At 35.6% G+C, this 123,281-nt stretch overlaps 2 protein-coding genes across 4 annotated transcripts; both read right to left on the bottom strand.

The window, feature by feature from the left end:
- Window positions 1–47,501: 47,501 nt before the first annotated feature.
- On the bottom strand, window positions 47,502–67,796 carry LOC128987907 (putative serine protease K12H4.7). Its single transcript, XM_054408993.1, has 11 exons — window positions 67,728–67,796; window positions 65,831–66,032; window positions 59,236–59,417; window positions 58,660–58,895; window positions 57,724–57,859; window positions 53,745–53,936; window positions 52,493–52,617; window positions 50,577–50,709; window positions 50,017–50,186; window positions 48,901–49,027; window positions 47,502–47,992 (listed from the first exon to the last, which is right to left on the bottom strand). The coding sequence occupies exons 2-10, from the start codon at window positions 66,014–66,016 to the stop codon at window positions 48,915–48,917; spliced, it is 1,473 nt and encodes a 490-aa protein (XP_054264968.1). The 5' UTR covers window positions 66,017–66,032; window positions 67,728–67,796; the 3' UTR covers window positions 47,502–47,992; window positions 48,901–48,914.
- Window positions 67,797–69,671: 1,875 nt separating this feature from the next.
- On the bottom strand, window positions 69,672–112,927 carry LOC128986512 (cilia- and flagella-associated protein 206-like). 3 transcript variants are annotated; one of them, XM_054406917.1, is made up of 15 exons: window positions 112,817–112,927; window positions 111,274–111,412; window positions 110,489–110,770; window positions 105,409–105,541; window positions 103,995–104,166; window positions 102,585–102,773; window positions 95,935–96,093; window positions 95,194–95,437; window positions 89,787–89,916; window positions 88,994–89,098; window positions 74,489–74,656; window positions 73,748–73,896; window positions 72,880–72,972; window positions 72,469–72,604; window positions 69,672–69,935 (listed from the first exon to the last, which is right to left on the bottom strand). In XM_054406917.1, exons 3-15 carry the CDS (start codon window positions 110,548–110,550, stop codon window positions 69,699–69,701), a joined length of 1,977 nt encoding a protein of 658 aa, XP_054262892.1. In that variant the 5' UTR covers window positions 110,551–110,770; window positions 111,274–111,412; window positions 112,817–112,927; the 3' UTR covers window positions 69,672–69,698. The 3 variants fall into 3 exon arrangements, with proteins under 3 accessions (XP_054262892.1, XP_054262893.1, XP_054262894.1); XM_054406918.1 differs by lacking the exons at window positions 110,489–110,770; window positions 111,274–111,412; window positions 112,817–112,927 and adding an exon at window positions 109,067–109,928; XM_054406919.1 differs by lacking the exons at window positions 110,489–110,770; window positions 111,274–111,412; window positions 112,817–112,927 and adding an exon at window positions 106,338–106,775.
- Window positions 112,928–123,281: the final 10,354 nt, after the last annotated feature.

Consider the following 123,281-nt stretch of genomic DNA (forward strand, 5'->3'; position numbering starts at 1 on the left):
TATATATGTACACAAAATCGAAATCATTGTAACAACTATTATGTAAAGTAGTATTATTTTGTATCCATTCTCATAGTCCCTGGCCTACGTATATATGACTTATAGGGTATTGCTTACGTGCTACGTCAGCAGTCCAAACTAAGTCAAAATTTCATAATTTATAGCTGACACGTTTCGATGCAACGCAACATCATCAGAACTTGCAACACGTCAAAGAAAACAAATGTTTCAAGCTGTAGACAACTACCCCTTAAAAAAAACACAAGCTTAAAATATATACGTTTCTTTCTGATCAAGATGTTTTCAAGTTTCCCACTTTACATTTGAAACGTGTCTCTTGGGTACAAGAGGATACTGGTAGAGAATAAACAATCAGGCAAACATGAGATTAGCATTTACAATACTCGTGAAAGGCTCCACACTTTGGCGTGTCTATTTTATTTTAATGCTCTCTCTCCTTTTCACTCTTCCTTACTTTGTATCCGGTCACGAATGTTGTTTATTTAACAGTAACTATAGCTAAGTGTATTTTAACTAATATCATTTTGATTACATTTTCTAAATAATTAATATAAAACCGTTGTCAGGGTAGTTCCTGGGATTTGAGATAATATGCAAGTAATAATTTTATTTAATATACGGCTTTACTGCTAACGATTTATTATTTTAAAACATAATTAGGTTATAAATTGAGTTTCTTTTATTTCAAACTAAGATAAACTAAGATAAAACCTTGATCTTTTCTCCCATGCATATCTTTAAGAATATTTGAATTTTTCTGATAAGTAAATCAACATAATTAAATTTTGTTGCATGACCCCGACCAGATATTAAGGAATATGCTGGTTTTGACTATTTATTTCAAATTAAAATCAAATAGCCTATAAGGATTTTTTGCTATAAACTACCGTACACCGAAAAAATTGTGTTCTTTGAATATTTTTGTTTCTCATAACGTTTTCCAAGATTGGGTGTGATAATATAATAATATCGTGTTCTTTGTTAAATGTAAATGTTTATGTTTTGTTTGGAATAGTAATACATAAATATATATGTTTGTAGACAGATCTGCCAGCTTGTGATTTTTAAACATACAGATCTCATTTCCCGATGATTAAAACTGAGTCACTGCCATATAATCAACTCTCGGAGCTAAATTGCAAAGTTTAAAGTTAGCCGAGAGCGTGGAAATGACTGGAGAAGTGTCGGTGAAAACTTTGTGAAGAGCGACTGATGATTGTACTTTCATTGTCCTTTATAAATATGTGGTTGTTACTTTAATTGTTATTGAACATTGTTTTATCACAATCATTTAAACCCACCATAACAACGAGTTTTGTTTTATTTTTAAAAGGTAAAATTTTTGTTAGCAAGGAAGTACATTCTAGAGTAGGCCTAAATTTGAACTGTGCATGGGAGACCAGGCCGTGTATATTTTTAAAATGACAATGTCAAGGTATAGGCCTACCTTAATATATTCTTATTATGATAAGGGTAGAAGTTTGTTTTTTGTGAGAATGTCACATCGTCAATCGCATATATAGAGGAATTTGGCTGGTACTTCGCTGAAATACAGTACACAGAAATATTTTATTACCATTATTTAATAAGTAGGCATAATTTTATTTAAAAACTCTTCCAACACTGGCTTTTAAATTTCCGTTGTTATTTTTATAAATACATAACAAGAAATGCTTTTCCTACACCAGATGCCAGAACATGTTTATATTGCGCTTCAATCGCATTGTGGAAGTTACTGTTTGATTCAATATGAGCTTGATGTTTCATTATCTAACTAAAGGTTTTGTGAAATTTTGCTTATCGTTTCCTGTGACATTTGTATGATGAGCTGAAGGTTTAGGTGAGTCGGTAGTGCCAAAGACTTCGGGCCCAAAGCAGCAATGTCGTGGGTTTGGATCCTGGCATCTGCCACTACTTTATTATCAGTACATTTCACCCTTCAGCCGTTCCTTTTTAATGATAATTTATTAGATTCTCAATTTATCAAGAACAGATAGGCCTAGTTCTGAACAGGCAAAAGCTAAAACCTTTCTTGCAATGGAAAGTTGATAACAGATCCTTGAAAAATATTTAAATTTGCAAGTAAACAAATATAACTGTTAGAACCATTTGTTATTACTGAAAATGAAACTTGCTTTTTTAACTAACTTTTCAGTATGAGAGTAAGATAATTACATGTATGGTAGTATTTTGTTATAATCTATATTGTTTGATGCCTAATCTGGCATGTAAGCCTATGTGTGCCTAACCCCTTCCATTGAGAAAACTTAACAAACTTAGGGTTCTTTTTTTATACCTAAAAGTTTAAGCAGAAATCAGCATCAATAAAAATGTGACAGCTACTTTCTAAACTTGGTACGAACCTGGTATGAGAACAAAAACATGTTTCAATTATGCTGAAATGATTTTGTACATTGTCTCCCACTTTATAGTGGTTTGAGAATGTCTCGTGAAATCATCGTAAATTACCAAGATATCTTCGTAATTAAGTTTTGAAGTTAGTTGAATGATGCTTGCGGACGACATTACTTTAAAAGTCTTAATTGAGTGTAACGCCGTCGATAGCAGAGTTTCTCAGTTAATTGTTCCCGCAAACTCTCGTAACTCCACTTAGCTTCAATATTTTTAATTTATCCCAGTGTTTTATCTGACAAGCGTATAGTCAATGCAAAAATTTTCCAACGCTTCCCAGACTAGAGGTTATTAAAATTCCTTTCTGTGAATAATTATTGCCGATAAAGCATATTGATCAGAAAATCGGCTGATCTTTTACATTTTCTTAATGAATAAAATCACTAAGCTATAACCATGACGCACTGAATCAAAAGTGTACCTGGTTGCCCAGGGAGTAAACCAATTCCGAAATAAAATGCATGTGCGTTGAATCGACGATTTTTTCATCTTAAAAAATTACTTTAGTGAAATTAAAATTACATATAATTATCTCGAAAAGGATATTTAGTAGTCAGGAGCGTTTGGGGGAATATTAAATAACACTGTTATAAAGGTTGATATCTTATCAAAGTTTGCAATAACATGTGATTAGGGTAAAACAAACTCAAGAGGGTTTAAACATGTCCCTTGTTCTCTAGGGTCTTGTTATCGATGTTCCACTTATCTTCATTTTATAGCTTGAGAACCCATGGTGTTTCTCAGAAGAAAAGGTATACCGTAATTAATTCAATCAGTAATCCATGACAGTTTATTATGTATTTCAGTTGGTGAGCCGAACCACCCACCCATGCAGGAAGGATCCCAGGGTTACGACCCAGGATCCCAGGATCCTGGGATCCAGGTTAGGATCCCAGGGTTAATAGACTCTTGGCCAACGCATCCGTAACGTCACCCTGGGATAACACATCCGTAACAACACCCTAGGCCAACCATCCGTAACGTCACCCTTGGATAACACATCCGTAACAACACCTGGGCCAACGCATCCGTAACGTCACCCTGGGATAACACATCCGTAACAACACCTGGGCCAACGCATCCGTAACGTCACCCTTGGATAACACATCCGTAACGTCACCTTTAGCCAACGCATCCGTAACAACACCCTGGGCCAACACATCCGTAACGTCACCCTGGGATAACGCATCCGTAACGTTACCCTGGGCTAACGCACCCAAGCAGGAAAATAAACCAACACCCCTTCTGGGGACAGCACCCTGGGCCAACACATCCGTAACAGCACCCTGGGCCAACGCATCCGTAACGTCACCTTTGGCCAACACATCCGTAACGTCACCCTGGGCTAACGCACCCAAGCAGGAACATAAACCAACACCCCTTCTGGGGACTGCACCCTGGGCCAACGCATCCACGTCACCCTGGAATAACACATCCGTAACGTCACCCTGTGCTAACGCACCCAAGCAGGAACATAAACCAACACCCCTTCTGGGGACTGCACCCTGGGCCAACGCATCCGTAACGTCAATTTTCGCCAACACATCCGTAACAGCACTCTGGGCCGACGCATCCGTAACGTCACCTTTAGCTAACGCATCCGTAACATCTCCCTTGGATAACGCATCCGTAACGTCACCCTGGGCCAGCGCACCCAAGCAGGAAGAAAACCCAACACCCCTTCTGGGGACTGAACCCTGGGCCCTTGACGGGGGCCTTTACAGATTTCTGGTGAGTATCAATTGAAATCATGTAAAATAAGTCTTTTTGGACAACCAATCATTTTGAAACCAAAACGATATCATGCATAAAATTTTATTGAATTATTTTACCACTATAGAGGAACCATTTGTTGCCTTTACAAGTGTTTTGCTTGTTCAAATATTGATACTCCTGCTACGCTAAAACATATTGCAATATATCGCCAATAGTCTAATTAGCTGTTACCCACGGGCTCCACCCCGTTTTACTACATTAGTATTAATAAAACTCTTGATTGGTTAAGTTAAGATGAAATAAACAAAACAGAATACAGTAATGGTAATGCAAACAAATAATAACAGCTGAGGTATTTTTAACATTAGGTAAATGGAAAGTTCCCTTTGGAAAGCAATTACGACCTTATAGGGCACTTTATGAAATAATGGATAATTTTGCGCAAGGTTTCTCGTCATGACGAAAATTTTAAGTATATGGTTTATGGGGGTGTGACTTGTAGTTTTCTCAAAAGTTCATGGGTACTTTTGGCTTTATAATATAGATAACAATACCGCACTCATACTGATTACTTACTTGTATTGCGCTTATTGAGATTATGCCGATGCATTGTGTGTTTGCAAAGGAGTGAGGATATGGAAGGGGACAAGTATGGTTTTATAAATTTACTCTATGACAATAGTTGTATCCCTACCATTTTAACAAAATTCAATTTTATAGCTTAGATTTTAAAAGATATCTTTATTTTAATTCAGGCTAATGGCAATAACTCATCTGGTTACTTATTACAATTTGCGTAATTTTCAATCAAGTGTAAACTAGTGTACATGTTGCTCGAATTCGAGCAATTGCAAATATTACAGAAGATATTTCAAAACGAATAACAGTCATATTTACAACGAATTTAAAAGAGTCAACTCAAAGATAACCGGTGTGTAACTCAGACTATGTTTATCTTCGTTATTGATAAACCTAAAGCATTCGGGCCGGTTTTCTCCTTCTCAAAATGCCTCGCTGTACAGGCAACACAGGTCATTTATAGAGGGCCAATTGAGAACGAAAAGTCGTTTTGGGGTAGTGTTAGGGGGCATTTGTAACCTAATAGTTGAGATTGTCCAGGGTCAGGTGCTGACTGTGATGAGTTAAGCCTAATACTCGCCACTGTTCTGTGAGCTGCGGTCGTTATCACGATTACGCCTCCTGTCTATATGTGTTGTTGTCGTCACGTCGGAGGCATATAAAAGAAAAAAAAACAACAAATAAACAAATGATAGCTACACAAAACAACGATAAATGTTACAATCGTGCTAACACGATCCGTCATAGCTACACAAAACAACGATAAATAAATACACAAATTTAAGATACTGTACAACCATACTAACAAAATCCGTCTTGGAGGTTATGTTTACACAAACTCAAATAGTAAATAAATGTACTCGATGGGTTTCATTGAATTGAAAAATAAATAACAGCAATTAAATCAAACAGCTGACCAAAATGTAAACAATTATGTTCTTCATAAGGATAACATGGGAACTTTCAAAGCCACTGGGGCAGAGCTCAAGGGACTTTTTCAAAAATGTAAGGCCAGTTTCCAAATCTACGCGACACGCTCTTTCCAATGAGATCTCAATGGATAAAATCGGTTAAGAAATGGCGGAGGAGTTCAACCGACAAAGTTTCATGTAGCGTATTAATTATATAGATTAAACCAATAATTGCTTCCATAATGATTACCGTGTGCCTATTCTCAATATAGGTGTAGATCATATAAACTTCTGTTTTTATCACATTCTATTTATGTTACGCTTAGGTTTTAGAAAAGGGAAATATTCACTTTAAACAAACAGTAAAAGAAAATACAGTAAAAAGCTAACAATCCATCAATTTGGAACGTCAAAAGAATGTTCGAGTTTTGTATTTTTCGTTAAAAATAAAACTCGTTTCTCAGAAATTTGAAAGGAAAAGCTGGTTTTCTTTGACGCAAAAGGTTCGAACGATCTCTGACGTGGGTCCGATGTCAAAGTGGTTCGAACACACGCGTGGCATCGTTTAACAAAACCCGAACACGAGAAGAATGTTGGTTTACAAAGCTTTGACCTGTCCACATAAACACGATCTGCAAGAGCATTGTTGGGCTTCACACAGTGATTGGTAGAGTGTGCTTTAATATGAAAACTCGAGATGGGTTTAACTAAAACCAAGACAGGGTCAACCTCATTGAATACTAAATGTTCTTCACATGATTTGTTGAGGTTTTTAAAAGTGAGTTATAATGCACAAATCGTTTACCTTCAGTTGGATAAGATCTATTTTCTATTCTGAATATTTATCAAATACCGTTTAAAACCAACTTTGAAACACGTATAAGTAGCAAGTAAATCATCACACTGATAGAAAAACAAATGTAATGGACGAACAGTCACTGTCAGTGGACTAAGGCTATTTTAAATAGTTTATGTCGTTGCAGAACACAGTAGGGGTACTTTAGACGAGCCAATAAAAAATTAAAGATGAACCATAATATTCTCATTGTGACGCAAACTCTGATGTATTATTCTGATGCACAATTTAATTACGTCTTTGCTGAGTTTAATTTTAAAATATGTTTCTAAGAAAAAAGACTCTTTGGCTTCATCGCCTTCACAAAGCCATTCGAGGTACAAATAGGTGTTATACAGATATGTTATCATATAAAAATTGCATAAACCTGGAAAACTGTGTATAAATACTTCAATTGTTTAACATAGAAACATACGTGGCAAAAAAAAACACTTAAAATTGTTCAAGGTGTAAATGTAGTTTAAGAAGACGTTAATTTTCACAACCTGCACGACAATTCTGTATATTCTAAGCTAAACTGTACCCAAGATTTAGCTTCAGCCAGGGCCAGAACCCGTCTTAACGACTTTGTTAGGTTTGTATATCTAGGATGCTGCGAACTCTAACCCTACGTCAGTGGTTGAAGAACGAGCGTCGAATACTGCAATCAATTTTATTTCTAGAGTATTGCTATTTTTAAATAAATAATAAATAAATAAAAATGCCTTTATTTGCGAGCGTCTTTCAGTACAAGAACTGTTCTACAAAGTAACTCATGTCAATATAACTAACTTAAAAATATACAAAAATTATTATACAAAACAATGTGTATGACAAAACAAAATTATAAGCTATATACAATATTTTACATCTTCTTTACTTTTCTTTTGATAGCCAGGACCCCCAGCTGTTTTAGGTCAAAGTGGAGATCATTATATATCTTTGGGCCAAAGTAAGAAAACCCTTTTCTACCTACTTCTAGTCTTACTTTTGGAATTTGGAGCAAGGCGTTTTGCCGGGTCACACTAGGTTTATAAACTAGGTATATAAAATTATCTATAATACTATTTAATACCCGCCACTGGGACGGGTGGCGTTGTCCTGTAACCCAACTACTAGGAGGTCATGAATTGTGGATAATTATAGGGATGCACTGTGGATGCGATGCTCTCTAGTGTGGATAAACGTCCGCACTAGTGAGTACTACGACTATCCGCAGTGCTATACTAGTAATTAGACCAATTCGTTAATTACGACGAAAAAGTGTGGTTCGGATTCCACAATAAACTGTAGGCCCCTTAATTGCAATTAGCTGTATGGGCTATTAATTAACAACTGTGTCTAAGGAACATGTCGACCTTAGTCACTAACAAGACTACAAGATCGCGCCGCTCATCCTACACTCATCCTTCACTCATATTTAGGTTAAAATACGCACATAGTGGCGTCCCCATCTTAAATAACTGATAATTGATAATTTATTATATTAATATTGAATAATATTTGTTTTGCATTCAAACTGTATGTTAAGATGCAAAATCAAACAAATGGTTACGGGATATTTCACATATAATTCCAGTTATACATTGGGTGATATAATATTTCATTACAAGGCTTCCTTTGAATAGGCTTCACTCAAACACGTGCGACGTTATGCTTTTTTAAAACATGGAATATAGTTCGTAAATTATACATTCGATTTATCTTATTATAGTTGACATATAGTATATAGTAATACTGTACAAAAGTTGACATACCACTATAAATAAACAGGATTTCATCAGTGGCCAAATTCACTTCAATTCCTTCATATTATTGTGTTACTCGTACTATGTATTGTTGTACAGCCTTATAACTTGTTTGTGTACATATATTTTTATTTTATGTTTTGCACATCAATAATTCCAAAGTCATTATCAGTAGGTTATTTCAAGTTTATTATCTATAATATTGTACAGAGTTAGGTTCCATTTTAATTTGCTGTCTTTTATTGACTTGCAGTACGTATAAAGTCTGCTGGGTACGTTCAAGTCTCGTATTTAAATTATAACATACAAAGTGAGGAAACTGGTTTTCTAAGGATTTTACCTTCAAGATTTTAATACTTAAAATTATTGTTCAGTTATTGTAAAACTGATTAGACATCCTTGAAACGTAAATATATTTTATATGCTAACTAGTGTTTACTAGTTTATATTTTTTATAGACCTACTGTGTTTCCTTGATTTGGAAAGTTAATTATTTTTTATTTCGTTGAGAATTATTTCCGTTTAGGACAAAATGACTAGTGGTTGAAATCAGGTATCAATTGAAATTACCGTATATAATATTTGAGTTAAATTGATTACATTTAATTATAATCGAAACTGTAATTGGACTTTGAAATAGTTGAAATGGCTGTCGATATTTCCGAAATACAAGGTTTCAAATAAATTGTTATGAAAGAATTATGATTTATGTTTGTAAAATCACATAAATATTTCAGGTTGCAGATTCTCATAACACATACTGCTTGGGGCTGTGAGTGACGAATGGCAAGTTTTATGTTGTCAGGATGTTGAGCATGTTTGCCTCAATAAAGGTGGGTTTTCACGACACAAGGCACTTGATTTGTGACGAGAGTGCGATATGCCTGTAATATCCTGCCACTTGCTTCGCTCCCGCGATTCTAATCATATTTACGACGAGCAACGGAGGCTCTAAATCTTGCTCAGTGTTCTACAATCCCTCTCTAGCGTTGGAGATGTAGTCGCGTACTCAGATGGATTTGTACATTTCCATCATCATTATATGGCACACTCCCTATTGTTGAAATTTATTGTATACATAATTTAAGATTTATTTTAATGATAAGTAGGTTAGTGTTTTCCTCTTCAGTATAGAACATACCTGTATTTACCCCACTACAGGTAGAAAACGGGCTTCGGTCCCAGAGACCACGGGTTCAAATCCTGCCAATCATCAAAGGTGTTTTGCTGTGTGATAATAACGTGACGCTAGTAGCCTGAAGTAACTTCTTATAGTTCCCGGATAGAGCCTAGCGTACACATGTGAATGCAGGACATAAAAACCAACTATAGGAAGATCACAAGATTTAATTAATTGTAAAAACAAATTATATTATTTATTGTTTTGGTAATATATAGATTAATGACTTTGTAATGGACGAAGAATAAATAATGTACTTCAATATTATAAAACGGGAATTGCAATAATACGCATAAAAATGTATATGGATAGCACCATACAATGACTGTGTAGTTGGTTACATTTATTCAGTTGGTAACCTAAAACTGAAATGATGCTACGTGTGTGAAGCATGCTACTTGTTAAGTCAATTATTTTTTATAAGAATGTAAACATATGTCTTAGTCATAGTTTTTCCAATAATGAGTTAAATAAAAATATCCGTAAATGTGTGTCATTCAGCCTAGTGAATACAGGCACATGCTTTATATGTTCCAAACAATATGTTTCATAAGCTTTAAATGTTAATGCTTGAGGAGTATTATAAATTTATGAATATTAAAACTCATGGGATCATATCCGACGATAATGTAAAACTATTAATATAGCTAATTCTATTAACTGATATAGTTTTTTTATTAACAATACTGACGTCTTTTCCCAAATTAATAATCAATATAACATATCGATACATACATTTAGATTTTATCATTCAGATTTTAAATAAGACATATCCAATAGGACGTCATATCATATTGTATCTTTATATACAGTAATGGTAGAAAATATTAAATCATAAAAAAACTAATGAGTGGTACACAGAGGAAAATATGTACACTTTTGAGTGCGAACAGAAAAACTTAAATTATTTGTACCAAGACCACCAAATAACATCTGTTTGTGAAATCATTAAGTTCCAGCTGTTCTTAGAAATTTTGATGAGAGTGAAAATTTCAGTCAATAAGATTATAAATAATTTTCAGGATGTGTTTTATTTTATTCCATTCACATGAGAGAATGGTTAACGCAAAACATTTCGATTCATTTTTTTCACAGACAAACCTATTTCAAGTTTGATTGGTTAAACCAATTATTTCATCAATATATTTAATTAATGTTTGTCGTGAGTCGTTTATTCTATTTCCAAATACAAAATCAAAATGTAAAGCTGACGTGGGTGCGGGTGCAGTGTGCAGTGGGAATGTATCGTCGTACCGTACTAGTGTATTGACGATGAGTGCACGTGACTCAGGAAAGTCAATAACAGACCGTTCCGCGGCCCAGCCTTGTAACTGACGTTCACAACCCCTACTGACCTCCTCTATTTTAGGTATATGGCAATAAAACGTTAAAATATGTAGTTACAAACAGTATAGTAAAGGTGTTCACACATATACGTAATAGGAGAATATTTAAAATCAGGTAAGGTTATGTTGTCGTTTATTTACATAGCATTATTTTTCTCCTACTAAAATAAACCATTGTTTAGTATTACAATACATTTTAGTAAGATACATTTTTTAAACTCGATACTTGAAAATGTGGTCGTCTTGACAGATTGCGGGTAAAACTAACCTGCTCAAACGCACAACTTAACCTTCTAAGACTGCGTACTCACAGTGCTCGCAGGGTCGACAGGGGGAAGAAGAAATCTGGAAGATACAGAACTGTCAAGAGCACCTCCTGATTGATAGTTCACGATTGACAACCACCCGTAAACGAAACCACGAATTGAAATAGTCTTCTATGAGCGACTGGCGGTGAGGTGTGCGACGGTGGCGCTGAGTAGTGAGCAGCGGAGGAACTACTCTCACTACGGCTTATTGATTGGGTGGCCAACATCTAGCGTACATGCGGCCTACGCCCGTTACATGCACTTCCCGCATGCTGAACGTGGAATGTGATCACCACTGCATTCCGCTCAACGCACAACGCACAACGCTCAACATCCGGCACCTCGAGTTATTTAATTAAAATAAACTCAATATTTATTTATAGCTAAGTAACACGTATGAGCTCCACATTCTAATCAAAGTACAGTTTATTTTATTGTAGGTTAATTCCTAGCATTTAGTGTATTGGCTGGTGTAAAATCAAATAGTTGCTACAAACAATAATTTAACAGATTTAAAAAAAAATATTAGTTCAATGTACAACAAGAATATATTATTTTGAAATTCAAGTGAAACCTTTTTTCATAATAGAAAGAAACACAGTATGAACCTAATTATTAACTAACTATAAAGGAAATATTTTTAAATGTTCAATTTATTTAACCTATTTTCACTCTGATGTGAGTAGTGAAATAATCAGTATACCATAAATAAAATATTGATATAATTGTAAGCTGTATATAGTATAGTGATGGTACAGAAAGTAAAATATATTTTTGTATTCAAAATCTAGCTGCAACCCGTGGAAGTTACAGTAAGAGCTTGATTTTAATGTAATGTGAAATGTGGGTCAGGAGGGATACAGGGGAGCCTACTGGGTCAAACGAGATACGCCCAATCTGACAGCAACCCTTCTACACAAACGTGTTTGTAGTATGTAATACAAATATAAATATAGTTATTTGTATGGGACAGAAAGTTCGTATAGTGACAAGAAACAAATAAATGTTGTTTTATTCATAGCCCTTGAGGACGATGACTCCTGGCTGTCGCGGGCGATATGCAACTAGGCCATTATGTATCTAGGCCAGATCATCATACTGTGGTGTTCTCAACGAGCGCTTCTTTTTCTCATACTTTTTGTCATAAATAAAAATACATATTTGTTTTTGGCTACTTATAAAAATATATATCGATTGTATATTATCATGCTGGTTATAACCATCACACATTAGTTAAAATTAAGTTAATATTAAAATTAAACAACTGGTCCTATGTTGTTTTCAATGTTTGTGTATCTAGTTTAGTGACGTAATTTCTTCATTTTACATAGTTTTATCCATAATTTAAGAAGTGTAAGAACGAGTAAACTATTCGATTGCTTACACGTATCCCATGTCAAAAAAGCTCTTTTAAATCATTCAAACTACACCTGAAAAACCAAAACAAGAGATGGATGATGATGAATTGAACTGCAGAGTTCAGATTTGCCTTTAACTACTCATCAGCAACAAATAAACTCACTGTATACAACCATTGCACTGTTGGAAAAACAACAATCATCATCCGAATGGATTTCAATAGAGTCAAACTGCAATCCATAATGTTTCGCCAGAGAGATTCACCAAATTATGACGAATGGTTGGTTATGTATGCTTGGTTGAACAATTGAGTTTCCAGCCATTTTGTCTCATTAGTATACATAATTAGCTTTGATATACTCTGATTTGTTAGTGAATTACGTTTTAACATAAATACAACACACAGTTAATTATAGCTAAGATATTTCGTCAGTACTCTTTTATGGAATGTTTTAAAATTAATCATATACCAAAATAATACTTTCAAGATTGGCTTTGTGATGTTGAAGTAAGTTTTTTTGTTACAATAGTGTTTCTGCTCATGACCTAAGAAGTTTTTGTTACTTAACTTTTACACAATATTAATACAACTCATTTATCCACGAATAAAATAATAATTTTAAATATAAGTCTGGATATGGAAAGTCTGTAAACATTTTATGACGTAAAATATCCTGTTTTTCTAACTTTTAATGAACATCTACACACACCATGAAAATGCACTGTTTTCTTTCACCCTTAAATGTGCTTCTTCCTCGGTTTAGCAAAAGTTGTAACCTAAAATAATTGTTGGTTTTATTCATAGATTAGCAACCAAGCCTGTTGTGGCTTAATACAACGGTCTGTAGAAATATAATGGGTATGATATCCAAACACAACTTTAATCACCAATAATTAAAGGTACGTAAAGATTAGGCTCATAACTTTAGAAACACACAAATAGCGTTAGGAACACATTTCCACCAGACATGCAAATTGCAAACAAAGATGAATCAAGGAAATGACTATACAACAATATGTAAAATTATTAACACATGTCCACATTATCTGATTATTGATACCGGCAAACGCTTTACCACCCATAAATCATAAAATAAAAGTGAAACTTTCATAATTATTTGCAAATCTACAATAATAAATCTTTCCAAAGACACATTCATTTTAAAAATAGATCCAGTAGAGTTTTAGATTTAGTTGTGGGGCTTATACTGTATAGTTTTAATTATAAAAGGCAAAGCCCTCACTGACTCACTCACTCACTCATCACTAATTCTCCCACTTCCCATTTACCAAGGAGGCTGAAATTCGTTACACCGATTCTTTGGGCATTAAATAGGAAAACTAAGTAGTTTTTATTCTGATCGGGCTCCGCCCCAGTGGGTCTGGAGTTTCCCATGTTAACCTTATGATTTTTCATATTTAAAAGGAATTAATGAATCTTAACAGCTGTTTCAATTAAACAAGTTGGTTCTGTTCTATGATGTTCAATAGCAATAAAGTTACATGGATTACCAACAGGGTGCAGCACTATTATTTCTTTTTAAATTTATGACAACAGCTAATTTGCAACCAAAATGTGAGTGAGCGTAGCGAACGAACTTCAACGTGGAGGCGAGTTAGCGTAGCGAACGAGCTAACCTGAAGGCAAGTGAGTGTAGCGAACGAGTTCCGACCTAAAGGTGAGTGAGCGTAGCGAACGAACTTCAACCAGGACGTGATTGAGCCATGCGAACGAGCTCATCTTGAAAATTAAGAAGTTAAATGGGGAAAAGCCCGCGGGTACAGCTAGTAGTTTTAATAAAATCATTAATTTAGTATTTCCTCACCACTATAAATTCGGAGGCTAATTATACTTTTTAGCTTTTTTTTTGCAAATAACTTTATAATGGTGAGGAAATCGACCAATGTGGAAGGTGATATTCTGAAAGAGAATAAAATGTCTTACAAAGTACTATGTGACAGTAGTAGTTAATATGTTAATATCATATGGTAATTGTTCTACATATGTTTTGTGTTATTGTTTTATATTTTGATTGAGTTTTTGTTAAATTAGAAATAAACAACCTTACTTGAGTTCAGTACAATTATTTAATAATTAATCTAATGACATGGTGCCGAAACCCACACGGAATAGAAATAAGAGGTATGACTTTAAGGAAGATGATGATATCCATACAAACCATACAGAAGACAAAGATAATAATGTAAAACCACCAAAATGTCTTGTGGTTTCAAGTACTCAGATGGCTCCTTCTTGGAAGAAATGGAAGCAACAGTGGAACTGGTACTACACAGCTTCTGGCCTTGATAGGAAATCAAATGCAGTACAGGTAGCATCATTTATGTCTAGTTTAGGCCCAGATGTTATAGATATATACAGGGTGTCACAAAAAAGTGTGATGGGCTATAAGGACCTAATTCTACATGCAAAAATAAGTCAAAAATGAAGAATAAATTTTTTTGGATTTCGGCTTAGTTTAGCCGTAATCCGCCATTTTGTTTTTTGGGGAAAATATTTATTATTTCTAAATCCCTTTGAGATATTTTTACGAAACTTGGCAAAATTGTTTACACTTTAGTAAGTAACATTTATAAAAAAAATTATTATTTTAACTTTCCAAATTTCAAAATGGCGGCCGTTTGAATTTTTTAATGCCAAATTTCATGAAAACCGGTACCTAAATCAAAATTTTGTAAGAGACAAAAGTTTTAGTATTTATTATGACAAATCTAACAAAACAAAAATGAATAAAATCGGCTCATAAATAAAGAAGCTGTGTTTATTTTAGTAATTTAGACTGAAATTATTAATATTAAAATGTATTAAATGTAATGTAATAATTTATGTAACGTATTAAGTAATTTCAGTCTAAATTACTAAAATAAACACAGCTTCTTTATTTATGAGCCGATTTTATTCATTTTTGTTTTGTTGGATTTGTCATAATAAATACTAAAACTTTTGTCTCTTACAAAATTTTGATTTAGGTACCGGTTTTCATGAAATTTGGCATTAAGAAATTCAAACGGCCACCATTTTGAAATTTGGAAAGTTAAAATAATAATTTTTTTTATAAAATGTTACTTACTATAGTGTAAAAAATTTTGCCAAGTTTCGTAAAAATATCTCAAAGGGATTTTGAAATAATAAATATTTTCCCCAAAAAACAAAATGGCGGATTACGGCTAAACTAAGCCGAAATCCAACAAAATTTATTCTTCATTTTTGACTTATTTTTGCATGTAGAATTAGGTCCTGTATAGCCCATCACACTTTTTTGTGACACCCTGTATAACAGTTTTGGTTTCATGGATGATGAAGATATTGAATTAGATGAAGTTGTTCAACGATTTGATAAGTTTTTTGTTGGTAAATCTAATGAAGTATTTCAGAGATTTTTGTTCAACAAAATTACACAAGAAACCCTTCAAAGTTTTGAAGATTTTTTTACAAAATAGGTTAACCAAGCTAATTCTTGAAATTTTTAGCAACTAAAACACAGTTTGATAAGAGATAGAATAGTTATTGGCATATCAGATTCTAGCTTAAGGGAAAAGTTACTTTCTACTGATAAGCTTACCCTAGATGATGCAATTAGTAAGTGTAGGGCACATGAACAAGCTAAGAAACAACTAGCAGAAATATCCTCTGACAGCCCTAGAAATGTTAATGTCGTTAAAAGGAACGATTCCTTTTCTAAGCCTACGTTACAAAATTCAGTCGTTGACTGTAAACGTTGTGGTTTAGAACACTCTAGAGGCCAAAGTCCAGCTTTAAATCGAACTTGCAATCAATGCTTTATTAAAGGTCATTTTGCTAAGATGTGTAAAACTCGAAAGAATCTCCCTAGTAAGAGTAAAAATACCGATGTTTTAGAGGTTGTAGAGAATGAAGATTCTGATTATCCGATGCATGTTGATTGCATCTTTAACCCAGTCAAGAATCAAGATTGGACAGAATTATTAGAATTGCCAAATAATAAAACTGTGCAGTTTAAATTAGATACTGGGGCTCAGTGCAATGTTATTTCCCATGATTTGGCACTAGCTTGTAATCTGAACATTGTACCTTCTGCAACTAAATGCCTTGTTTCTTTTAACAACCAAAAACGCCAGTTTTGGGTGAAGCCATTTGTCCAGTTGTAACCAAAAAGTCTCATAAAGACACTCTCTTGTTTGTAATAGTTCCAAATGGGCATCAATCAATATTAGGAAGAGTATCATGTGAAACCCTAGGGTTCGTAAAACAGATTGCTGGTATAATTGATCAGTCTATAAGTGTATTATATAATGGAATAGGGTGTTTAAAGTCATTTGAGTATGATATTGATCTTGTGGAAAATCCTAGTTTCAAAATACACCCACCCAGGCGAATACCCCATCCAATACGTGACGCAGTGAAAGCAGAACTAGACCAAATTGTAAAAGACAAGATTATTACTCCGGTAAGTGAGCCTACTCCTTGTGTGTCTCCTATGGTCATAGTCCAACAAAGAGACAAAATACGTCTTTGCATTGACCCAACTGATCTAAACAAAAATGTAAAGCGTAGACATTACCCATTGGCTACATTAGAGGACATCTCAGCTAGATTGAATGGTTCTAGTTTATTCACCATCCTAGACTGTAAAAAAGGATTCTGGCAGATAAAAGTTACGAAGAGAACATCCAAACTACTAACTTTTTCAACACCTTGGGGGCGCTACTCTTGTTTACGCATGCCTTTTTGTTTGCTATCGGCCCCTGAAGTGTTCCAGTATATTATGTCAGACTTGCTCAAAGGAATTAAGAATGTAGAGTGTTCAATGGATGATATACTCATTCACAGTAACAATGAAAGTGACTTGCAAAAGATCACGAAAGAAGTAATGACAAGGCTGAGTGAATCAGGACTTACACTTAACAAAGAAAAGTGTATATTTGCCAAACCGTTGGTGAAATTTCTTGGTCACATAGTTTCAGACCAAGGGTTACAAGCTGATCCTGACAAAGTAGCAGCCATTTCAAGAATGAAGGAACCCACATGTTTGTCTGAGCTTCAGAGATGTTTAGGTTGTATAACATACTTGTCAAAGTTTATACCAGATGTTTCGGTTGATACTCAACCTCTTAGAGTTCTCACTGAGAAAAATGTGGCCTGGTTCTGGGATACGCCACAACGAGAAGCATTTAACAAGTTAAAGCAAAAACTGCAAAGAACTCCCGTGCTTCGTTACTATGACCCCAACTCTCCTGTGACTCTCTCTGTGGATTCAAGCAGTTATGCAGTAGGTGCTGTTATGTTACAATCTGGGCAGCCCGTAGCTTATAATTCTAAAGCATTGACTCAATCACAACAGAACTACAGTCAACTTGAAAAAGAAACATTCGCAATACTGACTGCTTGCAAAAGGTTTCATGAGTATGTATGGGGATGCAAGGAGTTGATAATAGAGTCAGATCATAAGCCTTTAGAGGCAGAATCCAAAGAATGTGTTTGGAAATCTTACGATATCGACCAAGAGTTGTGTACAAGCGGGGTTGTGAGCTTCACCTGGCTGACACCTTGAGTAGAGATTGCTACAATGACAACCAAGATTATGAACCTCACAGCTTTGATATTCAGTTGATAATTCCTATGTCTTCTGATACAGTTTCTCGAATCAGAACTAGTGTTGGAAAATGCACAGAGCTTTCTAAATTGAAGGAAATAATCTTGAATGGATGGCCCGAAGAAAGAAGCACTGTTGACAAGGAATTGGTAAACTATTTCACTTTCAGAGAAGAACTAAGCTGCTATGATGGCCTTTTGTTTAAAGGAAGTCGTTTGATTATACCTGATGAAATGAAACTTAAAGTGTTACAGAATATTCACCGTCCTCACAAATGTGTTCAAAGTTCAATTAACACATCACGTGACTATGTATATTGGATTAATATGGAAAGAGATATTGAACAATATGTAGTGAGGTGCAATGTATGCAGTAAATATCAACGAGATAAACCTCAAGATGTGATCCTTCAAGAAACAGTACCAGTGAGGCCATGGCAGTTCATCGGTGCTGATGTTTTTGAATGTGGAGGTAAAGACTTCTTAGTAGTTGCTGATAGTTTCTCAGGATATTTTGAGTGTGAAAGTCTAAGGAACAAAAGTAGCATTACTGTTATTACACACCTAAAAAAGTACTTTGCAACTCATGGTATTCCAGATGAACTAAGAACTGATGGAGGACCATGTTTTGCTTCTATAGAATTCACTAAATTCGCATCCGAATAGAAATTTAGTCATAGAATTTCATCTCCTAATTTTCCAAGATCCAATGGGCTGGCGGAGAGGTATGTCCAAGAAGGGAAAAACTTAATTGTCAAGTGTCAATAAGAACAATCCGATATTTATCTTGCACTTCTTCATCACCGTAACACACCAAGAGGTAACCTAGGTTCCCCAGTTCAGCGGCTGATGAGTAGGAGGACAAAGACTTTACTTCCATCTACGACCAACCACTTTATTCCGATGGTCATAAAGAATGTTTCAAAACAGCTAGAAAAAATAAAAAGCGAGAGAAGCTATACGGTGATATGAGGAAGACAGAGCCTGATCAGTTTAAACTAGATGAACCAGTGCTTTTCAAATTCAAACCAAAGTGTTGGCTGAGAGCAAAAATTGTTCAAGTTGGTCCTGAGCCTCGATCGTACAAAATCCAGACTGGTGATGGACGAGAATACCGAAGAAACTCATGGTTCCTAAGAAAAGACAAGTCATTCATATCTCCCATGATGTGAATAAAGGTCAATCGTCCAGGTCAGAAGAACATAACAATGACTCAGCTCCTGTTGTAAAACGAGGGGAAAGGATTAGAAGAAAACCAAATAAATTTGACTTGTGAAGAAGGGATGACAGTAGTAGTTAATATGTTAATAACATATGGTAATTGTTCTACATATGTTTTGTGTTATTGTTTTATATTTTGATTGAGTTTTTTGTTAAATTAGAAATAAACAACCTTTCTTGAGTTCAGTACAATTATTTAATAATTAATCTAAAGACACTATGCACTTCTTAAAAATACTCAATAAAGGTCCACAAGTGTTCACCGAATACAAAATATGAAAACCCCCGCTTTCAATGTTTTTTTTTTTTTTGATGGAAAACGTGTGTTTTTATCATTCACAAAAAATCCTGACAAAAACACGTTCACAATTATTTGCAAATCTACAGGGAAGGATCACCCTAACAACCATCATTTAATACGATAAGTCCAGTATAACTGTATATTTAGTTGTATAAAGATTTATAAAACTAAATAGTTATAAGAGTAGATAGAGCAATAAACTCCACTCACAATCATTTTCAATTTTGAAATTAATAACTTTAAACAATAAAAAAACTATTTTTAATAACATAATTACACAATTCCGTGGAAAAACAATTTTCTGGTTTAGGTCATGCACACAAATCGGATTCCAAACTGCTAATTATTACGTTATCTATACTATAATTTATGTAAAGTTAGCGCACAGTGATTAAAATTGCTCCTATGATTTCCTCAACATTTTTATAAATATCTTAGTTTTAGTCTAAAAACAATATCCATGCCAGGATCTGTTCTGGGAAAAGTCGTTTTTTCATTAAAAACTTTAATTTAAATACTGAATTACAAAATTACTGAATAATCTTCTACCTTGGATATGACACCACCTTATGTGAATAACAATGATCGGAGCCTATAACTAAGGAATTGTAATTACATTTTGCTCAGCAATCTTGATTACAAAGACCAGCAATGCCCTGTTATGGACACAACACTTGTATTCTGTAGCATCACAGACAGTAGAAGTGTTTGTAAAGCTAAGCAGCGCAGGGACCTCCCTAAGGGACACAGTGTCTATTTATTTTAATTCTCACAACCGTAACAAAGTGTTTGACAAACGACGCGATTTTCTTTTCATCCCTAAAGCTCGCTATAACTCATCGTTAATGAATCCAACCCAGGAAAAAGTGGAAAGCTACTAAATTATTTAGTTTGACCGTTTATTAGTGCAGAACTAGTTTCCTCGTCTAAGTAAGTCTGTAGATTATTAATTCCCTAGGAGAATGATTAAATTATTAAACAGGTTTAGACTACTAAACTCTTTATTTCTGTGGAATATTTTAGAGTTACTAATAAGCTATACGAGGGGACATGTATACGAATAGCGTATTTTATTAGTGTTCTACACTCATTTTCTAGGTAAAACAATTAATGCAATATCCTTTTACATTGTCTCCTTGTTGTCATTCTATCTCCTTTTGGGTTATGTTTGTATAAGACGGTATTGGATGTATGAAATACTAAGATAGAGCCTACAATAAATTAAATTCGTTGATAAGGAGTGATTCGCCAATGTATATGGATATATTAATATTTTATTAACATTCCAAGTTAAAAATAATGCTGGGGAATTCACAATTTAAAATTCGTGTGTAACCAAATCATTCGAAAGGAAACATTGAATGTTGCAGTCGGAACTTCTGTTTTGCGTTGTCAGTGAAGCAAAACGTACCATGAAACTACAAACTGCACACTGAAAACTTTTCTTTCAAGTAATCAAAACTTCTACATTGTTGGAGTTCACAAAGTTACCTTCTGTTATGAAATAAAACAGAAAACTCGAAACGTATGTGTAATATGTGTGTATGCTGAACCTAACTTACTTATCATGTCAGGGTATTCAGCGATACCCTTAATTTCCCTACATTATAATGTTGTAATGTATAACAAGGTGTAACATTGCGTATTAACAATAATTTGGGATGACAATTAAGACATACAAACATTTCAATTTTAAATCAAATCCACAGGGTTTTACGTCATTCTACTGAACTATGACATTTTAAAAATGCTGATTTTTAACTGTGACCTTTAGCATCATCCTAATCTGTGCTCGTACATCCAAACAGATTAACGGTTTCGTTAATCTCAACCCATAAACTTCTAATTAAGGTTCTTTATAAAGGGAGGGGGGTTATTAAGGTTATGCTGTATTCGTAACTAGGCCCACTCAACAATATGGGGAATATTTAATAAATTATCTTGGCATTTTTTTTATTGTTTTATGAGAAGACCTTAGCATGTTCAAACGATTGATATCGTATTTATCTTACATGAGAATTGTGAAATTGAGAACTTTTAGGTTTTGAGGGTCAAAAATGAAAAAAAAACCCAATTTTACCCTACATAAAGCTCCCCGTAAAACCCTGTTCCCATAGTCCGATCATGCTGGTTTGCGAACTCATTCAAGTTAATTCTGTCTTAAACCTTCTAACGAAATTTCATAAAAATCGGTCAAAAATTACTCAAGTTATCACGTTTACAGACGTATATTTTCTATTTATTGCCTATATTACAATCTATATTATCTATAGGCCTATTATACTCGTATTATATTATATATTATATCTATATTATAATATATATATTTTCTATATGCTATCCTATATATATATATATATACATATCTACAAATTAAACGATAGGTGTTTTTGGCCTCTAGGGACATCGAAATGAAAAAGTATATCGGTCCCGGCTCCAGATCTTACCATGCCACTTACGGTAATAGCTACTTCCCTTTTGCAAATAAAATAATTAAGTTTATGGAAGTGTTTTTGTATGGTTATTGGTTAGAAAAAAAAAAAAAATTCCCATTCTATTGTTAAAGAGCATAAGTAGACGGTAGTATTTTACTTGTTTTTATGGATATATTTTGATCAAACCTGGTCAACTTGATAATTTTACACTAGGCAAGCTATTAGTATTTTACTGAAACCACAGTTTGTTTCCCTCCTTGTACCAGAAAACCTAGGTTAACCCAAATGTTATTTAAATAGATTGAAATGTAAATCCAATTAGGCAAATTTAAATTCGCTTAGTCTGCAGGTTAGCTGTGGCGGGGGTGTTTAAAGTTTTTAGATAGTATCTTTTTACCTAGCTTATCATCAAACTGTTATATTATTACATTACACAAACAAGTTATGGTAAAAGCTTAAAATACAACATTTTATATTAACCGTGTCCTTTAAAATATTCTCCATTAAAATGGTTTTTATATTATTTTAATCATAACAGCTATAAATGGAATCTCTGTCAGCTTATCAGCCATCAGTCACTACTCTGTGAAATTTACAAATTCCTCATTTGTTCACTCCTTGTCAGGCAAAACACAGAATATAATATAAACTTTTCTATTGTAATGTATTATTTTTGTGTATTCAAAATAGTTAACTGAGAGAAGATAATTTAGATTTATTATTTTAACCATAAATCAAATTACCGGATTAAGTAGTACATATGTCAGTACTATAAGGTCACGTATTTCCACACTTCATAGAATGATTGTTCTTAATTAGGGGATTTCAGAAATGTTGGGAGGAAAATCCCTGTCAGCTTCATTAATGGCGAGGATAAATTAAAGAGTCAACCATACAAGAAGATCTAGTCAAAACGTAATCCTAGTGTATTTAATTTTAAAAAGCTTGGATAGAGTCATCTTCATTTTACGTCCTGAAACTCGATTCCTTTCACATCAGCTTGCTCCATATAAACCACTACAATCACTAATCAAATGTTTAAAAGAATAGAATTTATTCTGAGATGCGTTTTTAATAATTGTTAATGCTGTAATTCTTGAAAATCTCTTTTAAATTAATTATTAACACAACTTAATTTGATTTATTTTCTGTAATTTTATTGAAATTGTACAAATCAAATGATGAATTACTAACGCCACAGCAAATCTAAATTCTAAACTAGATAATAATCGAAATATCATTAAACTTCAAAGTTAGTATCAAAAAGGTGCCGTGTAAAAATTATCCCAGGTTCACTGCTGGGAGTAAACAGCCTTGTATTTCAAATTTTAACTGCAACAAATAAATGGACAAAACAGTTATATTATCAAGATAGTGGCCATATGAATAACACAGCACATAATGGTTTGTCACAGAATCTTGCGGAAACAATATTAAACAATAATTGTTATAAGGCATACAAACACAGTAGTTGATTTTATATTTGGTTAAATTGGAAATATAAAAATGTTCTTAAATAATGAGTTTTTTATTGCACCGTACTAGTAAAAATATTGTTGTGGATAAGTGTATTAATAAACTAATTTTTTGGTCCTATTTATCCTTTTTACACCTGGGTCTTTTTTAACTAAAATAAACCCGATATTTGTAGATGTCGCGGTCTAGAAGTCACAATAGAAGTAGGTCACTGAAAGGTATTTCTTTACAGCTCGACCCGATATAGCCAGTTCAAAGCTATGAGATGTTCGCAATCTTAAATCTTTTTAAAAGACAGACTGCCACGTGGTGATCTTAGATTTATATCTTGAAAAGGTTTCAGATGAATAGTTTTACTACTATTTTCATAATAAAATAAGTTTAATTACAGAGTCTCTTTATGTTAAAGTTCTTTTAACATTAATTATTACTCTATGTATTAATTATTCAATCAAGGGTTTATATAAGTACTATCTCGATCGATGTAATATCTATGTGACATATGTAATATGTAGTAATATCTAATATTATATTGATCTAACCAACAGTAAAGATCTATGCATCTCCAAAGATTAGAAAACCAGTGCAGTGACAAAAGATTAACATCAAACGTTGAAGGGGTCATGAAAGTTGAAAAAATAATATTACTGTCCAATTTTCATATAAAAAACAGTAAGATGTTTGTACTCGATGCAGAATAACTTCACTGAAATGTATAATCGCACTAAATGTGATGGGTCTTTAAAAGATAAACAAAATGTTTCTGATATAACATGACAGGTAACATAGCGAAATGCATTAAAATGTCAAAAGTATGAACATGAAGTTTTGATGCGCAGAGTATTTAACTTTATCTGCCGTAACTTCGTATGAAAGTCATTGGGTAGGAAATTAAGGCTCCATTCCCGTGACACTGTGACTACCTCGTGATATTTTGATATTTCCTGACTGTCGCATTATGTGGTAAAGCGGGTTTGGTGAAACAGTTTTGTTACTCACACAATGCGTTTAACACATTTTGCGCACTATCAACAAATTTACTGTACGATATGTTTGTGAAATAAAGTGTATACTGTTTTTATGTTTGTTAGGTAGTACTGTCCTTTAACTGAATCTTTCCTCCACCAATCTATGTGTAATGTAATCATCAACTTGCCAATGTTTACTCAGTGATATGGACACACCAATATTCTGTTCACTGGTCTAGAAATTCAACTCGGTGTATCACTTACGTCAACTCTGCTAGAAAATCAAAACGCTGTAATTTTGTATTGTTCGTACTAAATTGGGAACTAAGCTCATTGGCTCATGATTTTCTATACACATAATTCCACAATCCAAAAGTTTTAATGGTGAATATAATGCCAAAATAATGCCTACAATGCACACTACATCATTGTGCAAATAGTTGGATTTCTAGTACAAATTGCAGCCAACATATCTCAATTCTCTAACTCAGTGCTACCTCCAGTTGCATCTCTAACTCAGTGCTCAGTGGTTATGTTACTTGTTTTTCAATAACTCACTAAAAACTGCAACAGTCAGCAAATCTCGTTTACAATGTGTAACTCAACAATGTTGAATGTTTTTATTAAAATTTTAGTATGTTATTATTAGTATGTTATATTAGTATGTTTGAAATATGTAGTAATATTTGTAAAACCTATAGAAGGGATCACGCAAAAAATTAAATAAACGTCGTCATAAACCAATTATCATCGTAAAACACGAATATGAACATAAGTGCGAACGCGAACATAGATAAAAAAATATAAACAAACCAAATGATACATAATTCAAGTTGAGTGGATATGTAGGCGAATGTCGAGCCATGACATTGTGTTCATTTTCATACTTTGTTAGTGATTTAAAATAGCCTATTAGATATTACTTATAAGCAAACTATGATTGAGTTGCCTTCATCAAGAATTTCATGGACTGCCTTCTGAACGTAAACATTATGTGTACCTATACATCATTGAAACTAAAAATAATTTTATAAATATATACATATAACTAGACGTTGAAATTTTATGTTAATTACTTAAAGTCTTAAAGTCTCAAATCCTAAAGCCAAACGTGTCCTCTGAAAATTAAGAACAATATTACTTACAACAAATTTAAATTGTTTATAACACAAAATGACTTTGTTTTTTTTTTCTACCATGCCAAGGGGAAATGGTAAACTATAGAAAAAGTGACAGATTTTCCCTGGTCAGAAAAGCTTGGACATGACTTCGAGCAGTAGTTGACTTTCTTGAACTACTTTAAGTCTCAAGTCATGTTTCTGACTATAAATCAGAAACATAGTCATCAACTATAAATAACTATTAATCAATTTCTTTACCAGGTTTTGTAAGACTTTTTCGTTAAAATAATTATAGAAAATATGTCGCTTACCCTACTTCAAAATTAGAACTAAGTAAAACAAGTAACCGATCCAGCAAAATTACACAATCATATAAAAAACAAAGACCACTTTACTTTGTTGGTTATGTATATTTTCAATTTTTTTTTAGGCCTATTTAGTCAATTTTTAGAGGCTATTTTGCAAGTTAATAATACTTAACAGGTTAATTTAGATTTATTCATCAAATGTTACATTAAGCACTATTATGTATAAAAGTGACAATTTGGGTGTCATATTGGCCCATTGTAGTTAGATAACAAAGTAAAAACTTGTTATGAAACATCTAACCTCGTATATTATTTAACACGAAAGTCGTGAGTAAAATACTCTGTTATCATGGCAACCTAAAGCATGTGAGTTTAAAAGCTAGAAACGTTTGGTGTGACCGACAAGCTGGGTAAATCTGCTTAACTTTCATTGATTTTATAGTCCACTGTCCTGGTCACCCTTGATACCATCAATCCTCCACGTTCATCAGAACAGCTCTTGGCGAAGTCATTAAATCTGCTTATTTTTATGAGAAAGCGGAACAATAGGTACTTAAGTATTATATCGACCACACCTGTAAATTGACTTCCAAATAAGATTTTAATTAGTTTAAATGACAAAATCTTACTAACCTATCCTAACCTAACCTAACCTAAAGGTTTTATTTAACCAATTTAGGGATGGTTGGTATAATACGAGAGTATCGAGCCATACATATTACATATTATAAATAACTGTAACATTTTTTCGTAATAGTACCTAACGGTATCAGCAATCTGACACATACTTTCTCCCATTAGCTTGTCAACAACCTTTATCATTTGTGAGCGGTGGGAGTAGGCCTAAGTCTGATATCTTATAGGGAAAATAACATATGATGCAATAACTATTGAACATTAATTATTACAGCAATTTGCACTGTTTTGTTTAAATGACCATGACAAACTAATTTTAGAAAAAAACCAGCTTTCTTCCTAAAATCCGATTTTGTTGTTATTTTATGGTTTTTGTGGGAAAATAACATAAGTTGCAATGACTTTTGAACCGTAATTTTTACGGAAATGGGGTTTGTGCCATTTTGTTCAGAATTTAAAGGACCATAACATACTAATTTTAATCAAACCCAGATTTTTTTCTAGAATCAGGCTTTTTGTTATTATATGGTTTTTTTTTTATATCATAAGCTACAAAACTTTTTGGAGTCTGGATTGATTCTGTGCCAATAATTTATACCTCATTGGATTTAACTCAGCAGTATGATATACAATTACTCAAAACGTTTATTTTAAACATTTTTTTGCGTTAAGTTGCACTTTATCAATCAAGGCTATTGCAATTGGCGATGAGCTTAAGTGTGTATGCTGAGGGTTATCCAATATTTTTGAAATTAAATATGCTAGGATTACGCTGTCACTAGATGGTCTTGCGTACAGCTGATTCTATTTAAAAATTGACTTTGCATTTATTTGTTAGGTGACATAATTATTTTAAATTTATAATTCTTACCCTCTCTGTTCTAATATTCGAGCAGTATTTAATATGTTTGAACCAGTTGTGTGGAATTGTGAAATCAAAATTCATTTGACAGTAGTTTGTTCTGCTTGTTTACATTTTTAAACTTTGTAGGTTTGTTCTTTGTAACCATGGATACCATCAATCAATATTTACTTTTAAATCCCTCACCTCAAATGTTTGAAAGCCCACGGGGCAGAGCCCTAGGACAACATCGAGGCAGGAATAGTTTTATATGTATCCTCGGAGCTGTAGCTTCATTTATGTGCAATTTGAGCCCAGTCAGTTCAGTAGTTTTTGAGATTATCCCATACAAACATACAGAGACACCACCTCTTCTTTATAATAGTATATAGATAGGTGGATAGATAGCTTGTCGGAGTCTCTCCCATCATTTAATAAATCCTACGCATTAATATCTTACACAATTCAATATAAAGTTGTATGTATCCTCCATAATACACGCGTACATGTATTATTATGTAATTTTATCATAGTTATGTTTGGATATTTATTCCGGATGGTTATATAATGGTAAATCAACTAACGATTTGTTTAAGTATTATTATTATTTAACTGCCTCGCACATATTGTAAACAATACACTGTAATACTGTGGTGTATTTTTAGAGAGAGGAATTAATAACGTGACATAAGATTGATACATTCTATAGTATTAGTTGTTGTATGTATCAATATAACGCTTTTCCGAAGAGCAATATAATAAGATATGTATTTAAGAACAGTAACTATTTTGATATCTTAAATAGTATTAGGTATATGAACGTTTATTGTAGGATAATATTCTACTATCATATAACATGTAAAATGTCATTAAAAACAATATGTGACTTAAATAATATGACAAGTAACGCGGTGAAATGCATTAAAACGTCAAAAGTTCAAACATAAAGCGTTGATGCGCAGAGTATTTAATTTTATCTGCCGTAACTTCGTATGAAAGTCATTGGGTAGGAAATTAAGGCTCCATTCCCGTGACACTGTGACTACCTCGTGATATTTTGATATTTCCTGACTGTCGCATTATGTGGTAAAGCGGGTTTGGCGAAACAGTTTTGTTACTCACCACAATGCGTTGTGTTACACGTCGAGTTTAATTAGATTTCATACATTAACAAATACATTGAACGTAGTGCATTTTGGTAAACTGCTTTAATATAAGGCTGTTACGTGTTTTTATAAGGTCTAAACATTATATCAGACCAGTTTTACCAACAAAAGAGTGTAAGAATATAGGCAACACATACTTTATATATTTATATTTATAATTTATACTTTATAATTACTTTATAATTATATATTTATAATTTAGAATAGGTGTGGGAAATGTTAGGTTCAATGACTGACAAACAATGACTGTACCACTAACAAAACTACGGAGGAAATAGAATGATTTAACCAACAAAGATCAACTGAGTCCCGGTCCCTGAATACTCACTACTGCCTTCTTACCTAATGCATATTTTGATATATTTTTGCTTTATCGATAGGCTTTTAACCTAACCCAAACACAAAACTACCCTTCAAGTTAGAGAATCAAAGACCGTGGCAAAATTAAATTAAAATAGTATAAACCATAAAAATATTCAATCACAGTTATCACAGTCCGTGATATTTTTACTGTTATTTCTTGTAATATTAAACTTTGAAAACTAATTTATAGTTTAAAGAAATACGAACATAAAACGATACAGTTTTTAGACTTACAAAACAACATGCCGTATTCAAATAAAAATGATTATACAATGAAGTAAGCAATTCGAAAGGGAATTTTTGTGACCGTCAGAATCGATTCCGCATTTAAATATTCCGTGTAATCCCTATAAACTTCTGCCGTGACATGTTGATCCCCGCCCACGAAACACCGCTGGCTTTTTATTAGGCAAAATGTCTCAATCAAATGAAGAGGCATTAGACTTAAAATGTGTCAATTGAAATTAAGATTTCAGATTACTTGCGTTGGAAGCTGTAACGGTGAGAGAGATTTTAAGTTTATGAAAACTGACTGCATGGACCTGCATAAAGACTTACGTAATAAATGAAGGGCATGTACACAAAAATGTTTGTTGATTAATAACAGAGTTTATTCCTAGTTGACTTTCCATCTCAACCTTATTTGTTCCATACTTAGCAGATACAGTTTGGTTGTGAGTGAGGTGTTGGCCTAACCTTCCTTGAAACGTGATGTGTTACAAATCCGACCTTGAACGCTAACGCTAAAAAGATTATGATTCACTGATTGATATTCTTTCAACTATAGTTCGGTTAAAAAAAATATACTTTTATATTTCAATTGAACTTAAAAATACGAACGCCAATAGTTCACTATTTGCTAAGTTTTCTATAATTCAAAATACTAAACGCAATTATTCGTCTCTTACTTTTTTCTTAAAATATATTAATGTAGATTCATGATTAAAGGGTAAATGTCCACATAATTATTAATAGCCTGTATTTTATGGCTAACTATTTATGTAAAAATATCAGCGTAGGCTTCCTTTGAATATGGTAGAACCATCATCCGAATCCAAAGTACCTTAAAAGATTGTTAAGCTTCTTCAATTAAATATTTCAATCGTTTTAAAATGGTGGTTTGAAAAATCTGATGGGTTTTAAACCAGAACTGGAGTGCAAAAGCTATAAAAACTGCATTATCCAAACCCAAAAGTTAGGGAGCTGGTAAAATTAATTTCTTTCCATTTCATTTTGTGTTAAACGTACCATTTTAGCTCTTGTATGAGAAAGTATGTATTTAGATTTTTTTATCCCCTTATTCAGCACTTTTGATAAATCAACTAACTCCATCCTCTTTTTATTTAAAGATTCTAAGCTGTTATTATTAGTTGAGTAAGATGTTGAAATCGAAAATAATAGAATATAAGTGTTAAGAAAAACGAGAAAGTGCTTTCTCTTTCAGTCGGTTGGCGTTGGTTGAATTAAAACAAATAGTCCCAAGAAGGTTGGGGACATCCCTTCTCCACCACTTAGTCCCACAAACTGCTCCAACAACCAGAGCGGTGGATCGGACGCTAATAACTTTTTGTTTACCGTTTCATTCTTTGTATCAAATAAAGCCCGAGGCTTACGATACTGATTGTTTAGATATACCGAAAATGTTTAGGCATAAAAATGTTAATACGGTATTAATGTATTTAATAAAAATGCATCCTAAATAGACATTAAATTCGATATTATTAAACAAAATTTCTCAGTTAAATAATGATATACATTGTGCAAAGAATAAGAAAAGAAATGCTAACCAAGACACTGGGATTAACAAGATCTACTTGTGGAAACCGATACAAAGAAGATTAGAGAGAAACAAGTTCCATGTTTGCGATTTCATTCAAACAGTTTTTAAATTTTACCTTTTGTGCCACCTCAATTACTCTGTTTCTTATCTCAAACATAAAATAATGTATTGTTATATGAAATGGTTTATATTTTGAATAGTTAATTTTTATAGTATGTAATTACTATGCCGGGGGATGATTAAATTATATTGATTAATTTTTAAGACATCTAAAATTGATGTGTCCGTTCAATCGAATGAGAGATTTATGAAATGCAAAATTTTATAACAGTTGGATCTTCGACGAAACTATATGTTTAAACGAGAGAAAACACAATCGGATATCCACATTTATTTTTAAGATAATTTTAATCCGATTAGCTCTTATTGTTTCATTCTTCATTTGGTGTGTGGCGTGAAGCGCTGTACGTTTTATAATATTTGAGTTTAAGGTCAATGGGAGAGGATGAGGGATTGGTGGGCAAGCAATACCCCACTTGAACTTCTTCCCAATAGAAAATGTGTACATTCTTTAGTTTTGTTTTTTATGAAGTAAATTCAAAACACGCCATCTACAGCATTACAGATTATACTCACCTAGTAAATTCAAAATACGCCATCTACAGCATTGTAGATTATACTCGCCTAGTAAATTCAAAATACGCCATTTACAGCATTATAGATTATACTCGCCTAGTAAATTCAAAATACGCCATCTACAGCATTATAGGTTATATTAAAACAAAAACATATTTATTATAAATTAGTATACGCTGTTTTTCCTGGGAGTTTTTGACAGCTTAAATCTCAGTAAGCCCTAAAGATATAAGACCGATTGATTGGGATTATTACAATATTATACATATGACGAATTCCAAGGTTACTAATGGTTCTCTAATAGTAAGCTCGTTTACTAAAATTGTTCTGCACCTTGCTATGTTTCCTTCGCTACTAGTATAGATTTATTTTGAATACAAAACAGAAAAACCTATTTCAATTCTGTACCAGTACTTATACTGGCATGTTTTTTTAATGATTAACTATATTTAGTAAAGTCGTGATGCAACAGAAAAAACAAATAAAAATTCAGGGTTAATTTTTGAAACTTTACAGTTTATTGAGCTTAAAGTAAAATATTCGTATCCTAAATAAAACCTTTGTGCAGTAAAGTATTGATTCAATAACACAATAAATAAACGTCACAAAGTCCTATACAAACAGAAGTTTTGTTTAGTCGTCCTGTCCTTTAACTCAATCATCCCTCACCAATCTGTGTGTAATTTAATCAGCAAATTGCCAATGTTTTCCCCAGTGATATGACCACATCAATGTTATGTTACGTAATGGATTTCAATCATTTACTCAAAACTGCTACAGTCAGTCTATCTCGATTGTAATTTATACGGCTACAATATTGCACTTCCATATCATAATATTGGTTCGTAATACATCATTGTGCCTGGAGAACTATGTTTTAAAAGCGTATTTGATTGGTAGTTCTTTATGTCGGTGTCATAATATTTTGCCTTCCTTCTGTTCCTTGTTTAATTTGTTCAAAACTATTGTATTGTAAACATATGATACATATGAAACATAGCAGCTCTTCGACGAGCCATGGGGATGTTTGCTCACTACGCAAATCTCATTCCTAAGTTTTCGGAGAAAATACAAGCTTTCAGTAATAATCAAAGCCTTCCTCTACCACCAGAATCCATTCAAGCCTTTCACAAACTGAAATCAGATATATCACAAGCAGTCAAGTCGCCAATCAATGATGAAGAACAGTTCACTGTGGAAACAGATGCCTCTGACCACGCCCTGAGCGCGACTCTATCTCAGAAGGGAAGACCCGTTGCCTTTTTCTCCGAAAGTTTGACACCAACCGAACGGAAACATCCCATAGTAGAAAAAGAAGCTCAAGCAATTGTGGAGTCATTAAAGCACTGGAGGTATTATCTTGTAGGAAGGGTTTTTCAGTTAATCACAGACCAAAAGTCGGTCGCTTACATGTTTGACAACAAGGCCTCTGGAAAAATAAAAAATGAAAAAATCCAACGATGGCGCATGGAACTTTTGTGTTACAAATACAATATAGTTTACAGACCGGGTGTAGAGAACTCAACTGCCGATACTCTCTCTCGTGTTTGTTCTGTTACAGGAAGCCTTAGTCTCAAAGACATTCACAATTCACTGTGTCATCCAGGTGTCACGAGACTCCATCACTGGGTTAGAACAAAAAATCTCCCATTTTCACTTGACGATATTAGGAAGGTGACTTCATCTTGACTTCAAGGGCCCTTTGCCATCTTCAACAAGAAACAAGTACATACTAACTGTTGTAGATGAATTTTCTCGATTCCCGTTCGCTTTTCCTTGTGCTGACATGGCTTCATCGACAGTAATCAAACACTTACAAAGTCTCTTTTATCTTTTTGGAATGCCTTCTTATGTTCACTCCGATAGAGGAACCTCTTTCCTGTCCCAAGAGGTTCAACAATTTCTTAATTCCTGTGGAATCGCATCCAGTCGTACAACGCCCTACAACCCCAGAGGAAACGGACAGGCTGAGAGGTATAACGGCATCATATGGAAGACAGTGAACCTTGCTTTAAAAACTCACAGTTTGCATGTCAGTCAATGGGAAAAAGTGTTAAAGAGGCGCTGCACTCCATACGCAGTTTGCTTTGTACTGCCACAAACGCTACTCCACATGAGAGGATGTTCAACCACATGAGGAAATCCTTTTATGGCCAATCCTTACCCATGTGGCTCTCATCACCAGGAACTGTATTGCTGAAGAAGTTCAACAATGTCAGCAAGTATTCACCTGCAGTAGAAGTGGTGGATCTAGTCAATGCCGCCAATACGCCAGAATCCGTTCAAGAGATGGCAGAGAATCAACCGTTCCCTTAAGGCACCTGGCTCCTTACGGGAACGATAACGGATCGCCCATAGATCATGAAACAGACATTGATCAAGTTCAAGAACCTGATGATCCATCAAATCAATCAACCTCTCAACCAAATGGAAGTATACAAACGGCTCAAAAGCAGCGACCTTGTCGAGAACGCAGACCACCTGACTTCTACACCGTCTGATTTGTCAAAATGAAGCCGGGAAGAATGTCATAATATTTTGCCTTCCTTCTGTTCCTTGTTTAATTTGTTCAAAACTATTGTATTGTAAACATATGATTTAATCTTTGTTTACATTTTAGTCAAAACACAAAATGTTAGGATACTTGTTGTAGTACAGTTTTAGTTGATTAAAACCTTATTAATCTGGAGGTGTTTATCATTACAGTCGGACCTAGTACTTTCAAGTTCATTAAATCCACAATTAAAAACTAAAAACTAAAATAGTGGATTATTAATGATTGATAAAGAGTTAAATGTAGTAATTCATTTTCTCAAATTTTGTACGAAGTTCTTTTAGGATACACTTCTGAAAGTAGGGTATAGCAGCGTATTATTCATTTAATAAGTTTTAATTTTAATTTTAGTCATAGGGATAGTGGTAATGTAAAAGGTTTGACAAATAAACGATGTAATTTGTTAATCGGAATAACGAAAATAATTGAATCACTTAATAGTATAGGCCTAAACTAATCTTACCAAACAGCAGCAAGCTTATTTGCAATAGCAAATTCAAAAGTAAATTGGAAGATTCTGTTGAAAGGTTGTTTTTACATGAAAAGGTATTTTCGTTTTCTACTTAGTTTGTTCAATAATGTTGCAATATGACGGAAAGTATAGTCAATCACAAGGGCAAAAGATGTATTTTCAACCCTTGCTCATTTTATAATAAAAGCTTGAATTCGGGTCGAAAAGAGTCGCTTTACTCCCTAGTGTTGAAATATACTATTATATTAGTTATTCGCCACTAAGTTAAGGGATCTAAAAATCATCTGTGTTCTAGTTTTTAATCTGATCTTTAAGTTAGAGCAGTTGTGCAACGTTATACTATATTTTATAACCTACACAAAATATTCCTCAACAGTATTTAATTTCCTGTGACTTCCAGATGCAGTCCGGATTGCGACCGCTCACTGTTTCTTGTAATTGCAGAAGTATATCCGTGTGAGTTTTTTTAATGATTTGTTAAAACCATAAGATACTTCTTTTAAGTAATGCAATAACAGTAGTATTACATACACGGTAAATTATGTCGTTGGTTATGAACTTATCACAGCAGATTTCGGTAAATAAAATTACAATATCGATATATAATAAAATCGATACTGCGTTACAAATCGATGAATGCAATACGTGAACCGATCCATGACCAATGCTGACGAATAGAGTTAGTGTTTAAGCTCCGCTGTTATCTTAAACAGCCACATTAAATCAAAAAAATTAACGAGCTGTTGGCCCGTCCTACGTACGGGAATCGAGTAGTCAATTAAAACTGAATATGATTCAGAACAACTAGTTTACAACTTTGTGGCCGATTCACACACACTGGCTTTGAGTACAGTAGCTACATACCACCTTCCACTGCATACTATCACTTACCGTACCTTATTTTACCACCTTGACCACTGAAACCTCTAAAATGATCCTGGCCTCTCGTTCTCTTCTATCCTCTGCCATTTCTAAGGAAGATACCAGTTTGAAGATGTCTTTCATTACTTGGTCTTCCAAGTGGTTGTCTACCTTGTAGTACTCCTTGGAATACACTTCTTTGGTAATAAAATAACACCCAACGCATAACTATAAAAAATACATGTAGACTAACACCTTAAAACGATCACCACCTTAAAACCGCCACTAAAACGACTTAAACTCGTCCGTCGGCTGCTAGACTTTTTGAAAATTTAAACTTAATTTCTAAAAAACTGAAACCCTAAACTAAAGTTATGGCTTCGACATTCCCTAGTTCTCAAAATGATCTTTCTTTCAACACAAAAATCATGAAAATCCGTCAAGTGGTTGATTCAGAATCGTGAAATAAAAAACCCTGTCACGTTTTAATTATATTGAATTATTTCAGTGTTTAAATCCTCATGTTCGATCTTCTGAAACAAGTTATGCTAAAACCCTCTTGAAGTAGGTCTATGAATACGTTTACTATTTAAGTATTATCCTGAAAATACCAACCCTTCTACGGCATGACAAGGTCAACTCGGTAGGATTATAATTTCTGTACCCGTAGATTGTGTGACATAAAAAATTCTTAAAAACTTAACATTCATAGATGGATAACACGAATGTTGGCACAGAAAAGTCTGAATACGAAAAAAGTGATAGAATTAGTTTCAGATTGTCTTTGTTTGGAGAAGTTAGGACATGTCTTCAGGCAGTAGTTTGACTTTCTTAAATTACTTTAAGTCTCAAGTCACGTCTCTGGGGAAAACTTTGTTGATTGTCAAATAACTCGGATACTTTAATTTGTAACAAATATAAAATATCTTTTTTGTGATATAATTATATACAACGGTGAAACGTTCAGTGAATTTTGTGAAAAAGAACTACATTCTATGGTTAGTTATATTAAATAAAATATTGAAAATTACAAATTTGTATTAATGTTATTTTAGTAATATAAGAGGGATATTAAGCATGCTTTATTAATTTATATTGTAAGTTTTCTTGTTTCACAATTATTCAAAAATGTTTAACAATTATTGTTTATCTTATGCATATCTTACGGTTCTGATGGTACTGTTTATTACATGTTTCATAATTTGGTCGCAATCATTAAAACCTGGTATAGTTTTATTTTGTTTTATTTTTATGTATCTAAACCTTATGCAATTGTGTTAACAACTTTTTGTAATAGAAGTAATACAGTAATAGAGTGTAATAGAGTATTGGACAAAAACTAAGTCGTGTTACCAACGTCGACATCTTTAATAATATGTTATCATTAGTTTACAGCCCAATAATTAATAAATTTAATACCATCTGGGTCTAGTAACGGTATCTCTTGGAACACTATAACCACTAGACATTTATAACCACTGGGCTACCGGGTGAATTAGAGGTTTTCGTGTAGCCTACTATAATGTATATGTTGATTACTATATCCTTATGATCATTTTCATCTCATAACAAATTTCGATTAAGAGTAACCTTTGTGTCATATTACGGTAAGTATTCAACCCGAATCAATGAGTGGTATTGCCAAATCTTAATTTTCGTGAGTTGTTTCGAAATGGCCTTTAGCAAGATATACATTGCATTAGGCTTAAATGTACGCCAAAGTTAATACTCAACTAACTAACTATCCAGAGAGCCATTTACAAACTCTGCCTCAAGTGGTAAGTAATCTTGTCAAAGTCTGCGCAACAAATAGTGCTTTAACTTGAAGCTTATTTCCAAGTTAATAGAGCTTAAAAACTTAGAAATAAGTTTTCTCGTCACAGCCTCGTACATTAAAACCTCTTCATTCAGTAAAATAAAGAAACATATTTTACTTTAAAATTGAATGGTAAACTAGTTCTTAAAGCTCCTACATATTAGGAAATTGTAGTTTATGCATTTATAGTAATAGTGTATGACAATATTTCTAATTTTGATTTCTGCTATAGGTACTCAGTTTCCATTAAAATGTGCATAACTTTCACATTGTTAAACTAAAAATGTTTCATATTCATAATAGTGATTCGATAACACCTGAAACGCAGTCGTTCAAAGTTTAGGGTTTTTTACAATAAACTGTTAGAACTCAATAAGAAAAGATAGTCTAATGAAGGTAAGTCCGTAAACTAGAGTTTATAAAATCAATTCAGATTGTGAGTTTTCAACGGCTGGTATGTCTCCGTGTAAAAAATAACAGAGCTGTATCATAGATTAAACATGTGTAATCTATGGCTGTATGCATACAGTACTCTACAAGTTATACAAACTTTAGATACTTGGTTATTAGATTTAGATAGGTTTTAGATACTTCTAACTAGCGAATATTATTATAGAGTCACGGTACAGTAATTGACAAGCTTTCCAGCTGAACAATAATTGACTTGTTACTATTGGCTTTTGACATTTAGTGATGTATGGGATATCGCCATTGTTGTGATGAAAAGCCAGTAACTCAATGACAACGAGACTTTGTTTTATCATTCATTGATACGTGAACATGAACACTGGTAAACTGCTTTTGTGTTGCCCACAATACTCGTACAAAGTAGGGGTTACTCCTGGTTATCTCAATACAATGGAGCAAGTCTGGCCATCGTCAAAATGAGTTTAAGTCATTGGCAAAAATAATAATATTGGTGTTTCCAAAACCTGTATAAATATTACAAAATCATTGCGTTCACAAAACAAAATTAAAACGTAGTTTAACCATTTTAGAAGATAGTTTTTGTCATTGTCTTATACCTATTACTTAAATATTCAAATAATTATAAATTACATTGTTATTAATTTAATTCTATCGTTTATTTACCAATAGTTTTTGGTCCATGCCAACTAATATAAAACCCCCAAAGAAAACCTTGGCTGGTTTTATTTTTATAATTAAAGTTTTTTTATGTTATTTGGTCGTAAAATGCATTAAAATTTTCAATATTTAAACAATTATAGTTCAATAATATTTCAAAATACGATTATGTATGCCAGTTCTCAGTACCACTAAAGTTTATGTGTTAAACTTATGTACCGGTAAAATATAAAACAAAAGAAAATGCAACTGTATTTACTCTATTTTCATCAAACCCTACGAAGCAGTAGGATTAAGTAATACAAGCCTTAGTTTAAAACATATACCGCACAAATCAAAACTCTGTGTTTGGTCAATAAATCATTAATAAAATACAATGTATAATATTATCTCTATTATATCATTTTAGCAACCATTTATAAGCTGATCAGAAATAATATTGATCACATTGTTGTTCAGCTCTGTTCAGCCCTAATGGCCATCGGATCTATGTCTTAGTCAAACATTACAAGTGTGTTTGTTAAGCTTTTATCCATAGACCTCGTCAGCTGTTCAGGTCCAGCTCACAATCCCAGAACATACGACACTTTGTCATAAGTTAACTAACTTATATGCACAGATACAATGTTTCCTCATTTAAGGAATTATTTCCAGATATAGGTGTATTTTCACCTAATATGACTGGACTAGAAGTATACTTTAGGTAAACTTAGTTTAAAAGTAATCAAATTACGGCTGATACAGTCTAAACTATCTTCATTGTCTGTGGTTAAATCATTCAAGTTACTTAAATGTACGCAACAAATTATTTTTGAATTGTATGAACACAATAAGCTTAATAACCTATATTAATAAATCATTCAATGCTCATTTATGACATTTAAACTAATAAAATTTAGTCTGTTAAAATAAAGTAAAACTATTGAAGAAATTTATCCTTGAGGCTTAGTGAGAGAGACATAAAGCAAATGCCACTCATTTATCGTACAAAACAACCCATTTGACTGATAGGCAACCCTGGGTAAACAAATCTGGCAGCAAACAGAGAAACATTAACACAAATAAACCAATTCACATGGATTTATTGCAATGTTGAAGGTTGCATTGTTAGTATTATTACTTTGTTTAAGTTATAGCAAGCATGAAGCAGATGTTATGATGCAAAAGGCTAGTTAACGAATTACCAAAGTAAGCTCTGTGTGCAAAGAGACCTCTTATCATAATTTTAACTATTATCTAAATATATAAAAGGCAAAGCCCTCACTGACTCACTCACTCACTCACTCATCACTAATTCTCCCACTTCCCATTTACCTAGGAGGCTGAAATTCGGTACACCGATTCTTTGGGCATTAAATAGGAAAACTACGTAGTTTTTATTCTGATCGGGCTTTCGGGCTCCACCCCAGTGGCTCTGGATTTTTCCATGTTAACCTTATGATTTTTCATATTAAAAGGAATTAATGAATCTTAACAGCTGTTTCAATTAAACAAGTTGGTTCTGTTCTATGATGTTCAATTGCATTAAAGTTACAAGGATTACCAACAGGGTGCAGCACTATTACTTTTTTTTATTTATGACAACAGCTAACTTGCAACCAAAAGGTGAGTGAGCGTAGCGAACTAACTTTAACCTGGAGGCGAGTTAGCATAGCGAACGAGCTAACCTGAAGGCAAGTGAGCGCAGCGAACGAGCTCCAACCTAAAGGTGAGTGAGCGTAGCGAACGAACTTAATCAATGACGTGTTTGAGCCATGATGCTAATACTTTTGAAGTTAAACGGGGCAAAGCCTGCGGGTACAGCTAGTTTCTTATCAATCTCTTTTGGTATTTCAACAAATTATATGTTAATTTGTGTATATGCTTTTTTTAAGGTAATTAATCCCATTACTTATATGATTCCACTTTGAAACAAAAAGTGGCTACACAGTTTCATTATTTGTCTCGGAGTAGTTATAGTGCTCGTCCTTGTATCGGACTTATTGGAAGTTGTCAAGAACTGAAATTGAACATGCGTTGTTATTTTTATTTCTTTTACTGCAGAAAGTTTTGAACTTTTTATAAGGGTAATAAAAATAGCCTAACTATTTGTGTCATTGCAATTCCTATTTATTTGTGAGCAAGTTTTATTTATTTTAATACACAATTATTGGGAAATGTTGGTCTCGGCCTGACGGAATATATAGCAATACCTGCAGGTGAATTTCCATTACAACAGAAGGCATCCCTTGATTAGAATTCTTCATGGGAAGAGCTCTATAACCCACGTTCGTGTAGGAATTCTCTCCCAAACTCACAATGGTGTTTGTCACAATGGATTGTACGTATTAAATTTACCTATTAGCGAATTTCCCTATAGGGAAGTAGCTATTACCGTAGGTCTCATGGTAAGACTTAGGCCCGGGACCGATTTACTTTTTCATTTTGATGTCCCCAGAGGCCAAAAACACCATTCGTTCAAATTTTTATATATGTATATATATATATATATATAGATATATATATATATAGATTTATATATATATGTGTCCGTGAACACGATAACTTGAGTAATTTTTATCCGATTTTGATGAAATTTGGTTTGAAGGTGTAAGGCGGGATAAACTTGAATGAGTTCGCGATCCAGCATGATCGGACCATGGGAACAGGGTTTTATGGGGGGTTTTATGGGGTAAAAATTGGTTTTTCTCATTTTTGACCCTCAAAACACAAAATTTCCCAATTTTTCTCTAAACCTTCTTAAAGAGCTTAAAAAAACAAACAATTCAGTATATCAAAGTGTTTTTGTACGGTTATTGGTTACGAAGAAAACTAAAAAAATTGTAAATTTAAAATTCCCATGTTATTCTTATGGAGAATATTGTAAAATGTTGTAGTTTGCTTGTTTATGGATATCTTTTGTTCAAACTTGGCAAATATATTCATTTTTTACTAAGCAATAATTATTTTACTTAAAACACACACTTTATTAGTTTCCTTGTAGCAGCAAACCTAGGTACTCTTTAAACCTAATGTTATTTAAATAGATCGATTGAAAATCAATTCAGCCAAATGGAAATTCGCTTAGACGGCAGGTTTGCTGCGGCGGGGGTATTTTTAATACAGATTAATATTTTTTTCCTACTTATCTTTTAACAACTTTGCATACTTCTATTCAACACGAACAATGGATGTTAAAATTACTTATTTTAATCAGTAACACTACTTTGGATTTAGTTAATAGGTATAGGTCTAGAATGTTTTAACAGGATAATTTTACATGTCCTATGGAATAGTGAACATGCAGAAAGTCAAGTTATGTTTCGCAATTGGTTTTATGACAAAAACGTTTAAGTCTGACTGCAGCAAAAACAACCGTTGCGTATGTAAAGTAGCTGTTTTAGCCCGGAAGTAAAGCCTTTTTAGTCCCTAAGGGAGTAAAAAGTCAGCTGTTGTAAACATTGATTGTAGGCAATCACAATTTTATTTTAATCATTTATCGGTCGATTTAGTTAGTTGTAGCTTTAGTTTGCATTCTTGTCAATAGTTGAACATAGCGATAGGGGTTATTACAAATGAAGTTCATGATTTCATACATACATAAAATATAGTTTTATTTGTTATACAAAGAAATAAAATGGTTACAACTTTTGAAAAACTCAAAAAGTTTCGACACAGATACACAGAACTGTAAATGCTCGATACGGGAACCCCTTGTGGTACGAAAGATGTCAATAATGTAGTCAAGCTCTTGCTAGACTTTGAAAAGTGTGTCTAGGTCTATTGTTTCGATAGCATTGGTCCGAATCCGTTGCTGGATCTCAAGTATGCTATCTGATAATGGTGGTGTGTACGCCTTATCTTTGATGTATCCCATAGCATTGAACATATGTTTTGGCAGTTCCATTTAAGCAATGTTAAATCATGTTTATTTTTGGGCCAAAAACGTCATTTGTTTATGTTTATGATCCATACCGGTATTTTTCTAGTAGTGCTTTTGCACCAAAACACAGTATTTTTCAGGTTATAACTTAAATTTAAACTTTATACATTCTTTGGTTTTACAGTTTTGTTTGTTGAAAATTAAAACAGTTGACAAAACAGTAACAAATCTTTGTTTGTTTACGTCGGAAAATCCAAATAATATAGTAAACGTTACTTTCGCATAGTAAATATTCTTTTGCCGTAGTAAAAAATGTAATGGTGAATTTTCACAGGTGATAAACAACGAAAAAAGGTCATTTCACAGTAGTGTAGCGAAATAGTAAATTTCGTACCTAGGGCCGAAAACCATTTTTGGTCCGTGGTACGAACACTATTTTTCACCACACTACTACTATTGACAATAATAATGAATGCACACTGATAGCCAACGCAACTTTAAGGTTATGTGAAGAAGTCATTTCAGGAATCAGCAAAAATAATAATAAACAGTTCCTAGGCAACGGTGAAAATAAAGGAATTCTATTCAATGCTATAGATACTGTTTGTGTATTTAATATGCAAGCGGGCAGCTGATTTTGCAGCCCTAGGGATGTAAAAAAACCTGCTCGGTCCCCAAATGACGATGACAGCTGGCATGGCCAGCAAAACCTAACTTTCAGCCTCTAATTAACGTATGTAAAACAGCTAATAACATCAGAGTGTGGTGAAAATACCATTAAACTAAACTAGCTGTTACCCACGGGCTTCATCCAGTTTGACTTCATAAGTACTAGCAGCAAAACCCGGCGTTGCCCGGGTAAAAATAAAATGCACAATAATGGTAATAAAATAGGGTTTTTGATTGCGTTATACAGTATCTTGAACTTAACTGATCCAAACGATTAACATCTCAAATGAAAGCCTTTATTTTAGGAGTATTTTAACCAAGACCAAAGATTTGACCAAGACATCAAAAATAAATAATAATGATTGTTGATTCGTGATTCAGCAGCGTGTTTTAGGTACGTCCGATCTTAATAATCAATAGTTCAAATGAAAGCTGGTATTTCATTGAAAGTTTGTTCTATGACCAAAACATGTTGGAGGATGTAGTTAGAACTGGTGAAACACATAATTAATTTAGAAAGAATTAAAAAATAATTTAATTTTTGGTCAAGTAATACAGTAGATAAAAAAGTGATGGTGAGTTATGGAAAATCCATGCGTGCTTACCTTTAATTTAAGATCAAAATCTATGAAAATCGGTCGGTTAGAAGAGCCATACGAACTCGGAAAATAAAAACACCAAATTTAACTCCCATAAGAAATGTACAGGGAGGCAGTTGCTTTTGTGCAGAACTCAAAATATACATCATACAAATGAATGCCGATGCTTGATGGCAAATCAGTGCGTTTGGTCCATAACTTTAATTTATGACCAAAATTATGAAAATCTGTCTGGACGAAGAACCAAACAAACACTCTCAAATGTATATCTGTTTTTTTTACTGTAAGCTAAGTCAGGACGAGTGACATTCTTATTTTTCTAATGACATTTTCCAACAGAGTTTAAGGTGATGGTTGAAAGATTTTAAGACAATAATACACAAACTTTTCATCAAATACCAAATCGTCATGAATGTTGTATGTGAGTAGGCCTAATGATTTACAAACGTGACTCTACTTACAGATTATGTAACTAAAATACTTTACATCTGGCCTATTTTCGAGAGTATAATAACCTTAGGATACCAAAGAACCGATTGAGATACTGTAGGCCTAAGCTTATGTTGAAAAGTTGAGACTGTAATGGATTTTCAGTGTACCAATGAACGCTAGGCTATATGGCAAGCTCTCTCAAGTGTTTTGTTTATTTGAAAACATCCACTTTCTGGCGCCAATCCCAGAACATTCAAATTTATAGCCATGTTGGTATGTATTTTAATACTTATTCAAAAGAGTTCATCAGAATATTTTTAAACTTTAATAAACATTAAATACCTAACTTTAGTTTATATAATTGGATTTGTGTAAATTTAATTTAATTTACAGATTAATTTTTACGAGACAGGCTTTTGGAATTTGTTGGTTATTGGTTACTTGTAAAAAATTGAATTTCTTGAAGAATTTTTTTGGATGATTGAGAATTTTCTGATTTTCTTTACGTATGAAATAATGTCTGTGTGACCCATTTTGTTTAGGACTTTTAGAATTGTCAAACATCACATCATTGTCATTGTCATTGTCATGTCATTGATTAAATTTGTGTAACTGTGGTTATGGTTAGTAAGAGATGTTTAAAAAAGACAAGATTTGAAAACCTAACAACAGTAACATAAAAGTTTTCAACTGTTTTTCGTTCTCAGGGAAGAAACATGGACAGACAGAAAAGCAGAATTCCACATGTCTACTTTATCATATAATAGGTCAATCGCTCCAACAGCCGTCTATCACATCTGAGTTTCAATGTGGCGATAATCTGGGATTTCTTATTCATTCATGGTTCATTTATGTCAAAGGTTTTAATTATGGTGTGGAAAACGATGAGAAGTGCTTCTTATTTTTAGACTAGAGTTTTTGATGAATCATTTAACATTTTCATCCAAACCCTAAATAATGATTGAATACTTTGAAATGTTTACCAAATCATGCTGCACACCAAATTGGTAGAGCTCAGAAGATCTTCCAGCCCAACAAAATAAAATATCCTTACTAATGCTTGCCAACAATTCCTTAAGTTCTTTTAACCTTGTGTATGATAATTAAATTTTAATTTTTTTTTTATTGCAAAAATATCTGGTTTTTGAGTGTGGGCCAAGCATCAAGTCTTATCCTAATCCCGATGTACCTACTTTACAATGGGTTTCGTGGCAATCCCTTCCAAGATGACTGGAACCCGGGACGAGTGATTGATCTCGGATGGAAGTTGCAAGTTTTATTTGAGAAGTGGTACGGAGAGGTTGTAAAATCTGTCTTCAGTGCTCAGCATGTTAGCCCACCTGATTTATCTATGATTGATCTATGTCAAAATGACAAGCCGTTTGAGTCCCTTTGTATGTAAAGATCACCAAGGCAACAAGTTGGATTGTTGATCAAAGTGCTCGAGATTTGTACTGACTAATGGGAAGTTCCATGGGCGGGATTTGGTAAGGGCAGGAGTTATTGTGATTAAAATGTATATTAAAAAGTAAATGTTATTGGGATTTTAATGTAGGCTAAAAAACTCATTTTAACTCAGAATTGATGTAATTAAAATTAATTAAAAAAATCAAATTACAAAGTTTTTCATTGTAAAAAAAAGTATTAACATAATATTTCTACATTGAAATACATTTTTTACCGTTTGATTAATTTTAAGTTTGAATATATCTCCAATGAGAACAGCTCAAGAAAAGCATCTGAATTGATTCTAAAAGAAAGCCTGTGTAGATCAAGTTCATCTGTAAGTCAAGTTTATTTAGTTTTAGCATGAATAATCTGTTAGGAGTAATTTGGAGTAAATTATAACTAAGCTTTTTGCATTCAGAGTCTAATTACAGGAAATTGATTCATATTTAAAGTACATCAAATTAACATTTCAGAAACAAGGAGAGCCGGATAAAAATTATTTATTGCAGACACTAACTTTGTAAAAGAAACAGAGGAATAAAATCGTATACAGTAGTATCATCACCCCAATGAAAATAGTGGTATACATTTTTATTCCTCCGATTTTTTTACAAAGTTAGAAAAGAAAGTTATTCCCAGATGTGGCTGTAGCGTCATGAAAAAAAAGGGTGATCTCCTGATCCCGCCAATGGGAAGTTCAGTTGCAACTTCTTTTGCCTGTGAGAGTTTTCACCAACAAAGACATGTGTTGAAGCCTCTTTGCGCTCGGATGTAATCGACACCAGCCTAAGTACCCAAATCGACCGCAGCAAGGAAAAATATTTCTGTTCCTCCTCACGCTATCCATTATTCCTCAACCATGGTAGAATCACAGTATTTGATCTTAAACAGGGCCTCCAACTCATTTAGACTGTAAGAAATAACGTTGATTTGTTGCCCCTCCATCTCGTGCACATCTTTAGTTTGACTCCTCTGACGACAGAGACCACCACAGTTCTTTCTATGAGTCATAGAGGCGTCTTCTTAATTTACTTCTTTATATAGTCTTGTCAAACAGTTTTGATGGAGACTTCCTTCTCGTTTTTCCCTAATTGAAGACTCTTGTTTAGCCCACTAGCAGAACTCTTTGGGTAGTAGTAGTTTTGGGATTATAGAGCTCATTCACGTAATGATGTTCATCAAGGATCTTTAGATTGACTGGCTCTGAGGAACGAAACAGTAAGGGTTAAATGCACGGATGCGTGGCAGTAGCGTCAAGGAAAAAGGTTCACCACCAGTCAATCAATCATCACTCCCACAATAAAGATAACCTATTATCCTAGTAACTTCTTCCTTTATAAGCCAGCAAATAGAAGATGACAAATCCGTAGACAATTTCACACTTATACAATTGAGGAGCTAGTTCAGATAAAAAAAAAAAAACTAAATTTGTGTGAGATCTTTAGAAGGCACCCAGTGGATTTTGTTTTTAATATTGCTCACTATTTTATAGACTCGTTATTAAGTGTCAAAGTCAATCAATATAAAATAGCACTTTGGAGCTTCTTTACCAACGGCATTGAATTGAAGATTGAGTGAAAACTGTATGCTATTTGACACATGAAATATCCTAAACTGGTGCTCTCTAAAACTACAATTTTCATCAAGTAAAACTGAAAAAGTGATGTAATATAGAGGAGTCTATTACTATTACAACGAAACCAAGTCAATCATATGCTCTAACTGTTAAACTAGAGGGTGAAGATTCTTTGATGTAACTAGTTTACTCAAGGCGGGGCGGGGTCCATGTTTGCTTCAACTAGTTTAGAAGTGACTCAACTTGGGAGCATCGTTAAACAAAGTATGTCAACCAACATCTTCAAACAGAAGTTTAAGGGTTAAAAGCAAATTGCTCAATATCAAATATCATGAACTATTACATTAAGTAAAAGTAAAATAATACTTTTCAATCAACAGAAATTTGAAATGTTAAGGATTTTCCCCACTCAGTAGTTAGACTCTGAGACCTGTTGGAATACAAATTAATTCTTTGATGTCTGCTAGCATAGCCAAATATATTTTTGGGTTTCATTACTTGCCTTTAAAAACTTGTTATATTTATTACGAAAAAAGTAATTAAAAAAAACTGAAACAAATATTGTGCTTAGACAGTGGCCACTATGTGGTTAATTTCCTTGTGTTTACTATATAAGTGAAAGTTTAGTTTGGTTTGGAATAAAAATATTTCTTGAATATTGAATACAATGTATACAATATTATACAATACAATACATAATAGAAAGCTTCATAAAGCCACATCTGGTTGGTGTTACGAAATAAATGAATAGTACAGGTATGATATGAATAAATACTAAAATATTTTTGTAGTTGAAATAGTATATTTCGTACCTATAGGGCCGTAAATGAGGTTTTGCCGGCTCGAGATAGTTTTAAAGTTCGAGACGAAGTCGAGAACTTAAAAAGATCGAGAGCTGCAAAACCATTTTGGCCCTAGGTAGTGTAGTGGAAAAGATGGGTTAGGCTTCAGCACCATAGGGTAAGTAAGCTCACCCTCTTCTCCCCTTCCCAGACGGTCGCCTCCAATGCTCTACGTTTAGACAGGAGGCAACTCAGACAGATCACAGGATTGGTCACTGGACATGGCTTCCTGAAATTGCACCTGCATCGCTTGAGGATCCACAATGGTGACACTCTAGGAAATGTGGGCAATCAGAGGAGACTGCTGATCACCTACTCTACGACTGCACAGCTCTGAATGAGGTAAGGGACAGTACTCTTGGTGCAATGACAAGGGGCAGACACCTTCCTCAGGAGGAGCTCATAGACAGGATGCTGGAGCTCATTAAGCAACTCAGGTCTGACAGACTCTGAAGTACCATGTGGGGAGCGCAAAAAGCCCATCAGTGGCTGACGTGCAACAGGACAAGGTCCGCCCCTACAGAATCAATCAATCAATCAATCAAGTGTGGTGAAAAATAGCATATTTTCCTCCACACTATACCCTATTACCATTATTCACCACAATGATAATGCACACTGATAGTCACACAACTACAACTTTAAGGTTATGTGATGAAATAATTTGAGGAATCAGAAAAAATAATAATAAATAGTTGCTAGGCAGCTGCGACAATAAAACGATTCTATTGCAATGCTATGGATGCTGATTGTGTATTAAATATGCATTCATGTTTTAAGAAAGTAAGCGGGCAGCTGATTTTGCGGCACTAGGGATGTAAAAGCCTGCTCGTTCCCAAAATGACGATGACAGCTGGCATGGTCAGCAAAACGTAACTTTCAGTCATTAATTAAGGTATGTAAAACAGCTAAAAACATCATAGTGTGGTGAAAACTTTATTATCAGGCCACACTAGCTATATTGTACTTTAGCATCAAACTGTTTAATGATTACTGGAAGTTCTTTTCTGCACAGATGTCATTTGTCAAAAGTTTAATGTTGTGGAGAAAAATAAATATAAAAACATTCTACTTTCACAAACTCTGCACAAGGTAAAACAAAAAATAGCCAGAAACATAATGATTAATTCCCACTAAATGTGACAACTATGAGGTTACTAAGTAAATGTCTTACGAGAAACAAAAAGAGTTTGAATCTGTTCCAAATATGATGGAGTTAAGAACATTAATTATAGTGCCTCGTTTTAACTGTATTCAAGAAAACTAGTTTAATTCATTTAGAAGAAATCAACTGTTGAACTTAGATTTGTTAATGAGAGGAAAATGAAATGGTAACCAACATATAGAGTAAAGTGGGTGTCTAAGAGATGGAGTCTTGGTGAGGAAATGTGGTGAGGTTGATTAATTTGATCCTTGTTTTGTTACCGTTTAAAGTTATTTTATTCCTGCTCAATCCACTTTCCTATTAGAACTCCTACTTCTTTTCTGGCAGCTTTTAGTGCGGGTAAGTCCGTCTTCGCAGGAGGATACATGTTAGCACAGTGAGCTGTTCCTGTAACAAAGAAATAATGCTGTTATAATTTTGACTTACAGAAGTTATTGGTTTAATAATGCTCTTCCATCAAAATGCCAATGAAATGAGAGAAGTGTCTTCAATACTTTTAAATCTTCATAGCATAGCCTACTTTTTCAAAGTAAAACAGAATATTGTTGGTCTTCTTTAACTTGTGTATTACAAAGTTTAGCAAATAAAATAGTTTTTTAAATCATATGTGTATGTAAAAGGTAATTTTTAACACGTTCGCTACCGCAAAAGTACTAAATTTTTCATTCATATGGACCAGCGACGCACATATGCGACGGTCGGTTTCTACCGATGATAGACTGGCTAATCACATTAAAATAGACTGACGTTGTACCATATTTGCGTTGATGTACCAATGTTTTTAAAACGCTTATATATTCATAATGGTCTATTTGAAGGCCCTGAATTTTCTGCAGTGGTCTACAGAGATATCTGTCGCATATGTGACTACAGTAGATATGACGATTAGTGACGTCATATGATAGTTGGCAAAACTTCTTTACTTTGTTGCATCACTGACCCTGTTGTCTGTGTTTACTGTGATCCAAAAGACAACCGGTCTAATTGGTCCGCGACAATGACCGCAGTGTCGCATATATGTGGCGATCGGTAGCAAACATGTTTAGACATTGGTAGCCTTTTTTAAAACATACATTTTACCTTTCCGCATGGACCTCAGGCCTGTGTGTGGTGTGGTGAGTGGTTACAGTGGAAGAATGACCTGTACTGGTAAAATAATATTCTAGTAGACGAGATGCAAATCCAAGACATTGCTGCTTTGGTCTCTTGGTTGGTCATGAAACCAACTCACCATTCATGACTATTAGTATATTCATATGTTAATATTGATCTTAAACATAACTTTATATGAAAATAATTAACTTTTTTATACCTTATTGTTTGGTGTAGTAAAACATATAATAACTAAGAAAACCTATAACAGGAAAGCTATGTACCATTGATGAGGAGTGCAGTAGTTTGGTTGTCCCTGGCACTGGTGATGCCGAGAGCATGCCAAGGGTCTATTGAGCCGTGGACATACACAACATTGGTCGCTGACAGGTCCAAACCTCCATATATAGTGTTGGTGCGGTACACCCCAGCATCCACTACGTCCTTGGTGAAACTGGAGCAAAACACAACAGCAGGTTATGGTAACCAATAGTCATTGTGATAATTCAGGTACAAATCTACATCAAGCCGGCCAGCACAACAGGCAAAAACTGTCAAGGTTTGAATCAAACTTGATAGTAAATACAATACAAATTAAATATTATATAGAGCATGAGAACTCTTATTTATTTTTTAAAAAAGAGACTTCCTCCTGAAAATGTACAATAACAAAAATCAATAAGTGGAATGTTTATTTAGGTAAAGTTAATGATTATAGTATTGTATTGATAAAAATCTTTAGAGATTTTATTAATGTCTGAGATGATATAACAATGCAGGCTAAATGACAAATTAAAAAACTGCATTAACAGCAATCATATTCACAACATAGTTGATGCATTACCTTTTGCCAAAAATGTCAGTACATTGCTGGATGAAAAAGTTTAGGGGAAAGTCGTTTCCAAACAAATCAGTTTTATTTTCTGAAGTTTGATAGTAGCCAAACTCTGTGCATGTTTGGTAGGTCCACTGGCGAGCTAGAAAACAAACATTCATGGGTTAAATAAACACATGTTCAGCTTAGTTTCACCATTTTTGACGTGGGGATTTAAGTTTTGGATTCAAAAACAATAATCTACTGGTTATAATTAGTATGCTGGCTCCAAACTCTAAGATTTGAAAAAAAATTAATAATATTTTATGATTTATAACCAAGTAAAACAGGTTCTTGATTTAATAAAGAATGATAGTTTATTCACATTATAATCCTATTAAAGTATGTAGGCCAACTCTAGCAAAGCATGAGAGATGATATGAGATAGAAAAATAATAAGCAAAGAGGAGCCATGAACCCATGAGCAATCTGCGCATTTCAATAGGGTTCAAGACTTGTTTGCAAAGGAAAACAAAAAATACAATACCCTTTTACCTTCCAAAGATTATGTTTATTTCAGAAACTAACTACGTCAATAAATCTACTAATTTGCAATAAATTAAATTTGTTGATTGTGATCTAAAACACCCTAAGGAGTGATTTACCTACCTCAATCAGGCTACAATCATAAATAAAAATTACTTGTTTGAAATTTGTTTTGATAAATTGGTTCTTTTCTTATCTGTGGTTCATAACTGTGGTTAATCATTAAACTGAAGGATCGGCTGTTAAATTATTAAAATTTACATTTAAAAAGTTGTAAAGTAAGTTGGTCAGTATCACTGCATCTTTAAGCCCAGTCAATGAAGGATTATATTCACAACTAATTCGGGGAAAGCTGGATTTTTTATACAGGGTGATTGATATAAGTGTGCCAGCCGTTTTATTCGAAAACTATAAGAGATATCAAAAAAAGTTAAATGGTAAGTGCCTTGGATTTAAAAAAAAAAAAATTGTAGTAAAGTCAAAAAAATTATTTTAGCCGCCATTTTCCAATATGGCCGCCAACTTTGATTTTTCTTACGGAACACCCCGTATTTTATGATGTATTCTGGTAGAAAAAGTAATTTTAAGACGATTTTATTCTTGTGATTTTTTTTCATAAACCTAACCGTTTCAAAGATAATAATGGTTAAAATTTTGAAATTTCTGCATGAGAAAGAGTTTCGATAAAGGCCTAAGCAAGCATGCCAGCTGTTTTGATCGAAAACCATTCAAAATTTCACAATTTAAACCATTATTATCTTTGATAGAACCAATGAGAGGTGTATTTCCCTAAAGTCCCCACTTCCACCCCCAAAGCTTCCCCCCTGCCAGCCCTCCAAAAATAGATATTGCAGTGTTTCACTTAATTTATCATAAATCGAATACTATGTATACTATCGTGTAGAATTTTTGTTTGTTTTATTTCTGATTAGCTTTCCAACAACTTTTGTATTTACAATTTCTATCTAAAAACAGTATTAAGGGAGATATAAAATTTAAACTTTATTGAAGGCCTTGTTTCAGAGTACACAATTTTGTTTTTCTCTAAAATAATTTTAAGACCTTCTTTAAGCATTGAGGCTTTTGAATTTTTTTTGTAAAAACAAATGTACTGTAGCAACAAAACTAGAAAGAGGATAAAGAACAGTTTTAAAGAAAAGTTAAAATTTATGGAAATCCTTTTATGATAACATTTTTGCATTACCTGAACTCAGCTTTTGTGAGTATCTTTCAAATAATTTATTTTGTTACAAATGACAGGTATACTCTGATCATGTTTAATGGTTTACTTATGTTATAGTACTCTATAACTAGCAGTGCTTGATTTAAAAAAAATTTTTGAAGAAGTATAGATTATTTTTGTATCAGTTTTATTTTATTTATGAAACATTCATACCGACCTCCATAGTAGCCACCTATACCGCCCCAAGAAATGTTTTTTAACTCTTGTATGTAGTTGTTATACTTATAGTCTAAACAATTCTCTTCATAAGCATCTAGCAACAATGTGTTCACAGCAGCATATCTAAAAGAAAAGAAAAGTTTTTTTTATACATTTGTTAAAAATATACAAGGGTTGTCTGTAAAGTAAGAGGCCCATGAAGAGGTCCGGTCACAGCCAGGCTGGCTAGTTCAAATCCGACCAGGGCTGTGATATTTCCTTTTTTTTGTTTTTTTTTTGCTCCTATCCAAAAAACATTTACTTCATCCACTACAGTCCTAGCTTATGGTTCCCACACCCAAGGTGAAGATAAGTCTTTTCATAGTAGCCAAAAACAAGAGGGAAAATAGATGCTCCCACCGAGTATGAATCAAATTTTGTGATTTTGTTTCTGTGGGTAGGTGGTTAACTGCTATTGAAATCCGTTGACAGATGTGTATGCAGAAAAGTGTTTAGACATAAAAAATCTGCACAAGAAGCTTAAGAGTTTGCAGAAGGCTGTACACTTGTACAGGTTTGCACAACAATGCCGGGAGCTGTTAGTCATTAGTTTCAATCAAGACAGTGATTTAAGTTGAGAAACCCTCAATAAAGTTGCTTGCTGATCGGTCTGTTTCAGATTACCAGGATTTACCCCTGTCCTTTATTTCTATAGTGAACTGAACTTGTGTTTTAGTCACACCAAGATTTGCATGCCAAATTCCCATAGTTTTGTCACTGCCCCAAACGAGACTGATGAACACCATCTATCCTATATGACGCAAACCTTGTGCAACAGTCTAACCATCAACTCCTTACTCCTCCCTCTCTTTTTCTATGTCCAAAAACTTGAATCCATTCAAATCTGTTAACTGGCCATGGCAACTCTGGTAATGGAGGTTGATGCCTTGGATCATACAATCACAGAACACACAGTTCATACTTGACTGGAGCGTAGATTTTTCTTTGCATTATTTTTGGCTACAATAATGAAACAAACTGTAGCATAGAGGAAAGAACCAGACAGATTGGTTGTGAATGAAGTAAAGAACAAGACGGTCTTAGATTTCAACTAGATAGCTTGGCTGCAACTATGGATTTTAGATAGACCATAATTTACAGACAAACTTTGTTAATACATACGGTAGGTAACTTATTTGAAGGTTAAATCCTACTGATTCCATTATAATATGTCGATTGCAATACTATACATCCAACCAGTCTTCACCCACCTGGCCTGAGTGTTGCCCAGACTCTGGTTAACCATGATGTCACAGACAGTGTCAATGGTGATGTTCCAAGTAGATGACCTGAACGCTCTATTGTCTTTGTTGTACTGCACAATCCCTGCAATGTTGTCAGCCATGGCCTCCAACAAACTGTATATGTCAAACTGGTTCGTAACATTTATTGTGTCACACAACCTAGAAAACAAAATTTCTAAATCAGCCAATTATAAACTTCCAAGTTTCTGGCAACATTTATCAAGTTAGCTTGTTCTTTTTTCCTTCACATAAATATTTTTCAGCTTTTGCGTGAGACCTTATGTTCACCTTTTATAGTTTATCTTCTCCCGGAGAGTCAGTTGTGCAGATATGATCATTCTAATTAATTGGTATTATGGTAATGCACAGAATATATATATATTAAATATTTAAATAAACAAGTACAACTGAGCACCCTGAATATTAATTTTCTTTTTTAGAAGTGACATGTTACGGACATAAGTCCATTTTAGCGAATTTCTCATATAGGGAATAAGCTATTACCGTAGTACTCATGGTAAGACCTGGACGCGGGACCGATTTTTTTTTTCGTTTTGAGGTCCCTAGAGGCCATATATATATATATATATTTATATATTTATATATTTATATATATATATATATATATATGTGTCCGTCAGCACGATAACTCGAGCAAAAATGATCCGATTTGGATGAAATTTGGTACAAACGTGTAAACGTACGTTTATTCGAACGAGTTCGCGATCCAGCATGATCGGACCATGGGAACGGGAGTTTACGGGGGGTTTTATGGGGTAAAAATAGGTTTTTCCTATTTTTGACCCAAAAAACATAAAATTTAGCAATTTCTTTCCAAACCATTTTGTAGAGCTTAAAAAAACAAATTATTTAGTATATTGAAGCGTTATCATGCGCCTAATAGTTACGGAGAAAATTCCAAAAAATTGTAAATTTAAAATTCCCATGTTATTCTTATGGAGAATAAGTAAACTGTTGTAGTTTGCTTGTTTGTGAACATATTTTGATCAAATTTGGATAATGTTTTTATTTCTCACTACCTATTCACATTTTACAAAAAAAAAAGTTTTACCCTCCCTGATGCAGCAAACCTAAGTACTTGTTAAACTAATTCTATTTAAATCAAGAATAAATGTTATATTTTTAAGTAGACATTTCAGTGTAAATCCAATCAGTCAAATGGAAATTCGCTTAGTCTGCAGGTTTGCTGCGGCGGGGGTATTTAAACTTCAAATACATTAAATACTTAACTGTTGTTTATATTGTTTGTTTGTAAATAAATATAATTTATATTTATTTATTATGTATATATGTCCAAAACATGTCACTTCTTTAAAAAAAATATAATATTCAGGGTGCTCAGTTGTACTTATTTACTTAAATATTTAATATATCAGCAGCCCTATTACGTGAACACCTAAATTAAAACACATATATAACGTAGATTGGGGTGACTTTGTGACAACTTTTGCACATTTTGCTCAATTTGGGCGATAGCTTAAATGTTAAATTCAAAGAAGTCACTGGTAACTGTTTGTGCACTATTCAAGAACAAATTTATCAATGTTTCAAAATTTTTATGAAGGAAATATATTTATAAAAAAATAAATAGTGTGTCACAATTTCACCACACCTGGCACAAAGTCACCCCGATCTACGGTATATGTTTTAAATTATGTAATTCATCTGCAACATCACTTACATTGAAGTAGCATACCAAACCAGTACCTGTGAGGTTATAAAGTACTACTTCATTATAAGTTGTAGTACTAATGAAGAAAAAAATAGAAACAATATCAATGTAGATAATTTACTATATTGTGATCTGCTTAAACAAGAAAAATATGCTCTAGCCTTATATTAATTCAAAAGTACCAATTATCTTTTAACAATACTAAATATCACACACCCATCAACCATATACATAAAATGTTTGTCTTTCCGAGAAACCAGTGGGAAGATATTAATTTTTTTCATAAATTGCCCAAGCAGAGCTTTTGTATTCGTGATTGCAGAAAGATTCAGGGAAGATGCACAGTCTAAATTTTGCCCCCGAACGGGTAATCTTCACAGCTTTACGGGAATTGCGGGAGTCAATTATGAAGTCTCTGAGTCTGTGGAATAGGTTCACGATTTTGCCTTGACTGCAGAAGATTTTCTTCAGTTATATTTCAGCAGGGCCGTCGCGTGGGTGGGGCGACCAGGGCGACCGCCTGGGCGCCGCGGTCAGGGGGGCGCCGCGGCAAAAGTAATGCAACAAAATTAAAAAAAAGTTAGATGCACATAACGTATTTTGGAAAGTTATGTATAGCCACGAATACTAGTTCTATTATTCGTGTGTGTAACTGAGTGTTGAATATTACGTTGTATGCCTTTATTGAACAAATGCATATTATTTTATACCAATCACTTTATAGTTTGCAATGTTTTCCAAATTAAATATCAATATAGTATTGAATTAAATTTAGTAATAATAGCCTAAACAATCAACTCCACTGTGGAGTTGAAGGCTCTGTCCTAACTTAATTATCTTTATATTGCAATGTCTTAATTATCTTAATATTGCAATGTCGCGGTTCGCGGTGTTGCTCTGTACACGTAGCTGCCGTATTCTATTTTTATTTCGCCCGACCGGCCGACGGTCGACCTTGGGAACCACCCCTACCCCAATCACTCCTTTCTCCTACGGCAGTCTCAGCTGAGCTGCCAGCTTAGTTTGATGAGTTATCTATATATTTAATACGCTAGGCATATTTTTGTCATAATTGTTTTGAAGCTGCTATGCATCGGTTTACCAAGTTTGAGGTGTGGTTGGATAGGGTTTGGCACGTAGATTTGCCATCTATCAAAAAATCTTTGAAATTCCATCAGGGCTCTGCCCCAGTGGCCTTCAAAGTTCCCATGTTATCCTTATGGAGAAAATGTTTGTTTTCATTTGAACAGATGAATACTTTGAAATTTACACTAATATTTGAAACAGCTGGTTATACTCAAATTGAAATTAATGGAAACATGACAAAGATTTGAAGAGATAAAAATATACACTGTTTTTTTTTACAATAATTAGCGTTTCACTGCAAAACACATTATTAGGGTTCAGTGAATTTTAAAGTGAACTGACAGTACAGCAGTTACACGGGTTTGGCTTATTATTTAGGTTATCATCAATTAATCAAAAGAGAATCTTTACTGACTTTCACAAAAGAAACTGCAAAAACGGCAGGTAAACTGCAAACTCAATTAGGCCTTTTACCGTCACCAGCTTTAGCAACAAAACCAAGAAACGAGATAACGCCAAATAAAAAAAATCAATACAAATCCTTCTTCTCCTTTGTCTAAATTGCGCACGATTTCGTGTGCCAGGTTCTCTAGTTTACATTTAATGTTCAGGATCTCATATCTAAATGTGATAACGTGGTTTTCTTTTATTCTGTATAAAAATTCTATTCAGAGTAGGTTTGGTTTGAGGTTTTGCATACATTGCATTAATTTCAATTTGCTCTGTATTAATTAATAACATATACAGTATAGTACTTTTTATACATTTCAACATTTTCTTACATTAATAGGGATTTGGTTATCATCAATTAAAAAAGATTTTCATACAAAATTTAAGTAATTTATCCCTAATAATCAATCCCAGATTCCTGACTCATATTTTTGTAAGGTGATTCAATCCCTTTAGGTGTCTGTTTTTGGGGATTAAAACAAAGATAGCGACATCATCACTCATTGTGTGTTGGGGGGGTGGGCGCCTGGCAACATCCCGCCCCGGGCGCCAAAAAACCACGCGACGGCCCTGTATTTCAGCTTCGTACTTAGGTCTTAAAAATAATAACAATAATTTCTTAAATCTATTTTGGAATATGTGGGTTTTTGATATAGGGTGGTTCCAATTAGCGGGACACTATTACATTAATATCCTACTATCTCGTAAAACACTTACCTGAACTGCTTGAAAATTGTTTTTTTGCCTTTTTTATTTTTCAAGTTTTTGTTTATAAGACGATTAGCGCTTTTAATTGCTTTTGGACAATTTTCTCCATAGGTAGAGAGTGATTGTGTGACGACATCCATGTATTCTAAACAATTCAGATAAATTTTATTCAGTACCTGCGGGAACTAAGTAATATCACAGAATTAAGCAAACATTAGGCTTGAATTAACATTGTTTACTTATTTAATTACTTTATAATAACAAAACTATTAAGGCATTTAACTTTTCTATCTTGGTTCTGCTAAGCTTGTAATGAAAACCCATTCTATTGTGTAGAGGCTTTGAACTATCAGATTACTCACTAAACCTCTAATTGCATGCACAGCTGTCTAAAGAAAAATGGGTGGTATAAAAGGTTACAAATTAAAATTATAAAACAAAATTTAGACAATGGGTTTTGAACAAAATTACAACTCTCTCGTTTGGTGTATAGTAAAAACTATGTGTTAGTGTACAGTATAGTATAGACATTAGTGTACAGCGTACAGTATAGTATAGACATTTGTTTTTGTCCAACATTCTTTCTCTAGTACCAGGAGAGACTGAGCTTATAGCTAGGATTGAAGTTATTTTGCTAAATTAAAGATATTTATTATGTACGGTATATTTATCAATGTGAACTAATTTTAGATGATAAAAAAACATTTTAATACACCTTGATAAATAGAATAGGATAAATCATCCCAGCAAAGAAGGTGGCTTACCGCCATGCACCGAATGCTGTGATCGCCCTAGCACTTACTGAATGGAGGAAATAATGCTTTTAGTGTGTATGCCCAACAAAGTTCCCCAAAAATTGTGTGATTTCCGCAGGTACTATTTGGTGTACTTTTTCCAAGGTAAGCTAACTGCAATCCTTTCTTAAAATGCATAAACAAAAGTAACCAGTAAAGTCAGTCTTGGCCAGGACAGGTCCACTAGCAGACATTGCACCGTGTACCAGATGAGGATACTTGTATCTAAGCCACGCAGCCAGGTTGCCAGAGTAGGAGCCACCAAACACTATCCACCTGGTGCCTGTGGGAAGGCTATACTGAACAGTAATCTCCTGTATGAAGTAGGCAGCATCTGCCAACGCCTGCTCACTGGTCAGGTAGCGCAGGTTAGCCACACTCAGGTCACTGAAAATGAAAAAAAACACTGCTAGTTGCATAATAATTACCTTGAAAGTTGCATATACACTGTGTAGTATTAATTTTCAAGAAAATTTACAGTGGCCTCTTATACCACCAGAAATGTTATGTAAAAATACATTTCATTAAGTAGTATAATTTACTGTGAAAGCTGTGATCAGAGATAGTTGAGCCAGGTCTTGAACCCTCAGAATATTTTTTTACTATTGAACTGATTACCTTTGAATCACCATGACTTAAGAATATAGCACGAACAATTAACATTACTATGTTATATTGTTAATGGATAGAGCAGGTATCTTCTTTAATAATAATAATTAATGCATACCTCGTAGGATGGCTCTTCCCATAGAACCTATGTTCCAATTGAAACATCAAGGCCTTGTACTTCTTGGCATAGTTCACCCAGTTGCCCTTTACAAGCCACACGGGAGTTGCTTCCCCCTCTCCTCCCAGCATAATAAACACTGGGCCTCCAGTCACATAGTAGTCTGACAAAGACTGGTATCTCTGGAAAGGTCATATAAAAGTTCTTGCTAGGGATCAAGAGTTTAGCTTTACTTCTACAGGGAACGGCAAAATGATCTGACGGTTTTCTTTGCTGCCCTGTCAAGTGAGTGATTGGCGTAGGGTGGTGGGAACAGAGGCGTTACAAAGCCAACGTGTGAACATTTTTAGTAGCCACGGAGCCGTGGGGCAGCTGAGCACCATGACTTTGTAGTAGAAGTGTTTTTAAAAGTGGCAATTCCTGTGTAGCTGTTCAGTACACGTTTCAATGTGGGTCAATGAAGAAAAGTCCCAACTCGAAACACCATTTTGCTGTAGGTGGGTAACTTTAGAGCTACTAGTTCAGCATTGAAACTAAAATCTGACTACGTGGTGTGAAACTAAAGAAAGTGTCATATGTTTGTTGTTCTTTAATATTTATTTAGTTATTATTAAGATCATCTGGAGATTGTTTTTGTATTGTATTTACAAATAATTCAGTTGGTAACATTTTATTCCTAAGATAAAAATTGTTAATCAATATAACACTTCTTTATTTGACATGGTGGCAGCGGTTTAGTTTTTTTTTTTTAAATGCCAAAAAACAATAGATTATCAATCAGAGGAAACAAATCAAATCAATCATCAGAAACACATAATGTTCTAGAACCAAGACAGCAGCAAGGACTACATCAGTCATGTTTCAACCTCCTAAACCTTTTGATTCAAAATATCCAGAATTATGGGAAAAGTGGTTTAAGCGATTTGAAAGGTATAGAATTGCATCAGGACTGGACAATGAACCTCAAGTAAAACAAGTAAGCTGCTTGATTTACTGTATGGGGCCTGATTCTGAGGATATCTTATCAACAGCACACCTCTCAGAAGATGACAAAGCCTCATATGAATCGGTAACAGAAGCCTTTGACAACATATTTACTGGCAAAAGAAATGTCATATACGAACGAGCAAAGTTTAATTCAAGATCACAACAACCAGATGAATTATTTGATACATTTCTGGCAGACATAAGCTCAATGGCCGAACACTGTTCATTCAAGAACCTTAAAGCAGAACTAATACGTGATAGAATTGTAGTGGGTATAACTGATAAACGTTTATCGGCCCAACTACAAGAAGATTCAAATCTTACATTGGAAAAAGCAGTTCAAAAATGCAAACAAAAAGAGTCTATCAGCAAACAAGCAGCTGAACTAGAAATGATATGCCAAGGAAAACATGCAGAAGTTGACCGAATCAAATCAGACCAAAAACAAAGTGCAAGATTTAACAAAACCCATGATTTAAAGACAGCTAGGAAAGAATGTTGTTGGAACTGTGGAGGTCCAATGCACCCCAGGCACTTATGCCCTGCTAAATATTTAGCATGCCATTACTGCCAAAAAATCGGTCACTTTGCCAAACATTGCAGAAGCAGATTATTAGAGACTAAAACAACGGACAGCACGAAGAGACTCAACGAAATAAGACGTTTGGACAAGCCTGACAACACCGAAGCTTCAGTAGCATATTTAGGACCTGTGAATGCTTCATGCGATGACTCCAGTTCTTGGTATGTAGAAATATTTATCAATAACCAGTTAGTTAAAGCGAAACTTGATTCAGGCGCAGAAGTTACAGCCATTCCTTCAAATGTAATTCATGCAAAACTTATGAAATCTGACCGTATACTTAGGAATGCTGATCAGAGGGAACTAGATGTAAGAGGTATGTTTATAGCAGACATAGCTTACGATGGGAAAATGGTAAAAGAAAAGGTGTATGTTGTTGCAGGATTAAATGAACCTTTACTTGGAATTCCTGCGATTAAATCTTTAAATCTCATAACCCTCAGAAAACCTGATACTGCAGGACTTAACTCAATTACCTTAGACTCTGTATTAACTAGCCACCCTGAGCTTTTCATTGGTCTGGGTAGCATTCCAGGAGAATATAAGATTGAATTGAACGAAAACGCTCAACCGCACTCGGTTCGAGCTCCAAGAAACATATCAATTCCTTTACGTTCAAAAGTGGAGACAGAATTGAACAGAATGTTGGACTTAGGAGTGATAGAAAAAGTAGAGTCTCCAACTGACTGGTGTGCACCAATAGTACCAGTACTCAAGCCCAATGGTAGTCTACGTTTGTGTGTTGATTACACTGAACTTAATAGGAATGTTAAACGGCCAAAGATAATACTACCATATGTAGAAGAAACACTAGGGCAAATTGGGCGCTCTAAAATATTTTCAAAACTAGATGCCCAGTCAGGGTTTTGGCAGATAAAAATATCACCTGACACAGCTAAACTAACTTCTTTTATTACTCCATTCGGAAGATTTTATTTCAAGAGATTACCCTTTGGCATTACAAGCGCACCAGAGTTTTTCACTACACAGATGTTTAAACTTTTAAATGGTATCGATGGGGTATTATGTCACATGGATGACATACTTATACATGGCCGAACACAAGAGGAGGATGATTACCGGCTCACTCAAGTATTAGATCGCTTAAAAAAAGCAAAGGTTGTACTGAACAAAGAAAAATGTTCTATTTCCCAAACATCTGTGAAGTTTCTTGGAAACCTGATCGACTTTGATGGTATCAAGGTCGATCCTGATCGTATACGAGCACTCGAGGAACTTCCCCCTCCTAAAGATATTGCGGGAGTTCGACGATTAAATGGTATGTTGAATCAACTGAACAAGTTCATTCCAAACTTAGCTGATAAAACTGAATCATTCCGTGAGCTTACTAGAAAGAATAGACAATTTTGTTGGACAAGTCAACATCAAGAAGCCCTTTCAGACATTATACAGACCGTCAATGAATCAATATCTTTAACTAAGTATGATGTAAATGCTGAAGCTATTGTTATAGCCGATTCATCAGCATATGGATTGGGTGCAATGTTACTTCAGGTTGAAGATAAATCTCCCAAAGTAGTGATGTTTGCTTCAAGGACCTTACAAGACTGTGAAAGACGATATGCCCAGATAGAAAAGGAAGCTCTTGCATGTGCATGGGCCGCAGAAAAGTTTTCTAAGTTTTTAGTCGGAAAAAAGTTTAGAATCCTAACAGACCACAAACCATTAGTTTCGCTCCTTGGAAGCAAAGACCTAGACACAATACCAGCTAGGATTCAGAGATTCAAAATGCGATTGATGAAATTTGACTACTCCATCGAACACATTCCCGGAAAAGAAATGTTTACAGCAGACACATTAAGCCGAGCGCCGATCCCAGATTCTACAGATGAGTTCACAAAAGAGGTAGAGGCACACATTAAGTAATATCTTTAAACTTTCCAGCAACACAGTCAAGATTGGAACAAATAAAGAATGCCCAGATCCTGTGTGAAGAATGTCAGATGTTGGTGAAATACACAGAAAATGGATGGCCTAAATATAAGAAGGATGTGCCAGAGAGTATGAGAAAGTGGTATACCTTTAAAGACGACCTATCTATAATAGAAGACTTGATATGTTATAAAGAAAGAATTATTATCCCATTTGAACTTAGAAAAGATATCATTAATAAACTGCACGATGGTCATTTCGGGTCTACACGCACAGTCCTCCGAGCGAAACAATCTGTGTTTTGGCCAGGAATTACAACAGAGATACATAACTTGATTGAAAATTGTGACACTTGTGCTAAACACCAAAACCAAAAGTCAGAAAAAATGATTCAATCAGACACTCCTGACTATCCATGGCAAAGAATAGCAGTTGATTACTTTGACTTTGTGAAAGGCAAATACTTGGCTGTTGTGGACTATTATTCACGGTACTTGGAAATGATTGTGTCCACAATGACTGTAGATGAACTAATCAAGAAGATGAAAGCCTGTTTTGCTCGACATGGGATCCCTGAAATCGTAATTTCTGATTCTGGCTCACAGTTTACAAGCTCAGAATGGAGAGCCTTTGCAGCCGATTTTGGGTTTAAAACTATTTGTTGTAGTCCCTTACACCATCAGGCAAACGGTGAAGCTGAAAGAGCAGTCCAAACGCTTAAAAAGATGCTTACAAAGAACAAAGACCCCACTCTTGCATTACTGGAGTACAGGTCAACACCAGGTCCATCAGGGTACAGCCCTTCGGAATTGTTGATGGGAAGAAGACTAAGAACCCGACTACCGTCATTGACGAAAGATCTCAAGCCTAAAATGGTAGATCACAAGACATTTAGAGAATTGGACAAACTATATAGAGCAACTCAAGCAGATTACTTCAATAAACGGCATGGAGTGAGAGATGAAAAGCAATTCACTATTGGATGCAACGTGTATATTCCTGATAAGAGAGAAGATGGGAAGATAGTTAATAAAGTAGCTCCAAGATCATACACAGTTAAGACAAACGAAGGCATGTTACGTCGCAACGGGATAATGCTAAGACAACTACAACCCAAAACATCTGATGACCCTGGAACTGAGCCTAATTGTTTTTCCTCATTTGGTAGACAAATAAATCCACCAAGAAGAACATGTCTTTAAAAAAAAGGAAGAGAAGATGTCATATGTTTGTTGTTCTTTAATATTTATTTAGTTATTATTAAGATCATCTGGAGATTGTTTTTGTATTGTATTTACAAATAATTCAGTTGGTAACATTTTATTCCTAAGATAAAAATTGTTAATCAATATAACACTTCTTTATTTGACAGAAAGTGAGAAAGACTATGTGGCGTGATTGAAAGTGTGATTCGTCACTCATAATGACAACTTTGTCATCACTACTTGTTCTGAAAAAGAGATGCGCTTTGCATAACCACTGTGCTTCAACTGTTGCAGTTGCACGATTGCCATTTTGTATGAATGAAAATGCAGATGGTATTGTAATACTCTTCTACTGAGCGGCCAGACAAGTGCAGAGCTGCAGCTTATTTACGTTTAGGCTGCTGAGGACTAACTTCTACAGCGTATCTCACTCTCTCGGCGCTCTCTGGTGTCCGAGCTGACATTGGACAGCCTGTTGACTTTTTTCAATGCTATACTAGTAGCTCTAAAGTTACCTACTCACAGCAAAATGGTTTTTTTGGAGTTGGGACTTTTCCCCTTGGACCCACATTGAAAAGTGTACTGAACAGCTACACAGGAATTTCCACTTTTAAAAACACTTCTACTACAAATACATGTTTCTCAGCTATCCCACGGCTCCATGGCTACTAAAAATGTTCACATGTTGGCTTTGTAACGCCCCTATTCCCACCACCCTACGCCACTCATTCGCTCGACAGGGCGGCAAAGAAAACCGTCAGATCATTTTGCCGCTCCTTGTATTTATAATCAACTATCCAAGAACATGTTAACATGGGAACAGTGAATTGCATACAAAAAGCAGGTTGCACAGCAAAAATCAAGCTCAAGATAAAAAATATTCCACTACAAAATGAGCAATGTTTACTCCTCTTATGTTTACTTCATTGTGGTAACTGATATCAGATGAATACAAGACTCCTCTTATTACATACTAAAGCACTACTGCTTCTCTTCAACCAACATCTCTGCTACAGCGTAAATTTAATTTTAAAAAAGCAAATTACCATGCTTCACTATATGGTGATAAACCTAGTCCTTTACTCAACTTTGTGGCAGACAAGCCAAATGCTTAAGTATCAATATAGCCTACTCATTAATGACAGAAAATGTATAATTATTATTATGTAAATTTTTTTACTTATTGTTAACTTGTAACAATAAGTACAAACACCAATCACCAGAAAAAATGCTTAGCAAAATGCCTGAGGGAAAAATACTCAGGGACGGTTCTGAGGGGAAAACGCCCAGTACTTTTTCCAAGTGCCCGGTACAGATTACTTTCCTCCCAAACTCAAAGGACCTTGAACCCCTACTTAAGGCACATCCTTGGGAGAATCCTGTTGTTGCCCTTGACCCAGCCGGTAGACTTTAACGGTGGGGTATGCGCCTGAGCGGGTTGAGCCCTAGTATCAAATATAAGTCCCCAGTGATGAAATTAGCTGCCTCTCTTGACCGTGAATTCGCCAGAAGAGGAATGTAGAAACCCTAACCCTGACTATAGAAGTAAGCCATCTGATACCGAGGGTTAGTCTACGTCCTAAAGAAAAATTGGCTGCATTAAGAGGACATAGAAGCTGCTGCGTATGAGACATAATGAGCTACCAGAAGACAGGAGAAGTAGAGAAAACTGCAAGAACAGAGAGGAGGATCAATTTAAAGATAATTCTAAATCTAATAATAACAATAACTAATGTATAATAACTATTGTAGGAGAATCAGTGTGGACAGCTAAAGAACTGGAGTACCCAGGCAATTGGACTGGTCTGGAAGTAGAGCAGGTTTGTCTCCAGTCCCCAGTGATGTTTAATGAACCTGTCTCATCTCCTCAACAGTGCCTCACAGTATAGCTAAAATTAGACATATTATTATGTGGTACTCAGGATACCTGCTGCCAGGTGTTGTTGTTGGTTGGGTCAGAGTGGTCCAATAGCTGAGTGAACCATTGGTCTGGAGGTAGAGGTTTGTCATCAGTGATGGTCAATGTACCCAGTCGTCCATACCTGTCTCTTCTCAACACTGCTCCAGTTATACTTGCCAACAGTAGCAGTGATATTTGTAGTAACAAAGCCATCACTATCTCTTTGATTCTGGAAAAAACACAATTTAGTATGATTGTCTTTTTAGAGAATTTCTCTACTGTATAAGGAAACAGCTATTGGTGTAAGCCTTAGAGGTAAGACCTAGATCCTCGACCGATATCCTTTTTTATTTATGTATTTGTTTGTGTGTCTGTTAACTTGACTTGAATAATTTTGGTCTGGTTTTGATGAAATTTGGCTTGAATGTGTAAGGCGGGATAAACTTGATTGAGTTTGTAAACAAACAATATTGGGCTATGGGATCATAGTATTATGGAGATAAACAATTTTCAAAAAATAGTTTTTTTTATGTTCCAAAAAACATGGATATTCCTTTTTTTATTGCAGCTATCGTGTAAAGCATTGAGGAGATTGAAGTGTTATCGTACAATTAAAGGTAACAGAGCAAACTCCAATAAACTGTAAGACTAAATTTTATTTTAGTTGATTAAATTTGCCAAACTTATTGATTTAATCCTATACTATAAACATTTGGTCATAAAACACACTTTACCTTCCCCATAACACCAAAACCTAAGCACTCATTAAATCAAATGTAATTTAAATGAGTAATTGATATAACCTTGTTTATGGAAATATTTTAATAAAAATCCAATGATACAAATTGAAATTTGCTGTGTCTGCAGATTTGCTGTGGTAGGGGTATTTTAATATTGTAAAACTTCCCAAAACCAAAAGCCATAAATCCAAAATCTTATCAGGGTTTGGTAAAAAAATTTGTTTGGAAAAAACAGGGTGGCCACATAACACCTGAGAAAAATTCACACATTTTTCTTTGCAGCGACCTGGGTAGGCATACTGCTGTCCCGGAGATTATTCTTGGTCACTAAGTGTACCTTTTTACTAGGGGTCTGCAAATCCTAGATATCTTCCGATTGCATCGGGTCAAAAATTGTCCGAATGGATCTGTCAAAGGGAAATATGTTCATGATTTATCTATAATCACAGAAAATGTTCTTGCTTTTGCCTCAGACAATGTTCACGATGTTGCTATTACCGAGGAAGATGTTCTCGATCCTTTCAATAGGGTTCTCCTGTATTTCAAAAATTGTTTTTTTTTTTATACTGAATGTTGTACTGTTAATTTCTAATTGCCATACAAGGATATAGTCTATAAATTAAAAATCTCCAATGACCTCCCATCCTAACAGAGCGAGCTAGTTCAAATCTAAACATAGATTCAATGCATGGCATTGAAAGTATCAGTCAGGAAAAAAAAAATCAAAGATCTTGATTTTGATTTAGTTAGTAGGCCCTACCTACCTTAATTCTTTGCAAATATTCTAAAAACCACAACTTTTTAGTTGAACACAAAAGGAATTATAATTTTTAACTTCACCCCGCTTAGAAACACACAAACCGAAATCCTGGACCTGTGAGACCCCGCTTTAAAATACACCAATGCTGGGCTTCTGAGCCAGGCATGTTATGAACAGACAACCTGTCAAGGTCACGGCACCCACGAAAAATGAACAAACAATAGATCAACATGTAGGGGAGGAAAATGGGGGAAGGTATTGGGGGAATGGAATTCCCCAAGTAAACAGTGTTACCAACATGCGTTTGTGAAAATTCCCGTGGGTCTGTCAGACCGGGGTTTTGGTATAAGTGTTAAATATTACAGTATTTTTACAATTTGAAAAGTTATTATGTTAGTTATATTACAATATTCTATGTACTTACAATTCCAGTAGTTGTCAAAGAGCAATAGCCAAAGAAGTAGCTCCACTTAGGTTTTATCTTCTACTTTACCATTTGTATAATCATAATCTAATCTAAGCTTCTAATCTCAAGTTTTCTATACTTGATATGTTTTTAGACTGACTTTCTATCAATGTTCAGGAATTAAAATTGAACCATTTTACAAGTAATATAAAATTTAATTTTATTAATTTTACTAACCTTCCCAAAGAGTATTCTGTCATATAAATATTCAGTAATACTTATGGGTAAATTATAGTTTAGGGTTATCATACTTGGATTCTGCGGATGCATTATGATGATATACTGTTATAGCATCATTTAGAACGGCAGGCTTACCCCTGTATAGATAAAAAAACTCTGGCACAAGATTTTTTGTGAAATACATACTATTTACTATTCATAACAATTTGAACATTTTGAAGATCTCTAGATAGTTGAAATAGATTACAACAATTATTATTAATGTGACTGCAAAACTTCAGATTTCCTTGACCCCAAAAACCCAAACACCTCACACCTAAGTTTGAGTGGTTCTCCAAAGTCCATAGCTATGTGGAAAGATAAAAATATATCTATATATATATATCTATGTACAAGTAAAAAAAAAAATAAAATAAAATATATTTTTATTAATTTTGATTTTTAAATTATCGTTCCAGAGGTGAAGGACTATCCAAAGAAATACAACCTAAAAATTGATGACCATTTACATACTTCTGATATTGTTCAAACGAAAGCCCATCAGGCATTTAATTAAGACAACACATTTAATTAAACAAACAAAATAAAGGGGAGAGGTGATTTTAAATAGCTTTTTTCAGTAATCATCAGTTGGAATACAAACACTATTTCGGTTCAAAGATATATACAATGGTAGATTTTTAGTTTTTACATTGTATAAATTACTTCCATTTTTATCTTATCTACAACAGCATATACACAAAATCCATTCATAAAATAATTGGCAGGCATATTCTGAACTTAATCTTGATCACGGTATAAGATAAATCTTCCAATTTATTTAAATTTTTAATTATGGTTATGATTAACCCTGGTTTCAGTTAAACAAGGAAGGGGTACTGAAGTTTTATCAATAATCAAAGATTTAGTATCAGCTTTGACAGTGGATAGAAACAGACATTCCATTCTCATGTTAAAGTTACAAATGTTTTAGAAACAAATGAGAGTTATTGAAAGCCACAGACAGTGAGATCTGATATAAATTACTGATTACTGTCAAAGCCAAGTTTTTAACTGAGCCAAACTAAAAGGACAACTAATAGTAAAATAATTAATATAGCAAGTTTTATGTCTTAACATCCATCACAGACTCCAAAACTGAGGGTACACATGATTTCAACAGTAACACAATCTGCCACAAGCTCATTTAACTATGTTTTTTTTATTAGGTTCTAGATGGTCCATGGTAAATGGTTTAATGAGTCTGATAACTTTACTTCTAACACTCTCTGAGGGAATGAAAAAAATATCTCACTAAAATTGTCTGGGAAACTGAGTGGTTATGGTGGTTGCCTTCAAATCTGAAGGGTGCTTGGTTTGATTGCAAGCAGGATCGTTAGAGGACTGCCATTTGTCATTGGGCTGTCAATTATAGTGTAGTGGTGAGGTCTAGCTAAATAATATCAACGATGGTAACATGAAAAAAAACAAAAAAACCTTATAAAATGCTAAAGGTGTAGAAATACATTAAAAATTAACAAAGTGGCTTTAGCTAAAGCTGACTCTGTGAATGGCTCTTTCAGCTATGTTCTTTTTAGTCAAATATTGGCCATAGCTAGTTCATATAGATTGGATATTTGAATGTATACTTAAGTTCCAAAAATTAATGGTTCAGACTCCAAAAGAGGAAAATAAAATAAAAAAAAGCTTTATCACAATTTTTTTTACTAAAATTTATTGCATATTAAGAATCAGTTTTTTGAAAGCAAATCAAGTTTGTGGACAGCGTGGCAGGTGTGTCCACATATTGTTGGACATGAACTGGTCTCTCAGCCAAGTACCCCGCAGTCCCACTATGTAGCTGCGTACTGCGGGAGTGTTGGTAGCTGTGTGTCTGTCATGCTGCACACCAGTGCTGCGAGAAGGCTTGGCTTGTACTGCGATATGCAGCCTCTTGTGGCTGTGATCTGTCTGACAGCTGCGGGTCGCTGACTTGCAGATATCAGCCTAAATGCACACAACAATTACTGCCATTCGTACTAATTTAGGTTTACAGAAATTGAATCCCAAGAAAATATTTTAATTTTTAAAATATAAAACAAGGGTGTACAAATTTTTTTAACCCTTTGAGTGCCAACGTCCGGGGAACCGGACGTTTTTAAAACGAGCCAAAAGTGCCGACGTCCGGCCGACCGGACGTTTTTAGAACGAGCCAAAAGTGCCAACGTCCGGCTGACCGGACGTTTCGTAATGATCGAACAGTTGTCATAACAACCGAATGGATACTCGGATTCTTTTAACCCATATATTAACATTGAGTCGAAAGTTACTAGATGCGATACATCGATTTTCGTTGGTCGAAATATCAAAAATTCGATTTTTACGAAATTTTAACCTAAAAATCGCCAGATCGCGCTCGGCATTTTTAGCGTGACCTTCGGGAAAAATCATCGGCATTTTTTGAGCTTTACTTTTATTTCTCGCCTGGCACTCTAAGGGTTAAAGACTTGATCTGTGGCAGAAAGGAGACTGGTTCTTCTACCATGACAATGCACCTGCACACACATCCACTGATGTTTACTCGTTTTTTGGCTAAAAACGAGATGGTTGTGCTATCCCACGCTTCTTATTCACCTGACCTGGCTCCATGTGACATTTTTAACCATGCATAAAAACGAGGGACAAGCTGGCGGCCATCTCAAAATATGACTTTAGAAATTTGTTTTGAGAAATGGAAAAACAGTTGGGACCAGTAAGCTTCAAATGGAGAGTAATGTAAATGGAGGTTAAAGTGTTAAAAATGTCAAATATCTTTATATTTTTGTTGAATACTGTTGTGCAATCATTGTAAAACTTCAATAGAATTTTCAATAGAGACAAATTTTGGTCTTATTCATGGTATAACCTTGGAGAACAATCTTCAAGTGAATAATGCCTTTGGCATCGGAAAAACAATTCAGCATTGTTTTTATGTTTAATTTGACCTAACAGCATTTTCCATTGAGTTGCTATGTTTCTGGGTCGTAAATTTCAACTTTTTAAGCTGTTTTCAACCTTTAAACAGTTTCATCAGCATTTTTACCCAATAGAAAACAAAACTTGACACATGCTAGTGCTAGTTGTTCACTTTTTTACTTGCCATTGCAAAAAAACAAATCACTAGAAAAAATTGGGCCAACAAAAACGGCCACTACAGACCAAAACAACCACTCACTGAACTGGCAATGAGTTGTGCTATACACGCCTACAGGCTGAAACACGTACTATGTAAGCTCTGTCCAGGGCAATGCTATTCCGGTATTTTCGGGTACCCCCTATTATGTTTCATAAGTTTGCTTTGAGCTATACACAATTTACTCTTGCTTGGTTGCACTTTTTATGTTTAGAAATTGAAATCCAAGAAATCAAGAAAAGTTATATTATAGCCTTTTGATAAGCTATGTAACAAAATCACTTTTATATAAGTAACTGATACTGGGACAAAGATTAACAAGTAATTTGTACCCATATACAGTAGACTCCCTCTTATCCAGACACCTTTTGACCGGACATCCGTTCACCAAGACTACACTCGGTGGAAAATGACATCTCTCTAACAGGACAATTTTTATCAGCACATCGGTTTAACTGGACTAGATCTGTAGGAAGTGGGTGGTACTGAAACGACTGTTCTCGTGGGAAAGATTTGAGACCAGTGATCACGTGTCTAAATACAATGCTCTCCTAAATTTAAGTCAAATAATGTATACGATATGCATTTAAACGGTCTGTTTTAACGAGTTTTTGAGAATGTCGGTTTAACCAGAAAAACCGTTATCCGGACAAGCCTCGGTCCCGAGGAGTCCGGATAAGAGGGAGTCTACTGTAGCTAAATTTTCATAGCATCTCAGTGTTACTTCAAAGAATTATATTTTGTGTCTTAAAACATAAAAGAAGATAAAACTATCTGATTAATTTAATATGGTCAAGGAAGTAATATAGAGTACATTCCGGCACAAACAAAAATAAAAATAAATCAAAATACTGTCGTCGACTGTACACAAAATTTTGAAGATTTCACCAAGAATGGGTTGAGTGGGAAAGAGAGTCTTCAGGGGTCCTAATGGGGATTTGAATTGTGACATGAAGACTCTCTCTTCCCAACTCTACCCTTTGTTGGTTGAAAATGCCGTCAGGGACAATGAATATTCTGACTTTTGTCTATTCTGACTGTTAAAAAAACAAACACAGATAAGTTTTAGTCTAATCCAAAGAAATTTATTTTTTGGATCTGACCTATGCAACACAAACTCTTTAATAATGTGACTAGAAAGCATTGGGATAGGACTCAGTTTGACAAGTTGTTTGATAGCATTTATAAGGTGAGTATGCCTAATATTTTTCAAGTGATCCAAATATTTCAATTGACACAAGATCTCAGCTTTCGGAAAAAAATATTATTTTAGCTTTGAAACTCTAAGATAGAATATCTGACTTGAACATTGATGGTATATAGCTTAATAGCTAATGGTTGTAAGTAGTGTTATTGTTAGTGACTGACCAGTTGTACAGCTTGTCTCTTGTAGTCCCAGATGTTCCAAGAGTACGAGGGATCTAGCTGGTGCTCCACAGGGTGAGTGTCTGTCTGTGTTTGTGAGTCACACTTCTGGATCATAGCAGATGTTGGGGTTTTGGATCTGAAAAGTACAAATCCCTTATAATAACACACTAAAACTGTACTGAAACTGTATACTGACTGTAAGTCAAACATCTGAATAGCTCTGAGGCTGAATAAAACTACAATCTTTGTGAAGCCACAATTTGTTAAACCTTCATTTCCATTTCCAAGCTGAAGAATATTTAAATTAGTGTGTGTTTATGTTTCAACAATGAAAATCACATTTCAGGACTATGCAATCAAGGTACATGCACCAAATTATTGAGTTTCTTAGACTAGCATAAAAAAACTTACGTTGGTTTCAAGTTGTGAATTTGTTCATCCATATTGAACAAAACGATGAGTTCTGGTCTATGAACTACAAGGTCCAATCCTTGTTGATAATATCTAAAGAAAAATATAGGTTTAAAAAATTTAGTAAAATAAAACAGAACACAGTGGTATGTTAAATATAGTTTTGAACACCATTTTAATTTTTTTATCTTTTTCAGTACTGCTACATGCACATATTTCTGTAATCAAAAATAATATTTCTCCTGTTACTTGCAAATGGTAAGGGATTCAAACCACAGTAAAATTCCATAAATTGTAACATTCTGCCCAAAATTTTTTATTTTTTTGTCCTAGGACGCTAGGTACGAGCCCGGGATTGTTTTTCACATTACTTCAGGCTAGACCTAGGGCTTGCGGCATTATCACTTAGATAAAATCCATTGCTGATTAGGTGGGATTTGAACCCGGGACCTCAGGCACCGAAGCCCCGTGCTCTAACCACTAGACCAGCTCGCTCCCCCAACATTCTGCCCAATAAGCAAGATATGCCAAAAGGTAGAGTGTGCAATCTAAGATTTTTGATCAAGCCAATTGGCTTAAGCTTTTGGAATAAAACTTGAGGCTCAAGGTTTTTAACACCATGTAATGAATTAATTGAGTAATTTAATGTTTTAATGATGTAATTTAATGATTGTCTCCCATAATCACAATCAATCTTTATGTTGTCATCCATAATGTCAGCAAAATCATAAATCTTTCAATTGCAAGTGCATTACTTTTGTGAGAGTTTACTTACTTTCCCTATAACCTCGCATACTCCTTCCCATCTCCATGTGCAGTATGCTTAGTAGTAAATGTACAAAATTAAATAAAAATAAACTAATAATACCTTTCAGGATCTCTTCCGAATGTATAAGCAGCTTCAACAGAACTGAATGCAAAGAGAAATCCCTTGTATCTCAGCAACCCCAGGGAGAGCTCTGCAGGGAAAAGGGAACCTTCCATCTCCACAAACCTGAAGGCACAGTGGCCATAGTACTGCGGAAACAAATGGTACTGATCATTACACTGGTATATTGCTTGCTTAAAGCTGAGCATTGCTCCAGACAGAATACAGCCAATCTCAATCCTATTACTCTCATATAAAAGCAAAACATTTTGTCTTAATATATTCTTAGTAGGCTATGTTATGATGCTGTGTAATATACTACAACGGAAAGTAAGATTGTCAACCCTCTAACTGAGTAGACATGTATTATTTGATCTTTTGTTTGACTGAACAATAGTGGTGATTTTATCTTGTATTTTTATTTAATTAATATTTTTTACATTGTTTGAGATGGCCTTGCACTTATCTGACATTTCCGATTTTGCAAACTTGCTGTGGCTGTTTAACCATATTTTCAAGACTCTTTTTATAGATGATAATGAACTAAAGCAACATTTAATTATTGGTATGTGAAATATTGCTGCATTGGTCAAGATTCCGAATATATTAAATATATGTATATAAAAAAAAGTAAAACAATTTAGGACTATTGAAACTTCAATGGACAAGTGACTACAATTAATTGTTTTAAGCTTTATTCTTTGGCTAATCGTTTTATGTTAATTGATTTTTTTTGGATACCTGAATTTTTTTCGGATCACAATTTTCAATGTTGACAAGCTCCAAAACTTCACATTTTACTTTGGACGGTTGAATTTTCTGTACCCTGTCATACATTGAAATTCTGGAGGTAAAAGTGTTTAGTAAATCATTCAATGAGTCTATTTTATCTTCAGACAGCCGATGAATCTGCAACAACAACAAAATTTCACCTTTGTAACAAACTTTAATAACCAAACTAATCCTGAAATCTCAAGAAAAATCATGATTGCTTTAACTGGGATTTAGGCACACTGTAGGAAAAGAGAATTGGAACATTAGGCCCTTATTCTTATCATTGGCAGAAAATTTTTATAGGTTTAGAGACTGTGGACTGTGGCTTAGGGTGTCAGATGGCCAAGTGCACCAATGGATGATCCAGGATTTTCAGGCCAAACCTCAAAACAGTAAGACTACTTACTGCTGGGTTATGTTATGTGTGAGCATAGCATAATCATCCTTAGACTTTTAGGGGTGTGCGAAGCAGCAAAAAATCTTCGATTCGAAGCAACATGTCGATTCAAAGCAATACGCATTTTTCTATTCATACATGTCAATGGAGTGAAGTAACAATAGGCTAATTAAAATTTACCACATTTGTGTAAAGCAAAGTTTTGTTGATGTGGTATTAGGCCTTATCATATATATGACATAATATGAATTTTAAGTGAAAAAATATTTATTTTCAATCATATATTAGAAGAACCTGTATTGCTGGAAATGTCAGTGAGCTGCTTTACTTGCCTACATGTTACCTATTTTATAGTATTGATTTTACAAATAAAGATATGTTTTGGCGTAAACAAATAAAAACATTTGCAATATTTATACTGAAACTTTCAATTGGTTCAAATTGATAAAATGAGAGGATAGAATCAGACCTACAAACTACAAGGAATACAAAGCAGGCAAAAAATACCAAATTTATCAGTCTAAGACCTAAAATTACTAGTTAAGTATCAAGTAAAAATTTTTCAGACCTGTGTTATTTTTAGAATGATTTTAGAGTGGCTTGTTTTGGCTATTACAGTAGTAAAACATGTCTCACACTGGTTACACCAAACAAAACTTCTCATAATTTGCAATGTCAAAATAAAACATTATAAAACAATTAAAGCAATATTTACAAGCAAAGAATTAATTAAACCGCTCCTGTATTGCGGGTATTGCGTTGACTTTGTGCAGGCGTTTTTTGTATATGGATACCACGAATACTAGAAAAATACCGGTATGGATCATAAACATAAACAAATGACGTTTTTGGCCTGAAAATAAACATTATTTAAAATTGCTTAAATGGAACTGCCAAACCATATGTTCAATGATATTAGTATAGGATTGGGGCAAACAACGTCATTTGTTTATGTTTATGATCCATACCGGTATTTTTCTAGTAATCGTAATGGATACTGACTCCCTCATGAAATTGTTTTTTGATCACCACTGAATCAAATCGCGATTCGATGCATCAAATTGAATCGAATCGTAATTTTGATGCATTTTCGATGCATTGCACATCCCTAGACTTTTTTTATTATCAAGGAATCCATTGTTAGAAATTCCCAGAATTTTGGGTATGCTTGATGTATTTGGGTTCTTATGAATTCTGAACCTCTCCCTAAAACGTGATACAAATTATGAAAGAGTTACACAATAGAGTTAAGATGAAGAAAAATATTGATTTTCTAATCTCACACTTTGGAAAACTGTAAATTTCATTGACAGGATTTTCTCTGTATTCGCCTAAACATTTTAAACCAAAAGGTATGAAGCCAGGTCAAAAAGCTGGCGTTGTCAAATTATTGGTTTTGCCCAACTCGTGTATGAATGCTGTCTGTAAATAAAGTCCTCCATCAAGCTCCAAACAAGCTAGTTTAAATATTAGGCTAACGTCGGGTTTTAATTCATCCATCCACTTTTATTCTAGCCAGTTCCCATTACTCACGGTTCGATTAGTCTCACACAGTGTTTAAAAAAGGTTGTGAAGCAAAGTTGATGCTCCTGCTAATTATAAATCAGGTTCTGTCATTATATTTCTGCGGTCTCAAATATGAACTTATTGAAGTCGATCTACAGACAGAGATGGAGTAAAGTAGTTTGGACGTAGAAAATGTGTGACGTAGAAAGTGGAGGAAGGGGCAACTGCTCTCGTTCATCAGACTTGTTCGAAGCAGTGACTAGAAGTAGGGAATTTGGCATGCGGATCACAATGTAACTAAAGAAGACATTGCCAAACTGATAGGGGATATCTATCGAGGACTACAATAAATACCTGGAAATCTTGAACACACTGAGTAGATAGCAAAGTTTAATCAAATTTATTTTGATCGAAACTGATGAAGACTTGTTGCTGGCCTTGTACAAATGTTCAACACTTTCTATTAACTTGCAGCAGTATTTGCCAAGGATTCACCCCTTCTTACCACAACCTAATCATCAAACATGATTTACAGCTGTTGGGAACATCAATTCGCATCACAAAGTTTAAATACTAATACTAGCCTTTGTCCAAACTAATCACGAGAGATAAAAGGATATCCCAAAGAATTGGGTCTGTTAGCAATAAAAGTAATCTGGCGCGGAGACGGCGATCTTGTGTGGTTGAGCCTCGATGCAGTGAGTTGGGAGGGACCTCATTTGGGACAGTGCAGGAGTAGGGATAAACAGTTAAATTGTAACGAAGTGATCATAGTATACATAGAATTGAGCCGTTTTCCCTCAGCACTTTTCCCTCAGCACTTTTCCCTCAGTACTTTTCCCTCAACACTTTTCTCTCAGCACTTTTCCCTCAGCACTTTTCCCCCAGTACTTTTCACTCAGGTAAATTCTCTCAGGACAATATGCTGGGGAAGGAGCTCAGTACCAGGGCCCGGTACTGAGTACTTTCCCCCACCTTTTGGGGGTAAAATCCGTGCATATAAGGGAGGACACTTGGGCAGCAGTCAGTTGGGCCTTCGGGCCCGACCCCACCGGATGGGCGTGTTGAGCCCCCTGTGACCCTTCCCTGGGTGCTGGACGGGCGTGTTGAGCCCCCAGTACTTTTTCCTTTCTCCGGTACAGGACGGGCGTGCTGAGCCCCCAGTACTTTTCCCTTCCCTCTAGTACAGGACGGGCGTGTTGAGCCCCCAGTACTTTTTCCTTTCTCCGGTACAGGACGGGCGTGCTGAGCCCCCAGTACTTTTCCCTCTCTCCGGTACGGGATGGGCGTGTTGAGCCCCCAGTACTATTCCCTTTCCCTTAGTGCATGGGCGTGTTGAGCCCGCACTGGCTGGACGGGCGTGTTGAGCCCCAAGCGCTCCTTCTTTACCTTTCCCTCCGGTACAGGACGGGCGTGCTGAGCCCCCATTACTTTTCCCTCTCTCCGGTACGGGATGGGCGTGTTGAGCCCCCAGTACTATTCCCTTTCCCTTAGTGCATGGGCGTGTTGAGCTCGCACTGGCTGGACGGGCGTGTTGAGCCCCCAGCGCTCCTTCTTTACCTTTCCCTCCGGTACAGGACGGGCGTGCTGAGCCCCCAGTACTTTTCCCTCTCTCCGGTACGGGATGGGCGTGTTGAGCCCCCAGTACTATTCCCATCCCTTAGTGCATGGGCGTGTTGAGCCCGCACTGGCTGGACGGGCGTGTTGAGCCCCCAGCACTCCTTCTTTACCTTTCCCTCCGGTACGGGACGGGCGTGTTGAGCCCCCAGTACTTTTTCCTTTCTCCGGTACAGGACGGGCGTGCTGAGCCCCCAGTACTTTTCCCTCTCTCCGGTACGGGATGGGCGTGTTGAGCCCCCAGTACTTTTTCCTTTCTCCGGTACAGGATGGGCGTGTTGAGCCCCCAGTACCTTAGTGCACGGGCGTGTTGAGCCCGCACTGGCTGGATGGGCGTGTTGAGCCCCCAGCTATCCTTTGCATCTTCCCATTCCACTCCGTACAATAGTGGACGGTATTAAATAGGGGATTCTGTTTTAGGCTGGGCAGTTGGAGCCAGACAGCCTACGAGAAAGGTCAGCAGAAGACAGCGCAGCTTGCTACAGGTCTACACCACTATTTGAAGGCTGGGCAGTTGGAGCCAGACAGCCGACGAGAGGTGTCAGCAAGAGACAGCGCCGCAGAATCGACATCACTGTTAGAGGGCTGGGCAGTTGGAGCCAGACAGCCGACGCGAGGCGACAGCAACGATAGGTTGCTCTCTGGGGAGTACGCCGTTGGAACGGCATTCCAGAGGATCGCAAGGACCAGTACGACGGTGAACACTGGACGATTGATGGTTGTCTTTGAAATAGAAGGCATAATATGTTTTAAAGAAATTGATGTAAATATTGTAAATAGCGCAAAATAAATGAGTTCAGTTTGTAACAGTCTGAGTTGTCACTAACCCAGGAAATACCCGATAGGAAAAAGCTAGAAATATTTTGTAGTAGAGTGAAAGGGACTTTTCTCCTTTCAAAAGGGAAAACTTCCTTACATAATTTTGGCGCCCGAACAGAGACTATAATAGTGACAACTCAGTACAAATTGACTCAAGGAATTAAGAACTTTGAAAAAGTGAAAGTTTGTGAGGAACAAAGGAACGAGCTCTAAGTTATTACTTTTAGTTATTTGATACTTGTTTATGAAAATAATTCATTGTTATACCCAGGAGGACCAATACGCCAACATAATGACTGATTCAGAGACAGAGAGCATTCCTGAGGAAACAAGACGGAATCCCCGAGTAGGATGGATCTACACCCTAAAGAAGGCAGAACTAATAGAGGAGCTGAAGAAATTCGGCCTTCCTGTCAGTGGCAATGTAACAGACGGGAGGAAAGCCCTATCATCTTTCATAAAGGGAGGATACAGTCTCCCAGGACCTTCAACCGAACAAACAGGAAGTAGTACAGTAGCCGTGAGTACTAGTGATAAGGTGAGAATCCGCAATATTGTAAGAAAATTCAGAGACAGGACGACTGGAATAAAATATTGGAAAACAAAAGATAATATGAAGTAATTGTGTTAGAAAAAAAAGGGTGATATGTCAAAAAAGTAAGAAAGGTTTGTTCGTAGAAAGAAATTCAGTTTAGAAGGGATTTTTTTAAGGAGATTATTTTGTTTAGGGAAATTATGCCATTTTGTTTTGATTTTTTGGATAAAACTTTTTCGTTACTGTTTGTAGCTATGTGAACTGCAAAATGAAGAGTATAATTTGTTATATGTTGAGTATTGGTTATTTTACCTAATGGCCAAGGAGGTCAGGTAAATTAGTGTCATTGGTATTTTTGAAACAAAAAAATGTAAATAAGAGGTATTAATAAGATGGTTGAAAATCTTGACTCAGAATAAGTCTGAGTCTTTCTTGACGTTATTAAAGAAAGAGGGGAGTGTAACGAAGTGATCATAGTATACATAGAATTGAGCCGTTTTCCCTCAGCACTTTTCCCTCAGTACTTTTCCCTCAACACTTTTCTCTCAGCACTTTTCCCTCAGCACTTTTCCCCCAGTACTTTTCACTCAGGTAAATTCTCTCAGGACAATGTGCTGGGGAAGGAGCTCAGTACCAGGGCCCGGTACTGAGTACTTTCCCCCACCTTTTGGGGGTAAAATCCGTGCATATAAGGGAGGACACTTGGGCAGCAGAGTCAGTTGGGCCTTCGGGCCCGACCCCACCGGATGGGCGTGTTGAGCCCCCGGTGACCCTTCCCTGGGTGCTGGACGGGCGTGTTGAGCCCCCAGTACTTTTTCCTTTCTCCGGTACAGGACGGGCGTGCTGAGCCCCCAGTACTTTTCCCTTCCCTCTAGTACAGGACGGGCGTGTTGAGCCCCCAGTACTTTTTCCTTTCTCCGGTACAGGACGGGCGTGCTGAGCCCCCAGTACTTTTCCCTCTCTCCGGTACGGGATGGGCGTGTTGAGCCCCCAGTACTATTCCCTTTCCCTTAGTGCATGGGCGTGTTGAGCCCGCACTGGCTGGACGGGCGTGTTGAGCCCCCAGCGCTCCTTCTTTACCTTTCCCTCCGGTACAGGACGGGCGTGCTGAGCCCCCATTACTTTTCCCTCTCTCCGGTACGGGATGGGCGTGTTGAGCCCCCAGTACTATTCCCTTTCCCTTAGTGCATGGGCGTGTTGAGCTCGCACTGGCTGGACGGGCGTGTTGAGCCCCCAGCGCTCCTTCTTTACCTTTCCCTCCGGTACAGGACGGGCGTGCTGAGCCCCCAGTACTTTTCCCTCTCTCCGGTACGGGATGGGCGTGTTGAGCCCCCAGTACTATTCCCATCCCTTAGTGCATGGGCGTGTTGAGCCCGCACTGGCTGGACGGGCGTGTTGAGCCCCCAGCACTCCTTCTTTACCTTTCCCTCCGGTACGGGACGGGCGTGTTGAGCCCCCAGTACTTTTTCCTTTCTCCGGTACAGGACGGGCGTGCTGAGCCCCCAGTACTTTTCCCTCTCTCCGGTACGGGATGGGCGTGTTGAGCCCCCAGTACTTTTTCCTTTCTCCGGTACAGGATGGGCGTGTTGAGCCCCCAGTACCTTAGTGCACGGGCGTGTTGAGCCCGCACTGGCTGGATGGGCGTGTTGAGCCCCCAGCTATCCTTTGAATCTTCCCATTCCACTCCGTACAATAGTGGACGGTATTAAATAGGGGATTCTGTTTTAGGCTGGGCAGTTGGAGCCAGACAGCCTACGAGAAAGGTCAGCAGAAGACAGCGCAGCTTGCTACAGGTCTACACCACTATTTGAAGGCTGGGCAGTTGGAGCCAGACAGCCGACGAGAGGTGTCAGCAAGAGACAGCGCCGCAGAATCGACATCACTGTTAGAGGGCTGGGCAGTTGGAGCCAGACAGCCGACGCGAGGCGACAGCAACGATAGGTTGCTCTCTGGGGAGTACGCCGTTGGAACGGCATTCCAGAGGATCGCAAGGACCAGTACGACGGTGAACACTGGACGATTGATGGTTGTCTTTGAAATAGAAGGCATAATATGTTTTAAAGAAATTGATGTAAATATTGTAAATAGCGCAAAATAAATGAGTTCAGTTTGTAACAGTCTGAGTTGTCACTAACCCAGGAAATACCCGATAGGAAAAAGCTAGAAATATTTCGTAGTAGAGTGAAAGGGACTTTTCTCCTTTCAAAAGGGAAAACTTCCTTACAAAATTAATGTTTACAATTATTTATTAAGCACATAGAATGATCATCAAGAGAACATTGGTTAATATGTTGTATCTTGAGCAAAAGCGATTGGTGTATTCAAATTCAGACTCCTCAGTGAGTAGCTTGGCACCGTCTTGGGTGAGAATGTCTTGGAGATCATCGCTGCCGCCGTAGACTGTCCTGGTAGATGTTTTGAAGTTGAATTCTTCTTGTGTTCCTTCGTGTTGATGGTTGAAGACTGTCAACACCACCATGTTGTATTTGAGACTGGGCAATGTTTTAAACTCTTCTCGAAGCAGTTTCTCAGCAACCAGAAATGTAACACTCAGGAACGCTTTCGTGTCACAGTAGTAAGCTTTGGGATTGTCAATGATAAAATCCCGACAACTTAGTAGACCTCTTTTCATTTACCATTTTAGTTGAGGCAGTTTGTGGGCTGTTCCAGACTGCTAACTTAGTAGACCTCTTTTCATTTACCATTTTAGTTGAGGCAGTTTGTGGGCTGTTCCAGACTGCTTTGATGTGGTGGTACTGTTTCGAGTCGTCTGTAGTTGGATGTTTGTAGGCTGAGCTGTAGATGTTCCTGGAGTTGGTAGTCGGGAGGTTGAAGACACTTGAAGGGCTGCAGACTCCTCGAATCTCTCGGCAAGTGGCAGGCTGCTGTTCCGTAGCTTCTTTCCTCTAGACGACGTTTCCGGATGATTTAGAGCAACCTCCTCATCAGAAGACGATGTAAATAGAGTATGTTTCCTGCCCTTGCTGAATTTTTTTGAATACACTTTGGTAGCAAGACACATTTGCTAGTGTCTCGCTAATGCTTTCACTGATATAAAATATGCTTCATGACAAATGGAGCATTCTATAAACTCCATCACGAACAAAGTCACAAAAGAACATTTATCACACCGAGTCACAAACACCGGTACAAAGCTAAAGCACGCAGATGTTACTGCTACTCTGAGCACTGAGCCAATGAGTGCTGATCACAGAGTGCTGAGGGTATTTATGTCGAATAAGGGGTGTACGCTTGACACCTTTGTGACCCTGGTCGTCTTTAACCTGGGTCGTACATTGTCATTGACCCGGTCATTTATATTGAGGGTTGTCTTCAACCCCCTTAGGGTAAATGTCTAGTTTTACCTGCTGCATTTTGGCACAGAAAACGTACTACTATACCCAGAATGCCAACCGCATGGTAAAAAGCATTAAGCGGTTTGAGAGAGCTTTGCCTGTCAATCCGTAGGCAGCCCCACCAGCGTTGCCATGCAATAGCATAGCAACGCTGGTGGCGCTGCCTACGGATTGACAGGCAAAGCTCTCTCAAACCGCTTAATGCTTTTTACCATGCGGTTGGCATTCTGGGTTATAGTAGTACGTTTTCTGTGATTTTGGTGACAGGCGTCTAGTTATACCTCGTCCAAAGCTGTAGGGACAGCTTGACGATGGTGCGGACGTCTAGTTGTACCTCTTAAAAATCTGCAGGTACAACTAGTCGGGTACGCCACCGTGTACTTGTACCTCATATGTCTGCGTCTACTTGTACCTACGACTACTTGTACCTACGACTACTTGTACCTACGACTAGTTGTACCTACGCCTACTTGTACCTACGTCTAGTTATACCTACGTCTAGTGGTACCTACGGCTAGTTGTATCTCCCCTTCAACTTGTCACCAGTTTAAGGGATTTATTTTATTTCTTTAAAAATCATACAATCTTACAACAATTTTTTATAAACAACTTGCTACAAAAGCCAGGAAAATTTGTCTTGTCTGCAGCTCATTGAGAAACCCCTGTTCTTTATAAAGATATACTTGGTCAGTCCTTATCATATTATCCTTATTATTACACTTTGGTTTTTATTGTTTACAACCTTTTTCTCAGCTCGTGAACATCACAGAGAAATTATCAGCATATCGGTGGAAATGTATTTTCCTGTCGATCTACAGAATGCCTTTATAAATTAAAATGGACTAAAAAGACATAAAAAAGAATTACAAATTTTAAAAACTAACGTGGGTTTAACGGGTTGCTATGCTGGTGACAAAATAACAACTAATTAATTATGAAAATAAAATCAAAACAAATGGAAAAAATTCTAATCACATGTATTATTTACAGTGTATGTTAAATAGAGAAGTCTGTACATTGCATATTTTTCAACTTCATCGCACACTTAAGCTGTTCACTGGGAAATCCATTGTAAACTATACTTTTTATGAAATGGCGACCATATACATAGTACGTTTTTTTTAAGCCAAGTATAAATGCATATAAGATATGCATATGTATGAATATATATAAGAAATGCACACTAATCAAGGCAAATGCTTTAAGGTTATGTGAAAAAATATTTAAAGGAATCAGCCAAAATAGTAATACATAAATTTGTAAACTCACCTTACAATATTCATTTAGGCTAGGCCTATTCTATAAATGTTTAAAGTTAATAAGTTAACAAAGATATATGAATTACAAAAGGTGTTTTATTTAAACAAATGAACAAACATGCAATGAGAAAATGCTTGATGTTACAATGATAGGACTGACAATGGTGTGTGGGGTTGAAATTAAAATGAAATAAAAGATAAATTTGAATAAAGGTTCAAATAATTTAGATGTGATATATCTCAGGGTAGGGTGTCGTGCTGGCTTGAATGCTAAGAATTAATAAATTTAATAGTGTCCAAATAGTCCTAATTAAGGTGTTAAACTTACAAATCCCAACAGTGAAAAATCTAATTTTGGTGTTGTCCAAAAGGTAAGTCCAATTAGCACTGAATTAAAAGAGTTTAAAAGAAAGTTCATACTTAATTTTGAAAATAACAATGATGGAGTTGAGTCCTCTTGAGGTTTAGGCTACTGTGATATAACTTGATATAAACTGGTCTTCTTGATAAATGAATTTGATTTAGATAAAATTTGGACTCCTTCTAACAAACAGTTTCAACTACTCCAATGGCTTCCTTCTCTTTCAATCTCAATGTTCACATCATTCATTGTTAAACACATGGGATCACTTTCACTGCTTCTTAAATTTTGATTCCTTAAGGACTAATTTTGAAATGATATTATAAGAAATTTTGATGTATTGCAATTCTCTTACATATTTAATAAATAGGCCTAACTAAGTTGTGGGCTTTGTAAAAAAAATATACAGGATATGGAATGAATATTATTAATGAATAATTAAACAGATTAATGAAATTATATAAATTAGGGAAATGAATATTAGGCCAGCCTCTCTGGGGAGTGATTGTTAGGATGAATAGAAGTTAAGATTTTAAGAAACTTAATACTAAATAATTAATTAAATGACATGAAATATACATAATTACTACATAATTGCTAGGCAGCGGTCTATTGCAATTCATTAAGGATATAATTGTTTGTATATTTAATCTTATCTTATCTTATCTTACTAATATTATAAATCTGAAAGTTTGTGAGTTTGTGTGTATGTTTGTGTGTATGTTTGTGTGTGTGTTTGTTGCTCAATCACGCATAAACTACTGGACGGATTGGGTTGAAATTTGGCATGATGATAGCTCACATTCCCGATTAACATTAAAGCATATTCTTATCTCAAAAACCCTTTCGGGCTCCGCCCCAGTGGCTCTGTAGTTCCCCATGTTAATCTTATGATTTTTCATATTTAAAAGGAATTAATGAATCTTAACAGCTGTTTCAATTAAACAAGTTGGTTCTGTTCTATGATGTGCAATAGCATAAAAGTTACAAGGATTACCAACAGGGTGCAGCACTATTAATTTTTGACAACGGCTAATTTCCAACCAAAAGGTGAGTGAGCGTAGCGAACGAACTTCAACCTGGAGGCGAGTTAGCGTAGCGAACGAGCTAACCTGAAGGCAAGTGAGCGCAGCGAACGAACTTCAACCAGGACGTGAATGAGCCATGCGAATACTTATGAAGTTAAACGGGGCGAAGCCAGCGGGTACAGCTAGTAATACATATAAATGTTTTAAGTAAATAAGCGATTTCCGGTACTTGGACTGGAAAAATTTAATTACAACTATAGCTGCCATTTCGACCCTGGACAGCAATGCGTAGCTTTCAGCCTCCAATTTACGTCTGTAAAACTACTAAATTCATTTCACTTCTATTTAAAAGTAAAAAAGGTTTTGTGAGAATTAACGATAGTTGGTAGTTTTGTGAACTGCCACAGTCTGCTTGGGTATTTTTCTTTTGCAAATTGTGCTGGCGGTTGTAACTCAAGAGGCTTTATATTTTTCCAATTACTGCCATAAGTCTGTAAGTCAACGGTATTTATCATGTTTACTGCGCGGCTCGGTTTTATTTGTAGGTTTCAGCGTGGTTTTGTGTATACACGCGTTTTTTATAAACAAAAAGCTGAAGCATGATTTTTACGATATGGGTTTTGTGAGTTTGACCATTGTACTTTTATGATGCATGCCAAACTTTATTTGGTTTACAGACCTCTTGTTTTCTGGTTTCTAGTTACACTACACTACTTTTGGGTTGTGAAAGTAACAATAACAGTAAACAACAGTACATTTATTTTTATTTGAATAAATCGATTATATCGTTATCGTCTAAACTGTTATATCCTGACGACGATGATAATGACGACATCAATTCGTCGAGCTCTTCTGTCAATTCATCATCGTCGTCAGGTATCACAATTGGCGACGGCATACGTGGTGGTGCTGTAGAGGTGTGTGGTGTGTGTGACGGCTCGGACGTGTCTGGGCGTGGCTTCAGCAAAGGGGGAATTGAGTATAGAGCAGAGCGTCGTACACTGTTTTTTTGAAGGCGGGCCCTGTCCCTCTGTCCGTCTCTTTCCGCCGCGGTAACAAATCAAAGATTCGTGGCGCATAGCTGCCGACATTCTTCCAGCTGTAACAGATTAGTTGTTTAGTTTAGAGTACAGTTTGTCCCTGAGGATCGGCGTTTTTATTACTGTGGATATTGGTGTGTCTTGGTTTACATGTGTTGTATGAGTTTTGACATCAACTATAGCATTGACAAAATACAGTAGTTTATCTGGTTTACAAAGAATATTACCGTTCACTGCCTAGTTGTTACAGAGTATTTTTAACATCAAATACTTTTACGGTTTTGGCTGGTATCGGAGTTTTGACATTCGGTGGGAAAATATAGAGTAGTTACGCCTTGTAACATTATCAGATTTATAATATTACTACCGTCATTCGTCTGTTTAGAGCGAGTTTACCGTAGTGCTGGATCTAGGTCGCAGGCTTGTTTTGGTTTCTTAGGATACAAGGTTGTTATTTTCTCATGTTTACTTTGACTACGTTTGTTCATCACTATCTTTTAACAACTGCTCTATATTATCAAATTTTATTCGGACAATACTACAAAGCTCATTTAGCATTCATAAAGTTCGTTCAGTACTAGATAAATAAACCCCGGTTTCCAAACACAAGGCAGCAAGCCGGCGGGTGACACAGTCGCGGCACACACTCTAACCGGTTTATATGTTTCAGAACCATGTCTGATCTCCGTGCTAAACTGAACAAGCTAGAGGTTGTCGAGGGACCCTCTAGGATTGCCATGACTGAGCTTACCAAACCTGCTGGCTTCGTAATTACGGCGGCACGGTTACACAGCCATGCTCAATACGGCATTAGCATTATTTTGGAGGTACAGGTGGACAACCTTGTGAGGATGGTTTTATTTACCAAAACGCTTTGGACAAACTCTGTCCCAATTGGATGTGGATACGCTGGCTAACGGGAATTACAAGGTGAAATGTACCTGCGTCACTAACTGCTCTCCAAATGTTATAATTTTTCAATGAGACAAAATATAGACACATATTAACAGAAATTGTGTTTTATTCCACTACCTTATTTACCTGTGAATAGCTGGTGACGTCTTCTACCACTTCTTATATCTTCGATGGTAGGACCTCAAAGTGGCGTCTTAGCGTCGCCAGAGCTTCTTTCCCCTCGGTGATCGAATCAAACTCGAACAGGATGTTGAAGATCATGTTGGAAACTGGTCCAAATTGCAGTTTTGGGTTACCTTGAACTGCACACACCTTGAACTAATAACCCGCTATCCACATTGCAACTGCACTTGACATTACACAACGGACCCGCTAACCCACTGTCCTGACTACACAAGGTCGCCACACGAGATCGCCGTCCCCGCGCCAGATCACTTTTATTACCCTGATGTTACGAAGAGGAGGTAATACTATCTACTAATCCGAGTGAACGTCATCCGTTGACATGATAAATAATCTATATACTACTGCAACATAACATAATTGATGCGCTATCGGTTTAACCGGTCTAGATCGGCAGGAAGTGGGCGGTACTGAAACGACTGTTCTCGTGGGAAAGATTTGAGACCAGTGATCACATATCTAAATACGTAATAACCATTATTGGCTTATACAGTATGCATTTAAACAGTCCGTTTTAACAAGTTTTTGGGACATCGGTTTAACTGAAAAAACCTTTATCCGGACTGGCCTCGGTCCCGAGGAGTCCGGATAAGAGGGAGTCTACTGTAGTCTGGAACAAAACATAAAATACTCATGCCGCAGCAAACATGCAGACTAAGCAAATTTTCATCTACCTGGCTGGAATTCCACTAAATTATTCCCTTAAATAAAATTTTTAGATCTATTTACTATTTAAAAATCATTTATTTTGATGAGTACTTAAGTTTGCTGCTACAGGGAAGAAAATAGAGGGGTTTTTATTGAAATGTTGATACTTGATAGCTTAGTATGAAGTAAACAAAATTTCAAAATGTCATTAAAATATCTCCATAGAGAAGCAAGCGACAACAGTTTAATTATTCTCTATAAGAATAACATGTTAATTTTCAATTTATAAACTACCAAGTCCAAATGAATGTAAATTTGTATTACATTTTCCAGTGACTAAGAGTGCTGTGTTGCTATTAAGCTCCGTCGCAGAAAACATACTACTATAACCCAGAATGCCAACCGCATGGTAAAAAGCGTTAAGTACTTTGAGAGAGCTTTGCCTGTCAATTCGTAGGCAGCGCCAAAAGCGTTGCCATGCGTGCAAAGTAGCAACAGTTAAGGCGCAGCAACAGTTGCTTCAGCTGTCTGACTCGAACAGAAATTCCACTATCTGTACACCAATACTAATCAGTAGAGAACCAGCTTAGTAATGGATGAAGAAAAGAACACGTTGGTCTCAGATTTAAACCACCTTGATACCTTGGGAGGTCGATGAAGACCTTAATTTACTGACGGCCCTTGTACTATGGTATAGAATGAGTAATTAGTTTTAACTGCTGGTCCAATGATCTGAGTTTTTTTTTTATTCATTGTTCAGCTTTTTCCTGAAAAGTGTTTAACCACTCAGTTTAGGAATAAGACTCACCTTTGACATGTTTTGAAGAGCGTAAATGATCTGATTGTACGTACTCAGGACTATCATCTGATCTTGGAGACTGAACCATGTTATTGATAGGTCCATAAACTGGGGCTGAAAAAAGCATATGTTTTATACAAATAGTTGTATTGAGTCTACAGTAAAAACTTGATTAACGATATGTAACTTACAATACAATAAATCCAGGTTGTAATAATGAATTGTTTTTTTTTAATGATTGAACTTTTTATTATGTTGTATGGATTTTAAATAATAATTTATATTCTGAAACGTTCTTACAACAATTATACAACCAAACCCTGAACCAGATGTCTTTGTGAGTTTATGCATTAAATAAAACTTATAGATGATGAGTTTCGTCACCACACTGATCGACCGATTAACTTTAATTGGTGTTGAACCCTTAGACCACAAGTATATAATATCTGGAACAGAGTTCATACTTGTTTTTGGTAACTCTCATAGTTGCATGTGATGGAAATAGTATGTATTTTTCTCCTAAGGTACAATATCAGAAGAAAATTTATGCCAAGTTTGACAAATATTCCTTATAGAGGAAGAGGACTGAGTACTCTTATTTTCTTTACTTAAAATCTAACTAATAACATATGACAGCAATAATTTAATTTTAAAATTAATATTTCAGTTTGACCAAATCTTTCTGATAATGATGATATCAAAGCAATACTTCCTGTAATTTTTTCTTATCTAATGGTATTATAAGAACAAAATTACTATGGCGGCTTGGCTATCTTATAACATATTAGTAGGTAAGTATTACATAGACTTGGTTGGTTGGGATGGCCGTGCGGTATCTGACTGTGTCATGCAGCTGTAGTAGTCTCTCGGTTACATGGGAACAGAGGACTACAATCTCCTTCTCACATTCCTTCACATCTTCTAGCATTGTCCTGCCAGTGAGAAACATATGTTGTGGTTACAATGAAAGCGTGTTGTTCTACTTGAGGTGCCCATACTCACGGCCGCCTTTAACTAAGGCCGCAGAGTTTGAAGTGGCAACACCGCATGGGATGGCTGAGTGGCTACCACTACGCTACACCACTGAACGCTCGTACCAGTCGCACCACGGAGGATAGAGCAAGCAGGCAAATAATCTATTAATTTAGATGTTTAATATCTGGCAAAACTAATGTGTATGAAAAGAAGGAAATTATCATATGAGGCTGTTGTGTTAATACAAGAAAATTAAAAACTAACGAGAACATTAAATTCAACAAAAAAATGTCTAGAATGTGGCCTAATTCCAAAGTACATTTCTGTCAGAGTAAATACTCAATCTTTTGCTGCAATGAAAGCTAAAGCAACTGCAGAAAAAACCTGGCTAAAAAATGAGATTAAATATTTATACTCGAAGAAAGAAATGCTTAATAAGTTGCTTTTTAGAACACACTTGGAATTGTTGGATTCGTTACATCCTAGCCAGAATCAAGTTATATACAATTTAGACTCCCAGATTAATAAAAAGATTCTTACCAAAAAAAGGGTACAAACCAAAAAAATTAAAGAGCTTTCAGAAAATCAAATCCAAAAAGAGATCATCAAATGCAACCACAAATTTTACCCTACAGTAGTGAATAAAACCAACATAAATTTTAATGAACAAGAAATGAACCTTTTGAGTAAAGGGCTTAATTTTAATTTTTCTAAAACAGGGGACAAATCCATATTATCAGACATATTACACTCTGAGGCTGCCATAAGAACCATAAAAGATGAGAATGCAAGGGTATTGGCACGTGCGAGTATTGTTAATAAGGCTAGACATGTAGTTAACAATCGACACAATACCTCCAGACATGTCAACCACAGGTCACTAAGACAGGTAGCGGCAGGCATTAGAGATAAGATCACTGACAACGACGCCGTAGTCTGCAAAGCCGATAAAGGCAACTCAATAATAATTCTTCCAAAACTTGACTATATAAGGAAAGTACATGCCTTCTTTGAAACTAATGACATTGGAAAATTGAGCAACGATCCTACCATACAGTATTCCAAAGAAATGAATAAACAAATTAGTTCGAGTACAACGCTCCTATCAAAATCTGAGATATTCACTTTAAAGGTTACTAATCCACGAGCTCCTATTTTCAGAGGCCTGCCTAAAATCCATAAACCAGACATTCCCATAAGACCTTTAGTAAATTTTATTCCATCAGCGGCTTATAAAATTGCAAAAAAACTGGACAACATAATAAGGAGGGAGTTCAAAATGGAAAATAGTTTTAGTTTGAAAAACAGTGTTGACTTGATTAGCAAAATAAATAATGTAAGAATAGAAGATAAATACATCCTAGCATCACTCGACGTGGTAAATTTGTACACTAATGTACCAATAAATGAGACAATTGCTATACTGAAAGATAACTTATTGAAAAACCCCTCATTAAGTAAAGTAGCTGTTGACGAGCTAATAAAACTCACTGAAATAGTTCTAAGACAAAATTACTTTCAATTTGAAAACGAAATATTTTTACAAAAAGAAGGACTGGCTATGGGATCACCCTTATCTTGTATTTTAGCAGAAATCTACTTGAACAACTTAGAGAACAAACATCTGTGGTCTGATAGTAACCGTCTAAAAGACAAGATAATATTTTATCATCGTTATGTGGACGACACCATTGTCCTTTTTAATGGAACAAAAAGACAATTGGGCATGTTATGCACGTACCTAAACAATATACACAGGAATATTAAGTTCACACTTGAAATTGAAAACAACAAATCATAAAATTTTCTGGACCTAAATATTTTTAAATGCTCTGATGAAAACAAACTAAAATTCAGAATATACCGGAAACCTACCACCACAAACCAGACTATACATAACACTTCACACCATCCTCAAAATCAGAAATTAGCCGCTTACCACAGTTTTGTCAATAGATTATTATCAGTTCCATTGTCCGAAGAAGATTACAAGGAAGAGGTAAACACGCTAAAATACATTGCGGTGTCCAATGGATACAATAGTAATATTATTGACAAACTCATTAAGAAACACAAAAATAAAAATATCCACACCAATAAGAGAACAAGCAAACCAATATATATATCTACTGAGTTTGGGACATACTTTAACAGCACATTGAAGAAAGAAATGTCAAAGAACAATGTTGTAGTATCGTTCAGTACTAACAATAGACTCTCATCTGCATTAAGAAGCACTATGAATAAATCTACCACTGACAAATCGGAAGGATCTGGAGTTTACAAACTTAATTGCAACAGCTGCTCTAGTTTTTAAATTGGACAAACCGCCCGCTCATTCAAAACTAGGTATAAGGATCACCTACCAAAACCATCCATCCACAAACCCAATTCTGCATTTGCTGATCATCTGATAAGTAATAACCACGATGTCTCATCTATTGACAAATCCATCAATGTATTACATTATTATAGAAAAAGAGGTAGTTTCCTGGATACAATCGAAGAATTTGAGATATTCAAGGCCGGCAAGAAACATCCCCAACACATCCTCAATGAAAAAACATCGTTTGAATCAAACATTATTTACGAAGCAGCCTCATTCATTCAAAACATATCAGAAGACAATGGCACTGATAACAACAAAGGATAGGAGGGGAGGGGAAGGACACGGCGACGGTCAGTCTAGACCTACACCCTGAACCCGCAGCCGCGCCGTGAGTTGTATGGCCATACTGTATTCGTTAAAAATGTGTGTTCGTGTTCGTTTTTGTTATTTGTTCTTCTCGTTATGTGTTTTTGAAGACTTTATGACGACCTCCTAGGAGCGAAAAAACACGTCTAGGCTTGACAATGACACCATAAGTGTGTCGAAACCGGTAGCCATTAAGTCTACCAAGGATTACGTTGGCAATAAGGTATTTAACCTCTAGATTAGTACAAGAAAATTATTTATTAAAACCTTTTATGGTGCATTGAACATTTAAGTATTATTAACTAAGAATTGTAGCTTTCTTCCATCTATTCAGCGTATTTACTCTAGTATTTATTATTTGTTAAAATTTCAATCCTATTTATATTGTTATTTAATTAACTCTTCTATATAGGCTATTGTTTTATCAATATTATTAGAATAATGACGTTTACTATACAATGTAAAAATGTTCAAAAACAATCAATAATATTATTATTATTATCAAGAAAGGATTGAAATTTTCTACAGTTACAGTGGCTACTATTTTTCACTAAAAACCAGCGAATATAACTGAACCCTGATTACAAGTTGTTACTAATTTTACTTATTACAGGAAATTATAAGGAAAAACTAGATACCACACACAGGTAAAGTTTTTATAGTTATAACTGAACTTCTATACTGGTTAGGGGAATGTATATAAAACCAATATTTCATACAAAAGTAATAATCTTGAGGATAATCAAAAGGCATATGAACCTGCTTGAAATAATTCAGTAGGCCTACATTAATTAGCTATGCGATACTACACTACATCATGCGGCCAGCTGCACGCCGCGCCGTGCCATAAAACTGAGATTTTGTCACGCTGTTCAACCCAAAATTTTAACAAAACTAAGCATGATAGAAAGAAAAGTGAAATACAAACAGTAAAGTATATTTTATTATCTACAACCTTCTCACAGATGAAACTTCTCTGACCAACAAAGAACAATTTTAGTAGACAACTACCTTTTTCACTTTACTTTTCAAAAAAATTTTCTAATGTGTTAATTTTAAAAATATTTTTATATTTAAATATTTTAATATTTATATCTACTAAACGGAATTTTAATTTTTAAAACTATAATTGGTATAAAGGGTTTATTCGCTAGCTCTGTACCAAATTTCAAAATTGAATCTCAATTGTAAGCGTGTAAAAATTCAGTATATTTCAACCGGGACCACTAAACCACCGTAATGGTGAGACAGCTGGACGTAGATGCTTGGCGTTGCCAATTCTCGCTTAAAGGCTCGCTTAGTTAAAGGCGGCCGTGCCATACTCAAGTGAGATATAACACTTTTAACAATCATGAGATTAACATTTTATGCTTTTTACAATTTCAACATAAAATATAAGGCCACCTTCTTACTAGGTCGCAGCCAGGGCGTCGCAGCCACCCATCAGCCACTAGATCTGTAAAATTGCATTGAGTCTTAGTGAGCCCTTCACACTAGGGGGTAGCAGCGATCCACCACGGTGGCAGCGACCCGGTTGCCAAAGAACTTCCTCACTGGTTGGTGGCTGCCACCGTGCTATTTCAAAGACTCAACTCATAGCAGGCCATTGTAATATACCTGGCCCCTTCACATAAGGTGGCTGCGACCTAGTTCTCAGGGATGCGCACGCAGCTTGTTTTGTCATCTGACTGCCTTCTCTGTACACCAGTCTGTCTGTTACTGATGTCCACATTAATTTTGTTTTATAGCTTGTTAATGTTAACGATATGGAAAAATAGCGCAATACATTTCTGGATAGTAGTGAAAGTTTGTTAATAACAGTAGGTAGTCCAACTGAATATGTTCATGTTAGTAAACCAAAATACCCCTGCCGCAGCAAACCTGCAGACTAAGCGAATTTCCATTTACCCGGCTGGATTTCTACTAAAATATTTCCTAAAAATTTTCAGATTTATTTCGTCTTTAAATAATATTAGTTTTAGTGAGTACTTAGGTTTGATGCTACAGGGAAGATATTGAGGTGGGGGATAATTGGAGTTCTACTGTATATGAATTTGAACGGATGGTGCTTTTGGCCTCTGGGGACCTCAAAAATAAAAAGTAAATCGGTCCCGGGTCTAGGTCTTACCATGAGACCTACGGTAATAGCTTATTCCCTGTATGGGAAATTCGTTAAAAGAAAGGAAAAGCATCCAGCGAGGAAAAATGCCAGAAACTTTATTCCATCTTGATGAATAAATCATACGACATGAAACCGAGTACTTTTCTTATTGAGAAGGCCGCAGCCACTTGGTTGCAACCACCATGTGTGAAGGGACAAGCTTTGCTACAACCCTGAAAAGGCGGCCTAACCTATGATAAGCAAGGATGTCTCCTAAAAATGGATAACTGTGCACCAATGGATTCTGCCAAGTCAACAATTGCAAATAGGCCTACCTGTAACAATTATATTTAGTTATACACAGGCCAATCTCAAAATTACTAAAAAAACTATCTGGTCTGAGTAAACTACAAACAAACCAAGTAAAAGTTGACTTACTTAAGATAAATCTGGTACTGCATTAAGTGTACAGCATTCTCTTTGAGCAGGATGAGGTCCTCCTCAGCAAGGGTAGGTGGGATGTTGACATTGACTTGAACTGTCTCTGAATCTTCCATCACCTTCTCCTGGTAGAGATGATTAAGCCAAGCAGTTATCTGGTCTATTTGTTCCTGGGTGTCTTGTATCCCTTGATTCAGCAGATCTCTTGTAGCCATTACTGCTTGCTGTAGAATACTTGGCACTAAAAAACACAAACCTTTAGGGGTTCCAGTTTTATTTATTTGTTTTATATTAGTTTATAACTGTTCAGTGTCAATGAGCAATGTCTAGACTGTGTGAAATGCGTCAACCTTATCTAGATGTAACTAATGTTTGGTGAGTCAGCGGCCCAGTTGTTAGATGGATGGACTATCAACCCCAATGGGATAGGTTTGTGTAATAGTGCCTACTATGTGGATGGGAAAATTCAAGGTAAACATAGGCCGACAAAAATAAAAAACAAACTGTAGTAAAATTATTCTAAAAAAACTTGTAAAAAATCCAGATAGGCTTGAATACGAAATGTAGTTTATATTTGAATTTGAGCTAACAAACATGTTTAATGCTGTTAGGCCTAACAAGCATTTGATAACTTGTGTGTAATTCCTTTAATATGGTTATTTGGTAAAACTACAATAGTAGTAGACTTAAATGAACTATTTACTATTTAGTACAATCAAATAGGTACTTAGTACATACTATCATCAATGCCTTCTCCACCCTTGTGTGAATCTCGATTGAAAAGTCTTATACCAGATACAATCTGCTTCAGTTCAATAATTTGTTTCATCTTGTCTTCATCTGACAGCATGATGAACCTATTCAGTTCTGATAGGGGGAAGACGCTATGGAGAGCAGCTGAAAAATACAGTCAACGATATATCAGAAAACTGACAGCAATTGGATGAAAATTTTTAAAAGAAATACCTTCAAATCATTTGACAGGGCCGAACTTACCTATGGGCGGAGGGGGCGAGCGCCCGGGGCCCCCGGGCCAAGGGGGGGCCCCGACAGGGGCCCCCTTTGCACAGCAGTTTTTATTAATAACCTCGAAAATTAATCAGACACTTACCAAATGGCCTTCTTTTGTAACAGCTTTATTTTTATTTTCGTTATCCTATATTTTGAGGTTATTGTTAGGTGCATTAAGGCATTACTAGAAACAAAATTCTTGATCCTAAGGGACTTTTCCTCAGAGTTGCACTCGGCCCCACGCTTAGGCCTGTTTTACACGAGCATATGTGCTAGGCTGTGACTGTGACGGACAAGTTTCAGTTTCAATGAAGCCGCTCGCCCGAACGTACGGCCGCAGCGAATGAGTTGAAGGGGGCAAATATACAATAAATATGAAAACTCTTGTCCCAACATAACGTAACTTGTAAAATTGTGTTGTGTTAAATGGAGATCAGTGAATCCATTTAAATCCATTTGAATCCATTGGGTTCAAATACTTTTAAAAATAAAAACATTGCTCCGTTTATGTTTTATTAAAAATGTTATTATTTTCTTTTACTTCTAAGTATATACCAATCAGGATTTTAAGGGGTAGTAGTATATTATCCGTTCAATTTTAAGGTTTTGTAAAATAGCAATTAATTAAGTTATGTGTCGAAATTTTGATATCCAATTTAGTCTTTGGAGTCAAAATCATACAGCGCCAGTAAGACTTTTTAAATCTAGACACTTTACAACAACTAGAGTCGTCTGATGTTAACAAAAAATTACATTTATTGGGAGTGGGCGAGCGTTGTCAACTGAAATCGTAAACAAGCGATAAGCAGAAGCAGCTGCAACAATAAATGATAATGAGGTAATATTAAGGGATCCTGTCTGTCTCACACACATAAAATGCCTTATTGCCTATCCAAAACAATTTAAATCACTTTACTCCCATAGTTTGTTCTTTGAGACTAGTGGTCACGTTATTTTTTAGTTTTGGTTGAAATTGTCTTACTTTTGTGTTATTTTATTGCAATTCTGTAAACTAACAGTACAAAAACACAGCTGAAGTGAGTAATGTTGTATGTTTGTGTTGTATTAATCGATATTGGATCCATTTAAACATCTTTCAGTTACTCATATAAATAGTTAGCTTGTAAGTGTTTATTAGACTTTTATTGCAAGATTTTGCTTGTCAATAAAAAACTCAAACTTGAAAGTCCTCAATGGTACTTTTCATGCTAGGACTTTAACATATTATAAAAACGAGAATGCCATAGGTACCAAAACCATTATAAAAATAAACATAAGTCATATTTTATATATATTTTATGGTTTTTTATGAAAAAAAACAAAAACTCTACAAACCAACAGTTGTGTTTTAGAGTTAATGAATCTTAATGTTAAAAAACCTAGTTCCAAGCCTATTTTAATTTTATTGGTGTTGATACGTAGGCTAATTGAAAACAGAAAATGTTATTTAAATAAGTTAATATACATTAAAACTATATACACATGAATGAGCAACGTTTACTACTTCAACAATTTAAAAGCACGCTATATGTCTCTAATACTCTAATGAGGTGGCTAAATCGTGGCAAAAAAACAAAAGATTTTAAAATTCAAATTGGTTTGATTTTTATTATTAGAAAAAGAGTTTTAATCCAAAATAAAATAATCACACCAATATTGTAGCAATATTGAAAAATCATACAAATCGACGGCAATAATCAATAATTTAAATACTTAATAAACAAAAATATATCAATACTTCTAATCCAAATATATTATGGTAGCCTACCATGCTACCATACCAAATATGCCGTCACTGGTACAGTAGAGTCCCGCAAACTCGGCACTCGATAACCCGGCAGTCCGGATAACTCGGCCATCTCCTGGCTCAGAAAATTATTGATTTTTTAGTCCGAGTTAAACATGGACTCAAGCCAAGTCGTTCGCGACATGAGTACAGTATAATATTTTGGATTAATGTTGGCTGGAATGGAGTGAGTAAGGCATGAATTTGAATGCGAACAAATGCCGTACTCAAGCAAACTCATTCTTGACGCATCACTACGGAACATCCCCGCGCAAGCAGACCGGCTAAAGGTCATTGTCCCTGTCGGGCGGGGCGTTCCTATGTCTCGCGTCACACTCCCACTCCACTACGTTATTGGTTGTCTAATCCCCCACTCCGCATCCCCCACGCCTGCCACCGGATGTGTGCGGCCCGCGGCCATTCCGTGTTCAGTCGATCAGTGACAGTGGTGGCGATGCGACGTGTGTTTTTTGTTCGGTAGTTTTTCATTTTAAAATGGCGACTTCAGCAAAAAGAAAACAAGTTAATGTATCTATGGAACAAAAGTTAAGTGCTTTAAAAAGACTGGACAAAGGAGAAAGTGTAAATGAAATTGCATTGAATCTTGGAGTTGGAAGAAGTACGATTGGTGGTTGGAAAAAGAAAAGAGCTGAAATTGAGTCTTGGTGTTTAAAGAGAATGTGTACTGAGTCGTTGAAAGAAAGGAAAAACATGAAGGAAAGCGAATTTCATGAGGTTAGTGAAGCTCTATATTTATGGTTTCGACAGCAAAGAGAAAAAGGGACACCGATATCAGGACCCATACTGCAGGAAAAAGCTATTCAATTGTATGAAAAAATAAAGAAAGAAGGAGAGGCAACATTTGTGGCTAGCATCGGCTGGCTAGACCGATGGAAAAAACGGTATGGAGTAAGGCAACTAGCAATATGTGGCGAAAAACTTTTTGGTAACGATGAAAGTGTTCTGAAATTTAAGGAAAACTTTCAAAAGCTTATTGAAAGTGAAGGACTGTCTGGTGAGCAAATTTACAACTGTGACGAGACAGGACTGAATTTTCGTATGTTACCTGAGAAGAGCTTAGCTTCAAAACAAGAGAAATCTGCTCCAGGGTACAAAAGAAGCAAAGAAAGAGTTACGATTATGGCCTGCAGCAACGCAACTGGTGAGCATAAGTTAAAGCTTTGTTTTATTGGAAAAGCTAAAAAGCCTCGTGCTTTCAAGAATATACAAAACTTAAATGAACTTCCAGTTTGGTACACAAACCAATCTAATGCCTGGATGGATGGAACAATTTTCAAAAATTGGTTTTACAATCAGTTCGTTCCGTCTGTAGAAACGTTTTTAAAATCAAAGAATCTTGAAAGGAAAGCCATTTTGATTCTGGACAACGCTTCCTCACACCCTGATGCTGAAGAGTTAGTTGATGGCAACATAAAAACGATGTTTTTACCACCAAATGTGACTGCACTATGTCAGCCTATGGACCAAGGTGTTCTAGCCGCAATGAAAAAAAGATATCGGCGCAAACTTCTATCAACTCTAGTGACGGCGATTGACGAAGGCCAAGAACTAGTGAATAGGCTTAAAAAGGTTGATTTGCTGGATGTTATTGGATGGGTTGCTGAGTCTTGGGATGAGTTAGAGCCAATAACATTAGTGCGATCCTGGAAAAAACTTCTGGATCATTCAGGAAATTCGTTTACTGATGTCCCAAAGGAGGAAGATTCTGCTTTAGTTGATCTATTAAAGAAGATTCCCGGCTGTGAAAACTTCAGTGATGGGGATGTACAGGAATGGATGGACCAAGATGCCACGGAGAATGCTCTTTCCGATGACGAAATTGTCACCATGGTGAAAGAAAAGGAACAGCCTGAAGAAAGCGAATCAGAAGACAAAGACGCATGTGACACTCAAGAAGTACAAAAAATGAGCCACAGTGAAGGATTAAAAGCTGTTGATGGGGCCTTACGATATTTTGAGGAGCAAGGAGCTTCACCAATGGACATATTGTGTCTTTGCCGCCTTCGAGATATAGCAGCAAAGCGCAGAGTTCAGTGTGAGAAACAAATGAGCATTAAAAACTTTTTCTGCAAAAAATGAATTAGGTTTTTATTTGAACTGTACTGAGTTTTCCTGGCGTGTACTGTACTTATTTATCTTGTCTATAAAAGTACGTAATATATACTGTACAATATGTATAGGCCTACAGAATACATTCTTTTTATTTCTTATGACTTAATACTGTAATATAAATACTGTAAAAATAAAAAACGGCGGTTAAAACGCTTAAAAATTGTATTGTTCTTATTTTTAACCCTAGTTCCCGATAACCCGGCATTTCACAAACTCGGCACCCTTACAGTCCACATTACGCCGGGTTTGCGGGACTCTACTGTACTACAAAGCAATTTGAAACATTTTGTCAGGGTCTGTTTAAATAGTGAATGCAAAAGATTAGGTTTCAAACATTTTTATTTTTTGTGTATAAAATTAAAAGATGCTGTATATAAAAATATGTTAAAATAGTTATATTTTAAGAACGATTTTCGATATAGAACTTATTGCTTATTTGGCCTTAAATTGCTCTATTTGAAGCCTAAATTTAGAAGTTTTCCCCCCAAATTCCCCCAGAGGACCCCCCCCCAAACTGAAATCCTAGGGCCCCATTGGAAAATTTGCCTGGGGCCCCTGAAGTCCTAAGTCCGGCCCTGTCATTTGACCACTTACTAGCAACTACTGGCTCTTTTATAGTTATAGATTGGACCATTAAACCTTGTCTCTAGACTAGTAAGAATAAATTATTTTGATTCTTGACCATGGTGGAAGGGTGGGGGAGCTATTATTGGCATGATAAGAATAGGAAATACAAAAGTTGTTAATAAATTACATTTAAATTTAGTTTGGTTTTCAACAGACACTTGCCCCAAGAGTATTTTACTAGTCCACAAGCAAGTTATTTCACTTATCAATACAAGTTTGTCCAAATTAATATAATAGCATGCGCTAAGTTATTTTTTAAATGTTAGATCCGTATAATACCCCGACTAAAAGTCAAGATACAATAACAATATACAAATACATATACATAAACACTATACAATAGATTAAAGTCAAGATAGTATATACCACATACTATGTATTATCAGCACTTGTGGAAGGGGCCCTACACTATACATTTTAAAGGAACATACTCTATTGAATTATGGACCTTAGTAACTATTTATATGATCAAAAGCTAATAAATATGATTGATTAATATACAGACTGTCCCAAAAGTCCCGGACCGGTTTAATATTTTCTAAACGACAACAGATAAATCAATAAGATTTGGTACATCAACACCACACCTAAAAATCTACTTTTTTAAGGAAATGTCAATTTTCTGTCACATCATGGGGACGTCCCGTAAGGAGTCAGAAGGAAATTTTAAATAGAAGCATAGGTTGATATGCACATCAAATTAAAGACCTTTACTAGCAGAATATAATGCCGCAAATTTGAACTCAAACGGATAACTGAATAAAAAATGGCAGCCGTTCAAAGATTTCTTGAATCTGCCATTTTGAATCTTTGAACGACTGCCATTTTTTACTCAGGCGTTCTTTTGAGCTTGAATTTACGACATTGTAATCTACTAGTGAATACCTTTAATTTGATGTGCATATCGACCTATGCTTACGTTAACAATTTTTTACGATTCCTAGGGCTGTGCCCCCCGAGGAGTAAGCGTATAATAGCAATGTAAATTAAAAGAATCTTTGAACCAATGTCATTCTTGACTCGGTTGTCCGTTTGAGTTCAAATTTGCGGCATTGTATTCTGCTAGTAAAGACCTTTAATTTGATGTACATGTCAACCTATGCTTCTGTTTAAGATTTCCTTCTGACTCCTTGCGGGACGTCCCCATGATGTGACAGCAAATTGATATTTCCTTAAAAAAGTAGATTTTTTGGCGTGGTGTTAATGTACCAAATCTTATTGATTTATCTGTTCTCGTTTAGAAAATACTAAACCGGTCCGGGACTTTTGGGACATTCTGTATATAAATTGGAACAATGCAAAAACAAGTACAAAACTAGCGCTGGAAAGCTAATATTTCTATGAATATTTTTTTTATTGGTCTCTTTGAATATTTTTTATATACAGGGTGTCTCAGACCACCCGGCCGGCTTCTATAGCTCCAATATGCAAGCAAATAGAAACCTAATTGCAACTGGAACCCGCTATTTTGACCCCAATGAATTAAGCTAAATTATTTTTAAACCCAAAAAAGCACGCCAAAGGGCAGATTTTCAAAACTTTATTAGAGATATGGAATTGAAAAATAACTAAGAAATTTGCAATTATGTTCTTTCCTTTATTAATCTTTCTACCGTCCAACAATTTTTTTTTACCTAATTAGTAATTAGTTTAATCCAGACCTAGACATTTACATTTACAACAGCAAAAACTCTAATAAAACATTAAAATACACTAATTTCCTACAGCTCTTCAACCAGTTGCAATTAGGTTTCTATTTGCTTTCATATTGGAGCTAGAGAAGCCGGCCGGGTGGTCTGGGACACCCTGTATAAATAAAGTCTCCACGTACCAGTTGCCTCCTTGAGTACAGATGTAGCCGATGGGTTGCCCAGGCCAGACAAGAGTGTTATAGCAATGACTAACTTGCGGTAAAGATTCTTCAAGTCATCCCCTGTTACCAGTCCTGTATCCTTGATCTCAGCAATGAGAGGCTCAGTCCGACTCAGAACATTGTGTCTGTGATCCACTACAATCTCGTCTGGAAATAGACTGAATACAGTACAAATTATACTGGTTCATTGATTTAAATTAAGCTCAAATGACTGATGATGTTGTAAGGGCGGCTGGCTTATCAATACTCTGTACCATTATAAAACAAAACATTGTAAACAACTCATAGTAACAATAAGAATATTGGTCTGGCTAGTAACCAGTTTTCTATGGTTATAAAGAGTGATTTTCCAGCTTTAGCTAGGTTTGTTTAGTTATGTTTTAGATACTTTCTCACCTGAGGACGGGATCAGATTCCAGGACCCAAAAGTCGTGAAAACTTGTTTTTGCCATACACGTAATAATAAAAAAATGTATAATCCCTCAAATCCTTCCCCACCGTCAGCAAAAATTAACTTTAGACAATGAATTTTACACAACTATATCAGAGTTTTCTTCTCGCTATCTAACAATTGGTATTTTAAATAATACAGTATGACTTCAATGACTCGAACCTTGACTCCAATTCCTTGAATGAAGCACTTAAATTTTGTTTGTCTTACAAACAGAATAGATGTTTGATCTTTTCTTTTTAATCCAGTGGCATTGAGGATTCAAATATGTAGCTCTCTAAAGTTACTTTTGAGACTCTTTGTAATTAATTAATTAGGCAAAAGGAAAAGGTTAATATGATGATTTATATATGAAAAGGTAATTTACTTGGAGGTTGCCACCCTACTAGTTTTATAACCGTGGATTTCCACTTTATTGGTTCACCTCTCGCCACACTTTTTTAAAATTGTGAATGTAGATAGCTATCATTTTATTAATATTTAACACCACAGCTAGAAGTTAAAATAACATAATGTTTTGCAAGTGCGAGAATCCAGACCCAAGTATATCCAAACGTAGTTAAATTTTCACCTAAAAAACGTTATTAAAATACTTTTTTAAATATTCCGATTTTTTACATCCTAAGTTTTAAGTTAAGAATGTTAGCTGATGCTAAATTAAGAATATCTCCAACTGTTAACAAACAAAAGATTTGCAACTTGCCAGTTGCTATGTGCAAGAACTGACCCTGTAGGGAAAATTAGGTTTATTTTATTTTATTTTTTTGTGACCGATCTCACTTGCTCCCGCATAAGGGTACCAACGTGTATATTAGAACAACTGTACTAGGATATTTGGTTACTTTCCAAACATTAAACAGTTCAGATAACCATCGTAGCTTTTGTTGAAAAACATAAACGATCCATAGAAAGCGTACCTCTGGTTGTATAATTAGAACTGAAGTAAACCTGCATCTCTATGGTACGAGAGGAAGAACCAACTCTGTCAGTCATCTTGGCCACACATGTTGCCACCAACTGCTGGATCTGCGGCCGGGTCATCATATCTGAGCCAAAGTCATATTCGGGATTTTGAATAGTAATCTTCATCTGAAATACAAATTTTAATTTCCCATAATATTGGGGGTACTAAATTTCTAAAATAGGAAAGGAGATGATTTAATATGCTTTTACTAACAACTTGCATACACCTTTAGTTATTTTATAAGTTACAAATCCTTGTTTAAAGAAACCAGGCTTTGTAAGAAAACCAGTAAGCCAGCATTTGATAAAGCGATAAAGCTGACAACTCCAGAAGGCCTGGTAAAATCACTTGCACGAAGATTGTTTAACATGCCATAAAGAATGTGAAGATGGTGTTTAAACCCATGATAATATCTTAGGCTATTATATATAAAGCAACATATATGAGAATTATCTAAGAATATTTAAACTGACAACCGAAACAGGATTCTAACACTGAAATAATTAATAAATAAATGAGGTTTAAAAATGAGTAGCTTCCAAATAGTATAAAATAAACACTCATCCAGTAGCTTATATCATAGACAAAAATAGTTAAATATAGACCGACAGCAGTGCTGCGGTTATCATAAGTTTTGGCGTCTACCACTAGGAGTGCCGTGTAGTTACGGCGCACATCGCTGCAGTCTGCTGGTAGCATACGGCAAAGAGTAGGACGACGGCAGCGAATCGAACACTGAGCACTCTAGCGGGACATCGGGGAACCTTTCTTTGACAGTCTAATTTATTCTATTTGTCTATGCTTATATTTATCAAACATAAAAAAAGCTTCTTGACAGCAAAAGAATAGAGTGAACAGAATAACTACACATAATCCAGACCTAGACGTGTACATTTACAACAGCAAACTTGTGATGACAAGTAGACCTTCATTGTAAATTTTGAAGCTCGTTTTTCGTGTTTGCTAGTGATACTGATCCACTAGTGTTGAAATTAAAAAAAATATAATTAGTAAGGTTAATTTCATAATGTGTGCTTTCGTCTTTGGTTAGGCCTATATAAACTAGAGGATGAGTTAGTCTATTGTTAATGATTGGTATGTTTTATTTGTCTAAAGGAGGTTTTAAATTATTGAAATTACAAGAAAAAAATTTTAAACAAAACACGACACCTAGTACACCGGACGGAACTAACAATAAAATTGTCTTCAGCTATTAAGTGAGTAGCCTACCTATGTTAAATCTATCTATAGTCATAGCTATATAAAGCTATTGGTAAATTACTTCAAAGTAGTTGAATATACTTTGGGTTATCGTTCTCAACTTATCATATTTAAAAATAGCATCATACTATAAAATGTTGACTTACAATTCTTAAAGCACATGCTGAACTGATGGTCTGGCCTTTAGCTGCACATTTTGTTACAATGTCCTTGGCTATATTCTTCAAAACATTCTTGGTTTCAATAAGACGATTCATTTTTAACAGTTCGGCGACAAAACTGTTGAATTAAATAATGATTAAAGACAGCACATTAGCCTAATAATAGGAGTTGGGAAAACCATTTAATTTTAGATGGTAAAACAGTACCATCAAAACGTCCTAAAAAGCTAACTGGCTGATTCATCATTTCACTTTCTTCTTTTACTTTGAGGCAATCCAGATTTTCAAATCAAAAACACACTAAGAACGTCACAGTCAAGCAATAATGAGACATAGTCTTAGTCAGTAAGAACAAGCATCTCACTCCATTCTGTACCCATCCTTCACTCAGCTTTGGGTTAAAATACTAAAAGTTGGTTTTAAAAACTAAAAGAGATAATTCAGATATGTAAAACGTTGTTGAAAGCACTCAAGAGCTTTGTATGCTAATTTGTCTATATGCTCTAGCCCCACCATAGCCCCCTTGTTCCTCTTATGAATGAGAAGCAGAAAATGTACTTGCCTCGTTAGCTGGGGAAAGTTTATACCCTCGGTAGGAAAATTATTAAATTTTGTTTACATGGAATATTCAATAGGAATCTGGGTTAATATAATTAGGTATTGTTTATCTTTGCTGCACTTGAGAAATTATTTTTTTTGAAGAATAATCACTTAATCCATAAAACTAAATAAACTATACCTATAACACAATGAAAACAAGATAAAAAATTTTAAAAATTGATAAAAATTGTTATCAGTTAGGCCTACAAACTTTGAAGTTTTGTGCAAGTTATAAAAGTAGGCTATAATAAAACTAGGTAAATTATATCTTTAGCAAACTACAGAGAATGTGTTTTAGTGCTACCAGTACTTACTCTTAATTTCTTCTAGAAATAAGTAAGATATATAGAAGAGGCCCCCACAACCCACACAGCTTGTGATAACTTGGCACCTCAGGTTAAATCAATAATACCATAGCTACAACACAGCATGTATACAGTAAAGATTCACTTCACATTCCAATCATAAATAAAGCCAATGGTATAAAGCCAGGTAATGGTACATTTATAACCTAATATCCGGTTGAAATTACCTACTGATTGATTGTGCCAAACATGTAAAACATGGATCAGCCTAACCTAATTAGTTTTGTCAAACATAACTAGTAATGTTTTTAAAGAGCTATTAATACATTTTTTAGATCAGATGTTTAGAAAAAGTAAAGATGTAGTAAAGATGATTTGGAAATTAGCTATATTTTTATAGAGTTTATACTATAACTTTTGTTAGGCTATAAGAAACTGTCAGAAAACTGTAATTTTGGGGGCAAACATGACGTGTATATGGCCAAAATCAAATTTAATTAACGTTTAACTTTAATCAAAAATAAAAAAAAGTTTAAGGCCAGCCATTTACTATGATTAAAACAATAATATTGTCAATAGACAATAGCCAATAGACAATGTTATTTTTTACATATTCGTGGGAGAATAGTACATGCGTCAAAACAAAAGATTTTAGATTGTCAAAGTTATAGAATTCTCAAGATTTTTTTTATATAGTTATGTAATATGTGATAACACAAAGTTAACATTTTGATGATGTCCAGAGAGAGCTCTCGTAGGCGGCGGTGCTGTGTCAGGTGTTCAGGAATTCTGATTCTGAGTAGTAGGGTCTTTCTTGGCGCCATTCCGTTAGCTGGTTCTTGAAACGTTGGGGTGGCTGGCTTCTTAGATGGTCGGGTAGGTGGTTGATGAAGAGCGCTCCTTTGTATGAAGGTTTCTTCTCGAAAAACGTTAGGCGGTGTAGTGGAAGGGTGAAATTTGTGGCATGTCTTGTGTTGTATGTATGTAGTTCATGATGTCTTAACTGTTGTGAGGTGACTGCATGCAACCCGAGTTTGAACCGATCTGATTTGGCCTGAGGCCCTTCGTAACATTTTTAGTGCGTTCAAGATCGGGTTTCCTTTTCCTGGCCTTTCTTCACGTATCCAGCAACTCCTCCTCTGATGTGGTCTTTTCTTATGAATCCCCCAATAAGTGAGTAGCCCTCAATGCAGGTTGTAGCAAGGTTTTCCTTTCATAGTCCATGTTCAGTTATTTTTAACAGGTCCGGGTTTTCATTGTAGAGGAAATGGTTAAGTCTATTTAGTTTATTAGTTAGCCACTTTATATTTTGATGAGCTATTTTTATGGTGTTTTGGTTGCTAAGCGTTTGGTGTTCCTGAGAGCTGAGTTCCAGAGTGTCTGGGTTTTTTATTCTATGTTCAGCTTGTGTCTCTTTTTGGGAGTAGTGCTTCGGACAAAAAAATGGTGTTGCGGTGTTTTCTGCTCAGGATGTAGGTTTGTTTGTATTTTATGTTCATCAATGGTGTTAAAAAAAAAAAAAATTACGATTATAACATAGGTGACCTGTTTTAGCAGGTAAAGATTGATGCTTGTAAAAATTTCAGTGGTAAATATTTACATTACAGACATATGACATGTGGGATTATTACCGGTAAGTAATTTCAATTCAAACGCTTAAGGGAAATTTTTGCTCACTGATGAGGTGTATGGATACTGGAAGATGGGGGGATAGAGGGAAGCGGCAGCCCTATTTTTTTATTGTATTTAGTGGTTTGTGGTAAAATCCACTTCCTTAATTTCAAAGCTTGGATATCAGCATTGTATCCACAGGCACCAAGAATGAATACCTGGATTCTTGTTCCATGCCACTGAAGACTCACTGGCCCTCTACCCTATGGCCACGGTTGTACTTCCTTGAACAAAACTTGGCCTCTTTGATTTTTACAACCATGCTGGGCCCACCGAGGTTGCTTCAAGCACTATAGTAATACCAGAAACAAAAGAACCCTGGGCCGTTTCGAGCCTCGCAGGTTTGAATGGTACTCCACACCTACCTGCGCGAACCATGTGATCTTTTCGTTTCTGCGCTGGTTGTTTTGTTCTTGGGATGTCTATAGTTGGCCTGGTTCACAAGGACTTCTCAATGTAACGAGAACCAATCTGTTTTGGTGTGGTCAGCAGCCCCGCAGTTTTTCGTGATGTAGGCTAGCTGTCACAGGGATTCAGCCACAGATAGGAGGCAACTAGTTCCATGATAGTCCTCGGCGAAATAAGAGTCTTGGCGAGGAACGTGTACTTCAACGCCGTAACGCTTCCAGCTGCAACTTGTAGGCCTCTTTTGCTTGAAGAGTTGAATGCTCACGCGGTCGCACTGGAAAGCAACATTTCCCGGTTGAGCAAAATTCCAGCCCACATTTCTCGCACCTTATCGGACATTGCTGAGAACATCATGCTGTACAAAGAGATCCAGCATCTCACCTTCGCTTTTTCTTACAATTTCGAAGTGACCCAGTCAACTCCATACTTTGTTCATTGAACCTACAAAAGGTCGATATACGAAAGATTAACATGGCAATGACTAGAGATGTAAAATACCAGGGTATTTGTAACTGCGGGTAAATACCCATTTTTCATACACCCGGGTATGGTATTATATGATTATTCAGCTACAAGCCATACACAAGTTTTTTTTTTTTTAGTTCACCATAAGTTACATCTCAAAATATAGGCCTAGCTCCTAACAAACAAATACCTACCCTTCATTTTTACCATCTTAAAAGAAAGGATCCACACTGTGGTGGACGGTGAGGAGCGAGCTGGTCTAGTGATAGAGTAAGGGATTCCAGTCTCAGGGGAAGTACAATATACAATTAAGTCCCTGAAAAATGACAAAGCTCCTGGAAGAGATTAAATAACAGCAGAGATATATTAAAGAGAGTAGGAAACATAATAGCAGAAAAGCTGTATAATTTAATTTCAAAAATATGGGAACAAGAAGAAATGCCAATGGAGTGGCAGGAAGCAGTCATTATCCCTATTCATAAAAAGGGTGAGAAAGAAGTTTGTGATAACTATAGGGGAATCTCACTGCTTAGTATCCCATACAAAGTTATCTCAAAAATTATTTTAAAGCGTCTAGAACAATACTCGTAACACGAGTTGATAGGTGAGCATCAAGCGGGGTTTAGGGGAAGAGTAGATCGACAACTGACCAAATATTTATCTTAAAAGAAATAGTAGCCAATTATTGGGAGTTCAATAAAGAATTTTATGCCTTAGGCCTATTTATTGACTTTCAAAGGCTTACGACAGCATAAGAAGGGACAAATTATGGGCACAGCTAAGAAAATTCGGCTTACCGAATAAAATTATAGCCTTAATTAAAATGAGTATTTCAGGATCTAAGTGTTCAGTTAGAATTGATGGCCACAACTGCAACCCCTTTGAAGTAAACTCTGGTGTCAGACAAGGAGATGGGCTATCACCGATCCTATTTAATTTTGCCATTGAAGAAACTCTACAGAAGGTAGCAGAGAAGAACATAGGAGTGAAAATAGGAACCAAAATAAACATCTTAGCCTTTGCAGATGATGTGGTTATAATCACATAAAAAGTAGTATTTAAAAAAGTATTTATGAAAGAAACAGAAAAAGTAGGCCAAAAACAAACGATTCAAAAAACTAAGTACATGCACTTTTCAAGAAACCTGGATAATACTGAAGAACCAATAGAAATTGATGGCCATACATTTGAACAAGTCAATCTACGGTCTAGATCAAACAAATACAAAACTGTCATACAAAAATTCTCTAATATGAAAGATAAATCCATCTAGTACAGTATAAAATTTAGTATATATTAGACTTGTATAGTATGTGTCCTTGAACACAATCAATTGAGTAAATTTTTTATTATTGTTTAATTGATTATAATTTATCCACAAGTTAAATTACCAGTAGATTGTGACAAGGTTTGCAGATTTGATGATGGAACTTAATTTGAATAGCCTACGATTGACAAAAAATTGAAAGCTTAAATTTTTCTATGGCAATATTAGAAAAAATTTAAAGGGGAATTTCTTTACTAAAAACTTAATTCATGTTTAAAGTTGATTTTGGGTTTTTTTACAGTCACTCCTGGATGTTTTATATTAATGTTTAGGTAATGTGTTAACTTACTGTTCATTTTGCCTTTGGTCCTCAGCACGTCCTCCTTCTCTCTCTTCCTCTCTGATGTGCATTCCGCTCCGCCCTTCTCTCTTCTTGTCTTCCCCTCTGTACTATGCGCTCCGCCCTTCTTTCTAGCTCTCTATTCTCATGTATTTCGCGCCCTCCTCTGCGCCGCTCTCTTCTAGGCCCTCCTCTCGCACCTCCTCTTCCTACTTCTCCCAGGCGTCTACCTAACATCCTCCAGTTTGGGGAGGATGTTGATGACGCACATCTCGTTGTATTGAAATTGCTCTAACGAGTAATTGCAATAAATTAAAATATATACAATATATGCGATAAATATCTTAATTAGTTATTTTTATTACGTGTATGAATATAAAAGTTTTACTTTGATAAAGGTATTTACTTTTTATGTTTACATATTTAACACAGTAGGGGAGAATGTAGGCCTAAACGTTTTTTAGCGCACAAGTGTTCTCCGAATGAGGCTTAATATATTTGAACTTATCTAAAAGTAAAATTGTTTCATGTGTTCTGTGGAAATATTGTGGCATTATTCAAAATTATGAGAAATACAGGATGTTGTGATTATTCAAACCAACAGTTGGTGAAATAATACAAATACTATCCTCATGTTACGGAAGTAATAAGACTATGGTGTTATTGCTGTTATTATGTTGCAATTTACACACAGTTATTCTGGTTATTAGTTTATGGCCAACACGTTACAACTGTCCCTACTCACAAATTGTAAATGAGTTTGACGTTTCATTTATATCTTTCCTGCAACTTACCAAGCATTCCTACGAGTAGGAATGTATTTGCCCATGGTAGGCTTTCGGAAAGTCGATTGGCTATTGAAGCTCGCCGAAGAGCCTCCTCGGACACAACATATGTTGAGGCAGCCGCCATGTTAAGTTTACGATTAGGCATCTGTGAAAATAATATTTTCAAAACTTAGTCTTCAATTTAAGTGCATATGTTATTTCTTTGCTGAAAAGTTTTTACATTTATGAAGTAGGCCTGGGCCAACTAATGTAACTTTAGCTCTAACAGGGACAGCTAGAGAGGGTTTTCCAGGCCTACCTAAGATTTTGATGGATACCGGTATTTCAAAATGATAAATAAATGAACAAATGTAAGTTAATTATAAGTAGGTAAATAAAAGAAAAACAGTAGGCTACAAGTAATTAATTTTTAATTAAAATTTTCCAAATTCCTCCCTTTTGCAGGGAAGGCTCTCAAACCTCTCGTACCCTGCTGGTCAAACTACTTCTTGATCCTTGTCAGCCCTAAGTACCCAATGTCAATGGCAGCACTTCGTTAAGTTATGATGTTCATACCGTCGTGTCCGTTAAAGTGTCCTCTATCTGTTGACATCATCGGTAATATGGATCGCGGACGTATTTTGCCGCAAAACGGCCAGCAATAGATTTTAGCGGGCGCGCGCACAACTTATTGCTGATTTTACCCCACCTAACTTACTCCCCAGGTACATAATGTTGATACTGTCGTGTCCGTTAAAGTGTCCTCTATCTGTTGGCATCATTGGTAAAAGCATAGACTAAGCAACACAAGTAGACTCCTCATCCCATTGTAAATTTTGAAGCTTGTTTTTTGCGTCTAGTTCATGTCCGTCCACACTGATCGCTAGTGTAGACAACATTTTGTTTCTATTATTTTAGGGCTATTTTCATGATTTGTGCTTTACTATTTGGTTATATAACTAGGAGACCAGTTATTGCTTATGATTATATCGTTTTATTAGGTTAAACAAGGTTTTAAATGACTGCAATAACAAGAAACAAATTGTAAACAAAACATAACCTCTATAGTTGGACGTACAGAACTAACAATAAAATTGGCTTCAGCTGTTCCATTAGGATGACTAATCTACTAAGGGAGTATGTTTTATCTATGGTAAAAGTAATATGGATCGCGGACGTATTTTCTCCAAAACGGCCAGCAATATATTTGTTATGGCGCGTGCACTACTTATTGCCGAGTTATTGCCAGGTTCACACAAGTCAAAAGTATTTTTGGCAGAACTAGTTTAGTTAGCCTAATAATAAGTTAGTACACAGAAAATTAAGGTACAGAGGAGACATGTAGCCTACTGTTAATAGTACCTACCTCCCTATGTACTATTCCCTATGTACCTCCCTTGTTAGTTTGCATAGGCTAAGCATGAGCGAAATCCCAGTCTAAATTTATCAAAATTTGTTAAAGCAATTAGCATACGTTCAGATGTTGCATAGCCTACAAACAAAATATTCATTATGGTTGGATAAATATAGGATCAAAGTTTAGTAACTCAAATTAGAGTAGGTAACTTACTATAATATAATGAAGTAGGCCTAATTATGATGATTATTCTTATTCGTTCTTCTGCATAAACGGGGAAAGGGACGGACAAAGTAGAGCATAACCTATCCTATCCACGTCCACTACACACCACACACCACACAAACACAACACAACAAAAAAACAAAACAACGAAACCCAAACAACAGGAACTCGAGAACACCTCAGCTGTCAAAGTAAAAAATATCACAAATTTGATGCTTTTTTCGGTTAAAACTGGAGCAGATCTGTTATTTATGCATGAAGCCCGTTCTTCGTTCTTTCATACTACTGTAGTATACTTACTTACTTACTTCATACATACTTCATACTTACTTCATACTTCATACTTTTCTCTTCATCGTTGACCAGTATAACTGGATAGATGGCGTCAATACTATTACTAAACAAAACATATATTTACAGCAAAAAAAAACTTGAGAAATTAAATTCTTAGATCTTGATTTAAATTTGGCGGCAGGTCACTTCATTTTATTGAGGAGTAGTCGGCTTCTAGATACTCATTAAGTGTGTAGAAGGGATTGTTTTTAAGCCAAGTCCCAATTTTATTTTCAAACGTCCTTGGTTCTAGTTCTTTGACGGCAGCCGGGAGTATGGATCATGGTGAAAGGAAAAAGGCGTTTCCTTCCACTAATAACGAGTATGGATTTAATGATGGATTTAATGAGTATGGATTTAATATACAATCAACCTTCAAATCTCAATATTGTAAAATCTGCACTGTACCTGCTGACAGAGTATATTTTTCTCTATTTAACAGCCATGTGACCCATGAAACTCAGTTCTGAGGACATGCCTCTGTCTCTGTCAGCAGTCGGGTGCTTCGATTGCATAATCTTTATTCATGGTATGAAAAATACAGTTCAATAATTAATTATATAAATACCTTTGACTGTATCTTTAGCAGTGTGCCACTTTTGCCACATGCAATAAATTCAAAAAAATTACTACATCCTTGGCAATGTGCCATTTTTGGCACGCCCAAGAAAATTCGGTGGCTCTCTGCATCTTTGGTAATGTGCCATTTCTGGCACGCACTCAAATTTTCGTGGTTCCCTGGATCTTTGACAATGTGCCATTTTTGTCACACTCAAATTGTTTGGGTTATAAAACTCTAATTATTAATATTCAAGCTAATACCTGGAATATGTTTTCTCATCTTTAATCTGTGAAAATCACTTGGATATATAAAAACAGCCTTTAAATAATGAAATAAGAAATAATTTACTAACCTTCCACTCGTAGCCTCCACGTTTCCTTTTCGACAAGTTGGTCGGTACTTTCCCTGTTAAGGGGAGCACTTGGCCCTATACCCAACCATGTTAACAAAAGTACCTTTTTCTCAAAAACTATATGAGATATCATTATGATTTTTTTAAATCTTTAAACCTTATACTTTGTTACACAAATAGAAGTAAACTAGTTACCCATTAAATATTAGAAGTAATTTTTTTTGTATCCATAGAAACGTCCAAAAAAAGTATTATTTTTTATATTTCTTTAATTTTTAAATTTATTATTATATGACTTATGACATTAATTTTACTTACATTTATACATTTCATATAGATGTACTTGGGGGAAAAATTTCAAGGAAATGGCATAAGTGGTTTTTAGAAAAAGGTACATAAAGTTTGAAAATATCGATTTTCGGAAAACGAACAATAAAAGAGCCACTGCAACGACCCTTGAGGGCCCTTGAGCACAAAAATCGACCCTGCATAAATTTGTAAAAAAAAAATTATTTTTAGCACTTTTAATTGAGATATCGTAATAAAATAAACGCCATTTTATTCAGAAAAGTCCATTCTTTTAAATAAAAAATAAATAAATAAATTTAATATTTTTCATATTTTTGGCCAAGTGCTCCCCTTAAAGGGAACATTCATTATCATCAATGATTTTTTTCTCGATATATCGATATTAACAAATTGAAACATATATCAGCTGACAACTACGAAAAATATTGTTCAGTATCAACAAACATTAATTAATTAATTTTTTTTTTTTACATTTTATTTAATTTACAATCTGTTCAATAAAGATAGAACAATAAGCAAATATGATACAATTTAAACACAGTAGTTAGCCTTTATCCAACAATAAAGCTAAAACACAAACTTTGCATATTGGTACAAAGTTTAAAGTCCATAAATTTCTAAAAACGACTACTCAGGTCCAAAACATGGCATCTTTTCAATCTATATACACAGTTGCTGTTGTCCAACAAATTCAAAGCAAGGTAGTTGGTATGGTACTCTAATTTCTTTAAGTATTTGGCACTTAACCTTGAAATTTCTTCCTTAACCGTTGGGGTTCGACTGTCTCTATGGAGCACTTCGTTGTTAACGAACCATGCTGCCTGGATAATGTGCCTTAGAATCTTGGATTGGAATCTTTGGATGACACGTTGAGATTTGATTCTCTGGATGTCCCCCACAGTTGGAAACCATACGTCCATACTGGTTTTAAAATAGTTTTATATAAAAGTAATTTATTTTCTGTTGTTAATTTAGAATTTTGATTTAATAGTCAAGAAAGATTTTTAAATTTTAAATTTTAAATTTAACGAAATTCGCTTGTTCCAGATGTGGCTTTTCCAAGTGAGTCTTCTATCAAGGGTCAAGCCCAAGTAGCACTGTGGGATTTGAACCTTGTTTAGGGTAACTGGAGGACACGTCTCTAATCTTGTTGTAAAGGTTGTATGGACAGATTTACTCTCATTTACTTTGATCCCCCATTTTTTCAGCCAATCGGAGATATCATCGAGTCCAGTCTGCAACATTTGTGAAGCTATAACAGGGTTTTCATGAGAGGCTATAATAGCAGTATCATCAGCGAAGGTTGCAATTTCGACATTAGGATTTTCAGGGAGGTCCGTCGTGAACAATGTGTAGAGAACGGGGCCCAATTATACACTTCCTTGGGGAACTCCTGCTTGAATTTCGTGAAGTGGGGTAACAATATCACCAAATTTTACTCCAAAGTGTCGGTTGGAAAGGTAAGACCTCATGAGATTGAAAAATGTGTGGGGAAGATTAAGTTTTAGTTTGTAAAATAAATGAATGAAAAATAAATAAATGAAATTTATTTATTTGTAAACGGCAAACACCATTTTACATTTCAAATTGCAATTTATTACAAATTTGAAATGAAACTATTCTAAAAAAATAACCTAACGTAACTAACCAAACTTGCTGTAACATTTAAAAATCCCGTGTTTATAACTTGCCTTTTATATTCAAACCCAAACGGAATGTTTAAATGGTACAGCAAGTTTGGTTATGGTTATGTTAGGTAAGCTCAGAAACGTTTCATTTCTTAATCCATATAATAGACTATTTTAGCCTAAACAAGATCAGTTAGTTGTTGTCAATTTGTAATGGATCGGAAAACAAAAACATCGATATATCGAGAAAAAAATCATCGATAATAATGAATGTTCCCTTTAACAGTAAAGTACCAGTTGGGTATAAAGTGATAGTAGTTGCCAAGACAGCTACCAGAGTGCACAAAACCCTAATAGCAATAGACAAAAAAACCATTTGGTGCCGTTGTTGGAATGCAAAAGTTGACCGGCGAACAAGATTATTTTTTAAATCCTCATGTGCCAATAATGGCACGCTGCCAAATTAAGAGTTGCAGTAGGGGCAAATGATCAACGTGGCATATCATATCACCAAATACAGGCATGGCCGCATTGGTGGCCTTGATACAGGTTAGATGTAGCAGCAAATGCCAAATAAATATTTTATTAGTTAGTTTGGCTTTGCAAATTAAGGTTCGATCGTGGAACTTAATTGTGCTTTACAATCAAAACAGCCAACAAAAGTATTTCACCCCATTGGAAATCTATAAGGAAATTTTTGAAAGAGTTCACATGGACTATGTAGGACCATTTAAATGGACACCACTTCCTAGTAGTGGCCTGCTTGGATGGCGCTCCAACATAGACGCCTGGGCATGGCCCCCACATTTGATTGCGGGCCATGTAATCAGAATCGAGCTCGGACCCCTTCCACTAATGTTGCTACCGAGCTGGCACCTCTGCAATGCGGACAATCACCGGCTGAACTATATCTGAATTGAACAATCCGAACAAAAATAGATGCTCTTAGGCCACCCAAGAAAAACGCGTAACACATCCAGATTTGCAACAGGTACGCCGCTAATTTAAAGTGGGGATGAAGAGAATATTATAATGAACGTATATAATTATACGTTCCATGAACGGAAAAGATATCTTTCAACTTAGAGCTCTGCACTACAACGTCAAACTAGACAACGGTTACATTGGCAAAAGACACATCGATCAATTATTGAAGAGAACATTAGTGCGAGACAGCCATCGATCTCTATTAAGACAGCATACACTCCAGCTCATCTCCTATTACAAAAAAATACCAGTTCTCAACAACAGAACGTGAAAGCCAATGTACAATGATGATCTGGTGTTGCAGAAATGAGGCTTCGATCCATTATAGTGGAGATATAATAATTATCAAACAACGCCTCAACAAGTTACTAACTTCGAAAATCAGCCAGAACTAGAAAGCAACCAAAATAAGCTACCGTACTGGACCTATGAATCAAATTTAGTGGGGAATAAACTGTTGTACCTCGACCTGTGATGTTACCTACAATCTGTACTAACTGCTATGCTTTTGTTAGTGATTTTCAATGTCAATCATCTGTTATATTATTGTTCTAATGTTTTTCAATGAATCCTATACTGCAATATGAGCAATGCTTGTATGTAGGCCTATGTATGTATGTTTGAACAAAGATCTCGATCGGCTTTGACGATTTTCTTCAAAATGTTGTAAGTGGTTTATTTCTGGCCTAAAAACGAGTCTAGGCCTACTGTAGTTGAGAACTGCCAAACGAAAATATAATTAGGTCTACGTAGAAAAATTAAACTGCAAGTCTAATTACTTTTAACATTAGTCTTATGGGTTTCTAAGTAACAGGGGCGTCATTTGGGGGGGGGGGGCAGGTCCGCGACGTAGGAATTGGTGAAGGAAGTAGTCATGGCGAGCTATCCAGAGTGTGGGATCTGTTTATGACGATTAAGATTAAGGTATCTGCAATCAAAAAAAAAAAAAATGCTATGGGAAGGGAGGGAAACAGGCCCGAGACGTAGGTAGTGGTGAAGGAAGTAGTAAAGGCTTGTAGTCCAGAGTGTGGGAACTGTTTATGACAATTATACGAAGGTACTGTATCTGTAATCCTAAAATGCTATGGGAAGGGCGGAAAACAGTTCCGCGACGTAGGAAGTGGTGAAAGAAGTAGTCAAGGCGAGCTGTCCGGAGAGTGGGAACTGCTATTGGCGATTAGATTAAGGTATCCATAATCCTAAAATTCCATTCGCAGGTGCGCTGGATCATAAGCTTTAAAATGACAACTTAGTCCTCAATCGTAAAAATCGGCCAAGTATGACGGATGAAAAAGGGATGTAACAGAGGAAACCCTTACTATGTTTATAGACTACAGCAACAGTAACAGAAATATTAAATATGTCCCCTATAGGGTCTGACGATGATTGGAGTGTTCAATCGAAATCGATCACCACACTACCATCTTTTGTATATTTGCCGTCTTGTGAGTTAGTGAGTTAACAGTATAAGTGTTCAAAACACCTAATTCGATCTGTTTTTGTAGGTTAGGCTGTAAATATGTGTTTTTTTTTATGTAATTGTATTACTTTTTTATGTTTTAAGTGCTATTAGACGCTTTTTTTTATTTGATTTAGTTTCTATAAAAAATCCATAAAATATGTCTCTTTCCTGTGGCACAGACCTTATGAAATCCATTTAATACGACCATTCCTTATCATTCACATTGCGACGTAGCCATCTTTCTACATATCGTCTGAAAAAAACAAACAAATACTGCTAGAAAAATAAAGCTTCTAGGTTGTGTAATCGATTACGTTATTAGTTGTAAAAATAATACTCGTCATCAATTAGAAGCATAAAGCTCTTCGTGTTAATATATAGATAGAACGGTATAACAAATTTATGAAATGAAGTAGTCTATCTAGAATAGATAATGCATTCCTTCAAACTATATTCTCACGTTCTATTCGTGTTTGTAACGGATTCGGTCTTTGACCTTATCCTTAAGGAAAAGAGGCAGTGACTGTCTGAAATATATGTAGCAGTTTATAATGCAAAATCGACCTCTTCGTTAGGAAACTTTCCACTAGCAGTGGGCTGAACTGATTCTTCTGCTGGAATGCTCTGTCTAACGTTTCTATCGACATGAGATACGGACGTACAGCATATGAATTATTTAATTAATTCAGAAAGAGATGGTCGCGATTGTCTGACATTGGCGGGGACCGGTCCTCAATGCCGTGGATGTAGCGGCTACACTGCTACAGTGGTGGAGGCCCCTCAGTATCCGACTCCTGGGGACCACGGCCGGAGCACCCCTACCCTACAAGGTAACACTCACGTCCTGAATACTAAGAAATCTATGTAAAAAACAAATTGATTACTCCTTGTCACCCACGACACCTTTGAAACTGCACAAATTTAGATTATTATAATGTTAACATTTAAAAACTGACATTATTGGCAAAAGTCACATTTATTTTATTTTAAAATTATATGACATACTATTCGAAAATAATCAGCCAATCACATAGAACTGCGTACACCCAATGAAAGGGCGAGAACTATCGACAACTCCCAGTACGGAATTGCTGCTGTGAAAAAAACAACAACATAAAACCAATATTTAAATAAAAATATGTGTCGTTGTAATAGTTATGAATTTAGGTAGGAATCACAAGTGATTAAGGAATTAAGTGGTTTGTTGTATGTCGGCAGGTATTAGTGTAAAATGGGTAACACATCTTCTACTAATTTATCGCCCTACAATTATTTAACAAAATACTGCCAACTGTGTTAATCAACATGCTGTCAATATAGCAGGAACAAATTGCTTTACCGAATCCGTGAGCATATGCTGTCAGTATAATTAACTGTTTTATATCAAGAATACTCATGACGTATTTGTAAAATACACAGTTCTGCAATAGCTATTTATACGTACGTAATATTGAGGCATGGTTATAAATGTTAAGCCATGCATTACATATTTATTATACGGTTTTCACGTTGATACTAAAATTTATACAGTATACGGATAAACCATTCCCTTTTTACAGCCATGGGGATTAAGTAGTAAAGTACATTATTGTAAGACACTCATGGTGTTACGAATAAACAATTTAGGTAATGCAGTAATTTTTTCAGTGCTGAAGTAACCTTTAACATCGCATGCAGGAAGTCAATCAGACTAGGACGACTTGTTTTATCAATCATCTTTTACTTGTGGACATTATTACACTTGTTGGTCATGAGATTATCAAAGTGGAACAGAAGTAAATGACAGTAAGGTCGCCTGCGAGTAATGAAAAACAGTGGAAATACCGCCGCGTTCTTACGTGGTTTACATGATAAGGATACAGGCCAAACGGAATATAAAAATGTCAACAAAAATTAAGTAAATGTCGACGAATAAAACAAATATTTAAATATCCTATATATAATACGAGTAAAGTTTGAATACTTGTCAACTCGATCTGGGAATCGGCTCTAACAAAAACGTTTATATTTACGGAATAACTAAGTTCTGTGTCAAAAATAAGTTCTAGACCAGTGGTATAGCCAGGAAAAATCTATTTTCGCCTTAATATGAGTACAAACTTTTGAAAATTTAACATGGGCCTTATGAGAAAACATTCCGCCATTATTGTCATTTTGTTTACATTTTAAGACATAACGTGACGTTCTGTACCCACGGGCACCTCAGCTTGCGCATGCACATATGGCCTATTTACAAAAGACAGTACAAAAGAAAAGGAGTCCGATGAATACCATTAAGCGTTGATTAACAATACACCGATTCGCATAATTTCTGGTGGCCTTACTGAATCATTCCAAGCAGATTATTTCGTTTAATTGTTGTTATTAGTTTTGTGGTAAATATTAGTCCGGAGTGTGGTAACTGTTTATGACGATTAGATTAAGGTATCTGCTATCCTAAAATGCTATGGGCTGGGAGGGAAACATGGTCCGTGACAAAGGAAGCGGTGAAGGAAGTAGTAAAGGTGAGTAGTCCGGAGTGAGGGAACTGTTTATGACGATTAGATTAAGGTATCCACAATCCTAAAATGCTATGGGAAGGGAGGAAAAAAGGTCCGCGGCGTAGGAAGTGGTGAAGGAAGTAGTAAAGGCGAGTAGTCCGGAGTGTGGGAACTATCAATGACGATTAGATTAAGGTATCTGTTATCCTAAAATGCTATGGGAAGGGAGGGAAACATGGTCCGCGACGAAGGAAGCGGTGAAGGAAGTAGTAAAGGTGAGTAGTCCGGAGTGTGGGAACTGTTAATGACGATTAGATTAAGGTATCTGCTATCCTAAAATGCTATGGGCTGGGAGGGAAACATGGTCCGTGACAAAGGAAGCGGTGAAGGAAGTAGTAAAGGTGAGTAGTCCGGAGTGAGGGAACTGTTTATGACGATTAGATTAATGTATCTGTTATCCTAAAATGCTATGGGAAGGGATGGAAACAGGTCCGTGACGTAGGAAGTCGTGATGGAAGCAGTAAAGTTAAGCGGTCCGAAGTGTGGGAACTGTTTATGACGATTAGATTAAGGTATCTACAATCTTAAAATGCTATGGGAAGGGAGGGAAATATGTCCGCGGCGTAGGAAGTGGCGAAGGAAGTAGTAAAGGCGAGTAGTCCGGAGTGTGGGAACTGTTAATGACGATTAGATTAAGGTATCTGCAATCTTAAAATGCAATGGGAAGGGAGGGAAACAGGTCCGCGACGTAGGAAGAGGGGAATGAAGTAGTAAAGGCGAGCACTGTGGAGTCTGGGAACTGGAAACCAATTGTAACGGTTCGATTTCTGTATCTGAAAGTGAAATCCTGAAATGCTATGAGATGGGATGGAAAGTTGTCCAAGACATAGGAATTAGTAAATGCTAGCAGTGCGGAATGTGGGAAATGTTGTTGGCAATTAGATTAATGTATTTAAAATACTAAAATGCAATGGAAAGAGATGACAACATGTCCACGACGTAGGAAGTAGTAAAGTTTAGCATCGCAGAGTGTAGGAACCGTTTGTGTCAGTTAGATTAATGCATCTCTAATACTTAAATGCTATGAGAAGGGAGGGAAACAATGACGTAGGAAATGGTGAAGGAAGTAGTAAAGGCTGGCATCGTAGAGTGGGGGAATGATTTTCCCCGAGCAAAGCTCGGTCTCCAGGTACTCCTATATATAATACGAGTAAAGTTTGAATAATTGTTACTTCGATCTGGGAATCGGCTCTAACGAAAACATTTATATTTACGGAATAACTAAGTTCTGGGTCAAAAATAAGTTCTAGACCAGTGGTATAGCCAGGAAAAATCTATTTTCGCCATAATATGAGTACAAACTTTTGAAAATTTAACATGGGCCTTATGAGAAAACATTCCGCCTTTGTTGTCATTTGTTTACATTTTAAGACATAACTTGACGTTCTGTACCCACGGGCACCTTAGCTTGCGCATGTGCAGAAGTTCTCTATACACAGTGTACTAGCAAAACAAAATACAGTACAAAAGGAAAAACATCAGTTGTTACTATTAAGCAAAGATTAAACTGAACTCGATACATAGTAGTCAAGGGTAGCAGTGTGGAGTGTGGGATCTGTTTATGACGATTAGATTACGGTATCTGAAATTTTAAAATGCAATGTAAAGGGAGGGAAACAGGTCCGTGACGTAGGAAGTGATGAAGGAAGTAGTAAAAGGTGAGCAGTCTGGAGTGTGGAAATTGTTTACAACGATTAGATTAAGATATCTGCAATCCTAAAATGCTATGGGAAGGGAGGGAAACAGGTCCGCGACGTAGGAAGTGGTGAAGGAAGTAGTCAAAGCGAGTAGTCCGGAGTGTGTGAACTGTTTTTGAAGATAAGATTAAGGTATTTGCAATCTTAAAATTCTATGGGATGGGAGGGAAACAGGTCCGCGACGTAGGAAGTGGTGAAGGAAGTAGTCAAGGTGAGTAGTCCGGAGTGTGGGAACTGTTTATGACGATTGATTTAAGATATTTGCAATCTTAAAATGCTATGGGAAGGGAGGAAACATGTTCGCGACGTAGGAAGTGGTGAAGGAAGTAGTCCAGGCGAGTAGTCCGGAGTGTGGGAACTGCTTTTGACGATTAGATTAAGGTTTCTGCAATCTTAAAATGATATAAGAAGGGAGGGAAAAAGGTCCGCGACGTAGGAAGTGGTGAAGGAAGTAGTAAAGGCGAGCAGTCCGGAGTTCGGGAACTGTTTATGACGATTGGATTAAGGTATCTGCAATCCTAAAATGCTATGGAAAGGGAGGGAAACAGGTCTGCGACGTAGGAAGTGGTGAAGGAAGTAGTAA

Source organism: Macrosteles quadrilineatus, unplaced genomic scaffold (genome assembly GCF_028750875.1).
Source record: "Macrosteles quadrilineatus isolate MER2022 unplaced genomic scaffold, UCM_ALF_1.0 Scaffold_2__2_contigs__length_208266976, whole genome shotgun sequence".
NCBI classification, from domain to species: domain Eukaryota; kingdom Metazoa; phylum Arthropoda; class Insecta; order Hemiptera; family Cicadellidae; genus Macrosteles; species Macrosteles quadrilineatus.

Bases quoted from the DNA above. Each gene is read 5' to 3' on its own strand.
- LOC128987907 (XM_054408993.1), bottom strand. From the start codon at position 66,016: ATGGCTTTGTTACTACAAATATCACTGCTACTGTTGGCAAGTATAACT. The intron at 59,418-65,830 runs GTATCCTGAGTA...TGACCTTTCCAG, and splicing joins ACAACAACACCTGGCAGCAG to AGATACCAGTCTTTGTCAGA. The intron at 58,896-59,235 runs GTATGCATTAAT...TTTCATTTTCAG, and splicing joins GGGAAGAGCCATCCTACGAG to TGACCTGAGTGTGGCTAACC.
- LOC128986512 (XM_054406917.1), bottom strand. From the start codon at position 110,550: ATGCACATCAGAGAGGAAGAGAGAGAAGGAGGACGTGCTGAGGACCAA. The intron at 95,438-95,934 runs GTATGTACTAAG...TGTGTTTTTTAG, and splicing joins TGGAGAAGGCATTGATGATA to TGCCAAGTATTCTACAGCAA. The intron at 69,936-72,468 runs GTCAGTCACTAA...GTGTGCATTTAG, and splicing joins AGAGACAAGCTGTACAACTG to GCTGATATCTGCAAGTCAGC.